The sequence below is a fragment of the Anomaloglossus baeobatrachus genome, chromosome 1, assembly GCF_048569485.1.
Source record: "Anomaloglossus baeobatrachus isolate aAnoBae1 chromosome 1, aAnoBae1.hap1, whole genome shotgun sequence".
Taxonomy (NCBI): Eukaryota; Metazoa; Chordata; class Amphibia; order Anura; family Aromobatidae; genus Anomaloglossus; species Anomaloglossus baeobatrachus.
Window position 1 is genome coordinate 862,153,217 of NC_134353.1, and position 144,179 is coordinate 862,297,395.

The window sequence follows — 144,179 nt, forward strand, 5'->3', positions numbered from 1 at the left end:
TCATCTATGTATGGAGATACTGTATAATATACCATATTTCTGATATTTCACTCATCATCTATGTATGGAGATACTGTATAATATAACATCACTGGTATTTTACTTATCATCTGTGTATGGAGATACTGTATAATATAACATATCCCTGGTATTTCACTCAATATCATCTATGTATGGAGATACTGTATAATATAACATATTGCTGGTATTTTACTTATCAATGTATGGAGATACTGTATAATATAACATATCCGTCGTATTTCACCCTATATCATCTTTGTATGGAGATACTGTATAATGTAACATATCTCTGATATTTCACTCGTTATCATCTATGTATGGAATCACTTTTTTATGACTTATTAGCAGTATTTAACTCTTTACCTCCCAGCTGTTTTTCCCTTCTTTACATGAGCATACAGCATAATATAATGTCAATTGTAATTAACTCTTCATGATCCAGCTTCTCTCACAGTGCACTGCTAGGTATGCAGACACAGGACATTATAGCATGTCAGTGTTATTTATAGGCATTGTTTCTATGTATACGTCATCCCTCCATATTTGTCCTCTTTTATAGCAATATTATCACTTCTTATAATGCGCATATCCATTTTGCTCAAATATTTTGTATTTGATAACACAATGTAGCAATCGTTTTCTCGCTCCTGTTTCGATGACAGCCGGGATTATCCTGGTGACAGGTTTCCTATTGCGATGATGTGTTGTATTTTGAAGGACGTTTTCCTAATCCTGGTCACAGCAGTGAAAGATACCTGGTAACTGGTGATAAGAGCGGGAGCAGAATGAGCAACAGCCAATGGTAAAAGTGGCATATGACATCATGACGTCGCCTTCCCATTGGCTCACACTGAGCTTCATTCAGGCAGCAACAGTCTTATGAATTCACCCCGCAACATCTGAGCCTGGCGAGATCTGTCCCAGGGTGGCATTGCTAGAGGTGACTGTTCTGTTTCTTGGAGGCTAGCAACAGAGGGATAAAAAGACCTGCATGCCTTGTGAATCACATGCTGCCCGTATCCACTTATTGTGCTATCTGATCACTATGCAGATTTTTGTATATGGAGCTTTGCATTAGATTAATCTATATTTCTTATCTCATCTTTTATTACTGGATTTAGATTCCTCAGAATCTGCTTAGGACAGTTTAGGAATAGTATGATTAAATGGTGTCTGTACACTGCGTATGGCTTAGGTAAAGGCTGCACTGGTCTTGTTATATGTATATATATATATATATATATATATATTATTACAGTGGAACCTTGGATTATGAGCATAATTGGTTCCGCGAGTGAGCTCTTAACCCAAGTTACCTTATATCAAAGCGAATTTTCCCACAGGAAGTAATTGAAACACAGACAATTCGTTCCACAGCCCAGAAATATTTGCTGTATTTATACAAACTTATTACAGTAATACAAAATAATGCACTGTATTTATAAAATTACAGTACACTAATACAAAATACTGTACTGTAAAAACAAATTAAACTGCACTTTAGCTTACCATAGAATTGTTGGTGTGCGGGAGGCACAGTACATGCAATGTGCTGTACTGGTTAGCAGAAAGAAAGTACAATACTATATCCACAAATGCAAATTGATAGACCTGATATATACTATATACTGTACTGTACAATAGTATACTGTGTACATTACCGTCAGAGCGTGGTGAAAGGACAGAACCAGATGTGTGCACGGTGAGCATTTGCTTTTCTTGCAAAGCATTGCTCTTAAACCAAATTACGAATTTGTAAAAAGCTTCACTTGTCTTGCAAGACGTTCTCAAACCAAGTTACCCTTAAACCAAGGTTCCACTATATGTAGATATATATATATATATATATATATATAGAGATATATATCTATCTATCTATCTATCTATCTATCTATATATATATATGTGTGTGTATATATATATATATATGTGTATATATCTCTATATATATATATATATATATATATATATATATATAAAAATCTCTTTAAAGCAATGTATTCAAAGGATGGTAAGTTATCTCTTATATATAGTGTAGGGGACAGCAGAGATCAGGGCTCTGCAATCCAGGAAAGCAGAGCACAGCATTCTGCTATTTCCAGCAGTCCCAATGTCAATGAATGGAGCAGAAGTCAGGCATGTGCACCTTCACTCCATTCACGACAGATCCCAGTGGTCGGAGCTCCTTATAGATAGGGAATAACTTACTACATTGGGAATAACCCTTTAATTGATATATAAATCTTTTCCATGTATCAAATAATATTTGATCATTTTATCCATAATGAACCAAATGGAGCACAATAGAAATTAATTGGCCACAATCTAAATCTGCATTCTTCACGTGAATAGTTACATAGGTTGAAAAAAGACCTAGATCCATCTAGTTCAACCATAGTATAGTAAGTAATTCTTGGTTACCCAAGCATAAGTATCGGTTTCAGATTGCAGCACTAATCCACAATTGCAGATGTTATTTGTTCTGTCTCCTCAAAATCCTATGGACAGGTGATTATTTTTGCGTGCTGAGATTTTTTTCTTACCACCTAGGCCATAGATTTATATGGAAAATCACTTATGCTCAATTGTCGTATAAACTATTATTGTTTGCTGTGTTGTCTGTCTGAATGGAGCCCAATACAAAAGCCAGCAAATCTTTGTTTGTGCTTATACTATGTTGCAATTTTACATACATCAACATATAGAAGAACAAAGGGTCTCGCTTTCCAATGTCTTTTGTTCTCATTAATATAGCGTCAGTTCACTGTTTTACCACTAGATGGCACTGCGTCCCATTAGAAGAACATCACAAAGTCCTTGTCTACAATGTGTTGAGCTTTCAGGAGCAGTATATCTTCAGTACTGTATATCTTCAGTTTATCTTCTTTGTGTGTGTATGATACTGAAAAGGGTTGCTTCCTTTGTCATGGAAAACTCTTAATGACATATATATGTGGCATATACTAAAAATGAAATCACTAAACACTGCACTGTTACAATAGGATAAGGGTACAGGCCAGTTTGAGACTGAACTGAGGCCATTTTCGTCCATAGGTTTAGTGTGTATGGTGACCCTATTCAACAAAGGAGTGTATTTCCAGTGCACACATAATATTTATTTTACACACTTCTATATCACCAATAATTACAGACATCATCATCACTGTCCCCATTGGGGCTCACAATCTAAATTCCCTATCACTATGTCTTTGGAGTGTGGGAAGAAACCCACGCAAACACGGGGAGAACATACAATCTCTTTGCAGGTGTTGTCCTTGGTGGGATTTGAAACCAGGACCCCAGCGCTGAAAAACCACAATGCTAACCACTGAGATGTAACGTCATATGATACACATAAACGAAACATGGATACAGTGTGTAATAATCTCCATAACAGGTGGTTAAACTATAAGATATATACAAATGCATCTGAATATTTAAAAAGTTGTAATAGGCCGGTAATAAAACCAATTATGCACATAACTATGCTGGGTTGACTATCCCACTGGAGGACCTGAGAATCCTCTGGTGGGCCCTAGCCTCTCCTTCAGATGCATTCATACTGGCACACCTTGCGACCACTATGGGGTCCTAAGTGGGGTAAAATGCCATTCAGTCTGTTTCTGATGTCACTAGATCGCACCTGTGGTGCCACGCCACAGACCATACACTGCAGAGACTGGAGCAGTGCTCCAAGGGAAAGCAGAAAGGTAATTATTTGTTTACCATTTTTTTTTTATCAGTCATTGCTTGTGGTGATCTGATACTCTATATATTGTAGCTCTGAGCACCCATACTGTATATAGGGGAGCTGTGTGGAACATCATACTTTGAAAAGGAGTGTGTGAAACCCCCATGCTGCATAACTGGGAGCTGTAGAACCCCCATACTGCATATAAGGGAACTGTTAGGGTGATTATATTGTATAAAATGGGCTGTGCGGTCCCTATGCTATATATATGGGGAGCTATTTGGTCCCCATACTCTATACTGTGTATAGGAGGCTGAGAGGTTTTATACTGTATATAGGGGAGCTATGGGGTCCCTATTAGAGATGAGCCACCCCCCTAGCGTTCAAGTTCGGTTCGTCGAACGGAGGCTCCGTTCGACAAACCATTCGAACCCCATTGAAAACAATGGGAGGCAAACACAAACACATAAAAACACATTATACATGTACACATACAGTTAATAAACATTGCCATAACACTTACAGGTCCCCGCGACGCGTCCTGCACTCTGTCTCCCGCCGCTTTTCCTTCCGATAATCGCTGTGTCCGCCCAGTAACCAGCACTGATGATAGGACCTTCCATGACGTCAAAAAAAGCATGTGACCAGTCACGTGTCTATTATCTCATTGGCTACAGACTGGTCATATGGCTAAACATCATGCTAGGTCCTGTCAGTGCATCTCTCCGGTACGCGGTGATTGTTCCAGCATCTCCTTGTACCAGTGAAATGCTCTGCACATTGTCGACTCCCCGTCCATGCATGTTGGCGCTCTTTACAGAGTCAGGCCACATGCAGGAACTAGATGCCACAGCCGGTGAATAGCGGCACCGGGAATCACGTGATCGGAGCACCGTTGCTATGGTAACCCGCCTGTCAGCGGTGACGTCACCGCTTACAGCCCGTAGCCTCTGCTCACTTACTGAGTGATTAGACTGCATGGAGCAGCAGCGTCTTCCTCCCATGCAGTGCTGTCTGATGTAGCAGAGCTCCATGGGTTGAAGGAGAAAGAAGACAGAAGACCAGGATCGTGGAGGGCTGACAGGGAGTAATAAACATGGAGTCTCTAAGTCTGTCTGTGTATTTATTTCTATTAAAGTATTTTTTCTCTGTGTGGTGTCTTTTTTTTAACCCTTTATTGGAGATTCTTAATGGCCGGGTCAAACTTGCCTGACATTAAGAATCTCTGGCGAAATACTAGCTAGTAAACCAAAGCTAGTATTAACCCATTATTACCCAGCAAGCCACCCGGCTTCAGGGCTGCTGGAAGAGTTGGATACAGCGCCAGATGATGGCGTTTCTATGAAAGCGCCATTTTCTGGGGCGGCTGCGGACTGCAATTCGCAGCAGAGGGGCCCAGAAAGCTCGGGCCAACCTGTTCTGCGGATTCCAATCCCCAGCTGCCTGTTTGTACCTGGCTGGACACAATAATGGGGCGAAGCCTATGTCGATTTTTTTTTTTTTTAATTAATCAAATTCATGAAATAATTAAAAAAAGGGCTTCCCTATTTTTTTGGTTCCCAGCCGTGTACAAATAGGCAGCTGGGGGTTGGGGGCAGCCGTACCTGCCTGCTGTACCTGGCTAGCATATAAAAATATGGCAAAGCCCACGTCATTTTTTTGGGGGGCAAAAAACTCCTGCATACAGTCCTGGATGGTGTATGCTGAGCCTTGTAGTTCTGCAGCTGCTGTCTGCTCTCCTGCATACACTAGTGAATGAAGCATGCTGAGCCTTTAGTTTTGCAGCTGCTGTCTGCTCTCCTCCATACAGACAGCAGACAGCAGCTGCAAAACTACAAGGCTCAGCATACTCCATCCAGGACTGTATGCAGGAGTTTTTTGCCCCCTCAAAAAATTACGTGGGCTTCTCCATGTTTTTGTATGCTAGCCAGGTACAGCAAGCAGCTACGGGCTGCCCCCAACCCCAGCTGCCTATTTGTACCTAGCTGGGAACCAAAAATATAGGGAAGCCCTTTTTTTTTTTTAATTATTTCATGAATTTCACAAACGTAACTCGAACTGCCAAACTTTTAGCAAATCGTTCGAGTTCATCGAACGACTCGAACACACCCCAAAATCACTCGAACATGAAATTGGCGAACCTCGAACATCGCTCATCTCTAGTCCCTATACTACACATATTGAAGCTGTTGGATCATCATAATGTAGAAAAGGATCTGTGGGGAATACTGTACATTGGGAAGTTGTATAGCCCCATAATATATATAGGAGAGCTGTGGGGCTATCATAATGTATATAGAGCATCAGTGGGGTCAATCATATTATATATAGAGGGGCTGTTGGGAACTCATACTGTATATAGGGAATTCTGGAAGCATCATATTGTGTATAAGGGGGGTCTTTGAGCCATCCTACTATATATAGGAGAGCTGTGGGGGTCATTATACTGTATATAGGGAGCTGTAGGGGCCATCATACTGTATATAGGGGGTCTATAATATGTTAATCATACTGCATATATGTTGCTGCGGGGGCTTTTATACTTAATGTAGGGAGCTGTGGGGACAATTGTACTGTGTATATTGGGTCTCTGGACCATCATATTGATTATAGGGAGATATGAGGACATAACACTGTATACAGTGTGTCCACCCATACCCTTTCCACCACCATTAACTTGAGAACGGCGGCAGCTATAGGCATAGAAGTGGTGTCTAGGTATAGTAAAGTAGCCATGCGCTACACAATGAAACCACCTATAGCGCCACCTGGTGGAAAACAATGGATTTAGCATTTTTATCTCGAAAACTGAACGAGATAGAGAAAAAAAAGTGAATTACAAAGTTGTAGGGCATCATCAATTCAATACGAATCGACACCTTGCCTACAGAAATGCTATGATATGAAACCCATGACCCCCCCCCAAAATATCGAATGCTGGTCACGCATATGGTGCTCATTTAACTTTGATGCTCAAAGTGGCCACCGTCAGCTGCAATGCACATCTGGACTCTGGACAGCATACTGTATCTTGCTGCACGTTATGCAATACGGTAGGTGACCCGTTTGCACAAGCATCTGTGATACGTCTTCATAGGTCCTGCAATGTTGGTGGAGGAGTTGCATACACCTGGTGTTTGATGTGACCTCATAGAAAGAAGTCCAATGGGGTCAGGTCAGGTCAGGTGAGGGTGAAGGCCACTCCACACAGCCACCATACCCAATGACTTGTAGGAAGGTCTCCATGTGGTATCGCTTCACGTCCGCAGCCTTTTGAGTTACACGTTCTAATCATAGCATTTCTGTACGCAAGGTGTCGATTCGTATTCAATTGATGATGCCCTACAACTTTGTAATTCACTTTTTTTTCTCTATCTCATTCCATTTTCGAGATAAAAATGCTAACTCCGTTGTTTTCCACCAAGTGGCGCTATAGGTGGTTTCATTGCGTAGTACATGGCTACTTTACTATACCTATACACCACTTCTATGCCTATAGCTGCCGCCGTTCTCAAGTTACTGTCGATGGACAGGATATGGGTGTATACTCGCATTGCAAATTATTATGCAAATTTGATTTAAGTGTCATAAAGATTTGATTTTTTGTCTCAGGGCTCTTTGGATTACTGAAATTAATCTCAAACACCTGTGATAATTAGTTTGTCAGGTGAGCCCAATTAAAGGAAAACTACTTAAGAATAGGATTCCACATGATTATGCAGCCACGTTTCAAGCAATATGGAAATAAAAAAGATCTCAAAGCGTTAAATTGTACAATGCATTGGACAAGGTATGAAACCATTAGATATTTCATGAAAACTTAAGCGCAATCATCATACTGTGAAGACATTTGTGGCTGATACACAGCACAGACGTGTTAGTACAGATAAAGGCATAATGAGGATGGTTTCTGCTAGAAAAAAAAATCATTGAATTGAGAGCAGCTTCTAAAATACCATTACAAAGCACTAAACAGATATTTAAAGCTGCTATTGATTCTGGAGACCCATGAACTTCAAGGTGTAAGATCCTCCTGAGGCTCCAGTTTTGCATAAACCTACTGTTTGGCCACCCGTAAACAATGCTCAAAAGCAGAAATGATTGCAGTGGGCCTAGACATACAAGAAGACAAATTTTAAAACAGTCTTCTTTACACATGAATGCTGTGCAACCCTGGATGGTCCAGATGGATGGAGCAGTGGATGGTAGATGGCTGGCGAATATGTCCCAACAAGGCTTCAAGGTCAGCAATGAGGTGGCAGAGTCATGTTTGGGTCAGAATCATGGAGAGAGCTAGTAAGCTCCTTTAGGGTCTCCAAAGGTCTGAAAATGATCTCGGTAAAGTATATAGTTTCTGACTTACCACTTCCTTCCATGGTACAAAAAGAAAAACTATGTCATCCATAGCAAAATCATCTTCATGCATGAAATGCATCATCTCATGCTGCAAAGAATACATCTGTGTCATTGTGTGCTATGGGCATAAATGTAGAGAAACTCATGGTGTGGCCTCCAGCCTCCCCTGACCTCAACCCTATTGAGAACCTTTGGAGTATTCTCAAACAAAAGATCTAAGGGTAGAAGCAGATCACAATAAAACTGAGCAGCCTTTTCTGACATCCTGCCAGGAAATTACAGCAGAAATTATCCAAAAACTCACAAATTCAATAGATAGAGGAATTATGAAGGTGATATCAAGGAAGGAGTCCTATGTAGAGCTGATCGAATGCCCAAAAATCCAGGACTGGTGAATCACTGCCAGATTTTAAAAAGAAACAATAGGATAAAGAGTTACACACCAGTCACAATGTATAGGGGAATAGTGAAAAGCAAAACTGCTATGGGAATACTAGACTGAAAACTACAATGGACTATCTGAAAAAAGTGAAAAACATGAAAATGGTATATGCATAATGTCATGATGTATTTTACCTTCTCACTGTATTTGCTGTAATACTATGTCTTGGAATGTAAGTGACCATACCTTCCCCCAGCCTGTATCATATTGCAATCTGGCTTCAGCAGTAGCTATTGTCATTGATTTGGTGGGGGTTGCATATATATATTGTTCTTCTCAGCATGGGACTTCTCCAATCTACAACTTGGTAAACAGAACAGAGCCAGCAGTCTAAAGTCCATTCATGCATCAAATGGCCAGGGGGAGGTGTGCCCACCTAAGGGGCTGATCCCAGGAGAGAAGAACATGTTAGTTCAGTTAGTTGGATATCGGCTGGAGAAGGATGAGGACCTATAGCTGAAGCTGGATCCTGGGGTCTGTGTGTGTGGACTGTTACAGACTGGAGATTCGCGGCCACGTGGGATTGTGTTTTGTTGCTCACCTGTTGGACTCAAGGAACTCATATAAGGACCATTGCCCTATTTTCCCTGGCATCGGAATACCAGGCAGTGCCCCTGGATCTTTTGTTTTTCTGTTGTGGACTCCTTGCAGATTTGAAGGATTTATATTTATGTTTGCTGCTTTATCTGTGTGGTTCCAATAAAGCCCTTTGGATTGTTCCTTGGCCTGGCGTCCCTCACTGCTCTGTTGCATACCCCGTCACAAACTGGTGGCAGCGGCGGGATCAGAGCAGAAGAAATGGAGGACAACGACCAATCAACGTCTGAAACCAGAACCTCAGGATACAGGAACTGGACTGTGGTGAGCCTACAAACAAAGACCCGGGAATTAGGTGTCGGCTACAAAGGACTCTCTAAGGAGCAACTAATTGAGGCATTGGAAAACGCTTGCCTGCAAGATGGCACCGAGGAACAATTTCCACAGCAAGGGGAGCAAAGACGGGAGCCGGAGGTGAATACCCAAAAAAGTCAATGGGTTGTGTGGTACGAGGAGGAGATGGCCTTGCTGGGAGAGGAGACCACCATAGAATATAAGATGGAGGTCATGCGTGGAGCTAAAGAGAAGGAGCGCAGGATGGAGGAGATGGCATTGCTGGATAAGCAGCTCACTGTGGAAGCCGCGAGAGGTTCCAGACAGACTGTAACCCAAGCACCCATCATGAGGGAACTTCCCAGGGTGTCCCGCAAAGACTTCAAGCAGTTTAATGAGGCTGCTGGTGACATTGAGGGCTTCTTCCAGGACTTTGAGCATCAGTGTCGATTAATGGAAGTCCCAGAAAGGGAGCGCGTCCGGCATCTGGTTGGGCTCTTAGAGGGTGGAGCTGCTGCAGCCTATAGAGCTATGGACCCTCGGTGGAACTGTGAGTATGCGGATATTAAACAGACTATTCTAGAACATTATGCTGTATCGCCAGACACTTACAGGACTCAGTTCCGTACGTTAGCCTGTGATGGGGAAGTGTGTTTCAAATTGTATGCCCACAGACTGAAACAAGTATGCCATCGCTGGCTGGAGGGAGAGGGGGCCTTAACTTGGCAGACCTTCCTCCAGGTCATCCTAAAAGAACAGTTTTATGCCAAGTGCCCTACTGAGATCCGGGAATGGGTGCGTGAGAGGAGACCAGAGACAGTGGAACAAGCTGCTGCTCTAGCTGATGAGGTGCTCACTATCAAGCCTCAGTGGAAGAAGCTGCTAGCAGAGGGAGCAAAAATGACCAGCACCTCAACTCCAGAGGTTCCTTGTCCTTCAGTGCCCAATGTTCCTCAACCTCCTAGATCACCACCTCATGTGGATACCCGTGTGTATGTGCCTCCAGTTGCTTCGACCACATTTTCTGGAATGCGACGAGGAGAGAAAGTAGAAGAGCGAAGATGTTATAGCTGTGGGCATCCCGGGCATCTGCGGGCCACATGCCCATCTATCCCGTGGAGTCATCCTCCAAATCGACAACCACTTCCAGCACCTGCACCTCCCTATCAGTCACCAAGGTCTCCTACCTACTTCTCCAGACGGCAAACTGGAAGGAGTGAGATGCAGCGCAGATGTTATGGTTGTGGGCATCCTGGGCATCTGCAAGCTCACTGTCCAGGTGTTCAAAGGCAGAACAGCTGCAGACCACCTTTGCCTGTCCATTATCTACAGACACCCTCAGCAGAAGAAGAGCTGGATTCAGGCCCTAATGATTTGCCAAGTGACTCTGATATGTTGACTTCCCTACCAGGAGTCTATGGGGTGCGAGCCACAGCCGCCCGTTCTTCTGATCTTCAGCATAAACATCTACAGGAGGTTGTGCTGGATGGCCAAAAAGTTGTTGGCTTTCGTGACACTGGGGCTTTTCTCACCATCGCAGATCCCCGAGTAATTCAACCAGAAGCAATTCAACAGGGACCAGGAATTGCCATTGAATTGGCTGGAGGTACTCAAAGATACATTCCAAGAGCGAGTGTGACCCTGGATTATGGCTTTGGGGCAAAACAATGCATAATCGGTGTGATGAGCGGCCTTCCTGCAGACATACTCCTAGGCAATGATGTGGGAGATATACAGTGCCGATTTGTGGGTACAGGAGGCAGGGTTTAAGTGGGGGAGGATATAAACTGGACCCGAGCATTCAACCCTACATCTTCATCATACACTAAAGAACCTGGAGCCAACACCAAAATGCAGATGGACTGTCCAGGCAAGAGGAGCCTTGAGTCCTGTCAGCCATGCCTGCGTGTACTTAACCAGCGACCTGTAGAGGTCCCTAGTACATACACAAGTTGGGAGGGGAAGGAATTGTCATGATGTATTTTACCTTCTCACTGTATTTGCTGTAATACTATGTCTTGGAATGTAAGTGACCATACCTTCCCCCAGCCTGTATCATATTGCAATCAGGCTTCAGCAGTAGCTATTGTCATTGATTTGGTGGGGGTTGCATATATATATTGTTCTTCTCAGCATGGGACTTCTCCAATCTACAACTTGGTAAACAGAACAGAGCCAGCAGTCTAAAGTCCATTCATGCATCAAATGGCCAGGGGGAGGTGTGCCCACCTAAGGGGCTGATCCCAGAAGAGAAGAACATGTTAGTTCAGTTAGTTGGATATCGGCTGGAGAAGGATGAGGAGCTATAGCTGAGGCTGGATCCTGGGGTCTGTGTGTGTGGACTGTTACAGACTGGAGATCCGCGGCCACGTGGGATTGTGTTTTGTTGCTCACCTGTTGGACTCAAGGAACTCATATAAGGACCATTGCCCTATTTTCCCTGGCATCGGAATACCAGGCAGTGCCCCTGGATCTTTTGTTTTTCTGTTGTGGACTCCTTGTAGATTTGAAGGATTTATATTTATGTTTGCTGCTTTATCTGTGTGGTTCCAATAAAGCCCTTTGGATTGTTCCTTGGCCTGGCGTCCCTCACTGCTCTGTTGCATACCCCGTCACAAACAGCTGCTATGAATAATAGGAATGAGAGATGTTTAGCCATTGTATTGATCAATGCAAAGAAGCCCAAAAACCAAACGCCAAGGTAATCTCTATTTTTGGGGTCCCTAACGTACATGTAACTCCACCTGCAATTAAAAAACTTGCTCTGTATGGGAAGCAAAGGACCAAGCTATATATGTGAAATAAGACACATGGCTATGGGTGGGGCAGGGTTTGCAGACAGAAAATGCATACTAATTAAAGAATGTACGTCTGGAACACCATGGTGTGAATAAGGTGCAAGACTCACTTTTTTCAGATAGTCCATTGTATTTTTCAATCTAGTATTCCCATAGCAGTTTTGCTTTTCATTATTCCCCTATACATTGTGACTGGTGTGCAACTCTTTATCCTATTGTTTAGTTGTATATTTTTGAGTCTTGCACCTTGTTCACACCATGGTGTTCCAGACGTACATTCTTTAATTATATTTTAAAAAGTGGCCGCTCTGCTCCGGAATCCAGTGCCCATATATGTCAATGGGGACCGGAATCCGGAGGTTAAAAACATTTGTGGAGGGGATAGGGGGGTAGGATCGAGTGCAGCATAATCACCGAGGCGCTGTCATGGCGGCACACTCCTTCCGGGTCACGCTTTTCCCTTCCGGAGCAGACAATTCAATATTCATTGTTTTGCCCGCCCAATGGCGTGTGTAATTGGTTGCAGCTAGACGTGCCTCCACCCTGAGTGGCAGCGTGTCAAGCTGACTGCAACCAATCACAGGCGCCAGGATGGCCGATGGGCGGGGAAAGCAGTGCAAGTGTCTGCCGGTCAGCATGGTGGTAAAAAATAAACAATTGGCAGCACAGATATAGCTTGCGGCTGCAGCCCCAGCTGTTGGCCTGTATCTGTGCTGTATATCCAGTCATACGTGCGAGGCTTTGCCGGGTGATGCCATGGCAGACTCGCGCGAGTCCCTCGCATGTGTGATTCCGGTGAAACCGCATGCAGCTTTTTTTAACTTAAATAAATAATTAAAACAAAACCCGACGTGCATTCCCCCCTAATTTTCATCCCCAGTCAAGATAACGCTGGCTGGGGGCTGGTATTCTAGCCCGCAGCCGCCTGGTATTGCAACATCTATTAGATGTGACAATCCCGGTGCGATACCAGCTCTTTCTGGTGGTATGATGCAGTGCCAATCGGGGTAATGAGAGGTTAATAGTAGCGCACAGCTGCTACTAAACCCTAGGTTTGTGATGGCACAGGTGTCTATCAGATACTTGCATCACAAACCTGTAAATGGAAGTAAATAAACAAGACACAGAGAAAAATCCTTTATTTGGAATAAAATACAAACACCCCTCCTTCACCACTTTATTAACCCCCCCAACACCCTGCAGCTCTGACGTAATCCACAGGAGGTCCCATGCCGCTTCATCTCTGCTACATCTGAATATCACAGACAGAGGCCATAGAGCAGGACCGCTCTCTGTGAGTTCCAGAGAATGAATGAGCTGCGCAATGAGCGGTGACATCACTCAGGTCATTTGCGGTCACAGCTGGAGGTTCCCACGGTCCTTCACCTGTGATCGCAGGTAACCTGACCTCAGGTGGAGGTCACTGAGATCACAGACCTGTATCTCCTAGCAGAAAAATCGCAGTTTTTTTGGCCAAGAGATGCAAATTTTGAAATTTTTACACCATATTCCTGCATTCAATATACACCTCCTGGCAAAAAAACGTGATTTTTTTTGCCGCATTTTTTGCCGCGATTTTTGACGCGTTTTTTTTTGCCATGAGGTGCACATTTGGTGCTGAAATCGTCTGCACCAACTTTCAGCACCAAATTTCCACCTGCAATCAGAATTTTTTTTTTTTCTATTTTTGGGCCAAGGGATGCAAATTTGGTGCAGAAATTTTTACACCATATTCCTGCATCCAATCTACACCTCCTGGCAAAAAACCCACTGTGTTTTGACGCATTTTTTTGCTGCGTTTTTTGCCGCGGTTATTTTTCCACGATTTTTCCGCGTTTTTTTGCCAGGAGGTGCACATTGGGTGCTGAAATCGTCTGCACCATTTCAGTACCAAATTTCCACCTGCTGGCAGGAATTTTTTTTTTTTTTTACAGCCTGCCATTCTTTCAACATGACCGTGCATGTACCTAGAAACACATGCACGCTCCTGTCAGAAGAGTGCTGCTGTGACGGTGATGTCAGACTCGTGCGGGTCTGCGAAGCATGACATCACCCGACACAGCCTGCCGTTCTCTGAGCATGAGCGTGCATGTACCTAGAAACACATGCACGCTCCTGCCAGAAGTGTGCGGCTGTGCTGCGATGTCAGACTCGTGGGAGTTCCTCGCATGCGGCTTTTTTTAATTTAAATAAATAATTTAAAAAAAAAAAAACGCCGATGTGCGGTCCCCCCCCAGTTTTCATCCCCAGCCATGATAATGCCGGCTGGGGGCTGGTATATTCTCAGCCCACAGCCGCCCTGTATTGCCTCATCTATTAGATGTGACAATCTCGGTGCATTACCGGCTCTTCCCAGTGGCCTGATGCGGTGCCAATCAGGGTAATAGCAAGGTTTAATAGCGGTGCACAGCTGCTACTAAACCCTAGGTTTGTGATGGCACAGGCGTCTATCAGATACCTGCATCACACAAACCTGTAAATAACAGTAAATAAGACACAGAGAAAAATCCTTTATTTGAAATAAAGTACAAAACGCGCCCTCCTTCACCACTTTATTTACCCTGAACACAGCCCTCCAGGTCCGGCGTAATCCACACGACGTCCCACGACGACACATCCAGCACTGCTACTTCTCAGAGCGAGCAGCCATAGAGATGACGGCCAGCTCTGAGTGTAGCCTATTATTGAGCCGCGATAAGCGATAACTGCAGCAGAGACTGTCACAGGCTGTGGGCGCCTCAGCCTGCAACCAATCACAGATGAGAGGACAGCCGGTGGGAGAGGAAAACACGCAAAGCTGTGTGATTGCGTGCACAGTACACAGTACAGACTGCGTGCACAGTACAGGAAGCGCGAACCGGAAGCAGTGTGCCGCTATGACATCATGTCTCGGTAAGTATGAAACTGACGCTTATTTGTTGTTTTGTTTATTTTTACTTTATTTGCCGAATCTGGATCGTGCACCCAGAATCCCGCGCCCAGGTCTGGCACCTAGATATCATTGAAACCGCACGGATCCAGACTTTTACAGTCCGGATCTGCTCAGCCCTAGTGCTATGTTATCATGTAACTTGGCCTGTTAAGATATATTTTTGATTAGAAATGCTTTTGATTTTAGTAAATGTGACCTCCTAATCCTAAAAATTACGCAAATGACCATTTTCAGTTCTTTACAATCTATAAACTCTTTGGAAAGTCTGTTGTATATCATAATTTGGAACAGTGCATTTTGATTTTTTTAGTTTTGAAAAAAAAAAAATTGTTCTTTTTAGGTCATTGATATTGGATCGGTGAAGGGTGACATCCAGTACCACTGCAGATTGGCTGTAATTGCCTATGTTAGTGGCACTTTAGTATCATGGCAAAGTCTAATTGTGTGTAGTATACCCACTGTTAAGATTCTCTATTGCTTGCTAATTCGATTGGTCATCACCTAATTGTCCATCTGGGATTTGCGTACTTGTGGTCATATGCTGACTAACTTTTCTCTCTGCTTCTCTCAATGCTTAAACATTATCATTAGGAGAAGCAAGAAGATTAACTCATTAGCATGGGTCCACAAAGTATGCAAATTACATAATGAGTAATTAAACAGGCGAGCTGGATCCTAACATTGTGTACTTTATAGCAATATCGCAAGATACAATGCCTGATGAAAATTAGCCCTGATATGAAAAACCTTGTTTAGTATAGATGAAAGGTGGGCTATAAGAATCAAGTCCAATGTGCCCAAGTCTGACACTGCCTGTGCTTGTCTAAGGACATGTTCACTTTAAATTTTCTAATGTCCACATATCCTGTAGACAAAATAATCATCTGTCCTTACATGTAACCACAGGGCTACAATAACCCCAGAGTCCAAAAAAGTTTTCTTTTAACCCGGTCATGTAAAGTATCTGCAAAAGATAAAGTATTAAATAGTGCATTGAAGTCTCTGGTATGTGCAGAGAACTAGGATTAGCGGGAATGTCCTGCATTGGGTGCATAGAATCTGCTTAAAATTCTGACTCTTATTCTTGCCAAGAGACAAGAGAGGGCAATCATTGGGTCAGGAATGCTCCCATCTAGGCTATGTCATGTGCACCAGACATCCACTGTGCATTCTTTTACAGTCTACTGTTAATTGTTGTTATTGCTGCCCGGTTTTCCAGCTAAGAGATGGCAGACAGCAGATGTCCAGGACCTGTATGTTTGCTGTGGTAGACTCTCCGCGAAGGTCAGATCTCTCTTTAGTAGAAGTGTTCTGGGCCACAAAGTTAAGCTGCATTATTCAAAGACCTCCCTTTCTCAGACTTAGCTCTCTGATCCAGAGGAAGACAATATTCAATAGTCAACTATAGCCAATTTAGTCATGTGGGTGTCACGCTAGGTACGGGGAAGTACCAAGAGAACGGCAAAAGGGAAGGGAAACTTTGTGTCTAGGGAAGTGGGAGAAGGTGACCCGCGACCTAACTCACCGCTGGTCCTTGGGGTCCCTTACCACCCTAGATAGGTTCCCCACCTATTCACCAAGCTGGAATCTGTGGTGCTTCTCGAATCCTTTTCTGCAACTTGCGCCTGTCAATGGTTCCCTTTCCCTCTGCTACTTGAGCCTGGCACTGCAGCCCAAACCCCTCTGCTACTGCGACGTACCACAGATCCAGGGCTGCATCTACAGAATAACTGCTGGCTGGAAGAGCAAGCTTGAGGCTAGCCTAAATGAAAAAACTGTCTACTGCGACTCTCTTGTTAGGATCTGTCTGAGACCATTGGCTCTAACAGGCTTCCTCAGATTTGATGCTAGCCCACTCTATCCTACAGATTCCAGAGGAACCTTGGCCTTCACTTTTACACCCCTGTAAAGAGATAGAAACTTACCACAGGCAATGGGTTGCATCTACAGAGTAGCTGCAGGCCGGAGAAGCAAGCTTGAGGCAAGTGGTTGATTCAACAATAAGTTAAATATAGCAAACGAAAAGGCAACAGTATTTATCTGCCCAGGTCACAGAAACGGATGCACTAACAGGATTCAGCAGCAGATGTAGATGAAGACAGCACAGGGGCAAAATACTGATGAGACAAACTCTCACAGCCTACTAATTTATAGAGGGGTGATTGCACAGGCATTACGCTTGTATAGGGGGCTGGTAACACACATGTAGTGCACAGTGCCTGGCTTACAGCCTATTACTGAAGCACATACTATTAGATCAAACGGACTAACCAGCACTCTATCATTGCACTCCACCGAGATAGACACCCTAGTTTACAAGACCAACATAGATGGGATTGGCTATAATCAAGAATCGAGTACATAAAAATGAGGTATTGGTTAATATTTTGGCCAAAATACGCAAGCTCACAACCCAATGTCAAGGGTCCTCTTTGTTTGTGAGTCCCTATGCTAAAATTATAAGCAAAGCCACAGAAAAATTAAAATTTTCCAAAATTTCATAATTTCAATATACCAAAAAATGAGCAACAGTATTGGTCTGCCCAGGTCACAGAATCGAATGCAGTAACTGGATGGAGCAGCCCTCCATGATAAAGATGGAGGTAACACCGGTGCAAAACACTGATGAGACAACCACTCACAACCTGACAAATCATGGAGCTGTGATTGCGCAGTATTAAGATTGCACACAGATAAGGCCTGTATAGGGTTCTGTTACTTAAATAGATAATAAAACAAGCGCACTATGAGAAGCACCCGTGGAATCCTTTTAGCGTTTAAAAAATTAGAATTGCTCACCTTTGTTGGTTGTGCGCCCCCGCACAACTTCAGTGAAGGCTAATCAGTCTGGAATTCCTCCGAACAGATCCTATGTCCAGGCTTCCAATATCCAGATTGTGGGTATCGTTGTCAGCTGCTGATTTCCACCGGCACCATGGAAATCAGGTTCTTGTTCCTCTCTCCTCCAGCTAACCAGCTGGATTTTTTGATATGTCAGCAGGTCCTTTGCTGCTATACCGATTCCCAACAGGGAGGGGGTAAATGGATAATTCTTTCGGTCTAATATAGCGCAAAAAGGATATTTGCTGATATTACTTATTTGAACGATACTACTCCTATTTTACCTGATGAAAGCAACTCTGCTGAAACGCGTTGTAATAATAGGAGTGCCTATTCAATAAAGTTCAAATAATTAATATCAGCAAATATCCTTTTTGCGCTATATTAGACCGAAAGAATTATCCATGTATAGGGTTCTGGTCACACACATGAAGTGCAATGCCTGGCTTACAGCCTATTAGTGATGCCCATAGTATTTTATTAGAGTGCTGGGCAGTCCCTCTATCAGTGCACCCCACAATCACAGACACCCTAGTTTACATGGCCAACATAGATGGGCTTGGCTGCATCCTGCATAAAAAGAGATATATCGTGCAAAAATATAAAATAAATTTATGTAGCATGGGTCAATATTTTGGCCAAAATATACAAGCTCGCAAACCACGCCAAGGGTCCTCATTATCTTGCGAGTCCCTATCTAAAATTAAATGCAAAGCCACAGAAAAAGGAATTAAAATTCCTCAAAAGTTCATAAGTTCAATATAGCAAAAAAAATCTAATTCTTTCTGTGGTTTTGCTTTTAATTCATCCTTTAAGGGGATTTCCCCACAAATAAAGTTAAATTTAATCAATTAAACAGGATCACAGCTGATTCTTTTTGTGAGGTAAAACATTTCCTGCCTGTTTTTAAAAAATGTTTTACCTTAAAGAATGAATAATTTGCGATCTCGTGCTGTAATGTCTCTATACTCTTTTGTGTCCTCCCCTGCCCAGGAGATGTGGTATGATCAGACCAGGTTCCTGTATGGTCAGACACGGCCATTACACAGTACACAGCAGGGGCACATATATAAGATTATCTCAGCACAGGAACATTTTTTAATTACCGTATTTTTCGTTTTATAAGACGCACCTGATTATAAGACGCACCCCTAAATTTGGTGAAGGAAAAGAGATTTTTTTTTTTAATGTTAAATGGGGTCCATCTTATAATGCCAGTGTCCGTCTAACAAATCATATAGGGTATATGTCCCTCCTAGCCCCCCATCCTAAAATTAGCCCCCCTTAATCTGGATATGGCCCCCTTATATTGAATATAGCCCCCTTGTGCTGGGACACGTCCCCCTGTGCTGCCCATCGCCCCTATAGATGGCACACCTCCCCTGTGTTTGATATGGCCCCCATAGTGCTGCCCATGGTCACTATAGATGGCACATCTCCCCTGTTAGATATGGCCCCCATACTGCTGCCCATGGTTACTATAGATGGCACATATCCCCTGTTAGATATGCCCCCCATACTGCTGCCCATAATAAAATAAAACACTCTTTCCTTACCTTCTCAGCGCTGTCCCTCCTCGTGTTTCCCTCCTTGCAGTTGAGCTCCGGCTTCCTCCACTTCCTGGTTCTTGCTGCCGGTCATGTGATCGGCACGGCAGAGTGATATCATCTCTGCGTGCCTGATCACAGACGACAGCAGCAGGAGACCGGGAGATTAACGCTGGAGGTAAGTAAAGCTTTTTTTATTTTACTATGGGCAGCAGTATGGGGGCCATATCTAACACAGGGGGGATCATGTGCGATCAAAGGAGGGCGCAGGCAGATATAATATGCCCCGCTGCCCCAGCCCATCAGCGCAATGCGGTTTCAGCACCACGCTGATGGACAGCGGCAGTGCATATTATATGAGCGGGAGCAGGAGATTTAACGCTGCCGCCCGCAGCTTCACCAGCTCCCAGCACCGCTCCAGAGCAGACCCTGCAGTATATATATATATATATATATATATATATATATACAACCCCCCGTATATTCGGTTTATAAGACGCACCCCCTACTTTCCCCGAAAACAAGGAACAAAAGTGCATCTTATAAAGCGAAAAATACGGTATATCCAATTGTGGAACTTATTATTATTCCAAGATCTATTGATTAAAATTTGTTAAAATTAAGTTTGTTCATGGGAAAACCCCTTTAACTAACTAAAGCTTTTTCCTCCCCCTAAATGTTGGGATCTGTCTAAGGACGTCCGCTCAAAAAGGCTTCCTGGACTAGACTTGGAGCAAAACACTCCATTAATGCTAATCCCAAAGGAACCCCGGCCTACACCCTTAGGCCCGTTTCACACGTCAGTGAAAAACAGTGACGTTTTTCACTGGCGTGTAAAACACGCACATGTCCCTGCGTGGGTTGTCTAAGTGCAATCCGGGCTCCGTTCTCCGTGGCCCGTGATTGCACTTAGAGATTAACTCACCTGTGCGCGCTCCCGCTGTCCATGGTGCTGATCGCTCCCGCGGTGCAGCATCCGGCCGGCGCTGACCCCCGCAGCAGCTGCTTCCGGGTAGGCTGTGTCGCGCATAATGAATATGCGCGACAATAAGGAGGCGGCTCAGAAGCAGCAGGGAGAACGGGCTGCAGAGGACATCGCTGGATGCCGGGTGAGTTAAAATGTTTTTATTTTAAAAGCACGTTTTTTTCTGGCACGTGTCTCACGGATCACACCACTGCGTGGTCCGTGGGACATCAGTGATGCCAGAAAAAAATGGACATGTCTCCGTGCGGCAATCACGCACACGCGGGTACGCCGCACGGAGACACGTGCAGTGAAAAATCACTGACGTGTGAGCAGACCCATTCATTATAATGGGTCTGCGTATGTCAGTGATTCTGGTACGTTTTAAAAAAAGCACAAACGTCCCAGAATCACTGACGTGTGAAAGGGGCCTTAAGCCTCAATACAGAGACAGTTTCATAGTTTTAAGGTTGAAAGACACAAGTCCATCAAGTTCAACCTAAAAGATAATGTGTTGATCCAGAGGAAGGCAAACACCCTATGAGGCAGATGTTAATTGCCCCATATTAAGGGAAAATTCCTTCTTGACTCCAAGTATGGCAATCAAACTAGTTCCCTGGATCAACGTCCCATAACAAAATCTAGTAACAATAACCTGCAATAGTCTATTATTCACAAAAGGCACATATGCCATTTATGAACTTTTTTCTTTCAATCGGGGTCATAATGAAGGTGTCTGACAGACACCTCTCCATTACTAACCCCTGGGGTTGATGCCAGCTGTCAATTCAGAGCTGACATCAACCCCAAAAGTATTAATCCGATTGCCACTGCACCAGGGCAATCAGGAAGCAAGGCAAAGAGCCAAAATATGTGTATCTAATGGATGTGCCACTTCTAGGTTGGCTGCGGGCTGCAATTTTTAGGCTGGGAAGGGCCAAGCAACCATGGGCCTTCCCAGCCTGATAATACCAACCCCCCCACTGTCTGCATTGCCTTGGCTGGTTATAAAAATAGGGGGGAACCCTCTCCATTTTATATTTATTTATTTATTTTGTTCATAGCAGCATAAAGGCATCTTCCCCATGCAATAAAGTTTGTTGATTGGTTGTGCTGCAGCCTTTCAACAAACTTTATTAACAAACGAACAACATTCAAACTCAGACACAGACTTTTTTTAAAAGTCTGTGTTTGAGTTCGAGTCCCGGACACCCAGTGTCCGGTATGAAACCCAAACTTTACAGTTCAAGTTCGCTCATCTCCAGTCAAAACACAATATATTATAACTGACATGCAGACACTTAAGCGGGCTTTACATGCTACGATATCGTTAATGAATTATCGTCGGGGTCACATTGTTTGTGACGCACATCCGGCGTCATTAACGAGATCGCAGCGTGTAACACTTAAGAGCGATCTTAAACAATCGCAAAAGAGGGCAAAATCGTTTGCCGTGAAGAGGTCGTCCTGAAACAAAAAATCGTTTTCAGGATGTTAGCGATGTTGTTCGTCGTTCCTGCTGCAGGACACATCGCTGTGTGTGACACCGCAGAAGCGAGTAACATCTCCTTACCTGCCTCCACCGGCAATGCGGAAGGAAGGAGGTCGGTGGGATGTTTACGTCCCGCTCATCTCCGCCCCTCCGCTTCTATTGGCCGCCTGCCGTGAGAAGTATTTAGGATGCAGTATGCTTCAACTGTGTCCAAAACGTTGCGTTGTACAGTACAAACACAGTGGATGGGATTTCTAGAAATCCCGTGCCCACTGTGCATGTGCGGCCCACGGCAAAAACTGACCTGCAGTGCGGCTTTCCTGAGCCACAGTATGTCAATTTTTTGCTGCGGAGTAGGGAGAACACAAGTAAGAGACCGCAGTACCCCAAACCCTGATCGTGGGCGTGGGCCGCTGCGGTCTCCTACAGAGGAGACTCGTAACCCTCGTGTGCACGCAGTCAAAGAGTTGACTCCTCAAGCAGTTTGCACCAGAAATTTTACAAGGGGAACTATTTACTTTAAAAGGGATTTCCCAGGTAGTGGACAATCATTATAAAATGTAATTTTTGTCTTAAAGGGGATGTCCAGGCTTGAGACTAATGTCAGGCTTTTGAATCCTAACAGCAACTGCACTGTGCACTGTGAGGATTCGACCAGCCTCATGCAATACAAACGTATTAAACCAGCGTATTGAGCCAGATCCGACACGTCTCGTGGCTGTGAGTATTCAAATCACATAATTGTGGTCACATGACTGCCTGCTGCTGGCACTGGAGAATCCTCACAGTGTGTGATGTGCACACTGTGAGGATTCAAAATGTTTGCAGTCACCTAGAGCAACTGCAGACTTTTACCTCAAGCCTGGAAAACCCCATTAACAAACTAAATTAAAATTCTAAAAAAAAATATTTACAGATAGATTTTACACAGGACCTATCACCAGAAAGCTTATAAAACCCCCCCAAAAAACTATTTGTTTTGCAAATTGGGCAGCACGCCAAGTAGTCCTGTAATGATAATCTCCTGCTGATTACACAGGGATTTTATCAAAACTACACTAAACAGCCCAGTAAGTGACACATCACTGGAAGCAGGATCTCTGCCCCTACGTTATGCAGATTAGGTGGCAAAAACCTGCTGAAAGATTCCCTTTAAAGGATGAGTCAAATTCGTTAAGATGTAATGAATCTGGCGCATCTTACTCCAACGGGCGCTTCATGAAGGTTAGTATAGAAAAACACCAGCCTTGATTAAACACCACCAAAGGGTTACATGAGATTAGCAGATAAGGAGCAGGTGAGTGGTATATGTCGCATGATGCTCATGGTCCAAAGGCTCCACGGTTTATAATCCGTGACCCAGAGGGTCAGAATCACCTGGGGGCTTCTCCTCACCCCTTCCACAGGTGTGGTATTGTGCCGCCCCCCATGCCAGCAGCCGGATCTGCTCGGATCCGGATCTACGGTACGGCTTGAGGGGTTCTCCGGACCCGGGGGTCGCGCGGACACTCCGAATAAAAGGGGACGTATTTATACGGGTTGGTTGTACAATGTCTGTGACGCCACCCACGGTGTGTGGTGAAATGTAGCACCACCGCTGCCGTTGCGGGGCTCCCGGGGACATTGGGCTGGCAGCTGGATGTTAACCCCTCCGTGGGTAAGGATGGATGTCCCGGGGCCCAGTGTCTCTATGCTGAGGATGGTGATTGCAGGGGCTGGCGCACCCAGCCAGGCCGGGGATGTTACTCACGGTCGAATAAAGCACACAAGTCCTGTGGTAAACCAAGGTGATGGTGGCCAGCTGCCACAGACAGGTGTATCTGATCCCACACTCCTGGCTCCTTAGACCACATCCAGCCGGGAGCGGACTCCTGAGTGTCAGACTAGGAAGTCCACCTTACACAAACAGTGCAGAGGAAAAGGATAGAGACCACCAGCCGGGTGGGGGACCCGAATGCAACCGGCCGCGGCACCTTGGTTTACCAGAGACTTGTGTGGTTTATTAACTGTGAGTACACAAACACCAACTGCGGTCGCTATACCCTGCACGGAGACACCGGGTCCCGGGGCCACCATCCCTACCCACGGAGGGGTTAACAACTAGCTGCACAACATCTCCCCCGGGTGTCCTACAACAGCAGCGGTGGTGTCCCACTTCATCACACACCGTGGATGGCGTCACAAACTTACTACGGCCTAGCCCGTACATTTACGTCCCCCCCCTTTTTATTCAGCATGTCCGCGAGACCCCTGGGTCTGGAGACCCTTGAGCCACTAGCCCAGAAAGCCCGGACGTGGCACAGTAGTCTTTTCCTCCACTCCGCACTTGAACTTGAATGTCAACTCAACTAACTGTTTTACCGCCCCGAGTTCTCTAGACCCCTAGGTGGGCGTTCCCTAACCGCTTGGTCCCGCCCACTGGTGTGTCTGTCCTACCCTGAGGGGGGGTGACTAGGGTTTCAAGTCGGCTGATTTAACCCTTTGTGGGATAAGTGTTCTGCGGGGGCCTATGTGTACATCTACCTGGTTTTGCAGGGTGTTACAGTATCTCTCCTCTACTCTCTGGGACTCTCATGTCATTCCCTACCTTCCTAAGCTTTTTACTAACTAAGCTCCTCCCCGCCATTAGCTCTCCCTAGCCTGAGAGCACTAAGGGAAGTAGCCTACCCCATGTGGCCATCTAGTGACCGCACACAGAATACATCATAAACCATATCTACAGCATTATATCAACATTAAAGAGTACATTTACAGACAGGATTTGCAGATCTGGGGTGGCAGAGCCTTACACCCCCTTACACAGGTCCCATCATAATATACAAGAAGTTCTCCGGTGCACATGGAAGATTGAAACCTACAACAGGTCATATATTCACTAATCACATTACAAATTGTATAGTTTGGCATTACCTTAAGTCAGATAAAAAAGTAAATGCTGGGTACCAGGCTGCGTGTTCTTCCACCCCTGACATACATTTTGCCGCGCTTTCTCAAAAGGGGCGTGCCAGGGTGGGGAGACGCTGTTTCTAATATACTCTTAGTCAGCCAATCATAGATGCTCATTCGTCACGATTACCAATGGGAATAGAAGTGCAGGTAAATCCAGGTTGATAATGACAAATGAAGCTGCCACGGCCAACCTCCTGGAATAAACTTCCTGGTTGCGTGCGCTGGACCGCAAGCGTGGAATGCTCATGGAAATATAATGTACACACCAGGAAGTTTGAGGAGCAGAGGACAGCTCATGCGCACAGCCGAAATATTACTGAATGCGGATTGCATATGGTTATATATATCTAGTCAAAGTTCACAACTAATTGTTTGATAGACAGGATATTGTATATAGCGCTATACCCAACAACCAATAGAAATAACCATAATAATGCCATACTGCCAATTTATTTGGTTGTATTACTAAACAAGATTGCATATGGTATTACAGCACAAACTAACATACAATCTAGATACAGAAACTTACATAATAGACACTTATATGGTTATACAATAAACTAATTAATATACCATAGTAACTTTAACAAAGAACCAAATAGATATATTAATTGATGTAATGCCAAACTAAACACTTATATGGCAGTATAGTTAAACCAAAGGGTATGGAACATTACAAATAAATATAGTAGTCATTAAACCCCCATCCTGTATACTTGTGCGGCTATCAAAATTGAAGCAAATCAGTATGCCGCCATATCATAGCCATACAATGCAATAGAGGGTATATAACAATACAGAAAAGAAGAAAAGAAAAAAAAATTGTATATATTATAATTTCTATAAGTATATTATATGACAGCCCTCCAAATCCAGGGCAGTTGTAACCACTTCATACTTCCATATGGACATAAGGATTGTAACCACATTGGAACTTCATATCATAAGGTACATCATAAGGCAGAAGAGCAGCAAAAATTCTAGGGCCGACAAAGAAAAAACACCATTGTTAAAATAAAAATAAAACAACACAAACAGCTAAAATCATAACCCACCCATAAAAAAAACCTCATACTGACATGTAAACATGCAGAGACTAAACTCATAAGAAAACCCAATTAGTACCACAAAGACTATAGAGTCTCAAAAAACAGAAGAAACATGGAGTAATAAATAGTGCAAAAATAGTAACAAATTTTATTCAATTATATAGAAGTGAACAAAACACAAAAGAAAGGAGAAAAAGAAATGGCCATGTAAATACAATAAAATACATAGAATGGGGGGAGTTTGAGGGTAGAAAGTAGCCCCAGGGGAAGCGGCAGCAGCATATATGGAAATAATCACAGAATGTCAGTACATTGACCTAGATAGCTGTTGTTACCAACAAAACACCAACATGACGGCATATAATAATCATAAAGTGCTGAGTGCTTGAGGGGATTCAGTGCAAAAAATAGCAGCATGCAAAATTTATAAAGTGCCAAATGCAAACATACAATAGTCGTGCTGCTATGAAGCACAATGCATATGTGGAATCCACTATGTTTCCTGCCATCAACATAGTGCCATGTTGAACAATGCGCAGAGAGCTGCTTGCAAAAGATGCTGGTTATAAAACAAAGCCAAATCCCCAGGTAGGGAGACCCCCCATAGAGGAAAGCCCCCTATAACCTCCAACGTACGTTTCGCAAGGTGAATACTGCCACTGTGGGCACTGCTTCATCAGGGAGGAAAGGCGAGGGTGATAATGATAGAAAGCCTCACTTATTTATAATGACCGCTGTGTGTGCGGCTTCCTGGAGTGACGCCCACCGGAAACGACGCGCACAGGGGCCGGCGCCACACCTCCCCACTGAAGGAGCGCCGTCAGACCAGGGGCGCGCACGTGGGAGCAGGGACGCGTGACTCACATCCCACACACGCGCCCCCGTCCAATGAGACGGCGATCACATCAGAGAGAGGGGAGGGGCCGGCAGACCGGCGCGTACTGGAGGGCGGCAGGCCAGGAAGTCATGGAAACATCAATGCTATGGCACAGAAAAGTCCGATCATGTGACCAAACGGGGCGGAGCCAAATCGAATGTACAAGCAGTATAGACATGCAAAATAAGTATCATAGAAGACACAACACTAGGTAGCATAGATGGCGAACCTCCGCCACAATTAGTAATCAGTCCATATAGATGACCAGGAACGGGAATCTCATCCAAATAACTCTGAAGTCATTGGCATAGATGTAGTTAAACTTCACTTGATGGGTCTCAAATCCAAAAAGGTTCCCAGACATCAACAGAGGATGGAGCCAAATTTATTCACACTGGGCACTACCTATTTAGGAGTGTAAAAAATGCAATAAATAACGGCAATGAGGCACAGAATTCAAAAGAAAAAGAGGGAGGGGGGGAGGGGAAAGGAGGGAGCAAAACATAAAAAATATATAAAATTACATAAAAATATATTTACAGAGAGGAATTACTATATATATAATAAAAATCAGTTAAAAAGTGGTGAAAAAAATTCGTAAAAGAGGAACATGGAGAGAGTCATTCAAAGAAAACATGCGAAGCTGATGACTTCATTGAGTCCCCTAGGGACAAGAGTTTCCAAAGTACTAATCCACCGAGCCTCACATTGAGCCAATTTTTTCTTTATATCTCCACCCCTGGAGCCACAACTAACTGTATCAATTCCACGTACCTCAAGGAGTGTTGAATCACAATTATGAAATCTCTTGAAGTGACGTGGAAGGGTTTTAAGAAGGGTGAGATCCTGTGCAGATGTTGCTGCTGAAATATCACGCACGTGCTCTCTGACCCTAACGCGGAGCTCACGCGAAGTAAGCCCCACGTAGATCAGAGAGCACGGGCAAGTGGCAAAATAAACAACATGTGTGGTACCACATGATATATATTTCCGGATCTCAAAGGTCTTTGTTTGGCCCGAGGAGAAGAACGTCCCAGTGCGGACAATGTTGCTACACGCCAAACAGTGACCGCACTTAAAACATCCAAGAGTTGGACCACGAGTGCTAAAAGGATTCTTGATGTCTGGGACGTAGTGACTCCTCACCAACAGGTCCTTAATATTCTTGGCACGTCTTGCTGTCACGAGTGGAGCATCCGTGAGGACCTCCGATAGTACTGGATCAGATAATAAAACCGGCCAATGCCTATGAAGGATATCCTTCATGGTGCCCCACTCGTGATTATATGTGCTGATGAACCTTGGTTCACCACCAGAGGACGTTTGTTTGGGCCTGTAGGTGAGGAGCTGCGCCCTGGGAGTTTTCTTAGCCCTCAAATAGCCCTTCTTCACCATCCTCCCACTGTAGCCACGCTCTCTGAAGCGGCAACTTAGGTCGGCCGACTGAGCCTCGAACTTGTCATTGGTCGAGCAGATGCGTCTCATTCTCAGGAACTGGCCGGTCGGGATCGCACGAATGGTAGCAGGTGTATGGGCTGACGAGGCATGCAGCAGAGCATTGACCGAGGTGTTCTTACGGTAGACATCAGTTTGTATTAAATGATCATCTCCAACCTCTAATTTGATGTCTAAGAAATCAATGCTACTGCTGCTATGCCTATAAGTCAGCCTAATGCCAAAATCATTGACATTAAGTAATCCCATAAAAACCTCGAGTTGCTCCACCGTGCCCTGCCAAAAGAACAAAACGTCATCAATGTACCTTAGCCAGCACTGCACATGGGCGCTAGCCCCAACGCCTCCGTCGCCAAAGATGTTACGCTCCCAGAACCCCAGGAATAGGTTGGCGTACGAAGGCGCACAGGCCGCGCCCATCGCAGTGCCGCGCCCCTGAAGGTAAAATTGGTCCTTAAAAACAAAAAAATTATGTGTAAGGGCAAAGTGGAGCAACTCGAGGACAAGTGAACCCATGGTGCCATCCCGACCGTCCACCCCCAAGAAATGACGCACTGCCGCTAACCCATCATCATGACGTATGCAAGTATAAAGACTCTCTACGTCGGCCGTAACCATGAGCATGTCTTCTTCCACAAAGATCCCGTCCACCCTGTTCAGGACGTCCGTAGTGTCCTTGACGTATGAGGGGAGTGTTTCCACTAGTGGTTTTAAGTAGTGATCAATAAGCTGACAAATTGGTTCGCACAACCCCTCAATACCGGACACTATCGGACGCCCCGGTGGGTTAACGGGGTCTTTGTGGACTATTTGAGGGCTAAGAAAACTCCCAGGGCGCAGCTCCTCACCTACAGGCCCAAACAAACGTCCTCTGGTGGTGAACCAAGGTTCATCAGCACATATAATCACGAGTGGGGCACCATGAAGGATATCCTTCATAGGCATTGGCCGGTTTTATTATCTGATCCAGTACTATCGGAGGTCCTCACGGATGCTCCACTCATGACAGCAAGACGTGCCAAGAATATTAAGGACCTGTTGGTGAGGAGTCACTACGTCCCAGACATCAAGAATCCTTTTAGCACTCGTGGTCCAACTCTTGGATGTTTTAAGTGCGGTCACTGTTTGGCGTGTAGCAACATTGTCCGCACTGGGACATTCTTCTCCTCGGGCCAAACAAAGACCTTTGAGATCCGGAAATATATATCATGTGGTACCACACATGTTGTTTATTTTGCCACTTGCCCGTGCTCTCTGATCTACGTGGGGCTTACTTCGCGTGAGCTCCGCGTTAGGGTCAGAGAGCACGTGCGTGATATTTCAGCAGCAACATCTGCACAGGATCTCACCCTTCTTAAAACCCTTCCACGTCACTTCAAGAGATTTCATAATTGTGATTCAACACTCCTTGAGGTACGTGGAATTGATACAGTTAGTTGTGGCTCCAGGGGTGGAGATATAAAGAAAAAATTGGCTCAATGTGAGGCTCGGTGGATTAGTACTTTGGAAACTCTTGTCCCTAGGGGACTCAATGAAGTCATCAGCTTCGCATGTTTTCTTTGAATGACTCTCTCCATGTTCCTCTTTTACGAATTTTTTTCACCACTTTTTAACTGATTTTTATTATATATATAGTAATTCCTCTCTGTAAATATATTTTTATGTAATTTTATATATTTTTTATGTTTTGCTCCCTCCTTTCCCCTCCCCCCCTCCCTCTTTTTCTTTTGAATTCTGTGCCTCATTGCCGTTATTTATTGCATTTTTTACACTCCTAAATAGGTAGTGCCCAGTGTGAATAAATTTGGCTCCATCCTCTGTTGATGTCTGGGAACCTTTTTGGATTTGAGACCCATCAAGTGAAGTTTAACTACATCTATGCCAATGACTTCAGAGTTATTTGGATGAGATTCCCGTTCCTGGTCATCTATATGGACTGATTACTAATTGTGGCGGAGGTTCGCCATCTATGCTACCTAGTGTTGTGTCTTCTATGATACTTATTTTGCATGTCTATACTGCTTGTACATTCGATTTGGCTCCGCCCCGTTTGGTCACATGATCGGACTTTTCTGTGCCATAGCATTGATGTTTCCATGACTTCCTGGCCTGCCGCCCTCCAGTACGCGCCGGTCTGCCGGCCCCTCCCCTCTCTCTGATGTGATCGCCGTCTCATTGGACGGGGGCGCGTGTGTGGGATGTGAGTCACGCGTCCCTGCTCCCACGTGCGCGCCCCTGGTCTGACGGCGCTCCTTCAGTGGGGAGGTGTGGCGCCGGCCCCTGTGCGCGTCGTTTCCGGTGGGCGTCACTCCAGGAAGCCGCACACACAGCGGTCATTATAAATAAGTGAGGCTTTCTATCATTATCACCCTCGCCTTTCCTCCCTGATGAAGCAGTGCCCACAGTGGCAGTATTCACCTTGCGAAACGTACGTTGGAGGTTATAGGGGGCTTTCCTCTATGGGGGGTCTCCCTACCTGGGGATTTGGCTTTGTTTTATAACCAGCATCTTTTGCAAGCAGCTCTCTGCGCATTGTTCAACATGGCACTATGTTGATGGCAGGAAACATAGTGGATTCCACATATGCATTGTGCTTCATAGCAGCACGACTATTGTATGTTTGCATTTGGCACTTTATAAATTTTGCATGCTGCTATTTTTTGCACTGAATCCCCTCAAGCACTCAGCACTTTATGATTATTATATGCCGTCATGTTGGTGTTTTGTTGGTAACAACAGCTATCTAGGTCAATGTACTGACATTCTGTGATTATTTCCATATATGCTGCTGCCGCTTCCCCTGGGGCTACTTTCTACCCTCAAACTCCCCCCATTCTATGTATTTTATTGTATTTACATGGCCATTTCTTTTTCTCCTTTCTTTTGTGTTTTGTTCACTTCTATATAATTGAATAAAATTTGTTACTATTTTTGCACTATTTATTACTCCATGTTTCTTCTGTTTTTTGATGTTGTATAGGAGTATGTGCTAGGTACATGTTTTGCCCTACGAAGGGCAATTGTGCCTTACTATTTCTGTGATAGATGATGGTTATGAGGTACAGTTTTCTCAAAGACTATAGAGATAAGCTAACAGCAAGAGGGCCTCATTCCCTCAAAGGAATGATCCAAAGCCATTATTTTTGTTTAATCCCTGGGCAACTAGGAACCCAAGTCAGTATATCCACTGACATTCGACCGTGGCTAGTGCCTGACCAAGGTCTCCACCCCTGGGGCCAAGACTTACCTGGTCTATTGCCATAAATTTCAACCCATTAGGGTTGCACTTATGAAACATTTTAAAATATCTCGGTATAGGTTTTAATAAGGACAAGTCCTCCACTGTGAGGCCAATATAAATTTTGGCACACAGACATTCAGCTTGATATATTACTTCAGTAGACGAACAACTTAGGGTTTTCCGAATATCATATATTCTTGAATTGTCATGATTTTTAAAGGTTTTGGACTTCACACAGTTACCGCATGCCTTGCACAGACCACATGGGAAAAAAATCATTAGATGGTCTTGACAGATTAAATTTGCCAGATGGTTGATTATCTTCATAGTGGCTATGTACAAGTATGTCTCGCAAATTACGAGAGCGTCTAGCCACAATTGAGGGTTTGGAAGGCAAATAATTTTGAAGAATAGGGTCTGTTAATAATATCTTCCAATGTTTCTCTATCATCTTACATAATTCCATTGAGAGTTATATGTGGTAATGACTTTAGTAATGTTGTAAGTCTCATCATCACCCCTAATTCTTGTTCCAAATAACAGGCCATCTCTTCTAAACTTCTTTACCTTCCTATAAACATTCGTGATGTTTCTGCAGCTATAACCACGCTCTTCAAACCTGCGAGCAAAATCCCTTGATTGGGCTTCAAAACTCTCATCACAGGAACATATTCTGGCTCTTAAAAGTTGATCCATCAGATTGCCACGTATTGTTGAGGGCAAGTGGGATGAGGATGCATGTAACAAGGAGTTTGTGGCTGTTGGTTTCCGAAACATATCTGTATTGATTTCTCCATTTTCCGATATTGTAATTTTGACATCTCCACTCTTCCTCCAGACTCTGGGACCTTGATTTCCAAGTGAAATGCAAAATTTACTTTCATCTGAAAACAACACCTTGAGCAACAGTCCAGTTCTTTTTCTCCTTGACCCAGGTAAGACGCTTCTGGCGTGGTCTGTTGCTCATGAGTGGTTTGACACAAGGAATGTGACAGTTGTGGCCCATGTCCTGGATACGTCTGTGTGTGGTGGCTGTTGAAGGACTGACTCCAGTAGTAGTTCACTCCATGTGAATCTCCCAAAAATTTGTGAATGACCTTTTGTAACGGGGTGCCGGGGGTGCCCCCGGGGTTGTAGTCGTGGCCCCTTTTTCTCTCAGGCTAACCCCCGGCTCCGCCGTCACTATTGGGACAGGGGATTGCTTGGTAGGGCAGAGTGTGGTGGTGCAGAGAATGCTGACAGACGTAGAAAGACTCTGCAGACGGAGATCAGATGAACCAGAAGGCATATTTATTGCACGAATCTTCACAAAAACGGCAACAATTTGATAGCGTCGATTCACAACCTCTGCTGGGGGGGGAAAACTCCTCTTGTCGTCTCCTCTCATGGGGCTGTGCCCGGCTACTCCACTTCACCTGGGCTCCCACTCCGGCTACTACAGGCTTGACCCACCCAACCCTGCTTCACCATAGAGGACACTCTTTCTTTCCCTTTTTCTTCGTTAGCTGTCCAACAAGCTTCCACACCCTGCCCCCTCTGTTCTTCTCCCCTGTCCCGGACTCGACTGCCACCAAGCTCTCACTCCTTCTCTCTCCCTTCCCCTGCTGCTGCCGGCTCCTCCTTTTTCTTGTCCTGTTTCTATGGGGACAGCCGTCCCACCCGGCCACTAGGGAAACCCATCTATTCAGTGCAATAAAGTACAGTATAAAACAGTAACAGCTTTGTCTACCCCAGCGGGGGTATCTTCAGGGGGAAACACTGCACCTCCTTGTAAGGGGTCTGCCTACCCCTTACATTCCTCCCCTCTTTTAGCCTTAGCCTCCCGGCAAGGCCCGTACCTGCAAAACACGGTTTTTAACAGCAAGACATTTTTCAAAACCTTAAAAGCTTTCATATAAAACCACAATCAATAAGTGCATGAGTTCTGTGCCCGGAGTCCCTCCCAGGGAGCTCCCGGTCTTTGCAGCAGGTTTGCCCGGAGGCCATAGCAGGCACTCCTGGTCTTTGCTGGTTTTCTGCCCGGAGTCTCTCACAGCACTCCCGGTCTTAGAAGGCAGGAGCACAAACAATAAAGTTCTCCTTGACATCACAGAAGGAGTCCTCGCTCAGTTCAGCATCAGGCTCCTTCCAGGCTCGGTAACTTGAACATGGTTACAACCTGTAAAACTTCACCGGTTCTTCAACACTACCGGTCTTAACACAAAGATGTCCCCCTTCTCCGGTCACTGGGGTTCACACGGGGTGATAAGCTCAGAGCCATTCGGCCCGCTGGGCCCGCACATAATCAGAAAGTGACTGACCTGGCAAGCGGCGCAGCCTCCGGAATGGTTCGTAGTTAACCGGTACCTCCGATCTTTCTGGCTCCGGCTTTGGCTCCTCGACTCCCGGTGGAGGTGACGGAGTCGCGAGTCGAGACGGCTGTGGACTTCCCACGACGACCACCGGGTGTGTCACCATGTTTTGCCGAATTGCTAACACCGCCGGCATCTCCTTTTCCGGCTCGGCTAACAGTCCGGTTTTGACTTCAGGCGACACCGCCAGCGTGTTCCTCGGCTGGGTAGTCTCGGCCAGCACCGGTCTCCGCTGTGTACGTCTCTGATTCTGACACTCTTCCCACTCAATTTCTTGTTGCCATAGTGCGGCCTCTTGAGCAGTGGGCATCCGGGTTACCCCTACGGCAAATAGGCCCCGGCATCCCACTTCTCTCCAGAATTTCACTTTTTCTCCCGGGTATAGGGTCTGCAGGTGTTGGGGCAAGCCCTCAGTGTCCAGGTTAACCCGGTTGTAGAAAAAATGATCCCCGGTCTCTTCGTCCTCTATAAATCCATAGCCTTCCGCCTGGTTGAATTTGACCACAGTGCCAACGGTGCATTGCCGATCAAACTCGTCGCTAAGAGGACCGGCCATCATCTCACGGGCCACGGTCTCGGCCAGCAACCTTTCCTGCACCGGATCAGTTTCAGGCGGTGGGGACTGTCGTCGGATCAGGGGCGACGGTTTTACTGGATCCCAGAAGAACCCCCATTCGTCCTCTTCCAACTCCGGGGCATGCTGCTCTCCCGAGGCGGGAACTTCTGTATGGGCTGGAGGTTCTGCCTGGACGGGTGCAACCACCTCCGGACTCTGGAGGGGTGCTCTCGGTATCTCACTCCCCGGCTGCAGTACTGTTTTATAGGTGGCCCGGACTTCCGTAGAGGTTTCACCGGTCATGGCATCCCAGGAAGTGACACACGTTACTTTCGCGGGCCGCTCCGGACCTCCTGGCACAGACGGTAATTTAACAGTGAGTACTTCTTTGGCTGCGGACTTCTTCGGGCGTCCTCTGCCCCGACTGGTTGCCATCAGCGCGTCCGCTGCAGCTCGCTGCTTCATTGGAGTCTCCATCTCACTTGAGGTCAGTTGTGGAGTTGGCGTCTCCTGCAGCTCTTTCTGTAATGGCGCCGGGGACAGTGGAGATGCTGGGGAAGATGGAGGCGGGCCTTCTTTTCCCGCTCTTGCATACGCTCCACCCCCAGTCTCGCACATCAAATCGACCCAGCATAAGCAACTCTTCTTTTTTCCTGTACTACCACCCTCTTCCCATGTTTTCAGTAACATCTTAGGGCCAGCACCTCCCCTCTTTGGACGGCGTACTCTGTACTTCTTTTTCTTCGCCGGCCAGCTCAGGGTTCTTCTTTTGGCGCCAATTCTTCGCGCGCTCACTGTGTTCGTGAAGACGGCGGCCATCTTACCGCCATCTTGTGCCTGGTCCAACGCCTTAGGCACCACTTGTTCTTCCCAATATGGAACCGGGACCCTTCGCCAATAGTCCGGATCCTGCTGACTACGCCACATGTAACGGGGTGCCGGGGGTGCCCCCGGGGTTGTAGTCGTGGCCCCTTTTTCTCTCAGGCTAACCCCCGGCTCCGCCATCACTATTGGGACAGGGGATTGCTTGGTAGGGCAGAGTGTGGTGGTGCAGAGAATGCTGACAGACGTAGAAAGACTCTGCAGACGGAGATCAGATGAACCAGAAGGCATATTTATTGCACGAATCTTCACAAAAACGGCAACAATTTGATAGCGTCGATTCACAACCTCTGCTGGGGGGGAAAACTCCTCTTGTCGTCTCCTCTCATGGGGCTGTGCCCGGCTACTCCACTTCACCTGGGCTCCCACTCCGGCTACTGCAGGCTTGACCCACCCAACCCTGCTTCACCATAGAGGACACTCTTTCTTTCCCTTTTTCTTCCTTAGCTGTCCAACAAGCTTCCACACCCTGCCCCCTCTGTTCTTCTCCCCTGTCCCGGACTCGACTGCCACCAAGCTCTCACTCCTTCTCTCTCCCTTCCCCTGCTGCTGCCGGCTCCTCCTTTTTCTTGCCCTGTTTCTATGGGGACAGCCGTCCCACCCGGCCACTAGGGAAACCCATCTATTCAGTGCAATAAAGTACAGTATAAAACATTAACAGCTTTGTCTACCCCAGCGGGGGTATCTTCAGGGGGAAACACTGCACCTCCTTGTAAGGGGTCTGCCCACCCCTTACACTTTTCTTAACAATCCTATGAAGGCTGCGGTTATCCTGGTTGCTTGTGCAATTTTTTCTACCACACTTTTTCGTTTCACTCAACTTTCCATTAATATGGTTGGATACAGCACTCTGTGAACTTCTTTTGCTTTAACCTTTTTTGGCTTACCCTCCTTGTGGTGTATGTCAATCACTGCCTTCTGGATATCTGTAAAGTCAGCAGTCTTCCCCATGATTGTGTAGCCTATTGACCCAGACTAAGGGACCATTTTAAAAGCTTAGGAAGCCTTTGTAGGTGTTTTGTGGTAATTATTCTAATTTTCTGAGATAATGACTTTTGGTTTTCATTGGCTGTAAGCCATAATCATCAACATTAACAGAAATAGATCACTCTGTGTGTAATGAGTATATAATATATGTGTTTCACTATATGTATTGAATTACTGAAATAAATTAACTTTTTGATAATATTCTAATTTGTTGAGATGAACCTAGACACGTGGTCAAAATTGTTAGTACCCCTCATTAAATGAAAGAAAAACCCACAATGGTCACAGAAATAACTTGATTCTGACAAAAGTAATAATAAATAAATTATCTATGAAAATGAATAAATGAAAGTCAGACATTGCTGCTTTTCTGCTTCCACTGAATTTATAAAAAAATAAAACTCGTGTAATTGGCCTGGACAGAAATGATGGCGCCCTCCTCTTCCTCCTTGACTTAATAATTTCTTGCACAACCTTTTGAGGCAATCACTGCAATCAAACGATTCCTGTAACTGTCAATGAGACTTCTGCACCTCTCGACAGGTATTTTGGCCCATTCCTCAAGAGCAAACTGCTCCAGTTGTCTCGAGTTTGAAGCTTGCCTTTTCCAGACAGAATGTTTCAGCTCTTTCCAAAGGTGCTCAATAGGATTTAGGTCAGGGCTCATAGAAGGCCTCTTCAGAATAGTCCAATGTTTTCCTCTTAGCCATTCTTGGGTGTATTTAGTTGTTTTCTAATCTGAAATCTAATTTAAATAACCTTTCTATTTTTAAGGCTGATTAATGGTTTACACCTTGTGTTGTATTGGCTCTCATGAAGTCTTCTCTTTATGGTAGACTTACATAATTAAATACCTACTTCATGAAAAGTGTTTTTCATTTGGGAGGATGTTGTGAAGCGGTTTTTCTTCAACATGGTAAGGATTCTGTGATCATCCACCACTGTTATCTTCTGTGGATGACCAGGTGTTTTTGAGTTAGTTTCAAAGCTCCCCTGTTTGCTCTTTTTTTGCAGAATGTACCAAACTGTTGATTTGACCACCCCTACAATTTCTGATATCTCTCTAGTGGATTTCTTATTTTTTTTTCAGCCTAATTGTGGTTTATTTCTCTTCCAATGAGAGCTCCTTTGACCGCATGTTGTAGATTTACAGCAACAACTTCCAACTGCAAATGTCACACCTGGAATCAGCTCCAGACCTTTTACCTGCTTTATTGATGATGGATTAATGAGGAAATAGCCTATGCAGCCCATTAAAGAGCTTTTGAGATAGTTGTCCAATTACCTTTTGGTTCCTTAAAAAAGACACAGATATATGTTAAAGAGCTGTAATTCCTAAACCCTTACTCCTTCTGGGATATGAATGGCCTCAAATTAAAGCTGAGAGTCTGCACTTTCAGCCCATGTTAATTATATAACTGTATCTTGAATAAGTTTTGGTAAATAACTAAAATGCCAAAACTTGTGTCACTGTCCAAATATTTCTGGACCTAACTGTATTTTTCTTCTTCGCAAGATCTAGAACATTTTCTAGTTATCATTTTTTCTAGCTAAGATCAAACAGTTTTAGGAATTTTCTAATTTTCTTTCAACTGTCTGACACAAGGTATCACATTGGTAATGTGATCTAAATACTTTGAGGCCATATTAGTTGCATCTTAAGAGAAAAAGCCATAAAATAATTCTCGCTTTTTCATAGGGTGAATCTCTGATCTTTGACGTAAGCTAACGTATCTGGGAAAACAGATATTTTTAGAGACACATCCTGTTCTGTAGTGTTACACCGTTATTACCTCTCTATAAGTAATGGTGTCGTTTTTAGTGTCTATGGTTCCTATACAACGATTGCACCATCCATGGCTTGCCATTATGTACATAAAGGATGTATTTCTTCGAGTAAACTGGATACTGGACACAGGGAAGATTCCTGTAGTTTAAGATGTTCTAATTCTCAACCCAGGGAACAGGTCCAATCAATCATTTATTGTCTTGTTTTTACTTCCTCTAAAAACACACATTGATTAATTCAATTGCAAAACTAGGGTCATCTTAGGACGTGGAAATCTACCGATCACCCTCTGTTTCTACATTGATGACTCACACTTATTTATACAGTGGTACCTTTCCACCAGACTCCACTCAGACCAGTTTATAAGGCTACAAACATGTTCTGAAGGACAAAGCAACCACAGGTCATATAAAGCACGCTATAATAGCTTTAGATAAAACAAAGGGTGGAAAAGTAAAAATAAAGGGCTGAAAAGTCATGACTGTCATCCGGAAGAGCTTTTGTTTATACAGCAATATAACAATAATTAATGAGCGAAACAACATGTTTATATAGATTACGTTACATTCTCATAAAACATTTTTGTATCTTTTTATTTTATTGGTTATGAATCGATCCTAGTTGTTTTTTTTGGCACTACTAGTTGTCTCTGAGCATAGGCTGCCTCTTGGTGAACCAATGCTTGCATAGATGGAAATTGCCTTATGGGTAATTCACTAATATCCAGTTATTCCCTCAATAGCTGTCTATTCAATTCCTGTCGGCGCAATGTGACAACCTCTCTGTTCTCTTCAAAGGAATCTGAATTCCCCATTGCTGCTTCTCTATTACCCAAATTTCTCCCATCTGAAGGCTAATATTACAATTTAACATGACAATAGTTCTAAAAATGCCGTAAAGGACAATTTCTAGTTCAGCAAATTAAGTTATTTGAGGTATAATGAAAGCTTATGCAATTTTCTAATATACTTTCTGTACCAATTTCTTACGGTTTATAAGCTTTCTGCTTTTTACAACCCCTTCCTGACATCTGCGGCATATCTACTACAGACGTTAGAAGGAGTTGTATGAAGTGGTTCAGGCACTTAAAGGGTTATTCCTAAAATAAGTTATTCCTTATCCAGTGGATAGGGAATAACTTGTTGATTGATAACTGGGAGTCTGACTGCTGGGACCTCCATATATCTGAAGAATGGAGCAGAAGTGCAAATGCTCGAAATATGTTCCATTCATTGTCTACTAGACAGCCGGAATCAGCGGAGAATGAATGGAGCAGAAGGTAAGTGTGTGCACCTTAGCTACATTTAGTAGAGGGCTGCACAGCCTTGTTTTCAGGATACCTAGGATTCCCAGTGGCCAGAGATCAGAAAGTTAACTTGTTAATTTGGGAATAACCCTTTATCACACTCATCAATGTTGAAACTGCAACACTAAGAAGGAAAAGTCATGGAGTTATGGAATTATGCAGGCCATGATGCTAACCAATGACATCCTAGATGTGCTTCCTGTGGAAGCAGCCTCCTGCTTCTCCCCAGCGATCACGTTGAAAATCCTTGGCCCACAGAGCTGCCTTGCGGCATGTCCGCTTTGCTCTCTGTCTCTGGCTGTTCTCTCTTTGAAGTTGTGTTGTGTGTTCGAAGCTGTTGCCCCCAGCCGGTGCCACTCTCAATATGTTAACCTGCTTTTTCTCGCTGTGTGCTCCTAACTCCCCCTGGTGGTTGCTTCTCCCTGACCCTGAGTCCCGGTTCCAGTGAATTGGGAGCCCCTAAGTACGATGGTGTCCTTTAAACCCAACCGCTGTGGTGACCCCCTTCTGTGACCCTACCATGGCCCAGTCACCATTGGGGAGAGCAATCCACTGTAACTGTATGTATGTGTTGGTGAAACCGGTGCCGACCTTCGTTGGACCCTTGATAAGTACTACCCCCTAAATAAAGGAAGTGTAGTACCTTGTGGTGTCTGAAGCCTCAGGGGTGCCACATTGGCATGGCTGTGATTGGCCACTATAAAAAAAGGAAGCAAAAGGGATAAAGCAGTACATACTGAGTCTGCAGCAAAAGCAGTGAATATGAATGAGGGATAATTATCAGCACTGGAAGTAGCGCTACAGCCATGAGGAGACTTGGCAAGTATGTACTACTTTAACCATTTTTTCTTTTTTTTTTTTCTTTTATAGCCCTTCTACACCAGTTTACAGCACATCACTTTTACCTCCTATTGAATTTAATGGGTTTGGCTAGGTTCGACGATCGGATCGGTCAGGATCGCCGATGCGATCGTCGACCTCAGGTGGATTCGTCGATCCTGAATTAATCCGATCCTTGGCAAGATTGGTCTTCTCTAACAAAGACCTTGCGCATCTTCAGACTTGTCTCACATCTATCACATCTGGGAAGTCACTGGTAGGTACGGCAAAGGGGGCTGCCAGCAGTGAATCTTGATGATTTCCCCAAGTGCATTCAGGGAGGCAGAACATTCCTGATACAACCATTAATAATCTTATTGATAGCAGCCAAGGTGTGTGTAACGCCCAGACAAAATTAGGTTGTCAAGAAAAGTGCGCCCCTCTCCTGGTGCAGGATTCCCTCCTCCTTAGCCTTCCAACACAACCCCACACAGGTACATACACCAGCCACAAAAGCCTAGTCACCCCCCCAGGGACAATAGAGACACACCAATAGACGGGGCCAGGCAGATGGGGACGCCCACCTAGGGGTCTTGAGGTGTCAGGGGAAGGAAAAAAGCCAGTAGAGTGGAGTAGTAGTCTAGTGCTGACAGTGGAAGTGAGAGGAGTGAAGTGGTAGTCGGGGGTTGCAGCTACTTGAATACCCACTACCTGAGCTGACTAGGTGGCAGATGGCAGAGCAGGGCCACATGCGACGGAGATCCGGTCACGGGAGACCTTAAGTTGACCAGGGCAGGGTTGTAGCCCGCCGGCGCCGACAGCGGGAATCCGGTCCGGAGGCCGTGCACAGTCGGGGTACCTGGACCCCAAGACGAGGACAGCTGCAAGCACCTTGTCAATTAGCCAGCAGGGGACAAGATTCCAAGTCTTGTCCCACTAGAAGCCCAGATAGAGAGAAACGGAAGCCCAACGCAGGGGATAGGGCATCTGCAAGTGCCTGCAAAAATCCCAAGGGTCAGATCTCGCGGGCAACAGCTCCCACAGCCAGGGGCGTACATAGAAATCATGGGGCCACATAGCAAAAAGTCTGAATGGGGCCCCTCACCGATAAAAAAAAACCAAACAAAAACAAAAAAACAATCAAAATATTATCATAATAATCATTACACATGTTACTAGGCGCCGGCATGCTTTACTGGGGGTGGCTTGTAGTCAGAAATAACACATACTACTACATAGTGTTACTGAACAACACCCACCATATAAAGGTTTGCAATGTATTATTACATTGCCAAATAATGCTGCCACACCATGACCAAATATCACCACATAGAGTCTTAATATAACCACCATCCTGTTACTGAGCAAAGGCCACTGCACCAAGACCAGTGGATTCACACTGCAAATCCCTACAAAATCTGCAATATGTGAACTTGGCCTAACGTAGGGATGTCCTTCTTTGTGCCCCTCACTACACACAATATAAGTTTTCACATCTGTCTCCCCCATTTAATGGTAACAATTATGACCCTTTTTATAGCCTTAAGGGTGCTTTACACGCTGCGACCCTTTAGAATCTATAGTAAAACTCTGCAAAGTACAGGGATAACACACACACACACACACACACACACACAGTGATGGCACAGGGGCAACACACACACACACACACACACACACACACACACACTGATGGCACAGCACAGGGGCAACACACACTGTATCGGCACAGGGGCAACACACACACACACACACACAGAGTGATGGCACAGCACAGGTCAGTTTTTCTGTAGTGTTACCGGCAGACGTTTGTACATTATAATACTCACCTGCTACTGTGCTGTGAGAGATGATGATAGTGGCTCAGGCCTCCCTGCTGCACTTCCTGTGAGTCTTCCTGGCTGCTCCTCCTGTCCTCTGCTTTTTCTTTCTGTTCCTTCTGTTCTCCGCTTCTCACTGTTTTATCTGCTCTCTGTTTGCTTTTCTCTCTTTTCTGTTGTCTCTACTCCTTTTTCACTCCTGCACTGTTTTTCTTTTCATCATTTAATTCTCCCGCAGCTGTACTGAACAAACTCCGCCCCCTCTCCTGATTGGCTATTCTCCTCCTGGCATCTCTCACTAGAAGAAGCTACTGCCTGGCTACTCCCTCCTTTTCAGCACAGGCCACACACAGTGTGCAATGTGGGCGAGTCTGCATCTCTGCGTTGGCTAGTCTGCAGTTATAGAAACAGTGCCGGCTCCCAGCGGCGTTAATCAGCTGCTTGGTGACGGCCCGGGGGCATGATGCATGAAAGTGAAAATGCACACACTGCGGGCAGCCACCCCAGGTCCCTCCAGCCAGGGCTGCCACCAGGAATTTTCAGGCCCGATACTGACAAAATTTTCGGGCCCCCTTCAGACTCCACCACAGCTCCGCCTCTACCCCTCGAACCTTCGGCAATAGAAAAAAGTTGTTTCCAGCATCACGTCCAAGAAAAGGTTAAAAACCAAATTTATTCCATAAGGTTAAAACCAACACTAGGTTGGATGAACGTCCACGAAGTATAAAACAATGTCTGACGCGTTTAACACCTAACAGAGTTTCTTAGTCTTAGACATATCCTGCTAGATCTGCACAAGTAAGTTATGGAATAAAATTGGTTTTTAACCTCATTTCTTGGACGTGGTGCTGGAAACAACTTTTTTCTATTGCCAGACTTTGCCTCTTTGAACATGGAGCTGACCACCCTGCACCGTCTCATAGAGAAAGGACACAGGTGATGCCTTTATCGGGGGAGCTGAGATCCTCCTTTGCATACTGACCTCCAACCTTCCACAGTCCATCATCACTCTTGGAAAATCTCCAATTCTGCAAACAGTCCTCATCAATCAAACATTAACCGCTAGTCATCATTTTGACAGCTCGAAAAAAGCTGCATGCATCGTTTTTTGGGTCATTAAAATGATGAACCCTAGACAGAATCGTCAGCCATATGCGTATATCAAATATATAAAGGTGTGTATGTGTGTGTATGTATATATAAATGTCAATTGTGTTCTTGGTCCGATTGGGGACGAGAAAATAATCGCTTATGTGCCGACACACAGGCTAATATTGGTCCGAGTGGAATGCTATGTTTGATCCCATCCCACTCGCTCCGATTTTCATGCCATGTGTCTTAAGCCTTACAGTTACTCTCCAAAAAAATTCCGTACATTAAAGTCAATGGAGCTAGGAGGGGAGGTCATTAATAGGAGCTGTGATTGGTTATTATAGGCAACAAAGAACATTGCTAGTGTAAGAAGCTTCTGTGTGACATAATATGATATCGGTGGAGAGATGGATAGAGACAGACAGACAGGGAATGAGAGAGAGACAGAGACAGACAGATAGGGAATGAGAGAGACAGAGAGAGACAGAGACAGACAGGTAATGAGAGAGGCAAGGAATGAGACAGACAGGGAATGAGAGAGACAGACAGGGAATGAGAGAGACAGACAGGGAATGAGAGAGACAGACAGGGAATGAGAGAGAAAGGGAATGAGAGAGACAGAGACAGACAGGGAATGAGAGAGAGACAGGAAATGAGAGAGACAGACAGGGAATGAGAGAGACAGACAGGGAATGAGAGAGACAGACAGGGAATGGGAGAGACAGACAGGGAATGAGAGAGACAGACAGGGAATGAGAGAGACAGACAGGGAATGAGAGAGACAAAGACAGGGAATGAGAGAGAGACAGGGAATGAGAGAGAGACAGGGAATGAGAGAGAGACAGGGAATGAGAGAGACAGGGAAGGAGAGAGAGACAGGGAATGAGAGAGACAGTCAGGGAATGAGAGAGACAGACAGGGAATGAGAGAGACAGACAGGGAATGAGAGAGACAGACAGGGAATGAGACAGACAGGGCATGAGAGAGACAAAGACAGGGAATGAGAGAGAGACAGGGCATGAGAGAGAGACAGAGCATGAGAGAGACAGGGAATGAGAGAGAGACAGGGAATGAGAGAGAGACAGGGAATGAGAGAGACAGGGAATGAGAGAGACAGGAAATGAGAGAGACAGGAAATGAGAGAGACAGGAAATGAGAGAGACAGGGAATGAGAGACAGACAGGGAATGAGAGAGACAGGGCATGAGAGAGAGACGGGGAAGGAGAGAGAGAGAATGAGAGACAGACAGGGAATGAGAGACAGACAGGGAATGAGAGACAGACAGGGAATGAGAGACAGACAGGGAATGAGAGAGAGACAGGGAATGAGAGAGAGACAGGGAATGAGAGAGAGACAGGGAATGAGAGAGAGAGACAGGGAGTGAGAGAGAGACAGGGAGTGAGAGAGAGACAGGGAATGAGAGAGAGACAGAGAATGAGAGAGAGACAGGGAATGAGAGAGACAGGGCATGAGAGAGAGACGGGGAAGGAGAGAGAGAGAATGAGAGACAGACAGGGAATGAGAGACAGACAGGGAATGAGAGACAGACAGGGAATGAGAGACAGACAGGGAATGAGAGAGAGACAGGGAATGAGAGAGAGACAGGGAATGAGAGAGAGACAGGGAATGAGAGAGACAGGGCATGAGAGAGAGACGGGGAAGGAGAGAGAGAGAATGAGAGACAGACAGGAAATGAGAGACAGACAGGGAATGAGAGACAGACAGGGAATGAGAGACAGACAGGGAATGAGAGAGAGACAGGGAATGAGAGAGAGACAGGGAATGAGAGAGAGAGACAGGGAGTGAGAGAGAGACAGGGAGTGAGAGAGAGACAGGGAATGAGAGAGAGACAGGGAATGAGAGACAGACAGGGAATGAGAGAGACAGACAGGGAATGAGAGAGACAGACAGGGAATGAGAGAGACAGACAGGGAATGACAGAGACAGACAGGGAATGAGAGACAGACAGACAGGGAATGAGAGAGAGAGACAGGGAGTGAGAGAGAGACAGGGAATGAGAGAGAGACAGGGAATGAGAGAGACAGGGCATGAGAGAGAGACGGGGAAGGAGAGAGAGAGAATGAGAGACAGACAGGGAATGAGAGACAGACAGGGAATGAGAGACAGACAGGGAATGAGAGACAGACAGGGAATGAGAGAGAGACAGGGAATGAGAGAGAGACAGGGAATGAGAGAGAGAGACAGGGAATGAGAGAGAGAGACAGGGAGTGAGAGAGAGACAGGGAGTGAGAGAGAGACAGGGAATGAGAGAGAGACAGAGAATGAGAGAGAGACAGGGAATGAGAGAGACAGGGCATGAGAGAGAGACGGGGAAGGAGAGAGAGAGAATGAGAGACAGACAGGGAATGAGAGACAGACAGGGAATGAGAGACAGACAGGGAATGAGAGACAGACAGGGAGTGAGAGAGAGACAGGGAGTGAGAGAGAGACAGGGAATGAGAGAGAGACAGGGAATGAGAGAGACAGGGCATGAGAGAGAGACGGGGAAGGAGAGAGAGAGAATGAGAGACAGACAGGGAATGAGAGACAGACAGGGAATGAGAGACAGACAGGGAATGAGAGACAGACAGGGAATGAGAGAGAGACAGGGAATGAGAGAGAGACAGGGAATGAGAGAGAGAGACAGGGAGTGAGAGAGAGACAGGGAGTGAGAGAGAGACAGGGAATGAGAGAGAGACAGGGAATGAGAGACAGACAGGGAATGAGAGAGACAGACAGGGAATGAGAGAGACAGACAGGGAATGAGAGAGACAGACAGGGAATGACAGAGACAGACAGGGAATGAGAGACAGACAGACAGGGAATGAGAGAGAGAGACAGGGAGTGAGAGAGAGACAGGGAATGAAAGAGAGACAGGGAATGAGAGATAGACAGGGAAAGAGACATACTGCAGGGAAAGAGACAGACAGAGACATGCAGACAGACAGACTACATGCACAGTTACACACACTACACATTACCTCATCTTGCAGTTTCTGATCAGTGAAGAGCAGGAGAGAAATCATGGGGACTTGCACGGAGGCTGCAGCAGCTGAACAGCGACAGGACCTGCATGTTCACTGGTCATGTGATCAGGCACATGATTAGTTAGATGACAGGTCCTTCTCCGCAGCCTCCATAGTACATTTTCCTGTCTTGCACCGATCACATAGATCAGTGCAGGAAGAGAGAGGGCAGATCTCTGAGCGACTCGGGCCCCCTCATTGCCTTGATAGCGGCCCCGCCCCCTGGGGCCCGGTGAGCTGAGGGATGAAAGGGGAGGGGCCTGGGCTGTCAGCTGCGGGCCCCCCCTCCTGCCTTTAGCTCACGGGCCCCAAAGCAGTGGCGTGGTCTGCCTCTATTGATGGTACGCCACTGCCCACAGCGAAGACACCGGTAGTGAACTTTTCCCATTTCATGCGGACTAGTCAACACACGAGACACCAAACTAGAGTGCAGGAGGAAGGGCGCCTGTTCTGTTCACCGGTGTGTGGGACCCGAGCACAGCCCTCCGGAGGCTACTGGTATCCGGCACTTGGTTTACTATCTGGACTCTATGTGATTTATTCAAAAACAGTGAGTACACCGGTATCATCCGGTCCAGCCTGCAGACTGCGTCCCAGCACTCCACCTACACCTGGGCCCCCAGAGAGACAACATCTCCCCTACCCGTGGAGGGAATACCATCCTGCTGCCCCGCTCCATCGGCCCCGGGTGCCCCATACCAAGGCAGCGGCGGTGTCACCAACTATCACTGCAAGCCACGGGTGGCGTCACTGACAAGCTCGCCCCTGTAAATAAACCCTTTATTACGTTGTGGCTGACGGGCTGCTGTACGGGCCCCGGATCCGGCTGCCACTCGAGCCACAGCCACGATCCCGGATCCGAGCGTCTCGAGTGGTCTGCGCCCCCGCCCGCGACATGTGAGTGCGGGGATTCTGACATTGTGCTCATACTCAATGCTAAAGAAATTGGGACGTTATGGATATATTGTTTCCATTTTTTTCAGCATTTGCATTTCAGTAACATGTTTATCCATCCTGTGATTTCCCATGACTTTTCCTTTTTGGTATTACTATTTCAATGTTGAGGAGTGTATGCTGTAAGAGCCTACTCAGGTTCCATATAAAAGAATGAACCAAACCAATTGCATCCTAAATATCTATTGTATCTAAATAATATCATATTTAAAGACTATGGATACTTTTGCATATAGTTTTTTTTTTACATTGCATTGTAGGTATTTATTACTTTTAATGTAAAATTTTGTACAGATCGTCTCCTGCAGCTGGCATGTATTCCTGCCCATAAGGTACAAGTTAATGCAGAGACTTTAGGGTAGAAACTTGGTAGAAAAAAAGGAAGTTGCACAGATAATTTCAACTAATTGAAATCCGCTTTCTTGGCAGCCAGAAATAAAAATTATATCTGATCCTCAACTGAAAGCAATAGAGATTTAAAGGGATTGATCACTACTGGACAACCCTTGATTATTATGAGGGCCTCATGGAAAACACAAACAATCAATACTCATCTTACATACAGTAGTGTGACGCCCTGGACTAGCCAGGGGTCACAGGTAGTCCCACGCACCACACCCCACCCTAATAAGGTAATAGCAGCCACACATTGAAACCCTGAGTTGCCCCTCCCAGGTCCTGACGTTCACACCCGGTGGGGCAGAGTCAGGCGGTTGGCCACGCCAACGAGGAGTTCGGATGGCCTGGGGCGAGAACACAAAACAGAACAGTGTTGACAGTTGACAGAGGAGGAGTGGAGGAGAAAAACTAGGAACTGTCAGGGGCCTGGGTAGGAGCCTAGGTACCCTTTTCGGCCAGGAGGCAGACTGTAGTGGCCGCCTGCAGGAGACCGGGAAGACGACCAGTGGAACCGTAAGGGACCAGGACAGGGTAGTGGCCTGCCAGAACCGAACCGGGGAGCCAACTGGATACCGGAGCACTAGGCAGGGTACTCAGACCCTGAACTAGTCCAGAAGCCACTGGATCTTAGTCAAATTAACTGATTGCGGTCTGGACCTCAGGGTCCTTTCCCACCTAAATCCCGATTGAAGGCAACAGCCCAACCAGTACGGATAAGTGCCACCAAGGGCCAGAGATCCAAAGGGCCAGCGTCTGCGGGCAAACGGGCTCCTCCGGCGTACACAAGTCGGAGAGTGGACTACCGTTGCTTAGGCATATGAGTCAAAAGTCACTACACAGAGGTGCAGGAGAAAGGCGGACATTACCAACCTTACTAGGAGAACACGCAGCCGTCTGCGGGCACCGATCATCACCGAACTTGGTTTACCAGTGACTCTTTGTGTGGTTATAATCGTGAGTACAACAGTGCCATCAGGCACCGCACCGCACCGCAACACTCCGCCCTGCACCCCCGCCCTCGCCAACCGGGCCTCAGGACCAACATCCCCTACCCACGGAGGGGTCAACACCTAGCTGCGCCATTACACCGCTCCCGGGAGCCCCCATAACTTCACCACAGCAGTGGTGTCTACAATCACCATGACCCATGGGTGGCGTCGCGAACTTTACCAATACCGCGGCTTCGGCCGTGAAACGTCCACCACACCACCCCTACCCGTAGCTCCAGCAAGATCACCCCCCTTTTCGGAGTGATGTGACCCCCGGTCCGGAGGCGCTCGAGCCACCGGCAACCCGAGCCTGGATCCTAGCAGCTCGGCAGGCAGCCGAGCCCCAAGGGCGGTAGAGTAGTTCTGCCATTCTAGGCTTTTTATTGAGCAGTTACTTCAAGCATTCCTCCATGTGAGCTTCCCACTGCGACTTACTGCGGCATGGTAATGCAAAAGAACAAGAAGGTGTGTAGACAAATGGGATCACCAGATATTAAGTCAAATAGGACAATTTTTATTTAGCAAAAAAGACACCAATACTATATTAAAACCATTTAAAATACACACAGAGTGTTCAAACAAACAAATGGGTTTGCATATAATAAAACAGAACCCCACAAGTCACCCCCTCCATATGGATAAGTATCATGTACAAAGCACACTATAGGCCAGTAAATAAAGGCAAAGCCTCAGTACAAATGAATACAGATATAAATAACAAGGAAGCATATAAACATCCAGTACATATGCAAAATGCACAAAATATCATAGATACCAGTCAAATGTAGAAATAAAGGTACCAGGGGGTTCTCTTTGTTGCCTTCCTCCATTATGGTTGCCCCATTTGCACCTATAGGTCCTTTTCTTGATCGCTGGTACCTTTATTTCTACATTTGACTGGTATCTATGATATTTTGTGCATTTTGCATATGTAAAATACCAGCCAAACAACACGCCTAAAAATTAACTTTTAATAAATATATTAAAATCTATTCAACAACACAGACAGACATATAATGGCACTAAATGTGGCAGGTGTAGGACGGTGTACTCCCCTCCATAGCCAATAGGTACCTTAGAGGGAAAAATTGCACCACTTAGACAAACACAGCAGTTGCACTATGGTTTAGTGACCTCTATCATAACATCCCTTCATTATCAGATGGTAAAGACAGAATTGGTCAAAAACTACAATAGTGAAAAAAGGAACTGTCTCACCAGTTTCCTGAAGTTTTTAATCTGGTGTTCCTTATGATTACTGCAAGGCAGAAGTTGACATTCACTGGATCCCCTGGTCCTCCCAGGTGTTGCAGGATTCAGTATATCAGTCAGCTAACAATGCCATAGGGCTCCATTTAACATATGTGCCAACATCAACAAGGGGCTCCACTCTCAACGCGTTTCCTTCTCATCAGGAGAGCATTACACAGTGTGTCATTCAATGTCCCAACCTGGACAGACACATGCCGCTGAAAAGTGTTAAAACAGTATAATTAATATCCAAACTACTAGCGTTAACTGCGGTCTGTTAACCTTAGGCAGTGTACTTACTGTGATCCCGACAACCGGCGTGCACTGTGCTGCACAGCCATGCCACTAGTCACTTGCCTTGTGAGGTTTAAATCCGCCGCGGTGGCGTGTGACGTCACATCCGCCCGTCTCCATGCAGGCACGCCTACCGCCTGATCGTACGTGTCACAGACAGGGGGCGTTCCACAATCTCTACCTTCTGCGCAGCCACACAGCCACAAGCGCAGTCTCCTGTATATGGTTACTTTGTACAGGTAAATGTGGCGCCCTGGACTAGTCAGGTTGTCACAGGTACTACAACACACACCCCCCACTCTGAGACAGGTACATCAGCCAGACACAAAATCCTTGTTGCCTCCCTCCAGGGGCTGATGTCCACACCAGGTGGGGTGGAGCCAGGCGGTTGGCCCCACCCACTGAGGAGTTCACAGTCCTGGAGGCAGGAAAAGGAAGTCAGTTCAGTTAGTGAAGTGAGTAGTGGAGGAGTAAACTGACCGTGTCCGGGTGTGTGGCCCGGGCACTAAGAGCAAGGTTGGCAGACGGTCTACAGGAGAGGCAGATCAACGCGGAACCGTAGGACCGGGGTCGGGCGGTGGCCCGCCGGTACCGAACCGGGGAGCAAAGTGAAGCCAGCACACACCGGCAGGGCCTGCGGACCCCGACCAGGCTTGGAGTCGCCATAAAGAGGTCAAATCCGTTAGTGACCGGAACCCCAGGGGTTTCCTAACATTCAAGACCCGATAGAAGGCAACCGTCCGACCAGTAGAAGGAAATACAGCTACCGCCACAGCTAGAGTTGCAAGTGCCAGAGCCTGCGGGCAAAAGGGCTCCTCCGGCACATATACACGCTGGGGAGCGGGTTACCGTTGGGAAGCCATCGGGACCGAACATACACAAAGGTGCAGGGAAAGGCAGCCACCACCAACCGTCTGGGAGAAACCACAGCAGCCGGCTGCGGGACCCATCTGGTTTACCAGAGACTTTGCGTACATTTGTGGCTGAGTGAGTACAACCGTGCCATCCGGCACCGCGCTGCGCAGTCCAGGCGACCCTGCACCTTGCCAGCCCTGCCTCCCCGTCACCTCACCGGGCCCCGGGAGCACCAACCCCTACCCACGGAGGGGGAAAAACAACATCCCAGCTGCTCCCTACCATCGCTCCCGGGATCCCCGTCACCAGCAGCGGTGGTGCCCAACCTCACCACAACCGGTAGGTGACGTCACGGACTAAAATCCCCCAACCAACCACCCCTTTCACTCACGGGCGAGGAGCGCCGCTCGAGTCCCCGGATACGGCCCACTGCTCGAGCCACCGAGCAGCCATCGCAGCAGCGCCGGACCCGAGCGTTAGCGAGTGCAGAGCAGTGGCATCCTCCCCGCCCGCGACATAAACAAGGGGCAAAACAAGCCCTATATGGAACGCCTCATGTGAATCTTGCGGACACGCAGAATTCTGCACGCACGCAATCATCCAGATGGGGATATGGGGGTGAATATTTTTAGGCAGGAAAAAATTAAAAAATACGAACATCAACCATGGATACCAGGGGGGTCTCCTAAATAGGGAACAACAGCAGAAATGGAAGTCACACAGGTCATGTACTTAATCTTATAGAAAAAAATGCATCAGGTGAGATCATTACAAGCACATATCGAAAACCCACTGCCACCAACTCCTTGCTAAGGTGGGAGAATGGCCACCCGACCAGTCTAAAACAGGGGATCCCCAAGGGACAGTTCCTCAGGCTAAAAAGAAACTGCTCAGAGGAGGGACTTTTTTTGAACCAATCCCGGGACCTAAATTGCCGTTTAAAAAACAGGGGTTACCCAGAAAAAGTGATTAATCAGGCATTCACAGAGGTTAAATCTAAAAACAGGACTGTAGTTCTAAATGCCCATACACAGCAGGATAAAAAAGAGGAAACCATGAGATTCATCACTACATTTAATAATGGTGCAGAGGAAGTACACAGGATACTAGAGAAGCACTGATCCATTTTAAAAATGGACGAGGACATCTCCTCCTCATTACCTGAACGACCTGCCATTACATATAAGAAAGCACGCTCGTTAAGGGAAAGACTGGTACATAGCCATTTTGTTCTTCCAAGAAAACATGGCTTTCAAATGAGGTAAAGGGCTGCTTAAGGGCTGCTTCTCACTTGAGAGTTTCTCGCAGTAGAGCAATGCGAGAAAATCTCGCATTGGAATCGGACACATGTTAGTGAATGATTCAGCTCTCATCTGCGATTTTTTTTCTCAGTCCAAATCGGACTGAGAAAAAAATCGCAGCATGCTGCTTTTTTGCGAGTTTCTACTGCGAGTCTCTCCAATGCAAGTCTATGGGAGCGTGTAAATAATCGGATGTCACGGGACGGCACTCACACCATCCTAGTGACATCCGATTTTCTAAATACATTTCTCGCATGTTTCCTAAAAATCTGGAAACGAGTGAGGTCTCACAATGTCTGTCAATCACTATTCTCTGTCAGTCGGTGTCTCCCTCTCGGACTCTATTCTCTCTGCGTCGGTCACTATCTCTCTGTTGGTCTATCGGTCGGTCACTATCTCTGTCCCTCACTCTCTGTCAATGTCGGTCTATCCCTCTCCCCCCCCTCTCTCATACTCACCGATCCCCGATCCCCAGCGCGGCGCTGCACGGCATTCACACTGCTCTGGCGGCTTCTCCTCATTTGAAAAAGCCGGCCGCTCATTAAACAATCTTGTATTCCCTGCTTTACCCACCCACCGGTGCCTATGATTGGTTGCAGTGAGACACGCCCCCACGCTGAGTGACAGCTGTCTCACTGCAACCAATCACAGCAGCCGGGGGGCGGGTCTATGCTGTGCAGTAAAATAAATAAATAATTTAAAAAAATGGCATGCGGTCCCCCCAATTTTAATACCAGCCAGATACAGCCATACGGCTGAAGGCTGGTATTCTCAGGATGGGGAGCTCCACTTTATGGGGAGCCCCCCAGCCTAACAATATCAGGTAGCAGCCGCCCAGAATTGCCGCATACATTAGATGCGACAGTTCTGGGACTGTAGCCGGCTCTTCCCAATTTTCCCTGGTGCGTTGGCAAATCGGGGTAATAAGGAGTTAATGGCAGCCCATAGCTGCCACTAAATCCTAGATTAATCATGTCAGGCGTCTATGAGACACCCTTCATGATTAATCTGTAAGTTACAGTAAATAAACACACACACACACCTGAAAAAATAATTTATTAGAAATTAAAAACACTAACAAATTCCCTGGTTCAGCAATTTAATAAGCCCCAAAAAGCCCTCCCTGTCCAGCGTAATCCACGGACCTCCAGCGTCGCTTCCAGCTCTGCTGTCACTGGATCCAGCGGTGGCCGCGATTAACCTCAGTGACAGCTCAGCTGATCGCGCTACTCACCTCAGTTGCTGTGTGGAGGTGGCAGGAGTGGCGGTGTATTCTGCAGCTCCGGTCACCTTCATGCAGCAGAGCTGGAAGTGACGCTGGAGGTCCGTGGATTACGCCGGACATGGAGGGCTTTTTGGGGCTTATTAAATTGCTGAACCAGGGAATTTGTTAGTGTTTTTTTCTAATAAATGATTTTTTCAGGTGTGTGTGTGTTTATTTACTGTAACTTACAGATTAATCATGGAGGGTGTCTCATAGACGCCTGACATGATTAATCTAGGATTTAGTGGCAGCTATGGGCTGCCATTAACTCCTTATTACCCCGATTTGCCAACGCACCAGGGCAAATCGGGAAGAGCCGGGTACAGTCCCAGAACTGTCGCATCTAATGTATGCGGCAATTCTGGGCGGCTGCTGACTGATATTGTTAGGCTGGGGGGTTCCCCATAACATGGAGCTCCCAAACCTGAGAATACCAGCCTTCAGCCGTATGGCTGTATCTGGCTGGTATTAAAATTGGGGGGGACCGCACGCCATTTTTTTAAATTATTTATTTATTTATTTTACTGCACAGCATAGACCCCTTGTTTGTGTGGGTTTCCTCCGGGTACTCTGGTTTCCTCCCAAACTCCAAAGACATACTGATAGGGACTCTAGATTGTGAGCCCCAATGGGGACAGTGTTGCCAATGTATGTAAAGCGCTGTGGAATTAATAGTGCTATATAAATGAATAAAATTATTATTATTATTATGTAAGTAGGAGCTGATCTTCAGCATCCAGGAGTGGCCACTAAATAGTGTGATAAAGCGGTGATATTACACTGTTTACATTCAATATGAACTACAATATGAAATAAAAAAAAAATAGTTTTTTATTTCATATTGTAGCTGATTACTTTCTGACTGAGCATTCCTCCCACCAGCTTTACGTGGTTTTCAATTTCAATTTAAGTTCCTACATGCCCAAGAAATTATAGGCTTTAAGCCCGGAGAGAGATACTGTATATTAGGTTAAGATCCTACAAAGAGATACGCCTTGTCGCTGCCTGTTGGGCTCTCATAAACTGGCCATTTTATGCTCTAAGTATGACATTTTTAAAACTTATTTTCAATAGCAGCAATGCAGTTTGAAAATTCCTATATTCAGTGTTTGTATACCTTAGTGTTTCAGTGTGCAGCTGTATATTTTTTAGCAGTATTTTACATTTTCACTTTGCACTTGTTCACATTTGTCTGTTTGGATTTGCTGGTCATTTTTTTATTTCAGATTGTAGTTGATTACTTTCTGACTGAGCACTCCTCCCACCTGCTTGGTCAAAAAATTGTAGGGTTGAAGCTCGGATAGAGGTACTGTATATTAGGTGAAGGACCCAACAAAGAGATACTGGCTGTTGGGCTCTCATAAAACTGGCCATATTAAGTATCTCATTTTTAAAACTTATTTTCAATCACAGTAATGCAGTTCCAAAATTCCAATATATAATGTTTGTATAGCTTAGTGTTTCAGAGTGCAGCTGTATACTTTTTACATTCAGCCACCACAAGAGCTGGTAACAGCTGATAGGTAGGGCTGTTGGCCCTCCAACAATCAGATTTTGATGATGTATTCTTAGGCTAGGTCATCAACATCATAGCACTGCACAACTCCTTTAATAATAGATAAGATGGGACTGATTGACTTTGTGCCTATTACCAAAAACTATTTTTCCACTCAGTTTGGCCTTGGTGTAGCTGTAATGGAATTGATATATCTAATAAAGATGATCCATTTCCAATCTTGCACTAAAACCATTGATGGCCTTAAAGATGATCCAGGACGAGATAATCGTGGCCATGATTAAGAAATACAGTAGGATAGATACAACAAGGTGGTGAGGCATTGCCTAGAGCAGCCTCTTGATTAGCATTTATCATAGACAGGTCTTTGTTTAATGGGAAATATTTCAATAAAATGTTCCTAAGAGATATGCGTGCAGATTGTGTGCATCTTTTATGTCTCATGATGACAATTTACAGCCCCTAATGAAACAGAATGATCTAGTGATGCAAAGTAATGCCTGGTAGAAGACTTATTTGCATAGTTTGATGAAATAGCCTCTTGGGGAGACTCCAACTTTGGTGAAATTTTGCCTCGTAGTGTCGGTGAGCAGTCAATATACGCTGACTGTGTAGTCAAATGGGATGTCCAAGATTAGAAAAAAACTATACCCATGTATGCAAGTTAAAACTTCTCTCAGGCTTTATACATTCATTTTGAAATGCACTCAATAAATTATAAAAATGTTGATGGGTTTTGTTACGGTCGCCCAGGAGCGTTGAGTGTCTGGGAGTGGAACCACTGGGCCGTACGCAGGACTCCCCTGGAGGAGCTAACCTAAACCTAACCCCTATATAGGGATTGTCAGGCCCAGCGCCAGTGGGTCTAAATGCACAACTGCCAGGACCAGTGATATTGACCTTTACAGACAGGACTCTCAGACATGGCAACAGGATGTGGTATCCCAGACATGGCACGATGGAGAAGTTGACATAGTCGTGGCAGCACGGAGGTGGTGGTAACTCACACATGCCAGCATGGAGGTGGTGGTAACTCAGACATGGCAGCACAGAGGTGGTGGTAGCTACAGGCTCTAGGAAGAGACTCAAGTTAGCGGGTACAGGTAACTGGTACTAGGGTATGAGACGCAGGACTAGACACAATAAAAGATACAGGACCTGAGAACTATCAACACACTATGGATAGGCAATGTTGCTCAGGGATCTCTCCTAAGGAGAGAATGCCTTAAATACTTACCTCAGGGATAACTTCCGGGTAATAAGACACTGACCCATTAAGAAAGGGGGCGTGGCTGCACGCACCCTTTGGGCACTCACAGAAGTCCTGCGTGTGGCCTGGAAGCAGGAAGAGGTTTCGACAGGCCCTGTGGCCGGAACGGGAAGCCTGAGACCGCTGTACAGGTTTGGAGAATGGCAGCCTCAAGGCATGGGAGTCGGATCGTGCGGGGGTGCCGCACAGGGACTGTGTGCTACAGGTTTTAAATGGATGCACAGGCCTTAACCATAGCATAAAGACAGCAAAAAAACCACCATGTATTACGTTGAGTTGAGAGACATGTATGAGCAACATATAGCAAAAACGTGTACCTAAGATGGAGGGTATTATACACGGCTAAACATTAAAATTGCAACAACAAGTACAAAAAATAAAAGAGCTATGAAAATCAGATGCATAGTAGACATTACACTGTGTGCATAATTATTAGGCAAATAAGTATTTTGATCACATCATACATTTTATACATGTTGTCCTACAGTCATGGCCAAAAGTTTTGAGAATGACACCAAAATTATATTTTCACATGATCTGTTGCCCTCTGGTTTTTAATTGTGTTTGTCTGATTTTTACATCACATGCAGAAATATAATTGCAATCATATTATGAGTACCAAAAGGTTCTATTGACAGTTAGAATGAGTTAATGCAGCAAGTCAATATTTGCAGTGTTGACCCTTCTTCTTCAGGACCTCTGCAATTCTCCCTGGCATGCTCTCAATCAACTTCTGGACCAAATCCTGACTGATAGCTGTCCATTCTTGCATAAGCAATGCTTGCAATTTGCCAGAATTTGTTGGTTTTTGTTTGTCCACCCGTCTCTTGATGATTGCCCACAAGTTCTCAATGGGATTAAGATCTGGGGAGTTTCCAGGCCATGGACCCAAAATCTCTATGTTTTGTTCCATGGGCCATTTAGTGATCATCTTTGCTTTTTGGCAAGGTGCTCCATCATGCTGGAAAATGCATTGTTGGGCGCCAAACTGCTCTTGGACAGTTGGGAGAAGTTGCTCTTGGAGGACATTCTGGTACCATTCTTTATTCATGGCTGTGTTTTTAGGCAAGACTGTGAGTGAGCCGATTCCCTTGGCTGAGAAGCAACCCCACACATGAATCGTTTCAGGATGCTTAACAGTTGGCATGAGACAAGACTGGTGGTAGCGCTCACCTCTTCTTCTCCTAATAAGCTGTTTTCCAGATGTCCCAAACAATCGAAAAGGGGATTCATCTGAGAAAATGACTTTACCCCAGTCCTCAGCAGTCCACTCCCTGTACCTTTTGCAGAATATCAGTCGGTCCCTGATGTTTTTTCTGGAGAGAAGTGGCTTCTTTGCTGCCCTCCTTGAAACCATGCCTTGCTCAAAGAGTCTCCGTCTCGCAGTGCGTGCAGAAGCACTCACACCAGCCTGCTGCCATTGCTGAGCTAGCTCGGCACTGCTGGTAGTCCGATCCCGCAGCTGAAACAGTTTTAAGATACGGTCCTGGTGTTTGCTGGTCCTTCTTGGGCGCCCTGGAGCCTTTTTGGCAACAATGGAAGCTCTCTCCTTGACGTTCTTGATGATGCGATAGATTGTTGACTGAGGTGCAATCTTTGTAGCTGCGATACTCTTCCCTGTTAGGCCATTTTTGTGCAGAGCAATGATGGCTGCACGTGTTTCTTTAGAGATAACCATGGTTAACTGAAGAGAAACATTGATATCAAGCACCAGCCTCCTTTTAAAGTGTCCAGTGGTGTCATTCTTACTTAATCATGACTGATCGCCAGCCCTGTCCTCATCAACACCCACACCTGTGTTAATGGAACAATCACTAAAACAATGTTAGCTGCTCCTTTTAAGGCAGGAATGCAATGATGTGGAAATGTGTTTTGGGGGTTAAAGTTCATTTTCTTAGCCAATATTGACTTTGCAAATAATTGCTGTTAAGCTGATCACTCTTTATGACATTCTGGAGTATATGCAAATTGCCATTAAAAAAACTTAAGCGGTAGACTTTGTAAAAATTTATATTTGTAGCATTCTCAAAACTTTTGGCCATGACTGTACGCAAGCTATATAGGCTTGAGAGCCAACAACCAATTAAGTAAATCAGGTGATGTGCATCTGTGGCTCCCCTGAGTAAATCAGGGTGCACAGGGTACTGCATCCTAAGGCCCGTTTCACACGTCAGTGAAAAACAGTGACGTTTTTCACTGGCGTGTAAAACACGCACATGTCCCTGCGTGTGCCGTGATTCACGGCACACGTGGGTTGTCTAAGTGCAATCCGGGCTCCGTTCTCCGTGGCCCATGATTGCACTTAGAAAACAACTCACCTGTGCGCGCTCCCGCTGTCCATGGTGCTGATCGCTCCCGCGGTGCAGCATCCGGCCGGCGGTGACCCCCGCAGCAGCTGCTTCCGGGTCGGCTGTGTCGCGCATAATGAATATGCGCGACAATAATGAGCCTGCTCAGAAGCAGCAGGGAGAACGGGCTGCAGAGGACATCGCTGGACGCCGGGTGAGTAAAAATGATTTTTATTTTAAAAGCACGTTTTTTTCTGGCACGTGTTTCACGGACCACACGACTGCGTGGTCCGTGGAACATCAGTGATGCCAGAAAAAAATGGACATGTCTCCGTGCGGCAATCACGCACACGCGGGTACACCGCACGGAGACACGTGCAGTGAAAAATCACTGACGTGTGAGCAGACCCGTTCATTATAATGGGTGTGCGTATGTCAGTGATTCTGGTACGTTTTAAAAAAAGCACAAACGTCCCAGAATCACTGACGTGTGAAAGGGGCCTTACCTAGGGTGCAGGGCCTGCCCCCTCCCCCTGGTTCCAGGTTCTTAACAAGCAGGTATCACTAACAGCACCACAAATCCCAATCAGCACCTCACATCATGACCTGTCAGACACACCAGTGGGTCGGTCTAGCTGGAATAGGGCCACCCAGCTAGTAATAGTTACCTGCGTAAATCCTCCTTAGGCTGCTTTCACACATCCGCTTTTTGCTGAGCGGCACAATACGGCGCTTTGCAGAAAAAATGCAACCGTTTTTTTTTGCCGCCGGTTGCGTTTTTTCTGCATAGACTTGCATTAGCGCCGTATTGTGCCGCATGACCTTGTGTGGCGTCCGGTTTTTGCCAGATGCGGCATATTTAGCCCATGCGGCGGCCGGATGGAACGTTGCCTGGCGCATTTTTTTGTATGGCAAAAACCGCATCCGGCCGCCGGATGTGGTTTTTTGAACTGCGCTTGCTCAGTATCAAGCCGCATTCGTCAAAAAACGGACGGGCCGCATGGAAAAACTTATCTGTTTTTTTCGCCGCATGCGTTGCATAGGTTTTTGAGCCGGATTGTGCCTGATGCAAAAAAACTGATGTGTGAAAGCAGCCTAAGATAGCCAAATGTAAAAAAAACACCTCAACTTCCAAAAATTTTAAGCTTTGATATTTATGAGTCTTTTGAGTTGATTGAGAACATAGTTGTTGATCAATAATAAAAAAAAATCCTCTAAAATACAACTTGCCTAATAATTCTGCACACGGTGTATTGATATGCAAATGATGAAAAAATGTAAACTAAATTTTTAGAACAATTCAGTGTATTCAGTATCGAGTATGAGTACGAGGCATAGAAACACCAGCAGAGAAACACCTATATTTATATGCCTTTGCGTTCAATCGTTGAGGTTAATAATGGTTGTCTGTGGAATATTCTGCCATAGATGTGTCGAGGGCGGGGAGGAGGGTGTCAGCACACTACACTCACCCCTTCTGCTTGGGTCCGGCGGCTGCTGCTCAGTGGTGGCTCGAGCGGTGGGCCGGATCCCGGGGGTTTCTCGAGCGGCACTCCTCGCCCGTGAGTGAAAGGGGTTTGTTGGGTGTGGGGATTGTTTATTGTCCGTGACGCCACCCACGGTTGTGGTGATTGCACCACCGCTGCTCTGGATGGGGATCCCGGGGATGGTAATGCGGAGCAGCCAGGTGTTGTGTTGCCCCTCCGTGGGTAGGGGTTGGTGATCCCGGGGCCCGGTGATGGCTTGGGGGGTGCAGGGCCTGGTGGGCGCAGGGACGCGGGGGCAGCGCTGTGCCTTGCGGCACTGTGGTACTCACTCAGCCTGAGACGTTGACACAGTTTTTACGGTAAACCAAACGGCTGGTAAGACGGTCCCACGGACGGCTGCACTTGCTCTCCCGGTAGGTGACGGTGATGTCCCTTTTCCTAGCACCTTGGTGTACTTGTTGGTTGCGATGGGTCCCCACCGGTAACCCGCTCCCCGGCTTCAAGCTGGACCGGAGGAGCTCTACTCTTTGCCCGCAGGCGCTGGCCCTAAGAAACTGGTGCCTTGGCGGTGGCGGTGTCTCTCTTACACTGGCTGGGCTGTTGCCTTCAATCGGGACTTGGTTGTTGGGGGATCTACGTCCCCTTCACTGATGGATTCGGCAAATTATGGCGACTCCAAGCCTTGCCGGGGTCCGAGAGGCCCCTGCCCTGGTGCTGACTGTCCTTCGGAACACTGCTCCAGACCACCGGGCACACAGCCTACGGGGTCCTTCCAGGAACTTCCAAACGGTCCCCCTTCAGACAGTCACCGCCGTTGCTGACCTTGCTGACCTGCCCTGCACTCAGCTGGACTCTTCAGGCTTTGCACAGTCTTTCTGTTCTGTCACCACTCCTGCTTTCCTCCTTTACTACTTTTCTTCCTTCACTTTCACTTAGCTCTTTTCTTTAGCCCTGTCCGGGCTACTCCTCCACTCCTTCCACTTCATCCTCCCTGACTCAACTGCCTGCTACTTCCCGCCTCTAGAGCTGTGAACTCCTCGGTGGGCGGAGCCAACCGCCTGGCCCACCCCCTGGTGTGTATCATCAGCCTCTAGAGGAAGGCAACAAGGATTTTTGGTTAGCTTAGATGTTCCTACCTGGGATGTAGGGTGTGGTGGTGTGTGACCTGTGTCCCCTGGCTTGCCCAGGGCGACACATTCCCCCTTAGCAAAATGCAGACCGTCCGCGGGCTGCCTTCCAACACCGGTTTTATTTTTCTGTAAAAGATAACATGGTAAAATAATATATGTACATTTTTAATAACTCTTTCCAAAACGGGAGGCACATTACTTTAACGTTGCAAACGGTTTACGGTTACGGTTTCCGCTCTCTCCCACCCAAGCAACCTGGCCCTGATGCTGCCCCTAAAGCCCAGGCAGCACCCCTTGACCCACAGTCCAGCACACGGTACCCGAGCGGGATCTGTCCTTCCCTCCAGAGGGTAGCCACCGGTTCCTTTGGTGGCTGGGCCCCAGCCTGCTCCGCTGAGGGCCCTCCCTCCAACCTGCCTCTCCGGAGGCGGCATTGCGGAAACGGTAACGGCAAACAACATATTTACAAGCCACTTAACGTTTGTGGTTGCCCTGCAAGTTCACGGGCTTGTCCATGGAAAGTCCTCCATGCAAAACTTTTTAAACGGTCCCCACGGGGACAACGGTGCCGGCTCCAGCCGGTTGCAAATCACAAAGATAATCTGGTTAAGTACTCGGAATCATCATTTTTCTTATCATCACTTTAAACTTTCAAACAAACTTGTAAACATGCTGACTGGTGGTCCCAACGGGGACTGTGCAGCGGCACTCCGCTGCCTTTTGCGGCTCAACAGTCCATTCTCACTCGTGGGGCTCTAGTGCCACCTTCACATGGTGCACCGCTCTGGACCCCAATGGTAGCTCGCTGCAGGTGATCTTCTTCCATATTCATGCGGGCATGCACATCCGCTCTACACCCCTCTCGGGCATTGATCTCCCTGCGCAGCTGATGTTGCCGCCGCTCCCAGCCGGGAGTACTTTCTGTTTGCTCCGGTTCAGCGTGTGCGGGGGACGGACCCAGCCAGAGTCCCTCCGTGTCGGCTACGACCGGCACCTTCAGTAATGAGGGACCCCGCTGTGACATGGCCTCCTCTGCCTCCTGGCAGCTGCATCCCCGCCGTGCCTCCGGTGCATCTTTGCTGACGGGCTCAGCCTTTGGCTTCTTCCATAGAAGCGGTTCAGGGTGGTCATGAGCTTCTGCTGCAGGTCGGTCCGCCGGGGCGGATTGGCAGGGTACCGCTACCGGTGGTGGTGGTAGCGGGCCTAGTGGCGGGGCAGCAGCAGCTAACGCGGGTAGCGGGAGAGGCAGCAGGGTGATCGGGTGTAGGCCGGGCCCCTCAGCCGCAGCGGCCGATCCCTCGGGAATACAGGGACGTGGGTCTCTTACCAGTTCCTCCAAATCTTCCTCCACCTCGCATCTCCACATAGCAGCCACCACTTCCACCATGTCGGCCTCCCACTCCTCCAGGAGGAGCTGCATGCGGACCTGCAGACGGCTGCTTAGTTGGGCGGTCCGGACTTCCACCCACGCCGCCATGCCGGGCGCGGGGACCACGGTGTTGTTGGTCAGACTCAGCATCTTTAGCAGCGGCCTCTTCCAGGAACCAATAAATGGCCGCAGGGTCCTGGCGTCCCTGCTTTTATAGCTGCAGCTACATGCAGCCAGCTGCCATCGCGTCCCCCTTAGCTCTTTTTCAGCCCCTCCTCTCTCGGGACGGGGTCTTGGCCTTCGCGCCTCTACTACTCGAGAAGACGCTCGAGCGGGAACTTTTCGCGCCAAAGATGGCGGCTTCTGAAATTTTTCTGCCGGATACCTCCGGCGGTAACAAGGCGCACCTCTACCAGACGGCAGAGCGGTAAGATCCTGTTCGTGACGCCAAGTTGTCACGGGCGGGGAGGAGGGTGTCAGCACACTACGCTCACCCCTTCTGCTTGGGTCCGGCGGCTGCTGCTCAGTGGTGGCTCGAGCGGTGGGCCGGATCCCGGGGGTTTCTCGAGCGGCACTCCTCGCCCGTGAGTGAAAGGGGTTTGTTGGGTGTGGGGATTGTTTATTGTCCGTGACGCCACCCACGGTTGTGGTGATTGCACCACCGCTGCTCTGGATGGGGATCCCGGGGATGGTAATGCGGAGCAGCCAGGTGTTGTGTTGCCCCTCCGTGGGTAGGGGTTGGTGATCCCGGGGCCCGGTGATGGCTTGGGGGGTGCAGGGACGCGGGGGCAGCGCTGTGCCTTGCGGCACTGTGGTACTCACTCAGCCTGAGACGTTGACACAGTTTTTACGGTAAACCAAACGGCTGGTAAGACGGTCCCACGGACGGCTGCACTTGCTCTCCCGGTAGGTGACGGTGATGTCCCTTTTCCTAGCACCTTGGTGTACTTGTTGGTTGCGATGGGTCCCCACCGGTAACCCGCTCCCCGGCTTCAAGCTGGACCGGAGGAGCTCTACTCTTTGCCCGCAGGCGCTGGCCCTAAGAAACTGGTGCCTTGGCGGTGGCGGTGTCTCTCTTACACTGGCTGGGCTGTTGCCTTCAATCGGGACTTGGTTGTTGGGGGATCTACGTCCCCTTCACTGACGGATTCGGCAAATTATGGCGACTCCAAGCCTTGCTGGGGTCCGAGAGGCCCCTGCCCTGGTGCTGACTGTCCTTCGGAACACTGCTCCAGACCACCGGGCACACAGCCTACGGGGTCCTTCCAGGAACTTCCAAACGGTCCCCCTTCAGACAGTCACCGCCGTTGCTGACCTTGCTGACCTGCCCTGCACTCAGCTGGACTCTTCAGGCTTTGCACACTCTTTCTGTTCTGTCACCACTCCTGCTTTCCTCCTTTACTACTTTTCTTCCTTCACTTTCACTTAGCTCTTTTCTTTAGCCCTGTCCGGGCTACTCCTCCACTCCTTCCACTTCCTCCTCCCTGACTCAACTGCCTGGTACTTCCCGCCTCTAGAGCTGTGAACTCCTCGGTGGGCGGAGCCAACCGCCTGGCCCACCCCCTGGTGTGTATCATCAGCCTCTAGAGGAAGGCAACAAGGATTTTTGGTTAGCTTAGATGTTCCTACCTGGGATGTAGGGTGTGGTGGTGTGTGACCTGTGTCCCCTGGCTTGCCCAGGGCGACACAGATGCACTTGGGTGTGAACATAATAAAGATCCACTGCTGGCAGCTCCCTTTAAAATTACTGACCAATAATGTCTCAGATTTGCTCAACGCGAGACAAGTCCAGAGCAGCTGCAAGCTTTGGTAGCACATTTACGCCATGCAGGCTTCTCATAGCATGAGCAACACGTGGCTTGGAGTTATCAGGTTCCTCATGTGGTCTCCAAACCAATCTCTGGCTATAATTGCACTGAAGACAAAATTATTATAGGTAGATAAGGCTCTGCTCAACTAGGATATGGAGCTGCCAGGAAGAATATTGAGATATAATTTAGGGAAATTAATTCCGGCACACACAAGATAAATGATGTTTTCTTGATATTTGTATCTCTGAAAAGTCAGTAACCCACAAATCGCCAACGTTTCGGCTCTCTCTGAGCCTTTATAGAGGCAATGCAGGTGATACGACATGTGCAAATATATGCATTGGTGACGCCCTAGCCTATCAGGTCGTCACAGGGTATTGTGCAATCTGCCCTTCTGTGCAATATCCATTTCCTCCTTAGTTACGGGTCCCTAATAATTGGTGTTGCCAAAACCAGCTAATCAAAATCCTAGGAACACTCTGCACCACACCCACCAGACACACCAGTGGACGGCCTGAGTGGAATAGGGTCTCCCGCGTGGGGGGTTGGTTAAGGGGAGGTCAGGAGTGTCAGGAGTAGGCTAGTGTAGTGTTGGAAGTGAAGGAGAGTGGAGATCAGGAGCTTGGCTCCTTGGAACTACTAGGTAGCAGACGTTGGTCTGGGCCTGGTAGGAGCTGGACCCCCGGTCGCAGGGGATCGTGACAAGGGGCATGGCATTGTCGTGGAGGACAGACAGCGGCCTTGTACCATCACCGGGCTGAGACCAGGGCACGACGGGGTACGTGGACTCTAGGTCAGGGAGTAGCTTCAGGCAACCTGACAATTCATCCGACGAGAACGGAGCCTTCAAGATTCGCTCTCCACCTGCTCCAAAATCGGGGTACTAGCGCAACGAGAGGGATAGGACTTTCCACAAATACGGTCCAAGAAATCCCAAGCGTGAACCCTGAGTGCAAGCTCCCTCAGTTAGCCATACTGGGGAACAGGACCTGACTAATTTTAGGCTACAGGGACCAACCAGAAAGTAACAAGGTGCCACGGGAAAAGGTCACAGATCAACAGGCAACACCAACAGAAACGGGACTCAAACGTGGTCCCCCTCAGCGGCAGCGGTGTCCAGAACTTTGGTTTACTGAAGTTGTTGGTGTCAGCGTTATTATACTGAGTGAGTACGCAAGTGACCCTTACCTCCCCAATGGCACATCCCTGTCACCATCACCGAGTCCCGGGGCATTCCCCCTACACGTGGAGGGGTTAAACACCTGGCTGCCCATTCCATCGCCACTGGGTACTCCCAGCCGCAGTGGTGGTACTCCATCTTACCACACACCACGGGTGGCGTCACGAACTCTCAATATACCATACCCCCCTGTAAATACCCCTCTTCATTCGAGTGGCCGCGAGACCCCCGGGTCCGGACGCCCTTCGAGCCACCACGGATCCGGACCCAAGCAGCTCGGCTGCTGACACGGGGGTAGTACACATTCATATGTTGAAGTTGAAAGGCAGGTCTACCAGGGTATGTGGCACAGTTGCCTGGTAACTGGTAATGTACAACACAGACCGCATGTTGCTTGTGCTACTGTCAGCAGTCTGTATGACTTAAACCTGCTACCTATAACTTGAAGCATCCCTAGACTTAAGTCATTTACATTTTGGGTGTCATTGGTTGGAAGTTGAAAAGGAAGCTGCTAGCAGTAGATCTTCATGATTTGTGTGGCCAAATGCATTCAGGATGGCAGAACATTCCTCAGGCAGCCATAATGAACCTCATTGATAGCTACGTATGTTAAGGTGTGTGAATGTGTGTATTTCTACGAGTGGTTCTCATATTCAGTATTGAAAAAATTGAGAAGTTTTAAGAATGTAATTTACATTTTTTTCACAATTTCCATATCATTAACATGTCTTGTGACATCCACGACTTGACTTTTCCTCCTTGGTGTTGCAATATCAATGTTGAGGAATGTAGATCGATGGTCAATTGAAGTGAAGTGATGTCTAAAGTTGTATCGAGTTCCTAAATTAATGACATGCGACCAGCCCTTGGACATCAGCTGACTTGACTTTCATATTTTTTGTGGAGTTTGAAATGCATTCTGTAACCTTATAATTTTGTAATTTTGGGGTAGGATATCTCCTCTGGAGACTCTCTTCTCTAATTTTGGAGACTTAAAATCCTTCACTGAGTGGTGGTCTTTCTCTTAAACAATTTCATTTAGTTCTGTTTCTTATATACCACGGACTCCCCTTTTGTGTCCCCTTGCGGTTTTGCCTCCAATTCATAAGGACCTATTTAGTGGTTACTCATTTTTACCATGATTTTTACCTATATATAAGTCCCCTTTTTTATTGGAGCACTATACACATCCTTACGTGTTCAACTCGATATGAGATATTGACAGTTTCTACTGATAATGTGATTCTGTGCCTATTATCTATGTATATCAATATGCTGGTACATAAGTATACAGAATATTTTCTTATTTTTGTACCTTTTATTAATTGGCTCTTCTCCATTTTATATCTTTTCTCCTCAGGTTCTTCCTATATATGCTTCTGCATAAATATGAGACTCTGTTCTTGGGCTCATTGCTACATTTAAACCACCTTTTTTGATGTACTTTCGACTAACCAATATATAGGAACCTGCATCCACTACGTTTATGTCTCTTGTTTTTATGTGATTATGTTGTCCCATAACGTTGGTTCTGTGCATCCTATTTCCATATCCATGTTCCGTATGCTTACCTTTTACACGTCTGGCTAAGAGGAGATCCTTTGTTTGTACTAGTGCACCCGTGCTGACCTGCTGACGGCCGGGTGGCGTGGATGTCCTGCGTCGCCGTGCGCGCATGCCCAGGAGCCATGGTGACGCGTCTCTGTCTCCTGGGCGTGTGCCTGAGTGACGGCGCATGTGGCTTCCCAGCCCCCCGCCCCTCCGCGATCTGCGCATGCGCCGCATCTGCGTACACTCCCAGGACACAACACATATGTGCCAGCACTATTTAAAGAGACATTGTTGCCCCATATGTTCACACTGCTCCTGGAAAAAGCGTTCCTGCAGCGAAACGATCGTTGGGGGGACCCCTCTCATGCTCTCTGCGACCCCCTACTATTAATAGGTAATTATCAGAATCTTCACTAATTTTCTGACATTTTCCTTTCTAATACAGACTTTAGCCTCTCTCAATACCTATTAGTCTTACCACATTTCACCCAAAATTTATAGATCTGTGGTGGCAGCACACATCTAATACATTTCTTACTTTCTTATTTCATTACTTTTATTCCCAATGACTACATTTTTTTTTTTATTCTGAATCTTTACACTTTTATACTTATGTCCTAGTGCATGGATTGGTCATTTAACCGCTAAATAAATAAATGTTTTAAACATTTTTTCTGATTTACGGTACATTTAATCTCTGATCCATGCATTATGCCATAACATCCACCATTTTGCAATAATTTATATAACTTTTCATGTGACTTCTTACTACAATTTTCAATTCTCATCAGGATCATCTGTCAGCCTTTTTGGACCTGGTTTTTGTTTTTCACATCATCTACCACGGCGGGTCGCACTGCATTGGAGAGGGGCCCTTTCTCATTTTCTGTCATATTTTGTGCAGTCTCTTTTTTGAATATTAACCCCATTCCCCTTCTATTTGACCTTTTGATTTTTTTTGAATTTTTTCCATCACAATAAAATAAAAATATTTATATTCCACTCTTACATTTCTCTTGGTTCTGTTCTTCCTCTTCTCCGGTTTTTCCATGTTATTTGAAGAATGTACCCACCGAGGGATCACTAAATAGTGACTCCCCGTTGTAACTCTACTCTAGTATGGCCAGTTTTTTCCTGTGTTTAATGCTACTTTATGTGATTACCACAGCTCTTTTTCAGGCTTCAATGAATTTTCGAGCCAGAGACCAGACCTGGCTCACTCATTTGGATCAGGTCACCAAGGATTATGGTGGCACACACTATGCTCCTTCGAATGATAACGAAACTGCAGAGGGTCCCTCAGCGCAGTCTGTGATCCACCGATACCGGGACCTTTATAAAAAAACTTACCCATATATGGTGGAACAGAGCTTTCCTTATCAAATATTTGGAAAATGACCGGATCCCCAGGGGGCTCCGGATTCAAGTTTTTCCGTCCTTCCCTACTTTGGAGGACTCGATCAAAAGAGATTGGGAGAAAAGTCTACACTCATGCTCGAGAAGTCTCCTAGAACTCCTTTCCCAACATAACCTTTCCACCCTGACCTCCATCGAATCCGAATTGGAGAACCTAGAGAAATCGCTTTCAGAATTGTGTAATGTGGAGTCCCTGACCAAAATCTACGGAGATATGGAACAGGAAGTGCAAAAGTGGGAAAAAGAAATTTGTGATATCAAAATAAAAAAAAATTTCAAAGGGATGCACCAGATTATGCCTCTGAGACAGTGTATAGATGGAGCCACCGTTTTTCGAGGGGTCGCAGTTTATCTCGCCATTTCAACTTCTCTCGATCTAGGCCCACCTCGCTATTCTCTGAATCCTCAGTGGAGGAAACTGGGGCTTCCAGTACATCCGCCGGGCCACGCGTTGTGGTTGAACCTGGGAGAATCCAAACCAGGAGTGTACGCACGAGACAAAATAATGCTGCTCGTAGCAGTTACATCCGTCCAGATATTGATAAAAATAAAAAACAACTCCAGGTAATCAATCTTTCCTCGCGTACCCTGTCGGACGCTGAATTAGATGTGTTGTCAAAAGGCTTACATTTTTGTCCGACCCACTCTTTCAATTTTTTTACTGCAGTGAGAGACACAAATCATTTCACCCGCAAAATGTTACTTAAACAATTACATAATCGGAGACAGAGTAATAGCGACATGGAACAGACCGAGAGTCAGACATTACAAGATTTACAGGACCTCTTGGAGGAACAGGACCCCTCTACAGGTAACTCCCCCACACATCTACTTCCCAGATCTACGAGGTTTCCCCCTTTGTCCCTCTGCCCTGCAGTCGACATTTTCACGAGATTAGTCACAGAAGATCTCAAAAAGATGTCAACTAGACGCCAGTTTGACAATCTCACACACCGACAGCGACTAGCCATTAAAAATCTACAGTCATATGATGATATTGTGATTTAAGGCAGCGGACAAAGGGGGAAACATCGTGATCTCACCAGTTTCTATGTATGAAAAGGAGGCTTCAAGACAGCTCCGTGATAAGAACACCTACACACGTCTACCTTGCTCCCCTTTGAAAACATTCTCCCAAGAACTTCATAGGATCTTGCTGCGCGCCCATGATTTAGGGATCATTGACAAGAAGAGGCTCGAGGGACTGCTCATTGGCTCTCCACGTGTCCCTACCTTTTACTTGCTGCCAAAAATCCATAAAAACGCCCTCAACCCCCCCGGGACGTCCGATCATGTCCGGCATAGGAGGGCTTTGTAACCCAATTTGTCAATTTATTGATTTCTATTTAAAACCACTGGTTGAATGCTTGCCCTCCTATGTGAAGGACACCACGGACGTCCTGAGGCATCTTGATGGCGTTTTTATGGATAAGGACATGCTCATGGTTTCTGCTGACGTGGATGCTTTGTACACCTGCATCGGACATGAAGATGGACTGGAGGCAATCCGTTTCTTCCTTGGCACCTCCGGTCGGGATGGCGCGCTGAATGACTTGATCGTAGAGCTGCTCCGGTTTGCCCTCACCCACAATTTTTTTTGTTTTTAAGGACATCTTTTATCTGCAGCGGCGCGGCACTGCAATGGGCGCGGCCTGTGCGCCTTCGTATGCTAACCTCTACCTAGGCTATTGGGAGAGGTTGGTATTTGGAGATGGAGTTGCCAGGTGCGGTGCCCATGTGCAGTGCTGGCTCCACTACATAGATGATATTTTTATTTTTTGGCAGGGCACACCTGAGCAGCTCGGCTCATTTTTTGATACTCTCAACCACAATCCGTACAATATCAAACTTACCTATAGATCCAGTCGCACTGAAATTAATTTTTTTAGATGTCCGGATTGTGGTTGATGAGTCTGGTGGCGTACAGACCGACGTGTTCCGAAAGGACACGTCGGTGAATGCATTGTTACATGCATCATCCAGTCATACGTCCGCCACCATTTGCGCCATCCCTACCGGACAGTTTCTAAGGATGAAACTGATTTGCTCTACTAATGATACCTTTGAAGCCCAGTCCTCTGACCTCAGGTGCAGGTTCAAAGCGAGGGGATATGGCAATAGGTGTGTTAAGAAGGGTTACAACTGCCCCAAACATACCCCTCGCAATCAACTTCTTTGTTACACCCCACGTCGGCCGAGCCATGATAAGAGTGTCCGTTTTGTCAGCACCTTCAATCATGAGTGGGACACAATGAGGGGCATTTTGGACAAACACTGGTCAGTATTACTAACCGACTCTATTTTGGCAGAGGTGTTGTCCAATCGGCCCTTCATGACGGCCAAGCGAGCGGATAACCTTGGGGATCTTCTTGTCAAGAGACATTACATCCCTCTCCGGACGAATTTCTTCGGTTCGAGTGGCCCACTCCGTGGGTGTTTCCCCTGCGGTCATTGTGTGGAACGTTGCCTGGCGCATTTTTTTGTATGGCAAAAACCGCATCCGGCCGCCGGATGTGGTTTTTTGAACTGTGCATGCTCAGTATCAAGCCGCATTCGTCAAAAAACGGACGGGCCGCATGGAAAAACGTATCTGTTTTTTTTCGCCGCATGCATTGCATAGGTTTTTGAGCCGGATTGTGCCTGATGCAAAAAAACTGATGTGTGAAAGCAGCCTAAGATAGCCAAATGTAAAAAAAAAACACCTCAACTTCCAAAAATTTTAAGCTTTGATATTTATGAGTCTTTTGAGTTGATTGAGAACATAGTTGTTGATCAATAATAAAAAAAAAATCCTCTAAAATACAACTTGCCTAATAATTCTGCACACGGTGTATTGATATGCAAATGATGAAAAAATGTAAACTAAATGTAAACTAAATTTTTAGAACAATTCAGTGTATTCAGTATCGAGTATGAGTACGAGGCATAGAAACACCAGCAGAGAAACACCTATATTTATATGCCTTTGCGTTCAATCGTTGAGGTTAATAATGGTTGTCTGTGGAATATTCTGCCATAGATGCACTTGGGTGTGAACATAATAAAGATCCACTGCTGGCAGCTCCCTTTAAAATTACTGACCAATAATGTCTCAGATTTGCTCAACGCGAGACAAGTCCAGAGCAGCTGCAAGCTTTGGTAGCACATTTACGCCATGCAGGCTTCTCATAGCATGAGCAACACGTGGCTTGGAGTTATCAGGTTCCTCATGTGGTCTCCAAACCAATCTCTGGCTATAATTGCACTGAAGACAAAATTATTATAGGTAGATAAGGCTCTGCTCAACTAGGATATAGAGCTGCCAGGAAGAATATTGAGATATAATTTAGGGAAATTAATTCCGGCACACACAAGATAAATGATGTTTTCTTGATATTTGTATCTCTGAAAAGTCAGTAACCCACAAATCGCCAACGTTTCGGCTCTCTCTGAGCCTTTATAGAGGCAATGCAGGTGATACGACATGTGCAAATATATGTCAGGTCGTCACAGGGTATTGTGCAATCTGCCCTTCTGTGCAATATCCACCTCCTCCTTAGTTACGGGTCCCTAATAATTGGTGTTGCCAAAACCAGCTAATCAAAATCCTAGGAACACTCTGCACCACACCCACCAGACACACCAGTGGACGGCCTGAGTGGAATAGGGTCTCCCACGTGGGGGGTTGGTTAAGGGGAGGTCAGGACTGTCAGGAGTAGGCTAGTGTAGTGTTGGAAGTGAAGGAGAGTGGAGATCCGGAGCTTGGCTCCTTGGAACTACTAGGTAGCAGACGTTGGTCTGGGCCTGGTAGAAGCTGGACCCCCGGTCACAGGGGATCGTGACAAGGGGCACGGCCTTGTCATGGAGGACAGACAGCGGCCTTGTACCATCACCGGGCTGAGACCAGGGCACGACGGGGTACGTGGACTCTAGGTCAGGGAGTAGCTTCAGGCAACCTGACAATTTGCCCGACGAGAACAGAGCCTTCAAGATCCGCTCTCCACCTGCTCCAAAATCGGGGTACTAGCGCAATGAGAGGGATAGGACTTTCCACAAATATGGTCCAAGAAATCCCAAGCGTGAACCCTGAGTGCAAGCTTACTCAGTTAGCCATACTGGGGAACAGGACCTGACTAGTTTTAGGCTACAGGGACCAACCAGAAAGTAACAAGGTGCCACGGGAAAAGGTCACAGATCAACAGGCAACACCAACAGAAACGGGACTCAAACGTGGTCCCCCTCAGCGGCAGCAGTATCCAGAACTTTGGTTTACTGAAGTTGTCGGTGTCAGCGTTATTATACTGAGTGAGTACGCAAGTGACCCTTACCTACCCAATGGCACATCCCTGTCACCATCACCGAGTCCCGGGGCATTCCCCCTACACGTGGAGGGGTTAAACACCTGGCTGCTCACTCCATCGCCACTGGGTACTCCCAGCCACAGTGGTGGTACTCCGTCTTACCACACACCACGGGTGGCGTCACGAACTCTCAATATACCATACTCCCTGTAAATACCCCCCTTTATTTGAGTGGCCGCGAGACCCCCGGGTCCGGACGCCCCTCGAGGCACTACGGATCCGGATCTGAGCAGCTCGGCTGCTGACACGGGGGTGGTACACATTCATATGTTGAAGTTGAAAGGCAGGTCTGCCAGGGTATGTGGCACAGTTGCCTGGTAACTGGTAATGTACAACACCAGACCGCATGTTGCTTGTGCTACTGTCAGCAGTCTGTATGACTTAAACCTGCTACCTATAACTTGAAGCATCCCTAGACTTAAGTCATTTACATTTTGGGTGTCATTGGTTGGAAATTGAAAAGGAAGCTGCTAGCAGTAGATCTTCATGATTTGTGTGGCCAAATGCATTCAGCATGGCAGAACATTCCTCAGGCAGCCATAATGAACCTCATTGATAGCTACGTATGTTAAGGTGTGTGAATGTGTGTATTTCTACGAGTGGTTCTCATATTCAATAATGAAAAAATTGAGAAGTTTTAAGAATGTAATTTAAATTTTTTTCACAATTTCCATATCATTAACATGTCTTGTGACTTCCACAACTTGACTTTTCCTCCTTGGTGTTGCAATATCAATGTTGAGGAATGTAGATCGATGGTCAATTGAAGTAAAGTGATGTCTAAAGTTGTATCGAGTTCCTAAATTAATGACATGCAACCAGCCCTTGGACATCAGCTGACTTGACTTTCATATTTTTTGTGGAGTTTGAAATGCATTTTTTAGAAAATGTTAGAAATTCAACAAAACTCCTACTTGAGTAATTGCCTAATATTGAACCTGCTCACACAGGGTAGGTTAGGGAATCTAATCTCTATAGGACACAGCAGGATTAAATTCCTGCAGGGCCCCCCTAAGGCCAAATGGAAGTTAATGCAGAAGCAGCAGTGCAGAGGAGAGATGCAACAGACAACTCAGTGGGATGACCTAACACAAGGAGAAACCACGTGGTGAGTATGGTGAGTCAGGCGGGGCTGAAGAGGTATGTGAGTTGGTGCTGTGACATCTATCTTAGGGGTACTTTGCACGTTGCGACATCGCTACTGCGATATTGTCGGGGTCAAATCGAAAGTGACGCACATCCGGCGTCGGTAATGACGTCGCAACGTGTAAAGCCTAGATGCGCCGATAAACGATCGCAAAAGCATCGTAAATCGGTGTTCTGTGTAGTGTCAGACATTTTCATAATGTCGCACCAATAGGAGATACGATGTGTAAAGCCGCAGGAGCGAGGAACATCTCCTTACCTGCCTCCACCGGCTATGCGGAAGGAAGGAGGTGGGCGGGATGTTTACATCCCGCTCATCTCCGCCCCTCCACTTCTATTGGACGGCTGCCATGTGACGTCGCTGTGATGCCGCACGACCCGCCCCCTTAGGAAGGAGGCGTGTGCCCGGCCAGAGCAACGTCGCAGGGCAGGTAAGTGCATGTGAAGCTGCCGTAGCAATAATGTTCGCTACGATAGCTATCACAAGATATCGCATGTGCGACAGGGGCGGGTACTATGGCGCTCGGCATCGCTAGCATCGGCTAGCGATGTCGCAGCGTGCAAAGTACCCCTTAATATTAGGGCACAGATCTTGCATCTCTGATGGTATGGGGTTGCATTAGTGCATAAGCAGCTCACACATCTTGAAAGACACTATCAATGGAGACCGTTAAGTACAAAATTTAAAAAAAAATATATGCTACATTGTCTATTTCAGGGAAGGGTTTGCATATTTAGGCACGACAACACTAAAGGGTACTTTACACGCTGCGATATCGGTACCAATATCGCTAGTGAGCATACTCTCCTCCGTCGGTTGTGCATCACGGGCAAATCGCTGCCCGTGGCGCACAACATCGCTAACACCTGTCACTTGCACTTACCTTCCCTGCGACGTCACTCTTGCTGGCGAACCGCCTCCTTTCTAAAGGGGCGGTTCGTGCGGCGTCACAGCGGCGTCACACGGCAGCCATCCAATAGCAGAGGAGGGGCGAAGATGAGCGGCTGGAACATGCCGCCCACCTCCTTCGTTCCTCATTGCCGGTGGATGCAGGTAAGAAGATGTTCGGCGCTAGTGCGGTGTCACACATAGCGATGTGTGATGCCGCAGGAATGAGGAACAACATCGCTACTGACCAGACAACGATTTTTCATAAATAAACGACCTCTCTCAGACAAACGATTTTTGCCTCTTTTGCGATCGTTGATCGTCGCTCATTGGTGTCACACGCTGTGATGTCGCTAACGACGCCGGATGTGTGTCACAAACACCGTGACCCCGATGATATATCGTTAGCGATGTCGCAGCGTGTAAATGGCCCTTAAGTCACATACTGCATCCGTCACAACAACATGGCTTATAAAACTAGCATTGGTGATGAACTGGCCGCCTCAAGACCTTTCAACATTTGAAAACATTTGGCGCATTATGAAAGTAAAACAAGACCTAGAATCGTTGAGCAGCTAGTATCTTACATCAGACAAGAATTGGACAACATTCCTCTCCCAAAACTCCAGCAATTTGTTTCCTAATCTTCAAGACATTGACAGACTGTTATGAGAAGAAGAGTGGATGCTACACAAAGGTAGACCTGGCTATGTCCCAACTTTTTTGAGATGTGTTGCTGTCATCATGTAGACTGGTGCGGGGGCGGTAGTTGTGGGCAAAGGATTTGGATGCCCCAGCTGGCTACTCAGTCAAGGTTCATACTATCCCGTCTCCAGTCTCCTTTCTTCCTGTTGTTGCTAAAAGCTATCCACTGTATGCAACCTCCATGACAAGAGAGAGGCTTTAGGTGTAGAACCGATCAATTCAGCTGGCATTGAGCAAGGTTGAATTATTTTAATAGATGTAAATATAGTATAAAAGAAGCACTGTACTGTATATTTTTTTCATTAAATGTGTGTATATGAGTATGGTGTGTATTGTGAGTGTATTAATGTAGTCACCTACTGCTGTTTTCTCAGGGATCCATTTTGCTCCTCTTCTCAGCAACTTCACCACAATTCAGACAGTCTCACTCTATGCTGTATACATGAACTAGAAGTCTCTTTTACAGTGGAAATCTATGGAGCAACATAGTAAAAGCTACTTCCAGGTCATGCAGAGCGCAATGTGACTCCGAGACTCTGGAGAGCAGTGACATCACTGAGAAGAGGAGCAGAGCAGCACTGCATCCTGGAGAAGGCGGCAGTAGGTGAGTATATTAATACACTCACACTACACATCATACATTTAATGAAAATAAATATTTATGGCAAGGCTTCCTTAAGTTAAGAGAACATTGAGTGAACTGACTGTCAGAGAGAAAACACTGTTGACTTTTTGTATTATGTATTTTTGATGGATTTGACCCCAATGAGTTACTTGCTTCAGTATGAACTCATAAAGGTGCTTTTAGAGACGTCGATAATTGCTCAGCTTTGAATGTGTTTGACCCATAGTTCACAATAATTGTGTAATACAAATGGGTAAAGCGACTAGACAATATTGCCAAAAATTCTCATTCATCATTCATTGAGTGGTTTATGCTTTAAAAAAAGATAATTGTTTTCGTAAACTTGGTGCAGAAATCCAAATTGTGCAATCTTTAGATGATACGCTAAAATTGTCTACCGTATTTTTCGGACTATAAGACGCACTTTTTTACCACAACTGTTGGGGGAAAGTGGGGGGTGCATCTTATAGTCTGAATGTAGGGCTGCGGGGAATGAGGGTGCTGCGGTGGAGCGGGTCATCGGCGGCACGAGCAGGCTGTAGCAGCGCCTGCCGTGACCACATGGACCCGCTCATTTAATATGCACGCCCATCATCCCGCCCATCATCTCTCAGCGCTGAAGCCGGCGCTCACAGGTGGGCGGGATGATGGGCAGGGGATAAATAGCCGACACGCGTGATCACCCCTGGCAACTACAGCCTGGAGTGATCATGTGCGACTGTATTCACTGCCCCCCCCCCGAGCATCATTATCAGCGCGGGGTGCAGTGAATCAATATACTCCCCGGCCATGATCCCTGCAGCACCGTGATGTCCTCCTGTCTGTGCCAGCGGCAGCTGTGTGGAGACTAGCGGTGCGCACAGCGCTGACGTCATCACTGTGCGCACGTGTCTACACGCAGCCACCGCCACCACAGACAGGAGGACATCGCGATGCTGCAGGGATCGTGGCCGGCTCCACACAGGTCAGCGACACTGCTGCTGACATAGACGGAGGAGGAGAGATGCTACAAGGAGTGAGGAAAGGTGAGTATGTATAGTTTATGTATAGTTTATTTTTTTTATGTGCCAGAAGATGTGGGCCGTATACCAGGATGGGGGTATATAGCAGGATGGGGGTATATAGCAGGATGGGGATGTATAGCAGGATGAGGGCATATAGCAGGATGGGGGTATATAGCAGGATGGGGGTATATAGCAGGATGGGGGTGTATAGCAGGATGAGGGCATATAGCAGGATGGGGCTATATTATGAGCAGGATGGGGGTATATAATGAGCAGGATGGGGGTATATTATGAGCAGGATAAGGGTATATTATGAGCAGGATAAGGGTATATTATGAGCAGGATGGGGGTATATTATGAGCAGGATGGGGGTATATGAGCAGGATGGGGGTATATAGCAGGATGGGGGTATATGAGCAGGATGGGGGTATATGAGCAGGATGGGGGTATATGAGCAGGATGGGGGTATATAGCAGGATGGGGCCATATGCCAGGATGGGTTATATAGCAGAATGGTGCCATATGCCAGTATATAGCAGGATGCGGCCATATGCCAGGATGACGGTATATAGCAGGATAAGGGTATATACCAGGATGAGGGACATATACTGTATATACAAGGCAGGAGGATCATTACCAGGATGGGGTACCTTAGTAGAGAATTTGGGGACATTACCCCCATAACAGTGTCAGCAGCAGATCCTCGCCCCATAACAGTGTGTCATCACCACATTTTCTGCTTAAAATTTTATTTTCCTATTTTCCTCTTCTAAAAGCAGGGTGCGTCTTATAGTCCGAAAAATACGTTAATTACTGCAAACGACGTTTGGACAATTAGGCGATCAAACACTAACGATTTTAACACACATATTCCAACATCTCTTTGCCTGCCATTCAGTGTAGATTGTTCTCATACCCTTAAGCCTAAACAACATTTCCTATATGTCTACTTTTGTCGAGATTATTTTTGAGCAGAAACGTTTCAAAGAAATTAACACATTTTTATATGAAACTATTCAGTTTTAAGTTTGAGACTCCCCCAAAAGTGATGTTCATATTAAGATCTACAGCTCTAAAGTGATTCCAAACTGCTATCAGTAAATTTGTTAACCCTTCAGGTGCGTCACAGGATTTATAGGGAATTTGTTAGCACGTTTTTGCTATGTAAGCTGAAGCTAGCATGCTGCAAGGGTTAACACAGAAACTTCAGGCATGCCTGCCTTGTCTCAGTCTGATTTTTTGTTTATTTGCTAGGTTTGTTTAAGCAGCAGGACCCTTATCATTACAGGACTAGAAATTCACATACAAGGCTGCCGGCACGCCCCCTGCTGTAATTGACATCTAACTATCAAAGAACAATCTCTATTAAGAGCCTGGCGTGGACGGGGGCAGATTATTCAGCTCTGCTGCATGGCTAAATCTAAAGGCTCTGTTGTGTAAGAACGGCTGCACCCTGTAATCTAAGTGATACATTTTTGGATTCAGGATCTCTTTGCCATCATCATGGTGCTCTCAGATGAGGTAGCAAAAATCTACTGACAGATTCTCTTTAAGGCAAAGTGGAAAGAAAAATGTGGTTACTTTTTACACTAATATATTACTTTAGCCCCAAATTTTTCACTTTTACAAAAGTAATAAGAGAAAATGGACCCTACTACTTATTACACAATTTCTTTCAAACATGGCAATTTCTCATATGTGGTCAAAAACTACTATTTGCGCACATGGCAGTGGTCAGAAAGGAAGAACCACTATTTGATTTTTGGAACTCAAATTTGGCTGGGATAGATTTTGGATGCCGTCACAATTGCACAGCTCCTCACATACCAAAACAATAGAAAAGTCCATAAGTGACCCCTTTTTGAAACAAGATTTGTCTCAGAATTCATCTAGTGTTATGGTGAGTATTTTGAGACACTTAACAAACCTTTAGAATACTGGGATATGAAAATAAAAAATTACATTTTTTCAATAAAATATTGTTTTAGTCCTAAATTTCTAATTTTCACAAGGGCTAAAATGTTCACCAGGATATGTGTCACGCTCCCCGGGCCCCGTGTCACGCTCCCTGGTTCCCGACGGCGCTCCCTGCTCACCACTCCGGTTCCCAGTCCTCCTCTCCACGGCCTTCCTGCTCTCTCTCCCTCGCCGGCGTTCTCCATGCGTCCTGTTCCTCGCTCCAGGCGCCCCTCTGCGACGCAGAACACTCTGCCGGGCACTCCTGCTTCCTCTGCACCGCTTCCTTCCCTGGCCTCCAGCACTCGGGCCTCGCGCATGCGCATTAACCCTCTCTTAAAGGGCCAGCGTCCAGAAACAGGATATTGGCCATGCAGGTACAGGGTATAAGAGGATTCTTCTTCCAGGTGGGCGGGGCCTGTTCTATGTGTTTAGTAAGCTAGGAGTTCAGGTCCTCTTTTTGCCTTGTCCGGTATTAACCCTTGTCTGTCTCGCAGAGCCTGTCCTGCCACGCCAACCGGTCCTAACCACGACTGCTTCAGAACTCCTGTCGGCTGAGGATTCCACCACCTCTTCAGTCCCACCGGTCTCCGATCCCTGGCTCCATTTGGTGACCTGTCCTCTTGCTCAGCTGGTTCCGGATTCCGCCTGACATCTCAACTCGGCATCTGAACCTGAGCCTCGTCAACCGGACTACCTTCTGGAACTCTGAGGTCCCAGGAACATCCACTTCCCAGTTCTCTGGACAGACTGTCTTGCTTCCAGGAGTGCTTCGGCTGCCGTGCATCAAGGCCTCGGGCGGGGTGACTGGCCTGGTTGCCTCACTAGGGGAGTCTGGTGTACGGTCCAGTGTTTCCACCACCCAGATCTAACAATATGTCATACAATTTATCATACTATAATATATCGTATGTGGTCACAAACTAAAGTTTGGGCAAAAGGTAGGATTTGGAAAGAAAAGAGAACTATTTGATTTTTGTAGCACAAAGTTGGTTGAAATAGATTGTTGACTCCATGTCTTATATGCAGAGCACCTGAAATACAAAAAACAATCAGAGCTTCCAAAAATGACCCCATTTTGGAGACTTAAGAGCGCTTTACACGCTACAATATATCTTACGATGTGTCGGCGGGGTCACGTCGCAAGTGTCACACATCCGGCATCGTAAGTTACATTGTAGCATGTAACAGCTACGTGCGATTGCGATTGAACGGTAAAACGTTCATCGCACGCACGTCGTTCAATTCCTAAAAATTGAACATCAGGTTGTTCATCGTACCCGAGGTAGCACACATCACAGTGTGCGACACCACGGGACCGATGAACAGATCTTACCTACGTCCTGCGGCTCCCTGCCGGCAATGCGGAAGGAAGGGGTGGGCGGGATGTTTACGCTTCTATTGACCGGCTGCCGCGTGACATCGATGTGACGCCAAACGTCCCTCCCACTCAAGGAAGTGGATGTTCGCCGCCCCCATCGAGGTCGTATGGACGGGTAAGTACGTGTGACGCGGGGGGGGTTAATTGTTTGTGCGACACGTTCAACAAATTGAATGTGCCGCACATACGATGGGGGCGGGTACGATCGCATACGATATCGTATGCTGGATCGTATGGTGTAAAGCAGGCTTTAACCCCTCAAGGAATTGATCAAGTACACTGGTGACCATTTTTAACTCACATGACTATGCTGTCATAATGAATGATTCGTTTTTTCTATTAAATTTCTTTAGCCTAAAGTTTTTCATTCTCGCAAGGGGCCTGGGAAGGGAAAAAGCACCATTTGGCTTTTGGAACGCAGATTTTGTTTGAATAAATTGTGGATGCCATTGGTAGCGCAGCTAAAATAAAAAAACAAAAAAAAAACAGCAATCCCCCCCAAAACAAAACCCCCATAAACCCACAAGTCATTTTGGAAACTTCACGTCTCATGAAATTCATTTAGGGGTATAGTGAGTATTTTTAACCCGCAGGTGATTCAGGGAATTTTATAACATTAGGACCTTGAAAAAAAAACTGCATTTGTTTCCAAAAAATTTATATTAGGTCAACATTTGTCATTTTCACAAGGACAAGGATAATAGGACAAAATAGACATCACAATTTGTTATGTAACTGTTCCAGAATGCCGTGATTAGAAATGAGCAAACCTCCCAAGGTTCACTAAATGTGTTCGCCAAACAGTTAGGCGGGCTTTGCACGTTGCGACATCGCAAGCCAATGCTGCGATGTCGCACGCGATAGTCCCCGCCCCCGTCGCAGGTACAATATCTTGTGAAAGCTGGCGTAGCGAAAAATATCGCTACGCCAGCTTCACATGCACTCACCTGCCCTGCGACCGTCGCTCTGGCCGGCGACCCACCTCCTTATTAAGGGGGCGGGTCGTGCGGCGTCACTGCGATGTCACACGGCAGGCAGCCAATCGGAGCGGAGGGGCGGAGATGAGTGGGATGTAAACATCCCGCCCATCTCCTTCCGTCCGCATATTCTACGGAAGCCGCGGTGACGCCGGTAGGAGATGTTCCTCGCTCCTGCGGCTTCACACACAGCGATGTGTGCTGCCGCAGGAGCAAGGAACAACATCGGACCGTCGCGTCAGCGTAATTATGGATTACGCCGACGCTGCCACCGATGATACGATTACGATGCTTTTGCGCTCGTTAATCGTATCATCGAGCCTTTACACACTACGATGTCGCATGCGATGCCGGAAGTACGTCATTTTCAATTTGACCCCACCGACATCGCACCTGCGATTGTCGTAGTGTGCAAAGCCCGCCTTAGAGTGACGAAAGGTCAGATGAACATTTCCAAACCCCATTAATTCTTCAATAGGAGGCAAAAACAAAGCCATAGACAACACCACTAGGGGGGCTCAAAAGCTGCCAAAAACAGCTCAAATATTTTACAGCGGAGCCACACTGTTGTGGCACAGCCATTCGCTTTCTAGACTATTACCATAAGAAATATTGGGGTGGGTGAGTGACAGGTGTAGGCCTGGTGCTCTGAGACCTCTGCCACTACAAACAACACACAACTTGGGGACTCAACTTGGAAGCTCCACATTTCCTGGGAGCAGACACCAGGAAAAGTGGCATCAATTTCCCCAAAGTACAAATAGTATAATGGCGCAGCATGGATGCAAGGGACAGGGCCTGGTACAAGCATTGGCTCTGCATTTCTAGCTTAAACATGATCAGTAACAGGTAGATGGTGCTCTGAGACACCTGCCACTACAGACAACACACAACTTGGAAATCTAAAGCCCGCTTTACACGCTACAATATATCTTACGATGTGTCGGCGGGGTCACGTCGTAAGTGACGCACATCCGGCATCGTAAGGTACATTGCATTGTGTGACAGGTACGTGCGATTGCGATTGAACGAAAATCCGTTCATCGCATGCACGTCGTTCATTCCTCATGAATTGAACGTGAGGTTGTTCAATGTTCCCGAGGCAGCACACATCGCAGTGTGTGACACCACGGGAACATTGAATAGATCTTACCCGCGTCCTGCGGCTCCCGGCCAGCAATGCGGAAGGAATGGAAGGAAAGTGGTGGGCGGGATGTTTATGTCCCGCTCATCTCCGCCCCTCCACTTCTATTGGCCGGTTGCCGCATGACATCGATGTGACGCCGAACGTCCCTCCCACTCCAGGAAGTGGACGTTCGCCGCCCACATCGAGGTCGTATGGACGAGTAAGTACGTGTGACGGGGTTAATCGTTTGTGCGGCACGTTCAACAAATTGAACGTGCCGCAAATACGATGGGGGCGTTGCAAATCACATATGATATCGTATGCGAAATTGCAACGTGTAAAGCAGGCTTAACTTGTTGTCTCCACATTTCCAAAAATTAGGGGTGGACACTAGGACAGTGGCATTAATTGCCACAGAGTAACCATAGTGTCTTGTGCAGCAAGATGACTAAGGACTCTTTCGTGGTTTTAAATTGAAGTCCGAAACGCGTAAAGTTCTCATGCTATAACATCTATTTTGGTCTTCACGGTGTTTTTTAATGGTTACAATAAAGACTTTGATGATTTTACTTCAAAAGGAATTTGTGCCGGATCCGTTTTCTTCCTTCTACATTTGTCCATAACCGGTTGGGACTCACCGGTGGATTCCAGTCACCCACAAGGCATCACAGTCTGGGCAGCAGGTGAGCTGAAGTTTTCCTTGTTACTCTCTTGTGCAGCAGGACATCAGCTGTGACCCGCGGGACACACCTCTAAAATCGGAGCAGTTCACGGAATGAGGCTGCATTGCTCTCTCCTCTCCTCTCTGTCTTCTCTCTCCTCTCTCTCTTCTCTCTGTCCACTCTCTCCACTCTCTCCTCTCTCTCTTCTCTCTCTTCTCTCTCCTCTCCCTTCTCTCTCTCCTCTTTCTCTCTTCTCTCTCCTCTCTCCTTTCACTCTTTATCTCTCTCTCTTCTTTCTCTCTCTCTCTCTTTCTCTCTCTCTCTTTCTCTCTCTCTCTCTTTCTCTCTCTTTCTCTCTTTCTCTCTTTCTCTCTCTCTTTCTCTCTTTCTCTTTCTCTCTCTCTCTCTCTTTCTCTCTCTTCTCTCTTTCTCTCTTCTCTCTCTCTCTTTCTCTCTCTTTCTCTCTCTTCTCTCTCTTTCTCTCTCTCTCTCTTTCTCTCTCTTTCTCTTCTCTCTCTTTCTCTCTCTTTCTCTCTCTTTCTCTCCTCTCTCCTCTTTCTCTCTCTTTCTCTCTCTTTCTTTATACAATCAGCTGATTCTGTCCGGTGACCGCAACGCCTGCCTGGGTCAACAGACTCAGGTGGGATGTAATGGATAGCCTAGAGGGAAGCCACTCACCAAGCAGGACCCCCAGAACCCTGAAACCCTTTAACCCCTATACAGGGCCCTGGTGATCACTTCCTGTGGAAGGCTGCAGTCCGATGAGAGTAGTAGTCAGGCAGGGTCAAACCAGGAATTGCGGAACAGGGACAGAATTGGCAGGCAATGACGTAGTCAGCAAACGTAGCAGAGGTCAAATCCGGATTGGGCAGCGAGGTACAAAAACAGTAGGCAGGAGGGTAGTCAGAAAACATGCAGAAGTCAGCACACAGGAATAACCAAACAGAATAGGATGTAACAGGAGCCAGGAAAATCAGAACTATCTCTGGCAGTGGTCATGTGACAGGAGGGGGAATAAGAAGGGTGTGGTGTCTTCCCATTGGCTGTAGCTGAAGGCTGGCAACTTCAGCTGGATAACACATGCCACCCACAGTCAGCCAGCGGTACTGCAGATCCCAAGATAACCCAGCCCAGTGGATGATCAGAGCCTGCGCCCACCGGTGCTGCTGGCATCGACTCCTCTCCCATCACCAGCACCATACATGGCAGGAACACGGCGTCGCCTGGCGATCAGAGCAGAAGTCATTGGAGCAGACTCCGGTGGTGACGTAACACTGACACTATAAGTCGAGCGATGAGGCCGGCTTTTTACCGCCCGGTCGGCTAAATTATCAGCTGCTGCTGTCAGACAGGAGTCTGCACAGAAGTGTGTAGTTTTTTTTTTTGCACTGATGCATCAGCTGATTGTATAAAAGCCGTTTATACAATCAGCTGCTGCGCCATGTGATTCAGGCCCTTGAACCTGACACATCATCTGATCGCTTTGCCTTCCAGCAAACCGATCAGATCATATTGGATCCGGATTGGACAGCGCGGGACTCTTGACCCAGGATTACTGCGGAGGGGGGTTCTTTATTTCAATAAAGATGGAGTCACTAATTGTGTTGTGTTTTATCTCTAATAAAAATATTTTTCTGTGTGTTGTGTTATTTTTTATCTGTACTAGAAATTCATGGTGGCCATGTCTAGTATTGGCGTGACACCATGAATTTCGGGCTTAGGGCCAGTTGATAATATGCAGCTAGCCCTAATACCATTATTACCCAGCAAGACACCTGTCACCAGGGCAGCTGGAAGAGTTGGATAGAGCGCCAGAAGATGGCGCTTCTATAAATTTCGCAATTCGCAGCAGGGGTGCCCAGAAAGCTTGGGCACCCTACGCTCCGGATTCCAATCCCAGGCTGCCTAGTTGTACCTGGCTGGACACAAAAATTGGGTGAAGCCCTCGTCATTTTTTTTTTTAAATATTTCATGAAATTCATGAAAGATTTAAAAATTAAAAAAGGGCTTCCCTATATTGTTGGTTCCCAGCCGGGTACAAATAGGCAGCTGGGGGTTAGGGGCAGCCCATAGCTGCCTGTTGTACCTGGCTAGCATACAAAAACATGGCAGAGCCCACGTAATTTTTTGGGGGGGGGGGCAAAAAACTCCTACATACAGTCCTGAATGGAGTATGTTGAGCCTTGTAGTTGTGCAGATGCTGTCTGTCTGTATGGAGGAGAGCAGACAGCAGCTGCAGAACTACAAGGCTCAGCATCCTCCATCCATGACTGTATGCTGGAGGGAGAGGCAGGGGGAGCAGAACTGCAAGGCTCAGCATACTTCATCCACTAGTGTATGCAGGAGAGCAGACATCAGCTGCAGAACTACAAGTCTCAGCATGCTGCATCCAGGACTGTATGCTGGACAGGGGGAGAAGAACTACAAGGCTCAGCATGCTACATTCACTAGTGTTTGCAGGAGAGCAGACAGCAGCTGCAGAACTACAAGGCTTTGCATACTCCATCCAGGACTGTATGCAGGAGTTTTTTACCCACCAAAAATATGACGTGGGCTTCACCATATTTTTGTATGCTAGCCAGGTACAGCAGGCAGGTACGGCTGCCCCCAACCCCCAGCTGCCTATTTGTATCCGGCTGGGAACTAAAAATATAGGGAAGCTCTTTTTTTAATTATTTCATGAATTTCATGAAATAATTTTAAAAAAAAAACAACATGGGCTTAGGTTAGCCCGAGCTTTCTGGGCCCCTCTGCTGCGAATTGCAGTCCGCAGCCGCCCCAGAAAATGGTACTTTCATAGAAGCACTATCATCTGGCGCTGTATCCAACTCTTCCAGCAGCCCTGAAGCTGGGTAATAATGGGTTAATATTAGCTTTGTTTTACTAGCTAGTATTAAGCCAGAGATTCTTAATGTCAGGCAAGTTTGACCCGGCCAGTAAGAATCTCCAATAAAGTGTTAAAAAAAAAGACACCACACAGAGAAAAAATACTTTAATAGAAATAAATACACAGACACACTTAGAGACTCCATGTTTATTTCTCCCTCTCACCCCTCCACGATCCTGGTCTTCTGTCTTCTTTCTCCTTCAACCCATGCAACTCTACTACATCAGACAGCACTGCATGGGAGGAAGACGCTGCTGCTCCCGTGCAGTCTAATCACTCAGTGAGTGAGCAGAGGCTGCGGGTTGTAAGCGGTGACGTCACCGCTGCCACCATTGCTAAAGTAATCTGACAGGTGGGTTACTATAGCAACGGTGATCTCCGTTATTCACCGGCTGTGGCATCCAGTCCTTGCATGTGGGCTGACTCTGTAAAGAGCACCCACATGCAGGAACGGGGAGCCAAGCATGAGCCCAAGCATCTCGCCGGTACACGGCGATGCTTAAACGAGCACCGCGTACCGGAGAGATGCACTTACAGGACCTAGCATGACATCTAGCCATGTGACCAGTCTGTAGCCAATGAGATAATACACACGTGACAGGTCACATGCTATGATGTCATCACGGAAGGTCCTATCATCAGTGCTGGTTACCGGGAGGGCGCAGCGATGATCGGAAGGAAAAGTGTCGGGAGACAGAGTGCAAGACGCGTCGCGGGGACCTGTAAGTGTAATGGTAATGTTTATTAACTTTATGTGTACATGTATAATGTGTTTGTATGTGTTTTTGTTTGCCTGCCATTGTTTTCAATGGGGTTCGAAGGTGTTCGTTGAACGTTCGTCGAACCGAGCTGCCGTTCGACGAACCGAATCTAACTCGAACACTAGGGGGGTGGCTCAACACTATTCAGGAGGAAGCAAAAGGAGGAGAAATAGGAGGAATATTAGTTGCTTCATATATAAAAAGCTAAATTGTAAAAGTAACAGTGGTGCACACCACTTGGTTGTTGTGCCAGCAAGACACTTGTTAGTAACATGATCAGCAGCAGGAGATGCAGCCACAGAAGCCATGACAAAGGTGTTACAGACTGCAATAATGCAAGATGAATGTAGCATACTGAAAACTACATTGTCGCCTGGTCTTCACAGTCTGCGACTGAGGTGGAAAAGTCATTGGAGATCCATAACTTGTTCATGTTGATAAAAGTTAGGCGGTCTACACTTTCAGAGGATAGCCAGATGCTTTTATCCATCAGGACACTACCTGCAGTGCTGAAGACACATTCTTTGAGAACCCTGACTGCCAGGCATGACAAAACCTCCAAGGTGTGACTGTGAGCTCAGGCCACTCTTCCATTTTCGAAGATCAAAATGCAAGAGTCCAACCCCACCTAATGGCATCAATATTGAGCTCTAGATACTCCTGCATCATCCTTTCAGTTGTTCACTATGCGTCACACTTGTACTCTGTTCAATTGGTGCACAGGATAGTCTAAAAAATGTGTATGACATTGCTTCTGCCACTTAAACTGTTCCTGCTAATATTTCTGCAATGACGACTCAATGTCCCCATAGTTGGAAGTCTAGATCAGTGATGTACGCTGTGTACCTCATTGCTGCCTTGGAGAAAACCACTCTTAAGATTGTGTACAAGTTGGTTCCAAAACTCCAGCATGCGCACTTCCCTTTCCTGGCAAAATTTACTCTTGTACTCGGAATCTAACAGAGTGGCAATCCAGTAGTCGACACTATTTATAATTCTAACATTTCAGGAATCATGTTACAGACGCGAAAAAGACGCGCATGTCAGGTGCTTCCGTGAAGTCCAAGTCCATGGTGTGTTGGTGGCGAGGTAACACTCAAGCATGCTTCATCCATCCCCTCCCACCAATAGACAACAGAGTGGAGATCAATATCTTCTTTATTTCCTGACTGTTGCGCGCCCATCACCCATCACCTCTTCCGCTTTGTCCTCCTTAATATGATCCTTGGCTCCTGCACCTTCACTACCAGTTTGTATGGTACCATAAGCTCCCCTCAATCGCTGTACTCCACCCTCCCATGCCACTCACCCATGTGGCGACAGTCCGAACTTTAAGGATATTGGTCTCCCTTCCTCATCCTCCTCTGCTTTCTCTTCTTTCTCTGAGACCACCACCTTCTCCCGTAGACTATTCAAAGTGTGCTCCAGCATGTAGATGATCAGAATAATTATGCTGATGATGTCATCGTCAATGATAAACATGTTAGTAGCCATTTTGAACCTCTGCAGATGGGTACTGTAGTACCCCTGAAACCATCAGGGGGTTACAAGGTTCTGAATCCCCACAAGGATGCAAGGCCTACCCCCGTAGGGACCCAACACCCCAGTGCCGGTAACACCAAAAACCCAGGTAATCTCAGTTTTCCCCAACAATCCCCCATAGAATGGTACCCAGCTAGGGTGGGACCAATGGATGGCCGCCTAGAGGTGGAGGCACTCCAGTCCACTAGTTGACCAGGTGGGAGGGGCAGACTGTGGAGAGTAGTTAGTTGAAGTCAGTCTAAGTCTGGGATAGGTGGAGGGTGTGACTGAGGAGCATCCTGACTCGGGTTAACGGTGACCTGGTACCCAGGAGAGGTGGTTGCCAGTGGAGTACGGTGGAGTACTCCCGGAACTACGCACCGAAGGGGTACAGGACCCTAGGACAGGAAAGAGCTGCAAGCCGGCCTGTTAACACCTGCACAGCAAAGGGGACCATCAAGGACCTTGCTGACCCGAAAGAATCCGAAGACTCAGTAGCACAGAGAGAGCCTGGGACAGGACCAGAGACTCCATCCCCACAGGGTTCATACTACTGTCCGGCGGGCAGAGGTGGACAAACCACAAACCGGGGACCCCCAGTGTTCCATACCACGGGGACCCACTTACAAGAGACAGGTGCAGGAAAAGAAGGTACTAGAGAACCAGACTGGCACTGGGACAACGGGGAAACCAGCTGGCCTCGGGCAACCAGTTAACATCTCAAGTGAGTAAACCAGTGTCGCGGGCGGAGGAGGGGACGCCGCGCTCTCCCTACTGCTCGGGTCCGGCTGCCGCTGCGGCTGCTGCGGCCCGCTGCTGCCGCTGCTCGGTGACTCGAGCGATGGGCCGGATCCCGAGGGACTCGAGCGGCGCTCCTCGCCCGTGAGTGAATGGGGGTTTGGGCGTGGGGATAGTTTATTGTCCGTGACGCCACCCACGGTTGTGGTGATTAGGTGTACACCACCGCTGCTCTGGCTGGGGATCCCGGGAGTGATGGTATGGAGCAGCCAGTTGTTGTGTTGCCCCTCCGTGGGTAGGGGTTGGTGATCCCGGGGCCCAGTGATGGGGTTGGATGGTGGACAGGCGGGTATGGGGCCTGTGGAGGTGCAGGGGCAGCGCTGTGCCGCACGGCACGGAGGTACTCACTCAGCCAGTAAACACGACACAGCTCTCGGTAAACAAACGGCTGGTTGGACGGGTCCCTCAGACGGTTGCGCTGCTGATATCCCCTGCAGTTGACGGTGACGGTCTCTTCCCTTCACCTATGTGTTGTTGTTTGGTAGCGATGGGTTCCCACCGGTAACCCGCTCCCCAGCTTAGATATGAGCCGGAGGAGCTCCACTCTTGCCCGCAGGCGCTGGCCCTGGGAAACTGGTGCCTTGGCGGTGACGGTGTCTCCCCTTAACGATCGGACTGTTGCCTTCAAACGGGACTTGGTTGTTGGGAGACAGACGTCCTCTTCACTGACGGATTTGGCAAATTTGGCGACTCCTAGCCTTGCCGGGATCCGAAAAGCCCCTGTCCTGGTGCTGACTAATCTTCGTATATCGCTCCGGTACCGCCGGGTCACCACCCGTCCACGGTTCTTTCGGCAACGTCCAATCAGTCTCGCCTGTAGACGGTCACCGCCGTCTGCCAACCTTGCTGTCTCAGTCCAGGGCACACACCCGGACTAACTTCAGGCTTCTTTCTGTCACTTTCTCTGTTGCTTTTCCTTTAGCTCCTCTACCACTTCCTCTCACTTTGAACTTCCACTTCTTTCCACTTCCTCCTCCTTTCTCTATCTTTACTCCTTCACTTCCCTAGCTTAACTCTTCCTCAGACTCTAGTCTGGCTTCAACTTCCACTTCCTTTCTCTATCTGCCTGATTTCTCCCGCCTCCAGGGCTGTGAACTCCTTGGTGGGTGGAGCCAACCGCCTGGCCCACCCCCTGGTGTGGACACCAGCCCCTGGAGGAAGGCAACAAGGATTTTAGTTTTGACCTTCTGTGTACCTGCAGGGAATGTGGGGTGCGTGTGGTGTTGTGACCTGTGACCCCTGGCTTGCCCAGTGCGTCACATTCCCCCTTAGCAAAACGCAGACCGTCCTCGGGCTGCCCGTCCAACACCGGTTTTATTTTCCTTTTTGTTTTTCTGTAAGAAATAAAAACAGTAACATATTTACAACTTATGGCATCATCCCACAGCGGGAGGTTCAATTCTTAAACGTTGCAAACATTAAAACGGTTAACGGTTACGGTCTCCGCTCTCTCCCACCCAAGTAACCTGGCCCTGATGCTGCCCCTAAAACCCAGGCAGCACCCCTTGACCCCAGTCCAGCACAAGTTATCCGAGCAGGATCTGTCCTTCCCCTCCAGAGGGTAGCCACCGGTTCCTGTGGTTACTGGGCCCCAGCCTGCTCTGCTGTGGGCCCTCCCTCCAACCTGCCTCTCCGGAGGCGGTAAATGCGGAAACGGTAACGGTAACTCAACTTATTTACAAGCCACTAACGTCTGTGGTTGCCCTGCAAGTTCACGGGCTTGTCCATAAGGAGTCCCTTATGCAACCTTTTGAACGGTCCCCACGGGGACAACGGTGCCGGCAACGGCCGGTTTCCAAATCACGGTAGAATCAGGTGACTGTTCGGTTATCATCTTATCATTTTCACAAAACACTTCAAACAAACTCAGTCAAACACCTTAGTGGTTCCAACGGGGACTGGACAACGGTGCTCCGCTGCCTTACTCAGATTCTTCTGCTGAGGCGGACCCATCCTCTGCCACCAGCATATCAAACATGCACTGACATGCCTGCTGTGACAGGGGTACCCGGTACCCATTTCCACCGGTACGCGGGGTATGGAAAACCATGGGGTATCCCACATAGCGGGAACGCTCACTCGCCTCTTCAAACTCAGCAGCGGACCCGGGGCTGGGATCGGAGTCATCATCTCTTGTGCCTGCGCCAGGCGGGTTACCGCCAGCTGCCGCAGCCTCCTGGCCTCCAGCATCCAGCACATCAGAGCCCTCTGCAGCAGCATGGGGCAGCAGTTCAGGCGAGCTTACACTGAGGCGCCCCAGAAGTAACGGCAAGGATGATGCATAGGTCGAGACTAGGCCGGGCCCCTCAGCCGCAGCGGCCGGTCCTGGTAGGACATAGGGACGTGGGTCACCAGTCGGTTCTGCTACATCTGTTCCCCCTCCGTACATCGGGGCAGTAGTAATCAGCATCTCCACCTCGTTGGTCCACTGCTCCATGATCCTGAAGATCTGATCCTGCTGACGCTGGTGGAATTGAATCACCCGGGCTTTCATCCAGGCCACGGTCCCGGGCTCGGGGTCTGGCACAATCACTGCCGGGACTTCTGGCACCATGCTGTTAAGGGGCCGCGGTCCTAGCGGTTCCCCCTGGTGCACTTCAGGGACGTCCTGGACGTCTGCAGCCGGCTCGCTCGCCGAGGCGGCTTGGCAGGGTATCACTACCGGGTGGACAGGTAGCGGGCCTAATGGCGGGGCGGCAGCAGCTATCACGGGTAGCGGGGAGAGAGGCAGGGTGAGCGGAAGCCGGCCGGGCCCTTCAGCTCCAATGGCCGATCCCTCAGGAATACAGGGGCGTGGGTCGCTTACCAGCTCCTCCAAATCCTCTTCTACCTCGCTTCTCCACATAGCAGCCACCACGTCCGCCATGTCGGTCTCCCACTCCTCCAGGAGGAGTTGCATATGGGCCTGCAGATGATTACTCAGCGGGACGGTCCGGTCCCTCAACCACGTCGCCGTGCCGGGCGCGGGGGTCTCGCTGTTATTGATTGGAGTGGACATCTCGGCAGTCGTGCTTTCCAGGAACTAGCAACAAGATGGCCACAGGGTCCTGGCGTCCCTGCTTTTATAGCCACCTCACATGCAGCCAGCCGCCATTGCGTCCCCCTTAGCTTCTTTCCGGCCCCTCCTCTATTGGGGCGGGGTTTTGGCCTTCGCGCCTCTGCTACTCGAGAAGACGCTCGAGCGGGACCTTTTCGCGCCAAAGATGGCGACTTCTGAAATTTTTGGCCGGACACCTCCGGCGGGGCGGTCACAAGGCGCACCTCTACCCAACGGAAGAGCGGTAAGATCCTGTTCGTGACGCCAAGTTGTCGCGGGCGGAGGAGGGGACGCCGCGCTCTCCCTACTGCTCGGGTCCGGCTGCCGCTGCGGCTGCTGCGGCCCGCTGCTGCCGCTGCTCGGTGGCTCGAGCGATGGGCCGGATCCCGGGGACTCGAGCGGCGCTCCTCGCCCGTGAGTGAAAGGGGGTTTGGGTGTGGGGATAGTTTATTGTCCGTGACGCCACCCACGGTTGTGGTGATTAGGTGTACACCACCGCTGCTCTGGCTGGGGATCCCGGGAGTGATGGTATGGAGCAGCCAGTTGTTGTGTTGCCCCTCGGTGGGTAGGGGTTGGTGATTGTGAGGAAAATCCTGGGATATGAAGAGGAATTATGATTTCCAGTCGTAATCGCTCTCATCACTCCATGGCAGTGCCCCTCCCTTCTTGTTCTCAATGTCCACCATCTGGGAAGGTGTCACATCCTAGCAACACCTCCCATGGCCATCTCCTGTGATATGGAGATTAGATGACTTGGGAACAATGGACACAGGATGCCTCCCTGCCGTGACCCTATAACAAGAGTTTGTATCTCATTATAAGGCTATGGAAGTATCCAGACAGAACGACTCCAGTAAAATATGGTTCATATCTCGCAAGCCATATTTCCGATAAATATGGCAACCATAAAAATGGTGTTTCCGCATGCGGACGATGCTGGCACACCTTTTTTATGGAAGTGGGAGCTTGGGAAGTACCCCAGGCGTGATATCAGCCACTGGGGAACTAGTAGACAAGTCATGAGTCCTCTCGTTCTGTAGCTAAATTCATAACTGTCACAATGAGAGCTTTGGCGTCCGCCTACGACGCTCCCAGGCCAAGTTATGGCCCATATTCCCTGTTGTGGATATTGTCCATAACTCCAGCCAGGGGTGGAGCAGTGTTCCCTCTGAGGTCACTAAGGTAGGAGGGGACCTGGATTTGCCCAGGTTGATAACCCTACTTCGGCCATTTTCCAGTGTTCTTTTGCTCGGGGGTCTGGTCAGGGAAGACCTGTGAGGGAGATCCTGGAAACCTGGTCCACGGCGCCCCCCTGTGGCCAGACGCACAAGGTAACTGCTGGAACTGTGTATGCCTGTCTGTAAACCATGCTTTATCTGTAACTGTACTCTGACATAACTGTATATTCTGTAGATTCCATATTGTATATATTGTAGTTCTAGTGTGGCTTTAGGCTGATTAAATTATATAATTAATCTTGGGCTGTTCTGTTATCTCGATCTTGAATCCCACGTCTGTGTGTTCGGCTAATAGTTACCGTGAAGCGGTTGGTGGCAGCGAGTTGTGCCAAGGATTATTGTGGGGAGGCCAGTGAGATTCGGGGAGGTTTTATATATTCCGCCCGCGGAGGTCGGGGGAATATATACCCTACTCTCACCGGGGACCCTTCAATAATCGGCATAAGTAGTATAGCGGCCTCCTTGCTTATTGTCGGGCAATTCCATAATTGGCCTGACTATAAGAGGGGCGCTAGAGAGCGCGTCACGTGCTCTGTCTGTCGGTCGGGAGGTATAAAGGAGGGGTGACCCCCACTTGTTACCCCCCGATTGTGACGTACTGGTAGCCAGCGCGGGGGATTTCTGAGTGACCCCCCCGGTGGTTCGTGACATATTGGTGGCATAGCGGTGGGATCGAGATAATAGTGTGTGTGAGTGTGAGACCCATACTCCCAGACACTAAAGACTGCCTGCAGCAGCTGTGGCTGCTGGGGTCTTCAGACCAGCTCAACACTAGAGTGTTAGAGTGCAGATACTGTAAGGTGTGTGGGTGCATCAGGTGGCAGTTCTATGTCAGTGACCAAAGTCTGCAAGAATGGCTGAGGGCACCAGGAGCGAAACTAAAGAACTTGCCGATGCTCAGGCCAGAGGCAAGGAGGTAGAGGACGGTGCTGTGGACGACAATGAGGAGGTTGACCACGCGTCCTCCAGGAGCCCGACGCCAGACAACCATTCTGCAGAGGACAGCGCACAACCTGGCAATTATGGACAAGATGAGGAGCAGCTCACCCAAGGGTCCTCAACGAGCCAGATGCCAGTCCCCCGCTCTGAAATGGACAGTGAATCGCCTGGCTCTGCAGTGTGCCGCAAATCACCACGTGCCATTCCACCGAGCCTGGGAGGCTCGGATAGCCTTCTTCAAATGGCTATGGCCCTACTCCAGGCTGGAGACCGGGAGGGCTACAAGGAACTCATGGCAGAGCGCAGGGCAGAACGTGAAGCTGCGGAGCGCAGGGCAGAGCGCAGGGCAGCGTGTGAGGCTGAGGCTGCGGAGCGGCAGGCAGCGCGTAAAGAGCGAGAGCGCCAGGCAGAACGTGAGGCTGCGGAGCGACAGCAACAGGCAGAGCGTGACTACCAGCTGCAGCTAGCTCAGCTCCGGCCCTCATCAGCCACATGTGACCTTCAAGACACCAAACTTCCAAAGGTCCGTGTTGAGGACTTCCCAGTGCTGGAAAAGGATGGAGACTTGGACTCTTTCCTGACTGCTTTTGAACGGACTTGCCTGCAGCACCATCTGGACAAGGACCAGTGGGCCAAATACCTGACCCCCCGTTTAAGGGGTAAGGCCCTGGAAATCCTTGGGGACTTGCCTACTGAGGCAGATCAGGGCTACGACACCATCAAGCGGGCCCTGATCCAACAGTACAACCTCACTCCGGAGTCCTACCGCAAGAAGTTCCGGACTCTGCAAAAGGGACCAAAGGACTCCTGGGCTGACCACCGGCGGGCACTTGCCCGAGCTGCCGACCACTGGACCCAAGGCCTGCAGCTTTCCACCGGACCGGAGATCCTGGACTTGTTCATCACGGAGCAACTCTTGTGGAACTGCCCTGAGGATCTCCGCCAGTTCATCCGAGACCAGAAGCCAAAGGGGTCCACGGCTACAGCTGCCCTGGCCGATGACTACACCAACAATCGGGCTCCTGAGGCCAGGAGAGCAGCCACCAGCAGCACCTGGAGAGGGGGTAAGATGAATTCTGCGACTGCCCCACCTGCCCCTAGACTGCAGGGGGTGTCCCCCTCAACTCCCCTCTCCAGGCCCGTGGCAGAACCAAGACGGTGCCACCAGTGCAACCTACCTGGACACTTCAAGGCCATGTGCCCTCAGCGTCCCAAGGCCACGGCTCCGTCCCCGTCCCAAGGGCCGCCCAAGGTGTATTGTGTGGGTGGGGGTGGTGGTAGGTCCCTGGACAGCTTCCAACCTGTCACCGTCGGCCGGTCTGTGACCCTAGGACTGCGAGACAGCGCCTCGGAGGTGACTCTGGTGCGGCCTGAGATGGTGTCCCCCCCAAGACTTGATACCTGGAAAAACCCTCGCTGTCTCCGGGATTGGAGGCATTGACCCGGCGCTGCCTGTTGCTGGCATTTATGTGGACTGGGGCGCAGGGCGAGGGGTGAGAGAGGTGGGGGTAACTGATCGGATCCCTGCAAACGTGCTACTTGGGACAGATTTGGGGCAGATAACCTCCCAGTTTGGGCCCCCCCCCAAGGGCTGAACCTTCAGCCAGTACTGACATGCCTCCGGACAATGTTAATGTGTTATCTATGAATGATGTAAGGGAGGAGGGAGTGAACTCTGATATTTCTGCTTGCATAGACACCATAGACACACACACAGCTGCAGCTGTGACAGGGGAGGGGCTTGGAGAAAGGTGTGACCATGCCTCTACAAGTGATCAGCCAGTGAGCTGGGATCTGTTGCCCTCTGCAGGGATAAGCAGAGAGCAGGGTGCTGCAGGGGGAGGACCAGTGTGTGGGGTGGGGGCTACCACAGCAAATGTGGGGTCCCCAGAGATTTCACAGCGGGGTTCTGTTGCTGCAGGGGGGGGAACAGGCAGGTGAGATTGGGGCCGGTCCAGGAGCGGAAGTGCTCCCAGGTAAGATCTCGGTACATGGTTCCCCCACAACCGGGGTGTCAGGAAGCCAGGTAGATCTGCCTGAACCGGCGACTTGGTCAGGAACGGAGGAGGAGGAGGCACGACCCACGGTCGCAGCGGCTGTGGCCGCTGTCACCCGCAGTGGGAGTGCTGGAAGCCAAGGGGCCTCCCGGAGGTCCGATAGCTCTTCCCCTTCTGACCAAGTGGCAGCCGAGTCAGGTGGAGGCCAGGACCCAGGTCCCGGGGTACTGACCGAAGATGTGACAGTCTCGTCGATTCTGGCCACATCTAGTCAGGGGTTTCAGGCAGCGTTAGAAGCTGACGACAGCCTGAAAGCTCTTAAGGAGCAGGCGGCACAGCCTCCCTCGGACTCGGACCCGGAGCGAGTGGTCTGGGACCAAGGACGGCTGTACCGGGTCACGGTCCAGCAGGGTTCACCGGAGGCGTGGCCCAGGGACCGACAGTTGGTGGTACCCTATCCGTTCCGGACGGAGTTGTTGCGGATCGCACATGAGACTCCAATGGCCGGACACCTAGGGATCGCTAAGACCAAGGCCAGGTTAAACCAGCATTTCTACTGGCCAAAAATGGGGGCCGATGTGGCTGCCTACTGCCGTTCGTGTGAAACCTGTCAGAGAGTGGGGAAGGCGGGGCCACTCCCCAAAGCCCCGCTGGTATCTCTGCCCATCATCGATGAGCCTTTCAGGAGGGTGGCTGTGGATCTGGTCGGCCCGCTGGCCATCCCCAGTAGCTCCGGGAAACGCTTCATACTGACGGTAGTGGACTATGCCACCCGGTACCCAGAAGCAGTGGCCTTGTCATCCATTCGGGCTGACAAGGTGGCCACCGCATTGCTGGAGATTTTCTCCCGAGTGAGTTTTCCCCAGGAAATGCTCACTGACCGGGGGACCCAATTCATGTCCCAGCTGATGGAGGCCCTCTGTAAGCAAGTCCAGGTGCGACATCTGGTGGCCAGCCCGTACCATCCACAGACTAATGGCCTGTGCGAGCGGTTCAATGGCACCTTAAAGCAGATGCTTAAGATGTTGGTCGACTCCCACGGGCGTGACTGGGAGCGGTATCTCCCACACCTGTTATTTGCTTACCGGGAGGTTCCACAGGCCTCAACGGGATTCTCACCGTTTGAGCTCCTGTACGGGCGACGTGTGCGGGGCCCCCTGGCTCTGGTGAAAGAGGCTTGGGAAGGGGATTTGGCCACCCCTGGAGTGTCGGTTATCGAGTATGTCATGCGCTTCCGGGACAAAATGCAGGCCTTGACGCAACTGGTACACGACAATATGGCTCAAGCCCAAACCAATCAGAAGCGTTGGTACGACCAGAACGCTTGTGAGAGGACCTACCAAGTGGGTCAAAAGGTGTGGGTACTGGTCCCCGTACCACAGGACAAGCTTCAGGCAGCCTGGGAAGGCCCATACCTCGTGTACCAGCAGCTCAACCCTGTAACGTACCTGGTCACCCTGGACCCTGCTCGTGGAAGGCGGAAGCCATTCCATGTGAACATGATGAAGGCACATCATGAGCGGGAGGCATGTGCGCTCCCCGTGTGCAACCTGCCCGAGGAGGGAGAAGCGGAAACCCTCTTGGATATGCTAGCCCAGGTTAGGGCAGGCGGATCCATTGAGGATGTGGAGGTTGGCCACCAGCTCTTGGAGGACCAACGGTCCCAGCTGTGGGCCACCCTACACCCCTTCCGGGGGTTGTTTACCAACCAGCCCGGAAGGACTGACTTGGCTGTCCATCACGTGGACACTGGGGATCATCCCCCGATCCGGCGTTCAGCATATCGGGTCTCCCTGGAGGTGCAGCAACACATGCGCCAGGAGATTGACGAGATGCTGAAGCTGGGGGTGATCCAGGCATCCAACAGCGCTTGGGCCTCGCCTGTAGTCCTCGTCCCTAAGAAGGACCGAACCACTCGGTTCTGCGTGGACTACAGGGGGCTCAATGCTGTCACGGTCGCCGATGCGCACCCAATGCCACGCATCGATGACCTGCTCGATCAGTTGGCCGGGGCTCAGTACCTGACCATCATGGACCTGAGCCGGGGATATTGGCAGATCCCCCTGACTCGCAAGGCCAGGGAACGCTCTGCCTTTATTACCCCATTTGGACTGTACGAGTCCACGGTGATGCCATTCGGGATGAGGACTGCCCCTGCCACTTTCCAGCGGATGGTCAACACCCTGCTCAAGGGACTTGAAGGGTACGCGGCCGCGTACCTGGATGACATTGCCGTCTTCAGTCCCACCTGGGAAGATCACCTAGAGCATCTAGCACAGGTGCTCAGGCGGATCCACCAGGCAGGTTTGACCATCAAACCGGGAAAGTGTCAGCTGGCCATGAGCGAGGTCCAGTACCTCGGTCACCGGGTAGGCGGGAGAACACTGAAGCCCGAGCCTGAGAAAGTGGAGGCCATCGCATCCTGGCCCACCCCCAGGACCAAGAAGCAGGTGATGTCCTTCTTGGGGACCGCTGGGTACTATAGGAGGTTTGTTCCATGCTATAGTAGCCTGGCAAAGCCCTTGACGGACCTCACCAAGAAGAAGCTGCCCTCTGCAGTCGATTGGACAATGGACTGCGAGACAGCCTTCCGGGCCCTAAAGGACGCCCTGTCCAGCCCGCCCGTGCTACAGGCAGCCGACTTCACGCGGCCGTTTGTAGTACAGATCGACGCCAGTGACTTCGGCCTCGGTGCGGTGCTCAGCCAGGTGGACTCTGCGAGCCAAGAGCACCCAGTCTTGTACCTGAGCAGGAAGCTGTTACCACGGGAAGTGGCCTATTCCACGATGGAAAAGGAATGCCTGGCCATAGTGTGGGCCCTGCAGCATCTGCAACCATATCTATACGGGCGCCACTTCATCGTGGAGACGGACCACAATCCCCTCAGCTGGTTGCACACCGTCTCTGGGACGAATGGGCGATTGTTGCGATGGAGCCTTGCGCTCCAGCAATACAACTTCACCATTCGCCACAAAAGGGGCCGTGACCACGATAACGCAGACAGGCTGTCCCGACAAGGAGAGGTCGCGGACGGGCGCACGGGGGAACACCGGAGTGTGCTGCCCCCTAGCGCCCTCAAAAGGGGGGAGGTGTGAGGAAAATCCTGGGATATGAAGAGGAATTATGATTTCCAGTCGTAATCGCTCTCATCACTCCATGGCAGTGCCCCTCCCTTCTTGTTCTCAATGTCCACCATCTGGGAAGGTGTCACATCCTAGCAACACCTCCCATGGCCATCTCCTGTGATATGGAGATTAGATGACTTGGGAACAATGGACACAGGATGCCTCCCTGCCGTGACCCTGTAACAAGAGTTTGTATCTCATTATAAGGCTATGGAAGTATCCAGACAGAACGACTCCAGTAAAATATGGTTCATATCTCGCAAGCCATATTTCCGATAAATATGGCAACCATAAAAATGGTGTTTCCGCATGCGGACGATGCTGGCACACCTTTTTTATGGAAGTGGGAGCTTGGGAAGTACCCCAGGCGTGATATCAGCCACTGGGGAACTAGTAGACAAGTCATGAGTCCTCTCGTTCTGTAGCTAAATTCATAACTGTCACAATGAGAGCTTTGGCGTCCGCCTACGACGCTCCCAGGCCAAGTTATGGCCCATATTCCCTGTTGTGGATATTGTCCATAACTCCAGCCAGGGGTGGAGCAGTGTTCCCTCTGAGGTCACTAAGGTAGGAGGGGACCTGGATTTGCCCAGGTTGATAACCCTACTTCGGCCATTTTCCAGTGTTCTTTTGCTCGGGGGTCTGGTCAGGGAAGACCTGTGAGGGAGATCCTGGAAACCTGGTCCACGGCGCCCCCCTGTGGCCAGACGCACAAGGTAACTGCTGGAACTGTGTATGCCTGTCTGTAAACCATGCTTTATCTGTAACTGTACTCTGACATAACTGTATATTCTGTAGATTCCATATTGTATATATTGTAGTTCTAGTGTGGCTTTAGGCTGATTAAATTATATAATTAATCTTGGGCTGTTCTGTTATCTCGATCTTGAATCCCACGTCTGTGTGTTCGGCTAATAGTTACCGTGAAGCGGTTGGTGGCAGCGAGTTGTGCCAGGGATTATTGTGGGGAGGCCAGTGAGATTCGGGGAGGTTTTATATATTCCGCCCGCGGAGGTCGGGGGAATATATACCCTACTCTCACCGGGGACCCTTCAATAATCGGCATAAGTAGTATAGCGGCCTCCTTGCTTATTGTCGGGCAATTCCATAATTGGCCTGACTATAAGAGGGGCGCTAGAGAGCGCGTCACGTGCTCTGTCTGTCGGTCGGGAGGTATAAAGGAGGGGTGACCCCCACTTGTTACCCCCCGATTGTGACGTACTGGTAGCCAGCACGGGGGATTTCTGAGTGACCCCCCCGGTGGTTCGTGACAGTGATCCCGGGGCCCAGTGATGGGGTTGGATGGTGGACAGGCGGGTATGGGGCCTGTGGAGGTGCAGGGGCGCAGGGGCAGCGCTGTGCCGCACGGCACGGAGGTACTCACTCAGCCAGTAAACACGCCACAGCTCTCGGTAAACAAACGGCTGGTTGGACGGGTCCCTCAGATGGTTGCGCTGCTGATATCCCCTGCAGTTGACGGTGACGGTCTTTTCCCTGCACCTATGTGTTGTTGTTTGGTAGCGATGGGTTCCCACCGGTAACCCGCTCCCCAGCTTAGATATGAGCCGGAGGAGCTCCACTCTTGCCCGCAGGCGCTGGCCCTGGGAAACTGGTGCCTTGGCGGTGGCGGTGTCTCCCCTTAACGGTCGGACTGTTGCCTTCAAACGGGACTTGGTTGTTGGGAGACAGACGTCCCCTTCACTGACGGATTTGGCAAATTCGGCGACTCCTAGTCTTGCCGGGATCCGAAAAGCCCCTGCCCTGGTGCTGACTAATCTTCGTATACCGCTCCGGTACCGCCGGGTCACCACCCGTCCACGGTCCTTTCGGCAACCTCCAATCAGTCTCGCCTGTAGACGGTCACCGCCGTCTGCCAACCTTGCTGTCTCAGTCCGGGGCACACACCCGGACTAACTTCAGGCTTCTTTCTGTCACTTTCTCTGTTGCTTTTCCTTTAGCTCCTCTACCACTTCCTCTCACTTTGAACTTCCACTTCTTTCCACTTCCTCCTCCTTTCTCTATCTTTACTCCTTCACTTCCCTAGCTTAACTCTTCCTCAGACTCTAGTCTGGCTTCAACTTCCACTTCCTTTCTCTATCTGCCTGGTTTCTCCCGCCTCCAGGGCTGTGAACTCCTTGGTGGGTGGAGCCAACCGCCTGGCCCACCCCCTGGTGTGGACACCAGCCCCTGGAGGAAGGCAACAAGGATTTTAGTTTTGACCTTGTGTGTACCTGCAGGGAATGTGGGGTGCGTGTGGTGTTGTGACCTGTGACCCCTGGCTTGCTCAGGGCGTCACACCAGTTGCACTGAATACCTGTCTGGACTCCTTCTTCTGACATCCACCGCACCACCTACTGGGGCAATACCCTACTTGCAGAGGGCCCAAGTCATCAGAGATGCACATTTCATAAGCCCCAGCAAAACCTGCAGCGGCGGCTCCCTACACTTAGCCGCAACACCGCAAGTGGAGACACAAATAATTTTATTCACAACTCCCCTGTAAATATTCCTCATTACAAAAGGGTACCAGGGCATGGAACCAGGTAACGGCCACCATCGTGACATTCCCCGTAGAGACACTGCCCGAACCGTGTACCCCATATCCCTGGGTGCTACAGCACAGAGGTCTTTCATTTGTGCCCAGTCTGCAAGTGTGATTTGCTCCGCGACCAGACTGTTGGCCCATGCTGTGGGTCATGACATACTGCACCAGGCCTCATCGCTGCTGCCACAATACTACAATATGTGCAGAGTGGAATTCCACTGTGTTGGCAGATCGCATATCAACCAGTTAACCGATAGGCCAAAAGACCTCTGTAGCAATGCAAGTCGATTAGCCGTGGGGTGTGAACAGCAAAAGTGAGCGCACAGCGGTCGTGTCTTATGCAGCAGTGCATTCAAGCCAGAATAGTGGCCTAGTAATTACTGTACAATCAGGTTGAGGACAAGAGCCATGCAAGGCGTAGGGCTGCCACTAGGTTTGCACCATAATTGTGCTCAGCTTTCCCTGACTCCAGATTCAGTGGAGACAGCCATTGCTCAAAATCAGACTCTTTAGCTGTGTGACTGCGTTCTCCAGTGCAATTTACTTTCAACATTGCCTGATTGCAGTGAGCTCTGGCTGTGTTGTGCAGAGATGGGGGTATTCTCTGTACACTGTTGGGATGCATGTCACATTAAGGGAGAGGTTGAGGGTGCAGTTGGAGGTCCTAGAGGAGACGGTGGAGGCAGAAGCAGTGGAGGAAGTGGTAGATAAAGAGATTATTCCTGCAAGCCTTGGGGATGTCAAGAATTGTGGAGCAATCCCTTCCCTGCTTGCCCCCACAGCCACCACAGTCACCCAGTGCCCAGTCAGCGAGATGTAATGTCTGTGACCTTGCTTGCTCTTTCAGGTGTCAATGATGAAATGCACCCTGTCAGACACAGAGTTTTTCAAGGAATGGGTGATGTTCTCTACGACATGCTGATGTAGCACAGGCACAGCTTTATTAGAGAAGAAATGGCGACCGGGCAACTGGTACTGGGGGACTGCCAAGGTCATCAGCATTCGGAAACCATCTGTATCCTCATGGCGGAAAGACAGCATTTCCGTGGCCAACAGTTTAGATATGGTGAGGTTCAAGCTCTTAGCTTTGGCTTGAGTAGGAGGAAATAATCATTTACGTGACCACAACTGTGGGACCGAGGGCTGGCTGCTGTGCTGAAAGAGGGTGGAGTAGACTGTTCACGACAAACTGGTGGACTGTGAGGGAAGTGCAGGTGGCGATGTTATGATGGATTGAGAAACATGTGGTGTGCTCAGTGTGTGAGATCATTCAAAAACACCAGGTGGGAGAATACTTGCCACGATGGTGTAGGAAGAAGAAACAGCAGACACGGTTGATGGGGCAGCCGTTTTAGCACAGTAAGATTCCCAGAATAAGGCATGTCGGTTGCGCATTTGCCGATTCATGCATGTAGTAGGTAAATTTGAATTTCTGCCTTTACTTAGTTGTTTGTTTACAAAGTTGGCAGATAACATAAGTTGGGACATCCTTTGCAGTCTCAAAAAAGGCCCAGGCTAGGCAACCCTTAATGCCCTTGCAAACTTCAGACCCGCAACCGCTGCTTGCCACAGCCAGAGTTGTGGCTGAGGATGCAGTGTTGTTCGTGGATGCATCACTCTTTGTTTGTGCGGGAAGTGGCAATGTAACCTCCTCATCTTCCTCCTTTACCTCCAACTCCTCTGCTAAGCTACTCATGCTGCATGACTTTGGATTGTTCGGCGGTCACAGCGACGTCGTTGACAAGGTATGTGCGTGTGATGCTGCCATAGCAATAATGTTCGCTATGGCAGCGAGCACCAAATGTCGCACGAGCGACGGGGGCGGGTGCTATCGCGCTCGACATCACTAGCAATCGCTAGCGATGTCGCAGCGTGTAAAGTACCCTTAAGCCCATACCTGTTACTAAATTAACAATCTGTGTTTATTTGCTGAGATGGCAATTTGTAACTGGAAAACACAAGTAGCAAGCCCTATTTAGATGATTTTTGGATAGACCACAGAAGTAGAAATCACTATTTAGATGATGAAATGGCAATTTTTGGCTGGACCACAGAAGTATCAATTACTGTTTAGATGATGAAATGGCAATTTGTGGCTGGATTACAGAAATATCAATTACTATTTAGATCATGGAATGGCAATTTGTGGCTGCACCACAAAAGTAGAAATTACTAGATGATGAAATGGCAATTTGGGCTCAACCACAGAAGTAGAAATCACTATTTAGATGATGAAATGGCAATTTTGGGCTCAAGCACCGAAGTAAACATCACTATTTAGATAATAAAATGGCAATTTTTGGCTGGACCACAGATGTAGAAAACACTATTTAGCTAATGAAATGGCTATTTATGGCTGGACCACAGAAGTAGCAATCACTATTTAGATGTTGAAATGTCAATTGATGCCATCAGCACAGAGTTATTATGTCCCCAATCTGTAGCAGTCTCAAAATGGCACCAACGTCGCATGTCCGCAGAGAGACATGTGACTTAGGCAGCCAATGACACAAACCGATATCCACACAATAAGTTAACAAAAAACAAAATAGTGCACTGCTTATCTGACCTCTCCCTGTGGCGCCCCTGACCTGGTCAGGCACCACTGAGTACTGCACCCATGCTGGGGACAGTACAAAACAGGTAATCCAGAAGGCTGACCGAGGTGTGACTACACAGGCGCATAGTGATCAGGTCTCACACATGTACCTTTGGGAGGACCCCTGGGGATCCCAGGAGGGGGCGAGGCCTCCATCTCCACTCAAGGGGTGTGGTAGAGAGCCTGGTTGCTAGGTGACGTAGGCGGGAACAGGAGTGAGGAGTGAGCCGAGAGGAGTTGGGTAGTGAAGTTCAGGGAGAGCAGAAGCCGACCCTGGAGCTCGACACAATTCTGACAACGTACGCGCAGTGGCTACCGACGGGGGAGAACGGTCACCTGGTAGTGCTGCCCGAAATCCACCCACGGCTAAAGAGAGAGCAACGGAGTGGGGAGTAAGGAGACTGTCAGGGAGTTACCAGGCCCAACCGGGTAACAGGTCCCAGTGCAGGGATAGATTCACCTGTCCTTTGCCAAACATGCATGAGGGGGCACTTTACACCCCCAAGACAACACCACAGAGTCCGCAGCCACGTAGCAAAGTGAGGGCCCATAGCTCACAGGAGGCAAGCAGCCGGAGTGACCTGGTCCAGGCTACAAGCAAACGGGCCAAAAGGAAGGGGAGAGAGGCACCAGCAACTTCCCTGGGCGACCCCAGCAGGGCTTCAAGCAGGGGTTACCCCAAAACACAAAGGGCTAAGGAAGGCGAGTCGGTAGCCACCCTCATCAGTCAGCCTGAAGGACACCTGGTTCCAGCCTGGTTCATCCCAGCTACGCCCGGGTTACTCACCCTGCCACCCTCAGTGAGTAAAACCCTTGAAAGACATTCTGCTTGTGCGTGTGAGTCATTCTGCGACTTGTAGTTCCACACATCTACACGGGGCCCTGGGGCATGCCTCACTCTCAGGAGGCTATTACAACTGACTGCACCCACTATCGGCCCCAGGCACCCCTAACCTGCAGTGGCGGTCTCCACTGACCGCAATTCTGAGAGTGGCGTCACGACAATCAAAACAGAGGATTTCCTACCTGTGACAAGATCCAGCCGCGTGGAGTCCCTGAAGGTAATGCACAGCTGCACCGACACCGCACCTCGGGGCCCCACATACCTGGCGTCACGAACAGGATAAGGACTAGACCTGTTCAGACAGGTGACCATGTGCCTGGGCGGTCCGCTTGGAAAATTGGAAGCGCCGCCATATTGCCACCATGAAAAGCGCGCTGAAAAACAACAGCAGCCCGCGCTGGGAGAAGTTACCGCCCACGAAGAGGTGTGGCTACCCAGAGATCCCCTGCAGGGTCCTGGTCTCGCAAGTGATGAGAGCGGAGGCGTTCAGGGACGTCGGGAAGGAAAGGGAGCCAGAAGCCTGCTGCTGGAAAAGGCAGAGCAGAGACTGATAAGCCTGCTGTTGGGAGAAGAGTTCAAGGCAGTGAAGGAACTGGCACTGAGGCTGCAAGGAAGAGTCGGAGGCCTGCTGCTGAGAAAAGATCTGCAGAGCAGCGACGGCGTGGTGAAGATGGCGTCTGAAGATAGGAGCCCAGAGCCGGGTTCCGCTGCCTGGTGGTCCTGGGAGCTTGCCCAGTTCAGTAACCGACTGGAAGCGAGGATCGTGCAGCAGATCCGAGAGGGACGTGCGGAGCTGCAGGAGATGGCTGCGGCGGTTCAGGCCTACGAGAGGGGAACCGCACGACGGGTGCCAGACCGAGCGGCGACGACTCAGGCCCCGATGATGCTACCGATGGGTGAGTCCTGTGTTGCCCCTGCCAGCGCGAGTGCCCCGACCCCTGCTTCCATGCCTGCGGTCCCTGGAGAGATGCCCGGCGCGGCGGCGCTGACCCAGGCCGCCGCCAAGTCAGGTGCGGTCCGCCAAGCCCAGACCGCTGCAGCGACGCCCAGCCCGGCCCGCCAAGAACCGGCCACAACAGCGACGCTGATTCAGGCCGCCGCCCTGCCAGTCGCGGCCCGCCAAGGCAAGACTGTACAATTATCTACCCCGGCCTGCAAGGCCAGAGCAGACATCACTCCCCAGCCCAAGGAAGTCCCTGCTGGGAAGTCCATGCTGGGGGAGGACCCCGAATACTGGAAGCTGAAGGCTGATCTAGAGGCCCACTTCCCAAAGGAGATGGTGGACCGGTATCTGCTCCCCCCGCACACCCACAGGAAGACTCCTGCAACATCCACGCCAAAGAGTCCACCGCCCTGGCCTGCTGATGAATATCCATCCCTAGCGCTGCCACAAGAGGAGTGCTCAGAAGAACTAAGGGGGAGGGGAGGCCAGAAAGCTGAGAAGCTGACCCCAGAGCCGTCAGCAGCGGATGCAGCACCAGTCCAAGAGCTAGAGATGCTGCCGTACTCCCGCTGGGATGAAGAGGGCCCGACATCCTCCGCTGAAGAAGATCTGTCCAAATACATCACCTGGGAGCCTGCAAGCGGTGAGGTGGCAGTCAGGCAGGACCCAGCCCGCAGGACACGGCGCCGCAGTAGGACAAGGGATCCACCTGCACAGCAGTCTCCCGAGGAGAAGGACGAGGTCACGGCCAGAGACTTAGAGGAAAAGCGGTCCTTGAGAAGAGCCAAATCCCAGGTCAGAGGCCCACTTTGTCGAGGAGTTGTAGAAGACTTCAGTCTAAGGTCTGGATATGGCTTTATAGTAGCACCTGGTGTAAAGGAGGGCATTTTTGTGAACAGAAGGGATGTAAGAGCACATTTACCTAGAGGACATCCAGGAAGAAACCTACAGATAGGAGACCCGGTAGAATTCACCAAACACCAAGGAGAACGCGGATGGTACGCACTAGATGTCACACCATGCCCCAGAAATCCCTACAGAAACCCTGCTGTCTCAACACTACAAGATAAAGAAGGAGAAAAAGAAACAGATACAGAAGAAGAGGAAAGAAAAGATAAAGAACCCATTGATGAGATCACTACAGATGATGACAGAGATGGAGAAAACAACAGGTGACACAGCCCTACAGGCCCAAGCCCTGGTGAGGAGGAATCTGTGTAAAGCAAGTAAAGTACAGAAGTTACAAGTTTTGACAAGTTTTGCAACGTTTACAAGTTCAAGAAATGTGCCCACATGAACTAATGTGAGAAACCTCTTTTTGCACTTTAACCCATGAACCTTAAGGCTATGAACTGGCTATAGCCACAAACTCTCGCAGTGTAAATAGTTACCTCAGAGGTACCACCACCAGAGCCAGCCTGTTTAGGGGCCTGGCTCGCCTGCAACCAGGGAGCACGCCTGTTTATGGGGCCTGGCTCTCCACCACAAAGAGGGTACCTGGTCGGCACCAACTGTGGAGGCCGCCTCTGCATCCTGCTGAGAAGAGGCTGAAGGCGCGGCTCCACCAGGCCAGGTATACCCTGAAACCACCAGACCATGAAAGCCGCCTCCACATCCTGCCAGAAGTGGCTGAAGGCGCGGCCAACGGGAGAGGAAGATTGGAGGAAAGGTCTGGGGAAACGGATGGCCCAGACCTGGTTACCAAAAGAAACCGGTGACCTGCCTCCTGAGAGGGTTTTGGGTGGGTTAACGGACTTGTGGGTGGAGGGTGGTGATGTATGGTACCTGGTGGTTTTAAGATGTTTTACGCATTTTAAAATGTTGTCTTGCAGCCCGAGGACGTGCTGGTGATAACTAAGGGGGAATGTGGCGCCCCTGACCTGGTCAGGCACCACTGAGTACTGCACCCATGCTGGGGACAGTACAAAACAGGTAATCCAGAAGGCTGACCGAGGTGTGACTACACAGGCGCATAGTGATCAGGTCTCACACATGTACCTTTGGGAGGACCCCTGGGGATCCCAGGAGGGAGCGAGGCCTCCATCTCCACTCAAGGGGTGTGGTAGAGAGCCTGGTTGCTAGGTGACGTAGGCGGGAACAGGAGTGAGGAGTGAGTCGAGAGGAGTTGGGTAGTGAAGTTCAGGGAGAGCAGAAGCCGACTCTGGAGCTCGACACAATTCTGACAACGTACGCGCAGTGGCTACCGACGGGGGAGAACGGTCACCTGGTAGTGCTGCCCGAAATCCACCCACGGCTAAAGAGAGAGCAACGGAGTGGGGAGTAAGGAGACTGTCAGGGAGTTACCAGGCCCAACCGGGTAACAGGTCCCAGTGCAGGGATAGATTCACCTGTCCTTTGCCAAACATGCATGAGGGGGCACTTTACACCCCCAAGACAACACCACAGAGTCCGCAGCCACGTAGCAAAGTGAGGGCCCATAGCTCACAGGAGGCAAGCAGCCGGAGTGACCTGGTCCAGGCTACAAGCAAACGGGCCAAAAGGAAGGGGAGAGAGGCACCAGCAACTTCCCTGGGCGACCCCAGCAGGGCTTCAAGCAGGGGTTACCCCAAAACACAAAGGGCTAAGGAAGGCGAGTCGGTAGCCACCCTCATCAGTCAGCCTGAAGGACACCTGGTTCCAGCCTGGTTCATCCCAGCTACGCCCGGGTTACTCACCCTGCCACCCTAAGTGAGTAAAACCCTTGAAAGACATTCTGCTTGTGCGTGTGAGTCATTCTGCGACTTGTAGTTCCACACATCTACACGGGGCCCTGGGGCATGCCTCACTCTCAGGAGGCTATTACAACTGACTGCACCCACTATCGGCCCCAGGCACCCCTAACCTGCAGTGGCGGTCTCCACTGACCGCAATTCTGAGAGTGGCGTCACGACAATCAAAATAGAGGATTTCCTACCTGTGACAAGATCCAGCCGCGTGGAGTCCCTGAAGGTAATGCACAGCTGCACCGACACCGCACCTCGGGGCCCCACATCCCCACCTCGTCCCCTCAACAAACATCTTCCCCTGGTCATCATACAGCACCACTAACCTAGCTAAAGGAAAACATTAGTGCAACAACGAACAGTTACAGAACATTGCCGATTTTTGAGAAATGTTCTCGGGCCTCCGAATCCGAATGGGCAAGGCTTGTGCCAAACTTGACATCGGCGAACCTTTTGCAAACAAGTTCGCTAATTTCTATTTATCACATATTCAGACATTTTTGTCTAATGTTATACCACCTCTAGGTTCATCTTTCCCCACATAATTCAATGGCTGATGCGCTGCTGAACATGACAATTCCTTTTATTTTTGTTCCTCCACCTCTCAGTTTCTGAGCTATGGCCCCCTCTTTGCTCTCTGCAATTAAATCTAGACTTGTTAATTAAGGGGATGAGGTCCTCCTCTGCCCTCTTCTACATTGAGTTCTGCTGACACATAGAGAGGTGAACTACTAGCGTTGTTGTGGCGCGATGGCTTATACGCTCTTTTGATCAATATAGTATCAATTAAGTATCTTATGTTATTTGCAGCTATTATTTCTATTTACTTTCTGCAGGGTATTTGTTAATTTGCTTTTATCCTACTTTTTGTCTGTTAATGGCCACAGTGTAACTGTGCACCAACATATTGCTCTTATACCAACATGGGTGCCGGTCCATTGCTTCAGTTTTCCACCTAATCTAAGAGCAGCATAATGTAGAAGGAAAGACCCTCATTCCAACGATGTGTTACTTATTGGGCCTCTTGCTGTAGCTTTTATAAGATCATAGTTTAATCAACAGGAGGTTGTCCCTAGAGGTCTGTTAAACCTGCCACCATATAGACCTTCATATACATGAGCTTTGTAACAAACCATTCCCATCACTGATCAGCAGCTTTCTGCCTAGGCACAGTGTAAACAGCTGTCAATCAGTGGTTGTTGAGGGTTATACAGAGCTCAACATCAAGAGAACTGTTACATCTGCAGCAGATCAAAACAGTAATTTTTCAAAACTGCAGTAAGCAGCCCAGTAAGGCTACTTTCACACCTCCGGTTTGAGCACTGCGGCTCAATCCGGCTGTGAAAACTATGCAACGGATGCGGCGAAAACACCGCGTCCTTTGCATATGTTTTTACATGCGGCCCGTCCGTTTTTTTCCGGTTGCGGCATGCTACTGAGCATGCGCAGTGGAAAAAACCGCATGCGGCGACCGGATGCGTTTTTCTCCGCATCGCGCCGCATCCGGCTTCCATAGGTATGCATTGAAAAATGCGCCACAGGGGCCGGATGCGGCGCGATGCGGTGTTTTTTGCCGGAGCAAAAAACGTTGCAGGGAACGTTCGATCCGGCCGCGGCATCGGCTAAATCTGCCGCATGCGGCAAAAACCGGACCGAACGCAAGCCCCTGCGGCACAATACGGCACTAATGTAAGTCTATGCAAAAAAACCCGCAACCGGCGTAAAAAAAACCGTTTGCGGTTTTTCTGCAGAACGCCGTATTGTGTTGTGCCGCAGAGCAAAAAAACGGATGTGTGAAAGTAGCCTTAGTGATCAATTGTTTGAGTCAGGATCTTTGCCCCTACATTATACTCTTCTCAGATGGGGTAGCAAAAACCTGGTGAAAGGTTAACTCTAAGCTGGGCAGATATAAAACACCTAGGCTATGCGCGCACGTTGCGTACAGTCACTGCAGAAATGTCCGTAGTGAAAGCCGATTCCATGCGCTCTGCCTGCAGCTCCTCCCATAGACAGAGCAGGAGCTGCCGGCAAAGCGCAGGAAAGAAGTGACATGTCACTTCTTTTTACGCAGCGCTTCGGCAGTAGCCGAAGCGCTGCGCTCTTAAACGCCACGTGCGCACGGCCCCTGCACAATCTCCATAGACTGTGCAGGGGACGCAGGACGCATGCAGTTACGCTGCACTACAAAGCGCAGCGTAACTGCATGTATTTATGCAACGTGCGCACATAGCCTTAAAGGGAAATTCTCACTAGGTTTTTGCTCCCCCATCTGAGAGCAGCATAATGTAGAGTCAGAGACCCTGATTCCAGCGATGTGTCACTTACTGAGCTGTTTGCTGTCATTTTGATAAAATCAATGTTTTATTTGCTGCATATCTAGCAGTTATTTGAATGTAGAGTTGTATAACCCCACCCATACCACTGATTGGCGGCTTTGTGCTCATATACAGTGTACACAAAAATCTGCCAGTGTTGGGGGCAGGGTTATATGGAGCTCATGAATATGCTGGACTACCTGGCAGCACACCAAGTAGTCCTGTAATGATAATCTACTACTGATCAAACAGTGATTTTATCAAAACTACAAGCTGCTCCGTCAGTGACACACCACTGGAATCAGGATCTCTGCCCCTACATTATGCTGCTCTCAGATTAGGTAGCAAAAACCTGGTGACAGATTCCCTTTAAGGGACAAGAGCTTTTATACCTAAATTAGAGCGGAAATAGTTTGTTTTTCCTAATTATTCCCTCTAATTATGAATTCATAATAATATTATGACTTATTGATATTTGTAAGGGTATGGACTCTGTTTGTTGATGGGGAAACTCTATTGAGCTGGACAGAGATGATCTATTTGGGAGGCATTTTTTGTGACCAGGAATTTACAAGCTAACCTGCTACCAAATACTGTTAGTTTTCCAATTTTTCCTTATTTTTTTCTGGTGGTTTTTACTGTTTCTCATCTTTTTCTTTGAAAAGACACACTGACACACTCAGGTTTGGCTTTGAAATGGCAGAAATTAAAAAAACAAAACAACACAAAACCCTGGTCCACGAGTTCAAACAATGGACATTATCCAAAAACAAAATGTGTCATTGTTTAAATCACATTTCTTTACAGTAAACATGTCACATTTTTACTTAATACTATGGCACATTGGGACCTTGACGAAGCCAGCAATTTAACAAAGACATCAAGAATCCTGGCTATGTAGCCGCGTGTCTAGATTAAGAGGTGAAATAAGTTTGTAGAAGTAAAAGAAGAAGAATTTCCTGTAAGGGAAGTCTAACGCATTTCCAGGGTACTTGGTAATTTTCCACTAAGCTTGTGTTTAGTATACGACAGGGCCACTGAGACCTGAATGACTTCCTAATACTCAAGGCTTTTTACTTCCCTGTATTAAACACTAACGTCTTCAAACTCAAGATCACTTTAGGCTAATGCCCAAGAGAGGTGCCCATGAATGATATGTGCCGCCCCCGTGGAAGCAGCCGAGCTGCTCGGATTCAGGTTCGCTGTGGCTCGAGGGTCTCCGTACCTGGGGGTCGTGCGGCAACTCAAATGAAAGGGGGTACTTACAGGGGGATGGATATATAGTTCGTAAAGTACTGTAATTTGGGGAGTACCACCGCTGCTGTTGGGAGTACCTGGGGTAATGAAGTGGTGCAGCAAGGTGTCGTAGCCCTCCACGGGTAGGGGGAATGCCCCGGGACTTGGTGTGGGGGATGCCATGGGATGCAGGGGTCACTCTCGTACTCACTCAGTCAATAAGCAGACGCTGACAACCGGGTAAACCAACTCTCTGGGTGCCGCTGCCACTGAGGGGAGCTCGTCCGGGTCCCGTCCCCTATAGTGTTGCCTGGTGATCCGTGACCTGTCTCCTGGCACTACATTTAATTTCAACGTGGTGTCCCAGTAGTATGGAACTTGCCGGGCCCCACTCCCCACTGTGGATAAGTGTAGGAGCTTGCTCTTAGGGCTCACGCTTGGGATTTTCTGGACCGTTTTGGATTGAAAAGTCCTATCCCCCTCATTGCGCTAATGCCCCGATTCTGGAGCGGGTGGCAACAGATCATAAAGGCTCCATTTTCCTCAGGTGAATTGTCGGGTTGCCTGAAGCTGCTCCCCGACCTAGGGTCCGTGTACCTCATCGTGCCTTTGGTCCCGGACCGGTGATAGTGCTAGGTTGCCAGCTGTCCTCCTAGACAGGTCCAGGCACCTTGCCACAATCCCCTGCGACCGGGGGTCCGACTCCTCTAGGCCCAGACCACCGTCTGCAACCTAGAAAGCTTCTCTAGGAGCCACGGCTCCCGACCTCCTCTCACTCTCACTCTCTCATGACTCTACACTCTACTCTGACCACACTCCTCACCTCCCCTCCCTGACCCCTCAGGTGGGCGACTCTATTCCACTCAACCCGTCCACTTGTGTGTCTGGTGGGTGTGGTGCAGGGTGTATCTAGGATTTGATTTGCTGTTAGAGGCAACACTATTTAGATAGGGACCCAGAACCAAGAGGGAGGCAGAATACCACAAGGAAGGGCAGTTTGTGCAGTACCCTGTGACGACCTGATAGTCCAGGGGCGTCACAGATATATATCTCAGATGCATCATTCTACTATAGGTGCTATCAAAATTATTCATCCCCTAATGCAAATTAGATTTACTAGAACATTTTTCCAAATTTCTACTGTTTGTAATAAACCAATGGAACAAGAACAATGTAAATCGTTCAATACAACAAATATAACAAATGGTTTCTCCAAACTCAACACAAAATGCCACTTTTACTGACTCAGAATTATTCTTTACTACTTAGTACACCCCCTTTAAAGGGAATCTGTCATCAGGTTTTTGCCACCTAATCTGATAGCAGCATAACGTAGGGGCAGAGATCCTGATTCCAGCGATGTGTCACTTACTGGGCTGCTTAGTGTAGTTTTAATCATTGTTTAATCAGCAGGAGATTATCATTAGAGGATTATTTGGCGTGCTGCAGGTAGTCCAGCATATTCATGAGCTCTGTATAACTGATAGATCTGCAGCAGAGAAAACATTGATTTTTATCAAAATGACAGCAAAGAGCTCAGTAAGTGACACATCGCTGGAATCAGGGTCTCTGTCAGGTAATCCAGCATATTCATGAACTCTGTATAACATCGCCTCTAACACTGATTGGCTGCATTCTATGTACACTGTATATGGGCAAAAACCTGCCAAACAGTGGTGTGGGTTCTACAGCTGCACATGCAAATATCTGCTAGATTTTCAGCAGAGAAAATAGTGATTTTATCAATATTACAACAAACTGCTCAGTGACACATCGCTGGAATCAGGGTCTCTGCCCCAAAATTATGCTGGTCTCAGAGGAGATAGCAAAAACCTCATGACAGATTCCCTTTAACTGTTCTGACCCCTGCAAATGTGGTGTAAACCGGACATCAGCTTCTGGCAGCATTCCTGAGGGGTCTTAGCTCAACTCTCATGACTAATGGCTTCTAGTTCTCTAATTGTTGGGTTTGCATTTCGCATTTGCCTTCTTCAAATCAAACCAAAGATTTTCTACAGTGCTCAAGTCAGACAACTGTGACAGACGCTCCTGAATCTTCCGTAAGTGGCTGAGCGTTCCTGTGTTCTCGATGAGAGAGAGCGGCTGTCTAACCCTTCTAGTAGCAACTTATCTCCCCCTGAAGAAAAGTATTGGAGATTAAATTCAACAGGCTGGATTTCTCTCTCTGTGACATCATCCATTAGGGAGAAGGGTCAGGAAGCCCCCATACACTCCCTGACAGACGTTCTGTCGCTTATCCATGTTATGTAAATAAAAGCTTATAACCTGACTTTAAATTCATCCATTGGTTTTATAAATTACTCTTTTGAAAGCTGAAACCCTCCCAAATTTGGTTTAGGTTATGAAAATAAAGTTGCTGCAAAGCTGAAATATTGATCATTTAATGAACACAGAAAGGTCAGATTTTGGCAAGAGAAAGTTTTGTTGCCTTGTCGTATAATGTACCCAGTCCTAGTTTACATCCTCACTTGTGGTCACTAAATGATCGCTTAATTAGTGGGTGTGTATAAAAAGAAATCCAGCACCCCAGATCTTCACTTAAGCAGGCTTTACACACTGCGATATCGGTACCGATGTCGCTAGTGTGGGTACCCGACCCCATCTGTTGTGCGACACGGGCAAATCGCTGCCCGTGCCGCACAACATCGCCCAGACCCGTCACACATACTTACCTGCCCGGCGACGTCGCTGTGACCGGCGAACCGCCTCCTTTCTAAGGGGGCGGTCCGTGCGGCGTCACAGCGGCGTCACTGAGCGGCCGCCCAATAGAAGCGGAGGGGCGGAGATGAGTGGGACGTTAAATCCCGCCCACCTCCTTCCTTCCGCATTGTGGCCGGGAGGCAGGTAAGGAGAGCTTCTTTGTTCCTGCGGTGTCACACGGAGCGATGTGTGCTGCCGCAGGAACGAGGAACAACTTCGTTACTGCTGCAGTAACAATTTTTGAGAATGGACCCCCATGTCACCAATGAGCGATTTTGCACGTTTTTGCAACGATGCAAAATCGCTCATAGGTGTCACACGCAACGGCATCGCTAATGCGACCGGATGTGCGTCACCAATTCCGTGACCCCAACGACTTCGTATTAGCGATGTCGTAGCGTGTAAAGCCCCCTTTAAACTGCAACTTGACCTCTGAAAACATGCCAAATATCCACCCTGCGACCAAAGCCTTGATTATCAAGAGGCTGAAGACCAGATCCACTGTAGTTGTTCTACATACTTTCTTGCACGATATAAGTAAAAATTAAGATTAGCATATTTATAAGACTAGTGTTGGAATGAGATTTTTGAAATGACAAGGATTGTATATCAAGTGAGATTGAAGTGATCATAAATCATTGTATTATTAGTTCTGATATGATATTTATACTGAATAGTATCTAATTTAATCATATTTAGATTATGTTCTAATGCTAGTTTAAGGAGTGTCTGTTTTCAGTGAATGTTTTTAAATTGTTTTTAACAAGTAACACGTGGAGTTAAAAAATTACCCTATTTAAGTGGTTAATACTCACGGTTCTCTGTATGGAACCGTGAAAGCACCCCTAGAGGTGCGAAACGGTACCGTCGTCCTTGTGCTCCGCTCCCCCTACTCCCTCATGTCTGTATCACCTGTCTGCAAAAAGGAAAAATAAAATAGATCTTTTGACACCGCAGAGTGCTGCCAAATTTCTCTCTTTTGTGACACAGATCCACTGTAGAGGTGACTGGCACCTTTAATGTTTCTCAGCGGCAAGTACAAAGAATTAAAAAAAGATTTGAAGAGACTGGAGATGTTTTTAACAAGCCCAGGTCCGGCAGACCCCGCAAGACAACTGCTCAGGAGGAACATTTGCTGGTTAGAAAATCCAAAGCCAGCCCCTCTTCCACTGCAGCAGAGCTCCAAAAGGCCTGGTCACCTGAAGTCACTGTCAACTAGAACAGTTTGTAGGATTCTGTCTCAAAATGGCCTCCATGGTCGAATCAGTGCTTAGAAGCCAGCACTAAACAAAAGGCAATTAAAAAACCATGTGGCATTTGCCAAGTCCCACAGCCTGCTAAACAGATGGATGCTGGAAAAGTGGCATAAGGTGGATTTCTCTGATGAATCTAAAGTTGAATTACAGCACAATCACCGCAAATACTGCAGGAGACCTACTGGAGCCCGTATGGATCCAAAATACACCCAGAAAACAGTTAAGTTTGGTGGTGGAAAGATCATGGTCTGGGGTTACATTCAAATGCAAAACATTTGCAAGGTGGAAGTGTCGCGGGCGGAGGGGGACGCGCTCGCCACACTCGGATCCGGGGCTTCTGCTGCTCGGTGGCTCGAGCGATTGGCTGGACCCGGGAACTCGAGCAGCGCTCCTCACCCGTGAGTGAAAAGGGATGGTTTGTTTGGGGAGAGAGTTCGTGACGCCACCCACGGGACGTGGTGATGATGGCACCACCGCTGCTGGTGACGAGGATCCTGGGAGAAATGGTAGGGAGCAGCGAGGATGTTGTCCCCTCCGTGGGTAGGGGGTTGGTGATCCCGGGGCCCGGAGATGTAATAGGGAGGCTGGATGGCGGGGGTGCAGGGACTGCGCGGCGCGGTGCCGGACGGCACTGGTGTACTCACTCAGGCAATCACTGACAGAGTCTCTGGTAAACCAAAACGGCCGGATGGACGGGTCCCGCAGCCGGCTGCAGTGTTGTTGTTGTGCTCTCCCCGGACGGCTGATGGTGGCTGTCTTTCCCTGCACCTTTTAAAATGTTCTGACTCCTGTGGTTGCCCACCGGTAGTCCGCTCCCCGGCGTATAGGTGCCGTAGGAGCCTGTTTTGCCTGCAGGCGCTGTCCCTTGGATCTCTAGCCTGTGGCGGTGGCTGTATATCCTCACAGTGTGGACTGTTGCCTTCTGTCGGGACTTGGTTGTTGGGAAACCCAGGGGGTTCCTGTCACACTTGGATTTGACTATTGACGGCAGCTCCAAGCCTGGTCGGGGTCTGATGGCCCTGTCTGTGTGCTTAGCTTCACTCCGCTCCCGGTTAGGTACCGGCGGGCCAACACGACCCCGGTCCTTACGGTTCCGCAGAGTTCCACCAACTCCTGCAGACGGCCACCTCCGTCTGCCAACCTTGCTGTCAGTGCTTGGGCTCCTACCCAGGCACACGCAGACGTTTTACTCCTCTCACTTTCACCTCCTAAGCTAATCTGACACTTTTCCCGCCTCCAGGCCTGTGAACTCCTCGGTGGGTGGGGCCAACCGCCTGGCTCCGCCCCACCTGGTGTGGACATCAGACCTTGGAGGGAGGCAACAAGGGTTTTTGTTTGACTGTTGTAACTGTCTAGGGTGGGGGGGGGGGGGGGGGGGGGGGGGTGTATGTTGGTATGTTTGTGACTACCTGGCTAGTCTAGGGCATTTTAGAAGGCAATATTAATATCCTAAATTATCAAGAAGTGTTAGCTACCTCTTACATTCCCAATCATAAAAGGGGTCAAATTCTGCAGCAGGATAGTGCTCCATCTCATCCATCCATCTCTACGGCCCCCTTCACACGTCCGTGATACACGTGCGTGTTTGGTCCGTTTCCGTATATGCCGGAGACACGGCCAAACGTGCACAATGTTAATCTATGATTGTGGTCACACGTGCGTTATTTCATTATGTCCGTGTGTGCGTGTCCGAGATCCGTATGTGTTTGCGTTTTGCACGGATGCATGTCCGTTATCTGCACGGAGCACGCACACGTGGACACAATGAAAGTCTATGGATATGTGCACACACGTTAGTAAACACGTATGCATCTACCTATAGTCCGTGTCCGTTTGGTGTTTTTATTTCTAGTGATGTCGGCTATTCTTTCTATTTCTGTGTATGTCGGTCAATCTCCCTGAGTCCGTCAGTCGGTCTCTCTGTCGGTCTCTCTGTCCCTCTCTCACAGTCTGTCAGTCAGTTTCCCCCCCTCTCTCATACTTACCGTTCCCCGATCACCGGCGCGGCGCTGCACGGCATTCACACTGCTGCGGCGGCTTTTACTATTTTGAAAAAGCCGGCCGCTCATTAAACAATCTCCTATTCCCTGCTTTCCCCGCCCACCGGCGCCTATGATTGGTTGCAGTGAGACACGCCCCCATGCTGAGTGACAGGTGCCTCACTGCACCCAATCACAGCAGCCGGTGGGCGTGTCTATACTGTGCAGTAAAATAAATAAATAAATAATTAAAAAAAAAACGGCGTGCGGTTCCCCCCAATTTTAATGCCAGCCAGATAAAGCCATACGGCTGAAGGCTGGTATTCTCAGGATGGGGAGCTCCACGTTATGGGGAGCCCGCCACCCTAACAATATCAGTCAGCAGCCGCCCAGAATTGTCGCATACATTATATGCGACAGTTCTGGGGCTGTACCCGGCTCTTCCCGATTTGCCCTGGTGCTTTGGCAAATCGGGGTAATAAGGAGTTAATGGCAGCCCATAGCTGCCACTAAATCCTAGATTAATCATGTCAGGCATCTCCCCGAGATTCCTTTCATGATTAATCTGTAAATTACAGTAAATAAACACACACACCAGAAAAAATCCTTTATTAGAAATAAAAAACACACACATATACCCTGCTTCAACAATTTAATCAGCCCGAAAAAGCCCTCCATGTCCGGCGTCATCCAGGATGGTCCAGCGTCGCATCCAGCTCTGCTGCATGGAGGTGACCGGAGCTGCAGAAGACACCACCGCTCCGGTCACCTCCACGCAGCAACTGAGGTGAGAAGCGCGATCAGCTGAGCTGTCACTGAGGTTACCCGCTGTCACTGGATCCAGTGACAGCGGGTAACCTCAGTGACAGCTCAGCTGATCGCGTGGCTGTCTTCATTTGCCGCGTGGAGGTGACCGGAGCGGCGGTGTCTTCTGCAGCTCCGGTCACCTCCATGCAGCAGAGCTGGATGCGACGCTGGACCATCCTGGATGACACCGGACATGGAGGGCTTTTTCGGGCTGATTAAATTGTTGAACCAGGGTATATGTGTGTGTTTTTTATTTCTAATAAAGGATTTTTTTTGGTGTGTGTGTTTATTTACTGTAATTTACAGATTAATCATGAAAGGAATCTCGGGGAGACGCCTGACATGATTAATCTAGGATTTAGTGGCAGCTATGAGCTGCCATTAACTCCTTATTACCCCGATTTGCCAAAGCACCAGGGCAAATCGGGAAGAGCCGGGTACAGCCCCAGAACTGTCGCATATAATGTATGCGGCAATTCTGGGCGGCTGCTGACTGATATTGTTAGGGTGGGGGGCTCCCCATAACGTGGAGCTCCCCATCCTGAGAATACCAGCCTTCAGCCGTATGGCTTTATCTGGCTGGCATTAAAATTGGGGGGGACCGCACGCCGTTTTTTTTTAATTATTTATTTATTTATTTTACTGCACAGTATAGACACGCCCACCGGCTGCTGTGATTGGGTGCAGTGTGACACCTGTCACTCAGCGTGGGGGCGTGTCTCACTGCAACCAATCATAGGCGCCGGTGGGCGGGGAAAGCAGGGAATAGGAGATTGTTTAATGAGCGGCCGGCTTTTTCAAAATAGTAAAAGCCGCCGCAGCAGTGTGAACGCCGTGCAGCGCCGCGCCAGGGATCGAGGAACGGTGAGTATGAGAGAGGGGGGGAAACTTCAGTCACTCGGGGGATTAGCGGTCACCGGTGAATCCTTCACAGGTGACCGCTAATCAGTACTCGACACAGACAGAGCCGCGGTATGAGGATGAAGTCGGGTGAAGTTCACCCGAGTTCATTCTCATCGCGCAACTCTGTCTGCTGTCAGCCGACATTTATAAACGACATTGTGCATCACACACACGGACATTACATACGGACATTACACGTACACATACACGTTAATTCCACACGCACACACGGACGTTCTACACACAAACACGGCTAGCATACGCAATTCACACAGGTGCCACACGGACCATAAAAACGGACACAAAAACGGGACACGGACCCGAAAAACGGCCCGTAACACACGTGCGTGTTTTTCACGGACGTGTGAAGGGGGCCTACAACAAAGTTCCTCCTGGCAAAGAAGATCAAGGTGCTCAAGGACTGGCCAGCCCAGTCACCAGACATGAACATCATTGAGCATGTTTGGGGTAGGATGAAAGCGGAAGCTTGGAAGACAAAACCGAAGAATCTAGATGAACTCTGGGAGGCATGTAAGACTGCATTCTTTGCTTTGCTATTCCTGATGATTTCATCAATGAATTGAATGCATGGATGCAGTCCTTCAAGCTCATGGAAGTCACACAAACTATTATATATGGCTCTAATAGCACCACAACTTCATTCACCAATGTTATGCAACATATCTTTGTATTAGAAGTTAATTTTTTGTCTGAATTTCACATTACTTTCTGTGGGCAAAAAAAACTTTTGTCTTGCCAAAATCTGACCTTTCTGTGTTCATTAAATGATCAATATTTCAGCTTTGCAGCAACTTTATTTTCATAACCTAATCCAAATTTGGGAGGGTTACAGCTTTCAATAGAGTAATTTATAAAACCAATGGATGAATTTAAAGTCAGGTTATAAGCTTTTATTTACATAACATGGATAAGCGACAGAACTTCTGTCAGGGAGTGTATACATTAGACAGTTATCAGCAGGTAAGGATGACTTTAGATAAAATGTCTTAAAGGGAATTTGTCACCAGGCTTTTGCTACCTCATCTGGAAGCAGCATAATGTAGATTCAGAGACCCTGATTCCAGCAATGTATCACTTACATGATTGCTTGTAACAGTTTTGAAAAAAAATCACTGTTTTATTTCCTGCAGAGCTACCAGTTCTCTGAAAGCTGAGCTCTGTGTAACCCCACCCACATTACTGATTGGCTGCTTTCTGTGTACACCAACCATAGGCAGAAAAATGACAATCAGTGGTGGAGACGGGGGTTATACAGAGCTCATGAGTATGGAGGACTGCCTGGCAGTCCTGTAGTGAAAAGCTCTTGCTGATAATAGTAATTTCATGAAAACTACAGCAAACAGCTCAATAAGTGACACATAGTTGGAATTAGGGTCTCTGTCTACATTCTACTCTCATATTAGGTGGTAAAAACTTGGTGATAGATTCCGTTTAAGTACATTAGAGTTCAAAAGTTTGGGGTCACTTAGATATTTCCTTATTTTTTAAAGAAAAGCACTTTTTTTTCAATTAAGCTAACATTAACTTAAACAGAAATACAGTCTATACATTGTTAATGTGGTAAATGACTATTCTAGCTTCAAACGTCTGGTTTTTAATGCGATATCTACATAGGTGTATAGAGGCCCATTTCCAACAACCATCACTCCAGTGTTCTAATAGTAAATTGTGTTAGCTAACTGTGTTAGAAGGCTAATGGATGTTTAGCAATCCCTTGAAAACTCTTTTGTTTAAGTATGTTAGCATAGCTGAAAACAGTTTGCTGATTAGAGAAACTATAAAACTGACCTGTTGTGAATACGTTTTTCCAGTTTGGGGCTCCCTCTTGTGGTCAGTGCTGGCGGTGCAGTTGATGTGTGGAGTGAAAGCTACACACCTGTGGATTAGTGGCAATCAGGGTCAGATTGGGCTATTTAACTGAGTAGTTTTCTCTTGTTACATGCAGGTGGTCAATGTCTCCTGTGTGTTAAGGACATTCTGTAACCAGCTCTGCTCACTACCAGAACTCCTCTCAGATAAGTGGTCTTTGTACTTCTGCTGTTTGTTTTCCACTTTCTTGGTGTTTTTTCTGCTTTAATACTAAGGCTTGATTCCTATTTTTTCTGTGTGGAGTTCTTGGTGGAATGGGATCATTCCCTGCTGGTATTGTCTGTATACTTAGCTCCATGATTCTGCAAGGTATTGTGTTTGTAATGCTTGGTATTAATTCAGTACCTCATCTCTATTAGTGTTTTTGGATCCCAGTAACATCAGAGTGCTGATACAGTGGGGGAGAGGTTGTGTGACCTCGGGATTTTTCCACATCAGAAGTGCTAATATATATTTGGGTTTTTACAGCTGCAGACAGTTGCTCTTTTCTATCCTTTCCTATAAAGATAGTTTGGGCCTCACCTTTGCTGAAATTTGTCTTTTCTGGCTTTGTATTGTGTTTTTCTATATCACCGTAGCCTTTACATGTGGGGGGCTATCTATCTATCTTTGGGGACTGCTCTGAGACAGATTAGCTTTCTTATATCTCTATCTGTGAGATTATTTAGTTCTCTGGCTTTGTCAAGGCGTCCAGGTCATCAAAGGCACGCCCCACGCCTACTTCTAGTTGTGTGTCAGGACTAGGTCTGCAGTCCGTTAAGTTTCCAGCCACTCTGTTACCTTTTTGGGATTCCACATTTTTTGATCTTCCTCGGTCCCTGAATCATGACACTGACCTTCCTTTGAGCTAGTTGATAATCTGGAGCATAACATTTGTTGGTTCCATTAAACTCTCAAAATGGCCAGAAAAAGAGAACTTTCATGTGAAACCCGACAGTCTATTCTTGTTCTTAGAAATGAAGGATGTTCCATGCAAGAAATTGCCAAGAAACTGAAGATTTCCTACAATGGTGTGTACTACTTCCTTCAGAGGAGAGCACAAACAGGGTCTAAGCAGAGTAGAAGGAGAAGTGGGAGGCCCCGCTGCACAACTGAGCAACAAGACAAGTACATTAGAGTCTTTAGTTTGAAAAATCGACACCTCACAGGTCCTCAACTGGCAACTTCATTAAATAGTACCTGCAAAACGCTAGTGTCAACATCTACATTGACGAGGCGACTCCGGAATGCTGGCCTTCAGGGCAATGTGGCAAAGAAAAAGCCATATCTGAGACTGGCTAATAGAAGGAAAAGATCAATATGGGCAAAATAACAGACATTGGACAGAGGAAGATTGGAAAAAAGTGTTATAGACAGAGGAATCAAAGTTTGAGGTGTTTGGATCACACAGAAGAACATTTGTGAGACGCAGAACAACTGAAAAGCTGCTAGAACAGTGCCTAACGCCATCTGTCAAGCATGGTGGAGGTAATGTGATGGTCTAGGGTTGCTTTGGTGCTGGTAAAGTGGGAGATTTGTACATGGCAAAAGGGATTTTGAATAAGGAAGGCTATCACTTCATTTTGCAATGCCATGCCATACCCTGTGGACAGCATTTGATTGGAACCAATTTCATCCTACAACAGGACAATGACCAAAGCACACCTCCAAATTATGCATGAACTATTTAGGGAAGAAGCAGGCAGCTGGTATTCTATCTGTAATGGAGTGGCCAGCCAAGTCACCAGATCTCAACCCTATTGAGCTGTTGTGGGAGAAGCTTGACCGTATGGTAGGCAAAAAGTGCCCATCAAGCCAATCCAACTTATGGGGTGGGGTTTCTGGAAGCATGGGTGAAATATCTCCACATTACCGCAGAAAATTAACAGCTAGAATGCCAAAGGTCTGCAAAGCTGTAATTGCTGCAAAGGAGCATTCTGTGACGACAGCAAAGTTTGAAGGAGAAAATTATTATTCCAAGTAAAAATCTTTATTTCTAACCTATTCAATGTCTGGACTATATTTTCTATTCATTATGCAACTCATTTGATAAATGAAAGTATGATTTTTCATAGAAAAGACAAAATTGTCTGGGTGACCCCAAACTTCTGAACTGTAGTGTTTATAGAATTTAAAAAAATCTGCCCAACTGCATCCAGTTATTGAGCTCAAAACTCAATTTGCAATATGCAACAGTAGAAAATATGTAAAGCATTCAGCCCATGCAGTCATCGTTTCGGGTATTGAGCACATTTTTTAATTTATTATCTTACCGTACAGGAATATGGTCTGAACATAACACAGCCCCTGGGCAGGAGAAGAAACAAAAGTGAGTATACCGAGTTTACTACACGGGATCATATATGATTCTTTTTGTGAGATAAAACATTTCCCTGCCTGTTTTTAAGCAATGTTTTACCTCATGAAAGAATAATTATTTTCTATTCTATTTTGTGATGTCTGTATACACTTTTGCCCCCTCCCCTGCCCAGGAGATGTGGTATGATCAGACCATGTCCCTGCACGGTCAGACACGGCCATTGCACAGTACACAGCAGGGGCACATATATAAGATTATCTCAGCATAGGAACATTTTTACTAATCACATCCAAATTTGTAAATTCTTATTGCGCCAAGATCTATTGATTAAAATGAATTTTCTGTGGAAAATTGTTTTAACTAGTAAATTGTTTAAGGGAACCTGTCATCAGGTTTTTCCCTTATAAGCTGCGGCCAGCACCAGTAAGCCCATCTATACAGCATTCTAGAATACTATATATAAGAGCCCAGGCCGATCTGTATAACTTAAAAAAGGTCTTTTATTATACTCACGTGTGGGGTGGTCTGGTCCGATGGGAGTTGCTGGTCTTGATCCAACGCCTTCTCTCTTCTTGCGTTCACCATCTTCACCATCTTCTTTCCCTTGTCGTGGTATTCGGGCACAGTTGAATTGATCAATACATTTGCTAAATATCTCTTCTATTTCAAATATCCTTAGCAGTTATGCAATTTTCATTTTTTATGTTTTCCATTTTTTCCAGTTAGCCAAATATATTTTTCATTGCTCTAATATTCCTATAGCGGTTATGTTTTACCAATATTTCCTTATAATATAGTGTTTAGTGTGCAGCTTTTTCACTTTACTATAGTTATGTGTTTTTTTAAGCTATCACCTAGTTCACACACATTGGCGTTCCAGACAGTCTTTTTTCATTAGTATTTGCGCCCACTTAGTAGACTCCACCCCCGAACCTGGCTCAGACTGTGCGTTCCAAAGGCACATCAAAGGTGCAACTTGCCCTAACCACGGTCCAGTGGAGTGTTGCTAAATGAGAGTGTCTGTATTTTGTGTATCCCGGTTTGTGACCCCCTCCTTACCCGGGAATGGGATACTATACATTTGGCTCAGGGGCAGTATCTCTGTGGCAACTGAAGCCTCAGGGGCACCACACCACCACCACTGAGCTTTTATATACAACATTCCAGAATACTGTATATAAGAGCCCAGGCCTCTCTGGATAACATAAAAAACACTGTGCATGACGCGACCTATGTTATGCACACTCACCGGCATTCAGGTCCTGTGCAGGCGAATTTTGATCTGCCCTATTCAGGACAGATCAAAGTATTGTAGTGCACATGCGCGGGCAGTCTTTAACCTTTCCCCACGCCTGTTCATTACATCACTTTGATCTGCCCTCAGCAGGGCAGATCAAAGTGCGCCTGCACAAGACCCCAGTGTCGGCCTGTGTGGATGACATAGATGCATCATCCATACTGCGTCATCCATACTGGGTTAAGTAGAAGGAGGATGGAGATCGCAGCAGAGGGAAGGTGGGGTAACCGAGAGAGGAGGCACGGATGGGAGAGAGGAAGCGCCAGACTGGAGATCAGCGACACCCATCAGACCGGACCGCCCCCTAGGTGAGTGTTATAAAAGTGTTTTTTATATTATACAGCGCAGCCTGGGCTCTCATATACAGTATTCTAGAATGCTGTATACAGTGTTTCCACCCATATCCTGTTCACCGCCATTAACTTGAGAACGTCGGCAGCTATAGGAATAGAAGTGGTGTCTAGGTATAGTAAAGTAGCCATGCGCTACGCAATGAAACCACCTATAGCACCACCTGGTGGAAAACAATGGAGTTAGCATTTTTATCTGGAAAACGGAACGAGATAGAGAATAAAAGTGAATTACAAAGTTGTAGGGCATCATGAATTCAATACGAATCGACACCTTGCATACAGAAATGCTATGATTAGAACATGTAAAACTCACAAGGCTGTGGACGTGAAGCGATACCTCATGGAGATCTTCCTACAAGTCATTGGGTATGGTGGCTGCGTGGAGTGGCCTCCACGCTTATGTGACCTGACCCTGTTGGACTTCTTTCTGTGAGATCACATCAAACAGTAGGTGTATTTGACCCCTCCACCAACATTGCAGGACCTACAATGACGTATCACAGATGCTTGTGAAATCGTGTCACCTACCATATTGCACAATGTGCAGCAAGATACAGTATGCTGTCCAGAGCCCAGATGTGCATTGCAGTTGACGGTGGCCATTTTAAACATCAAAGTTAAATCAGTGCCATATGCGTAACCAGCATTCAATGTTTTTGGGGGGGGGGTCATGGGTTTCATATCATAGCATTTCTGTATGCAAGGTGTCGATTCATATTGAATTGATGATGCCCTACAATTCTTTAATTCGCTTTTTTTCTCTATCTCGTTCCGTTTTCGAGAAGAAAATGCTAACTCCGTTGTTTCCCACCAGGTGGCGCTATAGGTGGTTTCATTGCGTAGCAGATGGCTACTTGACTATACCTAGATACCACATCTATACCTATAGCTGTCGCTGTTCTCAAGTTAATGGTGGTGGACAGGATATGGGTGGACACACTGTATAAGGGCTAACTGGTGGTGGCCGCAGCTTATAGTCACCAAATCTGGTGACAAGTTGCCTTTAAAGGGAACACAACAGTCAGACACCATTCAATAGGACATGATTCAGTTTCATACGGTATCATATTGAGTGCGTATTCCCCCAGGTAAATATAGGGACACATAGAGGTACAGAAACCTTCATAAGATGACATACCACCCTAATATGGTTCCATAGTACTTGGAACTGGAACAGTTATAACATTGTCATGGGCGTGAGACTCTAGTCTGATCTAATACTGTATCATAGAGTGTAAATTTTTTGATAATGGTTTTAGTTAAAGAGCTAACTAAGTTAACCTTGAAAAGCTACAAGAGTATGATTATTTGTCTAGACTTAGAACATAGAATTGCCCTATACATACACTTTCCTTAGGAGTGATGAAGGCTATGTGCATATAATGATCCCATCTATATTCTGTGCTAGAAGTCATTAAAGGCATTGCTTTTCTATAACACTGTTAATTATTTGAGGATTACAGTGACGGGTGATTTTATTCCCATCATTACAATTTACTGTATTTCTCCCTTATTAATGTTGAGCATCTCGAGTTGTACCCTTTTTGAATGTCTAATTAGGATGACCCGAGCCTGCATATGAAAATCAATACTAAACTCATTTACATTCCAATACAGAAGACTATAATAAGTCAGTTTTTCATTCATTGACTTTATTAAAACATGCCGTAGTGTGACATATGTAAGAGTGAACCGTGCTCTTCGATATTTCACCAAACGTATGACTTAGCATTGATTTCATTCTGCAATCATAAATGCTGAGATGATGGAAGATTGCAGTCACCAGCTCAATCCTATTACTTTTATGGGTAGGCAAAAAATAAAAAAAATCACATTTAAAGCTATGTTGTCTGAAACTTTCCTCTCGTTTTCTGACTTAAGTGTTGATACAGCAAAATCCATAGATATGCACAACTTCTTTGCTTTTAGTAGATAAAAGTTGCAGCATGTTCTTTCCTATTAGATATATAGTAATGAAAACTCTGCCGGTGTCACGATTCCTCTGTGCAGAGCATCTTGTAGACTTGAAGCTGCTCTGCTATGTTTTCCTGGATTACAGACCTGGCAGGGAAATGATTCCTCTGTGCAGAGCATCTTTCCTTTGTAGATGCTCTGCTGTGCTTTTCTGAGTTACTGAGCTAGCAGTTGACTGACAGCATAGGATTCCATGTTGGTGCTGATTACTCAGATGTTTCACCTTCCTGGTTATTGCTCAGGCTTCTTTACTGAGCATGCTCGCCAAGAACCTTGCCAGTTGTATTCTCTAGTTCTGCAGTTGTGCTGTTGGCTTGTGTCTCTGTTAGTGTTCTGAACTTAGTTTTCTGACCCCAGACTGTTATTTGACTCCTCTCTGCATGCTCCCTATTCCTGTTGTTACCTCCTGCCTTTTGACCTTGGATCGTTACCTAGATCATTTACCTTGGATCGTTATTGTCTCTGCTTTCTCACTGAACTTTTTACATACTCTCCTGGATTTCTAACCCTGAGTATTGACCTGACTACGACCCTGCTTTCTCCTTGTGCTCCTACGTGTCCTCCCGTTACCAGACCCCAGCTTTCCTGACTACTCTTCCGTCCATACTTCCTGTAAGTAGTGGCTAGCATCACAGCTGGCTTGAGCCATACAGGACAATTTTAGAGGGAAACTATCAGGACGATTTTGTTACTGAAACTCCAGATGTTGCTGTAAAACACTTAAAACAACAATGAAAATTATTCTTGTTTTATTGCAATCCATCGTACCAGAATGGAGAACTCAAGCTTTGAAACTACGTGCAAATAAGTCTTGATCAACATGCTCCTAATACAATTCTAGGAAAGTTTTCATGTGGCTTCCAAGATTATTTTCTCAATACTGGTGACCCAACTCCACGACCGCTGCCATCCCCACCAGTAAGACACCACTGGATTATAAGACGGACCTCATTTTTTTTTTACCCTGTTTTTCCTCTGAATTTGAGGCATGTCTTTTAATCCGGTGCATCTTATAAACCGAAAAATTCGGTATATCCTTCATTTAAGTAGTAAAATCATCATAAGTGCCAATTTAATGCTTCCTATTTTGTTTCTCCTTCTAAAGAATAACAAAACACTAAATTTCCATTAATGATTTCAAACTTCAAGTTGTTTTATTCTGTAAGGGCTCATGCATACAAAAAAGGAACGCATGGCTTCTTAGTATGAAGAGGTAAAACGTCCATGTACTGCTGCACCAATGGGTGCCTAATATAAGTGTGGCGCCTTGGACTAGCCAGGTCATCACAGGTACTGCAACACACACCCCCAACCTGAGACAGGCACATCAGCCAGACACAAAATCCTTTTTGCCTCCCTCCAGGGGCTGATGTCCACACCAGGTGGGGTGGAGCCAGGCGGTTGGCCCCACCCACTGAGGAGTTCACAGTTCTGGAGGCGGGAGAAGAAAGTGAGTTGAGGGGAGTTGAGAGGAGATCAGTTAGGGAAGTGGAAGAGAGAGGAGTGGAGTAAACTGACAGTGTCCGGGTGTGTGACCCGGGCACTAAGAGCAAGGTAGGCAGACGGTGGTGGCCGTCTGCAGGAGAGGCAAATCAACGCAGAACCGAAGGACCGGGGACGGGCGGTAGCCCGCCGGTACCGAACCGGGGAGCGAAGTGAAGCCAGCACAAATCGGCAGGGCCTGCGGACCCCGACCAGGCTTGGAGTCGCCGTTAAGAGGTCAAATACGTCAGTGACCGAAACCCCAGGGGTTTCCTAACATTCAAGACTCGATAGAAGGCAACCATCCGACCAGTAGAAGGAAATACAGCTACCGCCACAGCTAGAGTTCCAAGGGCCAGAGCCTGCGGGCAAAAGGGTTCCTCTGGCACATATACACGCTAGGGAGCGGGTTACCGTTGGGAAGCCATCGGGACCGAACATACACAAAGGTGCAGGGAAAGGCAGCCACCACCAACCGTCCGGGAGAAACCACAGCAGCCGGCTGCGGGACCCGTCCATCCAGCAGTTTAGTTTACCAGAGACTTTGCGTACAATTGTGGCTGAGTGAGTACAACCGTGCCATCCGGCACCGCGCTGCGCAGTCCAGGCGACCCTGCACCTTCCCAACCCTGCCTCCCCGTCACCTTGACGGGCCCCGGGACCACCAACCCCTACCCACGGAGGGGGGAAAACAACATCCCAGCTGCTCCCCACCATCGCTCCCGGGATCCCCGTCACCAGCAGCGGTGGTGCCCAACCTCACCACAACCCGTGGGTGGCGTCACGGACTAAATCCCAGAAAAACCAACCACCCCTTTCACTCACGGGTGAGGAGCGCCGCTCGAATTCCCAGATCCGGCCCACCACTCGAGCCACCGAGCAGCCATCGCAGCAGCGCCGGACCCGAGCATTAACGAGCGCAGCGCAGCGGCGTCCTCCCCGCCCGCGACATAAGTAGTAAGCAATGCTGCAGGAGAGAATATATCTCTCCTTATGACATCTGATGGAACATGGCACAAGATTTATCTGTTGGATTTATACAAAACCTAACTGAATCATAGTCTGCTTGTAAAAAGAGATATACAGCATACATATCACAAGGAGGTTTTTGCGGGTATCGCCAACTGTCATGGCGGTGTCAGGATCTGTGGAGACTACAGATTCTGGCACTCTGATTGCTACCTTCTCTGATGTCTTATGATCAGCGCAGGGAAACTCAGGTGTTGACCCACAGACTTGTAGTTCATAGGCAGGCAAGCAAGCTGTAATCCCTGCTGGGTTGCTTGTTAATCTCCTTTGATCACATGCTGTGGATGAGCCAATCACATTCGCGCCACTCCTATATATGCTGGCTGGACAAATCCATTAATACCAGCTATAGCTAGTTTATACTGGTCTGGGAAAATGGTGTGATCTAGACTTACTGGTAGTTGTAGTAGTTTATTCCTGTAAGCAGTTGTGGTGTTAACCCCAGTTTTTCCTTTTGTTGCTGCTTTACTTCTCTTGCTTTTCTCCTTAGTCTCTTACTGTTTGTTTCTGTGAGTTTGCAGTGTGTCTAAGTATTGTTTTTTCCCTGTCTTTATCTGTGTTCCCATCACACTTCTGCCCCTTTCTTCCATGGGAGGGGGGAACATATTATTAGCTCTAGTCAGGAAAATAGCTAATCATGGGATTCAGGCATCTCCACTATTAGGGGTAACGTAGAGGATAGGGATAGCCTAGGGTCCTCCAGCATGAGGGTCAGTATAGAAGCCCCTTGTCCCTCGCTATCCAGTAGTCCCCAAAACACATTAGATAGATGTCGGTAGTTATGGCTCATTTGGTGAGATTAATCCCTCTGGACAATGGGCTATGCTTAATAGAGAAGGAGACACTATAAGTCTCAGAGCCAGTAGAGAAAATAAAAGGTTAAACTGAAAATCTAAACAAGAATGTAATTGCAGGTTGAAGAAACCATAAGAGTTAACAGAAATAATTGCAATATAGCAGTCTTTAACAGTTTGTAATGCTTCTAGCAGATGATGGGTTAATCAGCAGGCCTGAGAAATAATATAAACAACTAGCATTAAAAAATTATATTGGTAAAAAATAACTTTTAATAGCAATGTTTAAAAATAGGGATATTCCCAGAAGAATGACCAAGCACCTATGCAGACCACCTGTTAACATGACAAGAGACACAAATAGGTATATCAAAACAGAACATAAATGCTATAAAGTGCAATACAAATATACATGTCAGTAGTATATCATTACAGAAGGCAGGTTGTTGTAATTCGTGGAGCAATAAAAGGGGCCACGTCAGCTCGGATGCCCAATTGACCCTAGTTCTCCATGTTGTGCACCATGTAGTGGCTCTCACCCTCACAAGAGCAGTATACAAATATAATGCTGCACCTTGTGTCCCCAAAAAGGAAAACCTTCCCAATGCATTTCTGCCTCATTGCTGAGGCATCCTCAGGGGAGTGTATTTGCTGGGGGCGAAAGAAGAATAAGTTATAACTACAAAACACTGGTGTTAGATAATCATCCAAACACAAGAATCACAACATGTCTTGTAGTGACAGCTTGACGTTATGCGGTGTGAAGAGTGCTGCACAACCAGAGTAAACATTTTTTACTCTGGAATTGATACAGATGCATAACAATAGTTCAATGGAGAACTATCTCTCCTGACTTTCCCATATGCAGGAATGCTCAGTTCAGCTAAGATCTCTTATGTTTTGAGGGTGCTACTGCCAGAACTTCTTGGCAGCCACTTATCTCCAAGAAGAATCAAGGTTCCTTCTCTCCACCAATAAGATAAGCTGGTCAAAAGTCAGGAGACCCCCAAACGCATTTGTTAAGGACCTTTTCAAAACAGTTCTTTCAAAGCTGCCTTGCCCTATTACAGCGAAGGAAATAATTATTTGATCGCTTGCTTATTTTGTAAGTTTCCCACTGACAAAGACATGAACAGTCTATAATTTTAAAGATAGGTTTATTTTAATAGTGAGAGATAGAATCTCCAAAATACAATCCAGAAAATCACATTGTATAAATTATATAAATTTATTTGCATTTTAAAGAGAGAAATAAGTATTTGATCCCTCTGGCTAACAAGACTTAATACTTGGTGGCAAAACCCTTATTGGCAAGCACAGCAGTCTGACGTTTTTTTTTGTAGTTGATGATGAAGTTTGCGCACATGTCAGGAGGAATTTTAGTCTATTCCTCTTTGCAGATCATCTCTAAATCATGAAGACTTTGATGCTGTCGCTTGGCAATTCGGAGCTTCAGCTCCCATCATAATTTTTCTATGGGATTAAAGTCAGGAGACTGGCTAGGCCCCTCCATGACCTTAATGTGCTTCTTTTTGAGCCACTCCTTTGTTGCCTTGGCTGTATGTTTTGGGTCATTGTCGTGCTGGAAGACCCAACCCTGACCCATTTTTAATGTCCTGGCGGAGGGAAGGAGGTTGTCACTCAGGATTTTACGGTACCTGGCTCCATCCATTGTCCGATTGATGCGGTGAAGTAGTCCTGTGCCCTTAGCAAAGAAACCCCCCAAAATATAATGTCTCCCCCTCCATGCTTGACAGTGGGGACGCTGTTCTTTGGGTTATAGGCAGCATTTCTCGTCCTCCAAACACGGTGAGTTGAGATAATGCCAAAGAGCTCAGTTTTTCTCTTATCTGACCACAGCACATTTTCCCAATCACTCTCAGAATCATCCAGGTGTTCATTGGCAAACTTCAGATGGGCCTGTGTAGCGCCCCTGAGTGTCAAGTGCCACAGGGTACTACATTTAACCCCGGATTCCTGAAAGACCAGTGCCGGTAAAATAACACAACACAACACACACATACAAATCCACGCCCTTTTCCCCAGACTAGGTAACAGGCTAGACACGGAACTGATGGATGGCCACCTATTGGTTGGGACTCATCCAATCCATTAGTTAGTCAGTTAGACGTTCAGTCAGTAAGACGTTAAGTCAGAAGTCAGTACACAGACGGAAACTGTTAAGTGACTGAGTGAGTAAAAGGAGTACGGTTGCCAGAGAGAGTTCGGTGTGAGTACTCACTGGACTAAGCACCAGCAGGGTACAGAGCCCTAGTTCAGGAAGATACTTCAGGCTCATCTGATAAAAATCTGCCCGGTGAGGGGACCATCAAGGACCTTACCGACGTTAGTGTCCAGGGCACAGCAGCAAAGAGGGAACCTGTCCTCTGCCTTGGACACAGTAGACCATTCTCTTCTACTACAGATTCTCTCGACTCTGGGCATTATAGACTTGGCCCTATCCTGGATCTCCTCATACTTAACTGACCAAACTTTCAGCGTCTCCCACTCTCACACCACTTCCTCATCTCACCCCCTATCTGTCGGTGTCCCCCAAGGTTGAGTTCTAGGACTCCTGCTATTCTCAATCTATACCTTTGGCCTGGGACAGCTCATAGAGTCCCACGGCTTCAAGTATCATCTCTACGCTGATGATACGCAGATCTACCTCTCTAGACCTGACATCACCTCCCTACTAACCAGAATCCCACAATGTCTCTTGCTATTTCATCCTTTTTCTCTGCTCGATTCCTAAAACTGAACATGGACAAAACAGAATTCATCATCTTTCCTCCTCCTCACTCAACCCCCCCACCTGACATATCCATCAATGTCAATGGCTGCTCACTCTCCGCAGTCCCACATGCTCGCTGCCTAGGAGTAACCCTAGACTTTGCTCTCTCCTTCAAGCTACACATCCAAGCCCTCTTCACCTCCTGCCGCCTCCAACTGAAAAATATTTCACAGATTAGTACATTCCTTTCTCAAGAAGCTGCAAAAACCCTGGTACATGCCCTTATTATCTTCTGCCTGGACTATTGCAACCTCCTGCTCTGTGGCCTCCCTTCTAACAGTCTCGCACCCCTACAATCTATTCTAAACTATGCTGCCTGACTAATCCACCTGTCCCCTCGCTACTCCAACTACTCCAGTTCAAAACCCTAACTATGACCTACAAAGCCATCCACAACCTGTCTCCTCCCTACAACTGTGACCTAGTCTCCCGGTACTTCCCTGCATGTAACCTCCGATCCTCACAAGATGTCCTTCTCTACTCTCCTCTCATCTCCTCTTCCCACCATCGCATCCAAGATTTCTCGCGTGTCTCCCCCATACTCTGGAATGCTCTACCACAATATCTCAGACTCTCGCCTACCTTGGCAATCTTCAAAAGGAACCTGAAGACCCACCTCTTCTGACAAGCCTACAACTCACCGTAACCCTCAGTCTGATACAGCGCTGCACGACCAGCTCTACCCTCACCTACTGTATCCTCACCCATTCCTTGTAGACCTTGAGCCCTCGCGGGCAGGGACTTTTCTCCTGCTGTACCTGTGTGTGCCTTGTATTGTTTTTGATTATTGTACTTGTCCCTATTATGTATACCTCTTTCACATGTAAAGCGCCATAATAATAAATAATAATAATAATAACAACCTGGGATCGGGGACAGAGGTCCAACCCAAGAGAGGTTCAAACTGCCTGCCATACGGGCCAGGACGATGACAACAGGAGGGGACCCCCCAAAATGCACCAGGCCACGGGAACCCACCAACTACAGACAGGTGCATGGAAGTAAAGCTCACCAGGTCACTACTCCAGCACTGGGACTAAGGGAATACCAGATTGGTAGAGACCAGCACCAGCCGGATTGCAGCTACTCTAAACCAGTGAGTAAAGCACAAGTTAAACCGCAGTCCCTGTGTTGACTGAATTCTTCCTACACCTCTGCATCTATATACTACTACCACCATCATCCTCCCCTGGGGCCTAGCTCTACTTGTGGAGGGCCATCAAATTTAAGCTGCCTACTACTACCAGCCCTAGCAGTGAGAGACTTTGCAGTGGTGGCTTTCCCCATATAGCCGCATACCACAAGTGGCGTCACGAAAAAACACTTTATTTTTTATTTTTCCCTTGTACAATCCCCTTTTTAAGTGACCCCCAGGGTCACGGAACCAGGCAACGGCCACCCGTGATACGTCCCAGTGAATACAAGGCCCTGGACTGAGTACCCCAAAACCCTGGGGTGCATCACCTGCACATGTGCCTTCTTGAGCAGTGGGACTTTGCGGGCACTGCAGGTTTTTAATCCATTACGGCGCAATGTGTTACCAATGGTTTTCTTGGTGACAGTGGTCCCAGATGCCTTGAGATCATTAACAAGTTCCTCCTGTGTAGTTTTAGGCTGATTGCTCACCTTCCTCATGATGCTGGATACCCCACAAGGTGAGATTCTGCATGGAGTCTGAGATCGATGTCGATTGACAGTCATTTTGTATTTCTTCAATTTTCTTACTATTGCACCAACAGTTATCTCCTTCTCACCCAGCGTCTTATGGTTTTGTAGCCCATCCCAGCCCTATGCAGGTCTATGATCTTGTCTCTGACATCCTTAGAAAGCTCTTTGGTCTTCCCCATGTTGTAGAGGTTAAAGTCCGACTGATTAATTGAGTCTGTGGACAGGAGTCTTTTATACAGGTGACAATTTAAGACACTTGTCTTTAATGCAGGTAACGAGTTGATTAGGAGCGTCTAAAGGCCTGTCACACACAACGAGATCGCTAACGAGATCGTTGCTGAGTCACCGTTTCTGTGAATCAAAATATCATACACTGCACTCTCATTCTTAGAGGTAATAGATGACAAAAAAGAAGGCAGAGTTGGATTCTCTTTGCACAAATGTTTGTGTATATTTATTAGTAGTACAGTGAAAAAGAGGACATGGGACATTTCGGCCTAATTTTGCAGCCTTTTTCACGCCAAATCACTGAAACAAGGTGAAAAATAGTGACAATCAATAATTGACAGTAATTTACATAAATATATATTTACATAGTCTAAATTTATATGCATGCTTGAGAGGATTTCCATAGGAGTAATAGTAATCAGATGAACGGTTACAACAGTACAGTATGGGGGCGACAAAATTAGCAATAAGTTGGTTTAGGCAGCACAACAATGAATAAATATGGATCAAGGGATGGGTACAAAAGATAATAATAGTAACATACCTCCACAAGAGAATTTTTCAGAAAAATATAGTCAGATGTAGAGGAAAAGAGGATGAGGGGGAGATCCACCAAATTAGTATATTGTAAGAAGTCACTGGAAGCAAAATCTGTCAACAGATGGCATGCATGTCAATATGTGGTATATACATATGAGCCAAGGAATGTAAGAATGGTAAGCTACCTGATTTGTGTGTGTTTTCAGATAATTCCTTTATATGACCACGTCTTTTGGTATGGAGATAATAGGCTAATTTGAATCTTGTGGCTTGTGGTACCTTTGTGAATATAAGAATAAGAATTAATAGGAGCGGGTCTATGTGCCAATATTTCATTTTAATGTAACATGTACACCAATACCTTATAGTTGCTGTAGGCTATTATCACCATATATACAAGGTAAATCACTAAAGTATAGTGAAAAGTGCTTCCTTCTGTAACAAGATATTTTTGGAGAAAGTGTGGGATTATAAACAATGTTGAAGGTACATGGAGCCATATCAAATGCACAAGAAAATCATTGCTTAGAGGCAAATGGGTATAAGTCCATTGAGTCTCTATAGATTCGTATAGGTACTGAAGGGTTAACATATATTACCTGTGTGACATTCAAAGGGGGTAGGTTTGTGCAGGTGGAGTGGAGCCTCCTCTAAAAGATAAGATTGGGTAAATATTCAATGACGTGGAGGCGGGTAATGGGAGCATGAAATATGGTAAACAGGGTACATTACCTATGTGCCGCCTTCCCAGGTTAAGGCTGTGTGCAGTGTGCTGTAGCGCTAGCAGACTATTTAACGTTGCAGACCCGGAAATGAGGACAGACGCCAGCGCATGCGCTGTTGTTTGTGTTATGTGTTGTATTAGGGTATATTTGGTTGGTTACCGCTATAGCGCTAATAGGCGCGCACCGCACATGCGCAGTAATGTTTTTTTGACACTTAGAAAATTTTTAGTATGTATAGGGATGTGCTTGTAGGAAATTTGTCTAGCGCATGTGTGGTAATGTAAAAGTAGGAGTCAGAGAAAAAAATTAGAGATCAGGAAGGGAGAAAGAAAGATAAGTCACATGGAAATCATAAGTATACAGCACAATGATTGGTACATAGTAACGTTAGGGGAAAGGTTAGGTAAAACAGTAAACATACGTTATATGTAGTAATGTTTAATTACATATTTCATACTGTATATTTTTATGAATATTAATATTTTTGGAGGTCTAGGAGGAGGATGAAATGACCTGAAATTAAAGATGGGTTAGTTGCATGCAAGCATTATATATCTCTATAGGACGGGTCCCAATATTCTGAGAATTAAGTATACTATATAAAAATCAATTACGTAGACTAAAGCGGGCTTTACACGCTACAACATATCTAACGATGTGTCGGCGGGGTCTTGTCATAAGTGACGCACATCCGGCATTGTTAGTGACGTAGTTGTATGTGACAGCTACGTGCGATTGCGATTGAACGTAAAACCGTTCATCGCATACACTTCGTTCATTTGCTAAAAATTGCACGTCGGGTTGTTCAATGTTCCCGAGGCAGCACACATAGCAGTGTGTGACACCCCGGGAACGATGAACAGATCTTAACCTGAGTCCCGCGGCTCCCGCCGGCTATGCGGAAGGAAGGAGGTGGGTGGGATGTTTACGTCCCGCTCATCTCCGCCCCTCCGCTTCTATTGGCCGGCTGCCGTGTAGCGTCGCTGTGACGCCGAACATCCCTCCCACTCCAGGAAGTGGATGTTCGCCGCCCACATCGAGGTCGTATGGAAGGGTAAGTACATGTGACGGCAAATAATCGTTTGTGCGACACGGTCAACAAACTGAACGTGTCACACATACGATGGAGGCGTGTCACATCGCATACGATATCGTATGCTTAATTGTAAGGTGTAAAGCAGGCTTAACGGAAGGTGTTTTATACATTACCATCTATGAGAGAGTGCGGGATGGGAGAGGAAGAGGGGAAGATAGAGATGACATTCTTCAGGATTTCTACAAACTATATCATGTATGGGTTAGTATGGTATAACATATATTGACAACAATCCTATTGATGGTAAAGGGAAGATAAGTGTTTAGACATTATGTTGACAAGGGGAGCTACATATGGTCATAATGGCCAATCAATTTCTCTGTTCAGACCTTGTGGTGCCAATGTTTGTAATTTATATATCCAATAGCTTTCTCTTTTCTTTAAAAGCTCAATGTGGTTGCCCCCTCGTCTGGGTCAATGTACTTTTTCAATGACCTGATATCGTAGTTGGGCTATCGTGTGTTTGGCCTCATGAAAATGGTGTGGGATGGGTAGCCATAGTTTCCCGCATCTGATGGTGGATTTGTGGCTAGCGATACGATCACCAACGTGTTGGATGGTCTCTCCGATATACAGGAGGCCACAATGACACTTAATAATATACACTACGAAATTACTTTCACATGTGAAATATTCATTGATGTGAAAACTATTTCCTGACCTCGGGTGTGTGAAGTGATCACCTTTAATGACATTGGATTGCATGATGGGCAATTTAAACAAGGAAAAGTTCCGGTCCGTCTGGTGGCTAGAAAGGTTTGTGTATTACTCTTTTTACTACTGCCTATATCCACTCGAACAAGAGAGTCTTTTATGTTTTTATGCCTTTTCTTGCACATTAGAGGAGGGAGAAGGAATGTCCCTATTTGTGGATAAGCTCTTTTTAGTTGAGGCCAATGTCAGGTTATGATGTTATAGACTTTGGGCATAGAGGGGTGGTATGTGTGTACAAATGGTACCAAGTCAATTGTTGTTTGATTTCCTTTGGTTGAGGTAGTGGTCAGTGCTTTTTCTTTTTCTGTTGTGAGCAGAGTTACAGGGTAATTTCGTTTTAAAAACCTGTTGGTCATGTCATTAAGTCTTATTTCCCTAGTGGTTTCGTCAGAGACTATCCCAGTTATTCTTTTAAATTGGGATCTCGGTAAGCTATTTTTGGTGGATTTGGGATGGCAGCTATTATAGAGCAACATACAGTTGCGGTCCGTGGGTTTGTGGTACAGGTCTGATAATAAATGCCCTAATGCATCTTTTTTAATATACGTGTTGAGAAAATTGATTGTGTTAGCATGGTGGCTCAATGAAAATTTAAGTTCGGGCCACACCGAGTTGATGTGTTTGTCAAAAGTTAGTAGGCTATCAAGGTCTCCTTGCCAAATGAAAAATATATCGTCTATGTAACGGACCCATAAAAGGGTCTGTTCCTCACAGGATGGATATGAATAGCTGAAGCGCCCCTCGAAGTAGTCTATGAAAAGATTAGCATAAGCGGGGGCCACATTTGACCCCATAGCGGTCCCGTGCGTCTGTATGTAGTAGTCGTCTTGAAATAGAAAATAATTTTCATTAAGGACTACCTCGAGGAGGCTTAGACTGAAGTCAATAGATTCTTTTGTCAGGTTAGTTTTTTCGAGTGCCAATCTAGTGGCCAGTAGGCCTTTTGAATGTGAAATAGAAGTGTAAAGGCTGCTCACATCCCATGTGCATAACAGGCTGTTTGGAGGAATTTTATCTAGTTCTCTAATTCTATGCAAAAAGTGGTTTGTATCTAAGATAAATGATCTGGTATTTATGGTGAGGGGGGTGAGAATTTTTTCCAGATACATTGACAGTGGTGAAAGAATAGATTCCGTGGAGGCTACTATAGGTCGGCCAGGGGTGTTGGTTAGGGACTTGTGAATTTTTGGGAGTGTGTAAAAGACTGGTGTGATGGGGTGTAATCTGGTCAGGAAAGTGCAGGTGGTTTGGTCAATGGTGCCATTGTCTAAAAAGACCGATAGGAATTTTTGAATTTTTTTGTTGAATCTTGAATACTGGATCAAATGGAATTCTCTGGTACGTGTTAGTATCCCCTAATTGGCATCTGATTTCTCTAATGTAGTCATGTGTATTTTATACTACAATAGCGCCTCCTTTGTTGGCAGGTTGTATTGTTATGTCCTTGTTGTTTTTGAGGGAGGTTATTGCTAACTTTTCGGAGGCATTGAGATTATTGTGAGTTGGATAGAAGCCTAATGAGTGTTAATGGATGTTCTCCTTAATATCTCGATCCACTAGAGAAATAAACGTTTCAGTTGCATGATATGTCTTAGGGGGCATGTATTGGTAGGGTTGCGTAGGCCTAATGTTTTATGCCTATCTCTTTGGCAAGTAGTTGTGGGCCTGTACTCTGACTGGGGTTGAGACCAAAGTGTGTTTTGAGCCGTATTGATCTATAAAATTTTTGCATATCATTCTTTAAATTGAAGGCGTCCCACCTAGGTGTGGGACAAAAGGTTAAGCCCTTGTTTAGTACTGAAAGTTCAGTAGGTGATAGCGTATAGTTGGATATATTTACCACTAGATTGGGACCCTTACCTGGGATCGTAATGTCATCCCCCAATCTCCTCCTGCTCCTCGACCTCCTCGTGGGTTTCCTTTTCTCCTTCCTTGTCCTAAAAAAGGAACTGAATGTTTTCGACTGCCACTGGATTCGCTCCCTGAACTTTGGGACTGGTTATAAGAGGGGTATTTTTGCCATTGTCTGGTACTGCTTGTTGACCAATCGTTCTATCTGTAGACCAGGTTATTTAAATAGTCGTCCGTGTTCCTTTGAAATTTTTGTCTCTTTTTTTTCTTCCAAATTTTTCTTAAATTCTTTTAATGAATCTTCTGTTTTTTTCTTGCGGGCGGAGAGGTCTCATGGGGTCAAATATGTATTTATGTAAATTACTGTAAATTATTGATTGTCACTATTTTTCACCTTGTTTCAGTGATTTGGCGTGAAAAAGGCCGCGAAATTAGGCCGAAACGTCTCATATCCTCTTTTTCACTGTACTACTAATAAATATACACAAAAACTTGTGCAAAGAGAATCCAACTCCACCTTCTTTTTTTTCATCTATTATCTCTAAGAATGAGAGTACAGTGTATGATATTTTGATTTACAATTGGACCATGGTCCTCTCACTTGAACCTCAACGTAACCTCTTTTTGGGCAGTGTGCACACCATACATCTTGTTTACCGTTTCTGTGACACTGCAACGATCTTGTCAGCGATCTCATTATGTGTGACACCTACTAGCGATCAGGCCCCTGCTGTGAGATCTCTAGTCGTTGCCGAATGGTCCAGACCATTTTCTACAAAGGTGATGTCCTGCTGGGCAGGACGCATCGCTGTGTTTGACACCTGCCAACAACCTCCTAACACGGTCCCAATGCCCGCCGAGATCGTTATACAGGTCGCTGATCATTACTGCATCATTGGTAAGGTCTGACTGTGTGACATCTCACCAGCAACCTCCCAGCGACTTACCAGCGGTCCTTATCAGGACGTATCGTTTTCGGGATCGCTGGTAAGTCGTTGTGTGTGACTGGGCCTTAAGTGTCTGTAGGAGCCAGAACTCTTAATGGTTTGTAGGAGATCAAATACTTATTTCTGTCTGCAAAATGCAAATAAATTTATATAATCTATACAATTTGATATTCTGGATTTTATTTTGGATATTCTATTTCTCACTGTTAACATTAACCTGCCCTTAAAATTATATACTGTTCATATCTTTGTCAGTTTGCAAACTTACAAAATCAGCAAGGAATCAAATAATTATTTCCTTCACTGTAATAGTAGAAACCATTATACTAATGCAAAGAATCTGAACTGGGACAAAACTTTCAAATCAGCCATTATAAAGCTAATGAAAATCCGATATTAGTGTGGTGCATGGAATTCTATAATCCCTATTCATATGAATGGGACAGTTTCAGAATTTTTTTTTTTATAAATTCTTTATTTAAATTTTTTTAAGTCATAACAAGGTATAAGACAAGAGAGAAAATGAATGGCATCTTAACAAATCTTTTAGAAGATATAACATAATCTGTTGTATATGAAAAGACTCTTCCAGTTTTGAGCTATGTCTTGACATCCTACAATCATATCAATCTGAATATATAAAGTCTCTGGCCACAAAAAAAGAATGTTTGCAGTCACTTATAGCAGAGATTAGGATGTAACAAATGGATACATCTATAGTACAAAAACTAGCCTTAGAAGAGCAAAAATCCATTTTCCTGTGTGTTCTTGTCGCGGACGGGTGCCGCCTCCGCTGCAGCAACCAGGGCTGCTCGAGTGATGCTCGGGTCCAGGATCATGTCTGGGACTCGAGGGGTGACCGGACCCGGCGCTCGTGCAACCGCCCGTCCATGCACACAGTGAAAGAGGGGGGGTATTTACAGGGGAGATTGTCTGTGACGCCACCCGTGGGTTGCGGTGATGGGATGGTGGCACCGCCGCTGCCTCTCAGGGCCGGCATCTGGGACCGATGGTGTGGGGGCAGCAAGGTGGTATCCCCTCCACGGGTAGGGGAAGTGTAGTCCCGAGGCCCAGGTGTAGGCTGGGAGCAGTGCTGGGGTGCCGTCGGCAGGTTGGACCGGATGACACTGGTGTACTCAAACTTAGGAAGAATTCACACAGAGTCCGTATTGTAAACCAAGGCCCGATGCCGGTTGCCTCTGGAGGGGTGTGCTGGTCCTGCACACGGGTTGGTAAGGTAGAGGCCCTTCCTCCTGCACTTGTGCCTTGCTGTGTGTTGATTAAACCCGCTTGGAACGGGAGAAATCCACTCCCCTGGAGCTTTGTACGCAGAGGGAGCCATTGCCTGCAAACACTGACCCGTAGGAAGACACCCTATGCCTCGCGTAGGGCTGTCGGTCTGCTCTCTCTGGGCTTCTCTTCTTGAGAACAAGGCCTGGTACCTTGTCCCGCTGGTCAATTATCAAGGGGCTTGAAGCTTGCTTCGTCCTATGGTCCAGGTACCCCGCCTGTGCACGGCCTCCGGACCGGATTCCCGTCATCAATACAGGCGGGCTACAACCCTGCCCTGGTCCACTTTAGGTCTCCCGCGACTGGATCTCCATCGCCTGTGGCCTTACAATGCCATCTGCCACCTAGTCGTTCCTCCCATGGTCCAAGGGCTCCAACCCTGAACACACTACACTTCAGCTCCTGTCACCGACTTCTCCTCCAACTCCAACCTCAGACTCCAACTGAACTGAACTCCACGTCAAACTTCAAATGACTGGTTCCCACCCCTTGTCACCTCAAGACCCCTAGGTGGGTGTTCCCATCTGCCTGGTCCCGCCCACTGGTGTGTCCTGGCTGTCATGGGGGGGTCGACTAGGATTTGAGGCTGATGTTCCTGTGTGTTGGATGTGTGGTGTTAATTCCCAAGGAGGAGGCGATTCCTGTACTGTTGGTGGGGGGTACAGTGATCTGTGACTACCTGATTTTGCCAGGGCGTCACATACTGTGCATGTGAGACATCAGCAGCTAATTTCCACCCACTAGC

At 47.5% G+C, this 144,179-nt stretch overlaps 1 long non-coding RNA gene across 1 annotated transcript; it reads left to right on the plus strand.

Moving 5' to 3' along the window:
• Nucleotides 1-883: 883 nt before the first annotated feature.
• LOC142301458 (uncharacterized) lies at nt 884-79,998 on the plus strand. The gene is made up of 3 exons (XR_012752808.1): nt 884-961; nt 32,364-32,460; nt 79,641-79,998. It is a non-coding gene; the product is annotated as an uncharacterized LOC142301458 (long non-coding RNA).
• Nucleotides 79,999-144,179: the final 64,181 nt, after the last annotated feature.